A 117,301-nucleotide genomic window follows, 5' to 3' on the forward strand; every position below is an offset into this window, starting at 1 on the left:
AAGAAGACTGTATGATAAATCAGATGTGAGAGCACACAATTCAGAGACCCTTCTGTCAGAAGTGATAGCAATTAGGAAAACCACATTCCAGGAAAGATGTAATAAGGAGCACATTGGTAAAGGTTTAAATAGTGGTCCCATTAATGTAGACAAGACCAAGTTCAAGTCCCAAGGGGGAACGTGCTCCCTTAATTGACTATACAACCTTTCTAGGCCTTTAAGAAATCTGATTGTCACATCATTAGGAAAAAACAGAACAGTTATCCATGCAAGAATGGAAAGCTGATATTACTACCAGGTGAACCTTGATAGAGGAAATTGCTAAGCCTTGTTGTTTCAGGTGAAGCAGTTAGTCAACTATATGTTAGATGGATGAATGCATCAGTAAGACTCTAGTTTGACAAGTCAAGATAGAAAACCACTTTCATTTTGACAGGTAGGTGGCCCTGGTGGAGGGCTTTCTGCTACTTGGTAAGACCTAGCAAACTCGCTCCAAGCAAGCCTGTTCTCTGGGATTTAGCCATGGAGCTTCCAGGTCATTAGATGAAGAGATTGTGGGTTCAGATGGAGCAGCTGACCCTAGTCTGGGGAGATTAGATCCGGGCAACGGTGGCAAGATTGGCAATGCCACTGAGAGGTCCATTAGAGTGGAAAACCAGTGTTGACAAAACCACACTGGGGCTATTAATATAACCTGGGCATTGTCTCACTGGAATTTTAGTAGCATTCTGTGTAGGAGTGGGACTGGGAGCAGGGCCGACTCTGGCTTTTTGGCCACCCCAAGCAAAAAAAAAAAACCACAAAAAACCAAACACGGGGCGGCCAGAACGGCAAAGCAAAAACAAAAAACAACCTGCAGCGCGGCCGGAGCGCAGGTGCAGGGGGATCAGCTGGGGGGGGGTGGGAGTGGGAGGGGGAGGGAGCGGGTGGGAGAGAGAGAGAGACAAGGGGGCAGCCAGGGCTACAGCAGGGGCGCTGCCACGTGGCCCCTCCCGCTGCGCCGCCTCCTGCCACGAGGGCTCTGCTCCGGTCGGCGGGGAGGGAAGGAAGAGGACTGCCCTGCAGGGCACTCTGGTTCTCCACGCCGCCACCCCCTACAGGGCGGCCGGAGCAGAACAAAAAAAAAATTCCCTAGGATTGGGCGGAATGCCGCCTCGAACAATCTGCCGCCCCAAGCACCAGCTTGCTCAGCTGGTGCCTAGAGCTGGCCCTGACTGGGGGGAAAAGCATAGTAAAAGCTTCTCTCTCCAGGGTAGCAGGAAGGCATCTGTGATTGAACCTGGACTGTGGCCTTGCAGGGAGCAGAACTGCTGACATTTTCACTTAGACTTGTTTGCAAATAGGTCTATCTGGGGAGTCCCCTGCTTCTGAAAAATGCATCTGGCTACATCCAGGTGAAGACACCACTTGTGGTGACTCAAAAATGACCTGTTCAGGCAGTCTGCTAGATTGTTCTGCCTCCCTTGAAGATAAGAGGCCACGCGATTGATTGAATGGGCTACACAAAATTCCCGCAAGTGAACTACTTCCTGACAAAGGAGGGATAAGCAAACCCCTGCCTGCCTGTTGAGGTAAAAAACATAGCTGCGGTATTGTCTGTAACAATAAACAAGTTTCTCCTTCTGCTATGAGATAGGAAAATCTGAAAGACAAGGTGGGTGAGGTAATATCTTTTAAGGGATCAACTGCTGTTAGTCTCTCTCACCAACAGAATTTGGTCCAATAGAAGGTTTTACCTCACCCACCTTGTCTCTCCAATATTCTGGGACTGACACGGCTACAATTACACTGCACACAACAGTAGGAAAGCCTTACAGGCAAGACAAATTAACCTGAGTTCTCTGATGTTGATAGGAACAAAGAGCTCCCTCAAGGACCAAAGACCCTGAGTTCAGAGGGGCCCCAGGTGAGCTCCCCACTCTAGAGTAGATATGTCTGAGACCAGAGTCATTGATGGTTGAGGATGGAAACACCCACAAAAATGCGGAAAGGATCCAACCACCAATTCAGCAAAGTTAGAACCTGAGAAGGTACTGTGAGCACAGTGTCCAGATGAAGACAGCTTGGTGAGTACATTGAGGCCAGCCACATCTGGAGGAGGCTGAGGTGCAGCCTCATGTGTTGTATTACATATGTGCATGAAGCCATGTGCCCTAGGAGCCTTAGACCTGTGGTTCTCAAACTTTTGTACTGGTGACTCCTTTCACATAGCAAGCCTTTGAGTGCGCCTCGCCCCTTATATATTAAAAACACTTTTTAATATATTTAACACCATTATAAATGCTGGAAGCAAAGCAGGATTTGGGGTGGAGGCTGACAGCTTGCAAACCCCCATGTAATAGCCTCGCAACCCCCTAAGGGGTCCCAACCCCCAGTTTGAGAACCCCTGCCTTAGACCATTTCAGGCTGTTGTGATTGGATGAAAGTTGAGGTCTGTCACTAGAGATTGAACAGATTGTGGACTCTTGACTCTGGGAGAAATATTCTGGCCTGGGTAGAGTCCATCACCACCCCTATAAACAGTATCCTCTGTACTGAGCAGAGGGTGGACTGGTTTGCATTGATCAATAGGCCTACGGCCTTGAATGTTTGTTGAATGAGTCACACACTGGATATAACTTTAGCTTTGGACTGGTAGACCTGCACTCCGATCTTCTCAGGAACGCTGCTACCATGGCCATACATTTTGGGAACAGCGGAGGAGCTGCAGACAGGCTGAACTGAAGCACTGTGATCTAATAATGCAAGTGCTTCACTATGAACCTGAGGAACTTTCTGTGTCATTGGTATATTGACACATGAAGGCAGGCGTCTCAAATTGCAGATGATGTACCAGTCTCCAGGATCCAGACACGGAACAATGGAGGCCATGGTGACCATGCAAAACTGCAGCCAAGTCAGGCTCAGCCAGAGAAGCCTGCAATGAGGCCCTTGCCACCAATTTTTCCTCATCCACTAGGGAGAACTTCCACCTAACATCTTCTAACAGCATGTCTTTAAATTTTAGCATGTCTTTTAAATTTTAGCACATTAAAGTCAGACCTGCCCAAAGTGCACACTGGTTTGCAATCCTGAGTTGGAACCACCGCCCTCTCCCACCAGGTAAAATAAACTTTCAGACTAAATAGGTCTAACTTTTTTGAGTCTTGATATTGGGGTTATGCCCTGATGCCCCTGCCTTTCCCTCTCCTTGGCAGCAGATGCTACCAGGGACCCATGGTGTGGGGATAGGAGTAAAGGAACTCATAACCATGGGCAGATACCCAATACTTGCGTTCAACCCTTTTTGAAGTGGGGGAATGGATGCAGGGGTCTCCACAGCTCCTTAACTGGGTCAATAATGGCCTCATTGAAAGGCAGGGCCACTCTGGAAGGACCTGCAGTGGCTAAAATATTGACCAGGCAGTGAGAGGATTCTTTAAACTTCCTCCACCTGTATGCCCAGACTTAAGGCAATCCTCTAACAATTCTTGGTGTGCCTTATAGTCACCTGGGGGAGGCGACATGCCCCCTCCTGCGACTGCCTTACCAGGGGAGGGGAAGAGGAGGCCAACACTGGCTGCGGATGCTCTTCCTCCATTTCTTGATCCACAGGGTCCTGTTAAGCTGGCTCTTGATGTCCAGTATCTGGCTTGGTGCCAGAGTCAGGAACAAGTAAGGTAAGTGCCGCACACATTTTTGATGCCACTGAATAGATCTGGAAATGGGGGGAAACCTCACTGATTCCAAAAGGGCCACTGAACAGCTGTAGGCTCTCAGTGACCTTCTGGCCAACCACTCTATGGTATTTCTGTGACAGGATCCATGGAAGGGTGGAAACACCTAGAGGAGGTATAGTGAGAGTTGCTCCAAGGATGAGAAATGTAGGACCCAACCTCTGGTTTGGAAGAAGCTGACTTTCCTTCTGCTGACCACGGAGGTGCAGTTCTAGAAGGTGCTGGAGATCAGTGCCAAAGTGGAGAGGCCTGCAGTAGGGTGATTAGATGTTTTGATTTTATAGGGACGGTCCTGATTTTGGGGTCTTTTTCTTATATAAGCTCCTATTACCCTCCCCACCCCCGTCCCGATTTTTCTCACTTGCTGTCTGGTCATCCTAGCCTGCAGAGAAGTGAGCATCATGGGTTATCCCTTTGATGGTACTGAAGGACAAGCCTACATGAGGCTGGCAAGGTACCCAGCACTGTAGCAATCCTGCTGGTTCTCTTGTGTCTGCCGGCACTAATAGCGGCGGTACAAGAGTTGACACTGACAGAGTCAGAATGTCCCTGGCAACTGCAAATGCCTCCAGTGGGGTTGGTACTGAGATGGTGTCAGTACTGTGTAGTGCTGTGGATGTGGAAGGAGCCCCTTCAGGCTCTGGACTCGACAGAACCTGCCAAGGCACAGGATTCAATGGCGCCATCTTCTGTGGTACTGAATAGACTGCACTCTACTCTTAACTCCATGCCTAGCAGACTTTGGAGCCAGGGATCTCCCGCTTTGAGCGGACTGCTTCTTGTGCCTCTTGGTAGGCACTGGGGATGGCACTCAGTCACGGCAGGAGGCACACTCCTTACCAACGTCGAGGCACTCAGCGCCGAGTCTGACCAATCTGGCTCAGATGGAGGTCTCAAGGCTGCCTACACAAGTAGAAAATTTAGCCTGGCTTCTACTCACAATCTTTCTTTGTGTGAAACTTAAAAATCACTGCAAATTTGGCAACACTCCTCTGTATGAGCTTCCCCAAGCACTTCAAGCAACTTGACTGTGTTATTGCAGGAAACACAGGGACCTGAAGCCTGCTGACCAAAGCATCCCTCAGCACCAGGAATCAACCAAAACCCTCAAGTGGGGTAAAAACCTAACTAACTCAACAAACACTAAACTATTTACAATAAACAACAAGAGAATACAGTCCACTGAGAGCTCCAGCAACTCTCACAGGCAGTGAGGCCATGTCTACACTATGGGGGGGGGGGCGGGAAGATCAATCTAAGTTACACAACTTCAGCTACATGAATAATGTAGTTGAAGTCGACTCCCCTTGCACTTCTTGTTCAGATGGAGTACAGGAATTGACGGGAGAGCGATCTGTAGTCGATTTAGCAGGTCTTCACTAGACCTGCTAAATCGACCGCCGATGCATCGATCCCCTGTTAAATGTAGACAAGTCCTAAGACGGCACAGAAGGGGCTCAGGGTCGGATGGGCCTATATACTGATGCCAGTGGCGCATAGCAGCAGAGAGCTGCCCTGATGGGTAACACTGAGGGAAAAATTTCCGGTGACTGTACACAGGGCACATCCACATCCAAGAATCGAATGCACATGTGCAATCACTCAAACAGGAAAACGTGTATGCAACACTCAAATTGCACTGAATTGTTCCTTTGCTTAAAGGCCTTATCTACCTACAGCATGAGCAAGAACTGGAAGCAGCTCAGCAAGCTTCCATTGTAGTGAAGTAGCCTTCAACAAGTTGCTGCTACCTGGAAAATGCAACAAGTTAAGCAGCTGCAGATTGTGAAAACTCTTGGGAGCTATTTAATCCAAGATCTATTCATAGATTTAATTATGAAAATCAGAGGTTTCTGTCATGTGTATATACATGAGTAACAGATTGTAATGTAAAAGTATGAATCCTTCTGGGCTTTAGAAAAGAGCAGCGTGGCTGAATAAATTCACTACATCATAGTAAAGAAGTGAAAGTAACAAAATATTACATGGAATTATTTGTGTTGCAGCAGCACCTAAAGATTCCCCTCAGGATTAGGGCCCCATTGGGATAGGTGCTGTCCATATATATAGGAGCCACATCACACAGCTTCTGGCAGAGAGCCACCTTCAGACCTGGGCATCCAGGCAACAACTGCCGCTCTCCAGCCGCCCAGCTCTGAAGGAAGCGCAGAAATGAGTGGCAATACTGTGACATCCCACCCCCCCAAAATAATCTTGCAACCCCTGCAACTCCCTTTTTGGTCAGGACCCCCAACTTGAGAAATGTTGGTCTCCCCCACAAAATCTGTGTAATATAGGGTAAAAGCACACGAAAGGCCAGATTTCACGGTCCATGATGCATTTTTCATGGCCGTGAATTTGGTAGGGCCCTAGTAATCGCACAGCTTGTGTGTTTTCCTGGACTGTCAAGTGATAGAGTTTTAGTTAAGACTGTTTATAGAATCAAAGTTTTAAGCTTGTATGTTTTGAGTATTCTCATTGGAAAGAATATGCTTTGAGATGCTGCTCATTCTTGCCTTACCCCAGTGAAGCAGAAAGAGAGGACGTGCTGAATCTGACTTTCTGAAATAAAAAAGGAAGCTGAGAAAGGAGGAAACGTGCAGAGTTCCTAATTTTTTTTTTGAAACCTTAAAACACACTGCTGCTCTTAAATGGCTTTAGATTAAAGGGATCAGCTACATTCTGTGCAGTAAGCGCAATGGCTTTTAAGCAGTAACTGCAACTTTATTAAACTTGACAGAGGGAAGGCAAACTACCCACCCTGTCACCCATACTCTCACATACCAGGCATTTTAAGTGGTTGCAGTATAGGGATAATAGAACTCCCACAGAGAACTCATAACTCAGAATAAACTCTTCTCAGTCTACCTCTAGGATTTAGCCAGGGCCGGCTCTACCATTTTTGCCGCCCCAAGCAAAAAAAAACCTGCCCAGACTGTACCGCCCCAAGAATGGATGGAATGCTGCCCCAGCATGTGCTTCCTCCACTGGTGCCTGGAGCTGGCCCTGGATTTAGCTCACTCTTCTGAATCCTTTCACTGCTGCCCACCCTTCCCCTGCCTGTGAGGGGGACAGATGGTACTAAAAAGGCCAGGACTCTCCTATCCCATAAACACAAGGTCAATTAGCAAAATCCCAGGTCTTACGTCTGGGAGTGACCCTTTTAGCTCCTTAACCACACTGGAAACTGGCTGCAAGTTGTGACAAACTAACATCCCTATCCTGTACTATCACTAATTAGCTAAATCCTACTCCTGTTTAACCTAACCATGCCTCCAGGATGCTGTGTGGAAGGTGAAAAACTTCACCAAGCCTCTGTCAATTTGGCCCCATGAGGAAGAAAAATTCCTTTCCTGATGCCCATAACAGGTGATCAGTCAGACACACAGTATCTGCAAAAACACAGTTCTGAGACTAATTACAAGGAACAAGGGGTTGCTGAAACAGAGGCTCCAAAAGAAGGAACAGGCTCCCCCAAGGACTGGGGCTAAGATTTAAATTAATGAAAGGGGAAAGTGAGGGGCTAATCAGTTCTCCTCCTCCAGTTGGCCCACTGATGGATAGAGCCTCCAGAAGATGAGGAGGGACAACTCTGCATTCTCCCGACATGTGCTCCCACCCCCACTTTATCTCCTTCTGGGACTTGAGATGCTAGTCCCATCCGGTTTCCCATCCACTGAGCTAAGTATAGTGGTGGCATTTGAAGGAGATTCTTCAGCCAGGAACTTGCTTTTATGGAAATAGAGTTTGCTTTACACTGTCTGATTCCCAAATATGAAGTCCCCCCTCAATAGGAATAAATAATAATTTAAGCAATTAGTGTGATGAGTATGAACCTAATGCTAGAGATACATGGCTGGGTATCACCTATACTTGAGAAAACTCTAAACACTTCAAATAAGTTAGGCAGCTCTTAAGTGTGACCTCTATTCTGGACAGCAACACACTAAAAACAAGAAATAAGTAAGCATTTATACTAATCCACCTGAACACAAATTATTTCCTCCCTAAAAAAACAACAAGGAGTCTGGTGGCACCTTAAAGACTAACAGATTTATTTGGGCATAAGCTTTCGTGGGTAAAAACCTCACTTCTTCGGATGCATAGATGCTTTTACATCTTGCTTCCTATTCCCCAAAGGAAAGAGAGAGGAGCTCAGGTAGTTTCTAAGAAGTTAAATAATAATGGACATCATTCAATGGCATTAGTTTGAAACATTAAGTCCTACTGTATACCTTCCTTTCCATGCAGCATTACCAGCTGATGTAATGTTAGTGTTGTTTTCTCTCTCTACTCATGCTACCAACTCAACTCCTCCAGCTACATCATAAAGAGAAGTGGGTGAAGAATGTACACCCAGTATTAAGTCCATTTACTCTGAACTGCCTACTTGATCTGGTTTGCTTCTTTCCCGCACACGTACAAAAACTATTGGACTGGAGAGCTAGTGAAGGCCTGTGTATATTATGGCTATCAGTTCTGGCAAAATAAGGACCCGAAATTCAGCACGGTTGCAGCTCTACCAGTTGTGACTGTTCTGTAGACAGGACTGAGATTTTAGCACCACGTTGCCATCAGTGGAGCTGCACTGCTAGTGAAAAATAAAATCTAATTTTCCTAGTGTAGGCCAGGCTTACAAATCTTTGCCACTGTTGACATGCTTACAGACATTTGTTGTCCAGCGTATTTATTTGCAGTGTAAATAGGACATGGCCACAGTAAGTACCATATGTATAGCCCAGATATGCATGCATGCATGTATATACTCCAAGCTATCCCATCCTAGTTGTGTGATCAGTCCTATTGCAATTTTAGATTCTTTGTTTACATACAAACGTGAACAAGTGATTTGAGAAGTATAGTCTCACCACTCTAGATTTATTTCAACAAAACCTGTCAATGAGACAAAACTCTGCTATGAAAAGTGCAGAGTACTAAGGTATTAATAAATGTATACAACTTGAAAAACAAAATTCCAGTTTGTTTATTCCAATGGCCAAAAATATTAAACACAAAACAATGCAAATTCATGGTTTATACTTTAGGAAGATTAACTCTAGAGTACAATTTAAAACATTTTACTATATAAAAAGTGAAACACTGCATTACCAAAATATAAGACAGAAAAATAATCACACAAACTATGCAAAACATTAAAAATATGAGAGTGTGGCACTTTCATTTAAACTTAGGCTTTCAAGTTAAGACTGAGAACACCTGCGAACTGATGCAGTTATTCCATAGACCTGTGTTACTAAAAATATACATCTAGTCCATTGTTGCAGTCTTTTAGAAATGGAGTTACACAGATACAAAATCCAGTATGTTACACATCTACATACAGCATTTTAAACCTCAAAAATGAAACTTTGACTAAAAGAAATATTTGACATAATTACTAAACTTGTAAAATCCTTATGCTAATCAAAAGGAGCCTGGTTATCTCTAGAAAGGTGTTTTTTTTAAAAAAAGTATTACTTTTTCTAGCAATATAAACTCCAATAACCTTTCATAAATGTCAACAATTTCTAAAAAAAAAATCACTACAGAACATAGCTACACAAAGTGGTTAAAATGTATGCAATCTTTGCACAAAAGAGTCCTAGTTCTAAACAACAGGAAATAGTTGTTCACTGTTAATCTTTAGGTAATCAAATATTTTGATGGTAGATTTTGCTGTGTTAATGCAGCACTGAAAACATTTCCCTTTGATATAATGAAATGGAGTTCAAACCTAAGTGTAAGGCATTAGCTACTTTTTTTCTTTAGTACCACTTATTTGAGCTTTTTGTTTTTAAATTTTCTTCTGCAGATTATTATACACCTCTACCCCGATATAACACGAATTCGGCTATAACGCGGTAAAGCAGTGCTCCAGGGAGCACTCCGGCAGATCAAAGCAAGTTCAATATAACGTGGTTTCACCTATAATGCAGTAAGATTTTTTGGCTCCTGAGGACAGTGTTATGTCGGGGTAGAGGCGTATTAAATGGTGGTAACCCCTGAAATGTATTCATTCAAAATTAACTACCATTGTACAGTATAAGCTGTAATTTCTTAAGACTACAACAACATTTACTTTAAAAAAAGAAAAAAACTTTTATATTCTCAATGCAAATTTGATTAATATAAAATTTAAAAACTCTTGAGATTCACTATTTAATACTGTCTCCAAGTAGAAGTCTTGATGGGTATTTGGACAGTCTCAGACACGAAGCTAAACAAACTTATTCCTAAAACTTTCCTGCAATTGTTTAAATAGTTATATGTTTAAATACTTATAGTTATAAAAAGGTTGTTAGAGTAAAATTTTAGTATTGCCAAGACCTAGGTTGTGGCAGTTACACAAAATGAACTCAATGAATCAACCATATAGATAGGCTTATAAAGACTTATGTACATAAAGCTGCATGTGTAAGTAGAAGCAGTAGCCCTTTAGTATTAAGAAATCTTCCCTTTAAATCACATTTACTTGAAAACCATAAAACCTCATATAAATTCTATTGTATAAGAGGAATGTGGGTTTTATCATTTTGTTTTAACATTTATTTAAGCCCAGGAAGAAACAAAAACCAACAGCCAAAGGTAGAATGATTAAACGTGCAAGATAAAACCAGCTTACCCTTTTAAAAAATACCTTCTGATTTGTAGTTTGGAGAATAGTCAAGTGGCAGCTTTGTAAACATTAAAGTTACTCATTTGTATCCCTGGCATTTTAAATACACCTCTAAAAAAGACAGTTAATTCTATTACTCTGTAGCTTCAAACTTAAATGGCTGGATCTTCCAGTACAGAAACATCTTTTCTACCACTATTGAATCAAAAAGGGGGTTTAACTACTATGGAGACAATTAAAAATAAATAAATCACAATTTCTCTAGAAAAGAAAGGACTTAAAATACTAATTAGTTCTTAAAGCTAATCCATGCTTAATACTGTCATGGTAAAAGGTTTACTGGAATTACAGTTTAAATCGATAAGTTATAAGTCAACTTAAAGGTTTAGTTCAAGTAAAAGAATTTTAAAATTGTATTACCCTACAGCTAGGAAATCAGAGGAAGGCTGTATGTTCTGCTTAGTGAGAGCTAGGAAAGGATCTTGTGCGAAACTCTAGTGGACATCCCTTCTTGGCCTCCCAGGAGGAATTTCAAGTTATGTTAAATGCAGAATGTCTATTATGTAGACATTACCTAGTAATACCTTTTACCAGCTCCCCAATACTCTTCCACTGCCTGTGGTTTGGATGCTATAAATATGCAATGGCTGGAAATTAACAAAATTTAACACAGCATTGTCACCCCACTCTGAAAGGTGGTTAAGAGGCTGCAGAGAGTGTACGAGAGCTTGTTTAAATTTATTTGTGCTTTAGTTTTCAGTCAAATCAAGAATGGATCTCAAGGCAAAAACTAAACTAGGGAAAGTCTAAAAAAGCTTTAGTCCTTGCTCTGTGTCATGAGGTCCTTTGACATTTTTGGCCTATAAAAGGAACCTCACCACAGAGATCTGAATACTCATGAATGGATATACATTAGACCTCCATTTTACTTTCTCCACTTCCCCTGAGAAAAGACCACACAGTTATACTATGTAAAACACTCCCTCTCTTTTCAAGGAGTGGTTATTGCCAGCTTCTCTTCTCCCCATTTGTGTGTAGCTTGCAATCAATAAGCATTGTTAAAGCTATAATCTCAGCTAATAAGATTTTTTAAAACACTACTATAGTAACTATAAAGAATGTTGCTATTTTGTAGTTTCAAACTAGCAAAATAATGATGGCGTGAGTTACAAGTTACAACATAAATGAAAGTTACAACAACATTAAGTTACAACATAAATGAAATTAGTTATAAATCAGTTACAGTATAATTTCCCCTTTGTGCTTGCAAGATTCTTAATTTGTATGTGTCCTTTTGTAATAGTCTCCTAGTCTCATTCAAGAACAAGCCTTATCTTTAAACACATTATTCCATTAAAATGATGTGCTTGATTCAATATAACAGGTGTCAAAATCAGCGTAAACATACTGATACTATACTTATGAAGCAATTATGTGGCACCTTATAGACTAACAGATGTATTGGAGCATAAGCTTTCATGGCTTTTGAACTGAACATATCTGGTAACTCAGAATCAAACATGGAACCCAACTAGTGACATTTTTAGTCACTTTTCTGAGTATTATGGCATTTTCATCACAGAAAACTCCTGTCCCCAGCAGAAGTTTGATCTGCCATTGTATGACTTTTGGAGCCAAGTTTTCAACCAAGTGTTTAGAGAGACCTATCGTACACAAATCTCAGTTTGCATATACCCATATACTTACAGGAATATGCGACTCAAGTGGTGTGCAAACATATTGGAGTTTGTGAATTGAGTCAGGTGCATGCAAAGATTTCCCACTGTTATGAAAGTTTCCATTTAACATGGAACACTGAACTGGTACTTCTAGCTGTAGGCCTATAACAAAGTACATCTCTCACATCAACACATTTTCTCTGGCATGGTCTGCGATGCTGTGATTTTATTGTATGGATCTATTGCAATGTCACACAATTTCATTCCTGAGTCACAAACCCCTTCTAATAGAAAACTTAAGTAACTACTTTGCATCAGTGACTGAACAGCTATATCCTGAGAAAGAGGATCCCTTTGCTCTGCAGTCTATAATTTACAACACACATACACACTCTGCCAGCATGGCTAAACAGAGCCTGCCAATGTTTGTTAACAATAGGGGGATGTAAATAATAGGAAGTGTAAGTGTAAAATCAAACCACCTAAGGAAAAAAAACCCTCTAGGCTATTAACAGTTGAAACAATGCAAAATAGTTAAAAATTGTAATCTAAACACACTGTCAAATGCAAGCCAAGCTCTAACGGTATCAAGAATTTGGAGGGTTGGATTTTAAAAAGGGAAGATGGGGAGCACACTATCAACAGAATCTCCAGATTCCTTTTTCATACTAGGCAATTTGTCAGACATCAATCTGTTGACAGTGTTATGCTGATGCTAGGAGGTCGCTGCTGATTTGATTGTTTGTTTGAAATGGGAAGATCTATTCTTTCTGCTCCAGATATCAATTTTTCCTCTTGAAGACTACATGCTGAAAACCTATTTGCTTCAGTACCATTTCCACCACTACGGTTATTTGGAACTGTGATACCGCTGACCTGCTCAAATGATTTACTAAAAGCAGTAGTGGTAGTTCTAGCCAAACTATGACTGCCAGGCTTAGGCAGGGATTGACTAGTAGTTAATGTCAGTCTCTTTAAAGATAGAAGATCTAAATTCTCACTCATGGCTCTTTGAGTTTGTTTTCGAGAAAAGTCTTCTTTGCAGGATTCCCCAGAAGCTTCTCTTTCTTTCCCCCCAACTTTGCTTCCTCCAGACCTTCGTTGGCTCTTCCCTAAAAGGATCTTGTTGCTGGTGTTGTTGCTGTTTGATAAGGCAGATTGGCTTGTGCTAGAAGTAGCTCTAGAGTAAAACCCTTCATCAACCTCAGATACTTCTATCAGTTCTTCTGGAATTGCTACATCAGTATTATCTATGCAAAGGAACAAGAAAAAAGTGTTAATTAAAAGGTGTTATTCATATTGTGATTAATTCAGATGTATACAGTTAGTCTTCGGCATTTTCAAAGACGAAGCAATAAAGCAATAGAGTACGGAGCAAAGTAGAAAAATGTAAAACACTTACCTATTGCATTAAATTGTAGAAAATGATTCATTATGATTTAAATTGCATCAAGTTGCATTTACTAAACCACAAGGCATGCCCGCATAATCTCATTTTGTAGTGATTTTGAAAAAAAGCACTATTATTCATGCAAAAGATTAGGAACCGATCAGAAAGAGACCACACAGAAAACTAAAAAGGTATAAATCCTATTATGTGCAAGTGCTTCTACATACTATTTGCAAAGCAAATTAATCATTAAGGTAGATTATCAATGCCACAAAATACCCATTTATGGCTCCTGCAAGTTTAGAAAACCCAACAGTGTTTTAGTTTTATGACTGAAAGGTCACCTTCTGCATTATCTGTTTGCCAGTATAACTAGATTGGAAACTTAACACTGGAGTATGAATGTATCAACATCATGAAGGTGTTTCAAATGGTATAATGGGGGGGCGGGAAACGGTAAAGCATACTGAAATGCTTTTTTGCATAAGTTTGAAATAGTCCACTTTGTATCCTTGATAACTTTATTTGTAAATCCAACAAATATGCAAAATAAGCTCAAAGTGAAGAATAGGAAAGTATTTTCTGTCCGTGTTGAGTCTCACAGTGTGGTTTCCCCAAGTTATGTCATCATTGTATGTGGCACAGACACAATAAGAAATGGTGTGTGCAGTGCATGCATTTGTGTTTTTATTAAATAACAACATGCAAATAAAATAACTGCATACTGCAACTCTCCAAACATGCAGCAGTGACCCTTTCAATCAATGGTACCTTAGAGTGCAGCTACAAAGTGCTCTGCTAAAACTGCACTCTGCCAGATGAGTTTATTCCATCCTCCATCATTTTTCTTACAGATTTTTGCCTCCTGATTTCTGGCATGCCTTTGCTGTCATTTCTAGGATCTGTAGCTGTTTCCTGCACACCCTGTAAATGCTGAGAATCATTCTCTGCTAGTGCTCTGCTTTTTTCCCCATTCCCGGTTCTCTCTCCAGCCACATTTGTGACACTAATCTCAGGTATGACAAAGTTTCCCAATTCAGGAGCATCATTACCATTCTCTGGTTGTTCTAGAAATGAAGATGGATAAGAAAGAAAAAAAAGATGTCTGAAACAAAATCATGAACAACAACAAAAACACAGAAATTGGATGGCTGAAGTGTTATGAATTAAGCCAGATGTTTGCATATTAACTTTTTGTTAATTAGCAGTATTGGTGAGGATGGGATAGAATTACTCCATTTCTTAAAAAAATGGTCTTTCTCCCATGCTGTGCTACACTCCCCTCCAATCTCCTTTGTCTTTCAGTGTTAAAGTCCTGAAAGATGCTCATGAAACATGTGTTCTTGAAAATTCAAAATTACATGTTATTTTAGACATCAAAATTGAATTTAGCTTTTTCCCCCTCAATTCACTTCTATGGCCAGGTCTACACTACAGACCTGTATCAGCATTAAGTACATCGCTCAGAGGTGTGAAAAATCCCCACTCTTGAGTGACATGGTTATACCAACTTAACCCCCTGTGTAGACAGCACTATGTTGACAGGAAAGCTCTCCAGGAAGACAAGCCCTATGACAATATTGTATCAGCTGTACTAAGATGTAAAGAAAACCTTTGTTTTTAAAGTTATCTTTACAATTATCTCTATGTTAACTTGAAGTACTACCACATAGGAGCAGAGATTATGCCTTCAGTATGATATAGCACTCTCCCTTGAATGTGGTTGAACTGAAACTCCTACGTCTTGAGAGCCAGATCAGCTCAGGTACAATTAGATTGCCACTTTATCTCTGCATTCTTTTTAAAGTTATTTTCAACTGGAACAAGTCTGCATAGTTAGGAAAACTTTCAAGTACATCAACTTAAAATTCACTTAACCTTTATATAAAATCTGCAAAGTAACACCTGCAAAAAGCTATGTACGTGTAACATGGAATGTTTATTCTATAGAAATTCGTATATCACATCCATCTCCATAGCATCTGAGCACTTTCCAGTAGCGAAATAAACATGTTGACCTCAGCCCATTTTCTGCTCTTATTGAGTTTATAGTGAAGCTTGATTTATAGTATTCTTATCACTTCCATGTCAGACTGATCTCAAATATTAGACAATTACCTCACTACAGGATCAAACAGGAGAAGATAGGCTATAAGGGAGAAACAGTTCATTGCAATGCTGGAGAACGATGGAAACAAGTTGAGGCACAAGTGATGATCTTAGCTTCAAGGTACTATAACTTGACTGATGGATGAGGCGGGGAAGAGAGCAAACAATACTAAAGGCACAGCAACAGAGAGTGGGCCATCATTTAAAGGTAGTATGAGCATACTTTGATATTCCTGGATAGTTAAAGTAATGGTAGCAAAAATCAATGATTGCTGCAGTTCTTGATACTATACACATGAATAAAAATAGTACCATTGAACTGGAAAAGTGGTATTTTTCTATAGTAAAAAGGGACAGGAAGATCTTCAAAACCTAAAGTGCAATGGTGCATAAGTAGAGTTGGTCAAGAATTTTGACAAAACAATTTTTCATCAGAAAATGCCAATTTGTTAAAACCAAAATTTTTCACCAGAACTCATCACTTTCTGTGTCCATTCATCGGCAAAGGTTTCTTGAGTCCAGGATGGAATTTTTAGGGGGCTTGGGAGGAGGGAAGAGAAAGAAACTCTCCCTAGAATAGCCAATAGCCCAGTGGTTAGGGAACTCACCTAGGATGAGGACAGTCCCTGCCTGATTCAGAGCAGGGACTTGAACTTTCATCTCTCACATTCAAGATGACTGCCTTAAAACAGACCCACCCCTCCAGTTTTTTGTACAAAATTTTGAAAGGTATTGGTTTCACCTGAATGCAAACATTTTGCAACTGTGAACATTTTTGCAGAATTGAAAAACTGTTTCCCACTAACTCTATGCACAAGGTACTTTACAGACAAATTCCTTCCCTGAAAAGTTTACTATCTAAAGTTAGAGTCCGATAAAGGAAGACCCATCAAGAGAGGTTAAGGGTAAAGAGGGAGAGAAATGTGAATGGGGGCGGGGGGGGGGGGGGAAGGAGTGGGGGGAGGGGAGAAGAGAAGAGAAGAGAAGAGAAGAGAAGAGAAGAGAAGAGAAGAGAAGAGAAGAGAAGAGAAGAGAAGAGAAGAGAAGAGAAGAGAAAAACCTTTCAAACTTTACAATATATAATGTAACAAACTACACTTCCAGCAACCTATCGGCATTATAAAAACCTTTAAAGAATTAGACCACAGATTTCCAAACTTTAAGACAATAAAACATTCAGGAGTCAAATGGCTTTTCATCACCAGATCTACTATGAACTGAATTTTGTGAGAGGGGAAGCTACCAGGTCTAAGCAGTCATGGGGTATCCATCATGAAAGTTTCTACCATCACATTTGTACCATACAAAAGCAAGCACAGGAAGAGAGAAAAGCATCTCTCCATTTATATAAATAGTAGCAAGCTTGACAAGAATGAAAAAAAATCCAATGAAAGCATAGCAATAACCAGAAATGATAGCTCATCCTTACTCTGAAGTGCTTGATTTATTAGTGATATAGTTTTCAAAATCTTCAGGACTAAGTAAAGAATATCAATATTAAGAGTATTTGAGGTTTTAGAACTGCAGACAACAATTGTCTGTGCTGTAAGGTTTCTTTGAAACTTGTTGATATGAAGCCTACATATGAATATTGAAGGAACACTAATTTAGGGTAAATATATGAGTAAACACTGAAGTTGAAAGGACGTGAAACCTGGTAAATATTCAGCTACTACATAGGTCTATTTGACCACCAGAGTCATGCTATCTGCTGGAAGGAATGGTTTGAAAGTAAGTCAAGTACCTGACAATTTACTATAATGGTGAAATGTTTCCAAGAACAACTTAATGGCAAAAGGCCCCCCCATGCTTCGCATGAGCAAACATCCAAAGGCCCTTTCTAATGGTCATGGGGTTTGCCTGTATGTCAATGGCCAAAACAGTAACTTTTCCCATACTGCTTAACACGATTTTTCACCAGCTGGCAAGCTGCCACTTTAAGGGAAGTGGCTTTAACACAGTACTACTGTAGTTTGTGAAGTGTTTTGGAATTCTCGAAGATGAAAGGGATGTGTGTGTGATTTATATTTTTTTAGTTTCTATATAGATAGATATGCATGCCTATTATCAAGATTTCAGCAGTGAAGACAAGTCTGATTTCAACACTCGTGGAAGGGATTAAGTAGGAAAACTTACTGTTCAGTTTCTTAGGAGTATGAGTGGAGGCATAAAGGTTACCTCCGAAGGTATCTATTTCGGTTAACAGAAATGTTTTTGATTAGAGCTAGTAAGAAGAAGAATAGGGAAGAAAGGTCACAAATGAACACCACATGGTACTAACTAATAAGGTGAACCAACTGCATTTTAACATGGCTTCACACCTCTGTACTTATGTAAAGCAGCAGGGAAGTCAGTTTTTTGCAGTGGCAGTACCTATTTTGGCCACAAAGCTCTTCCACATCCCATCTTTTATATCTAAAAAACAACTTTAATGGTCTCTAATGGACCTAAGGTACCTTAAAATTCTGTTTAAAATTGGCTGCATGCGCATGCCTAAGTGTGTAGCCATTATGACAATGCACTGGAAACACCAATCTCAAAAGTGTTTCTCAGTTACATTTAAAAACATAGTTAGAATTCATTGATGGCTATAAATGAAAACACCACACATTTTTCAGATTTCAGCTGTGATTTAACAACTTGTTTCCTTTCTCCCACCTGTCTCGAAAAGCCAATTTTTACAGCTTTGGTTCAGATGACACTATTTAGGTCTACTCATTTGATGCCAAAGGAATTAATACATCTAATTGCCAAGAACATGGGATGGGGGGAGGAGGGGTAAACAACCTCCGAAGGGTCACTCTGTAGTTTTTGGCATGCTAGATAGCCATTAATATGCCTAAGAATTATAAAACAAAACTGAACAAAAATATATTTAAAGCTACTATAAATTGTTTATTCTGCATCTAAGACTTTACGATACACCAGACAAGCGCTGCCAGAGATTTTATCCCATTTGCTTTCAATTTTCCTTTCTTCCTTAAATAATATATCCCCGTTTAAACAACGTTTAAACCTTACATAAGACATGCAATTTTCCTACATTTTTTTCTATTTATGTAGGGAGACAGAACAGCCCCTATATACCTATAAGGACTGATAATCCAAGAAATTCTTTTGCCTTTAGGCTGATTATTTACAGGAAAGCCAAGTCAATAGCAACAACAATAAAAAGCCAGCCACGATCTGATGAACAGATGGTGGACTATGTCAGACAAAGATCAAGATATCTGTCTCCCAGAGGACAGACTGATTAAGAGACCTTTAAGCTAGATATTCAGGGAAGATGGTTGGGAGATGTAATCTCCATGCCTCATTCTAATATTGAGCAGAAGGAAAATCAAGTAAAAGAGAATGAACAGCAATGGAAAATGGAACAGAGGATAGAAGAATGGACAACAAGAGGAAAGAGAGTGCCAATACCACTGACAGTAACAGTCAGATAGGCAATAGTGGCAGTAAAATGACTACCTATTAAAGTGAGGAATCTGGGTGAAGGCAAAAAAGAACAACTAAGATGGCTGTACACCACTGCAAGGAGTCTAAATAACAAAATGGAGGAACTAGAACTACTGGTGCAGGAAGTGAGACCACATATTATAGGGATAATGGAAACATTGGAATAGTAGTAATGACTGGAATACAGGTATTAAAGGGCATGTGCTATTCAGGAAAGACAGCTAAGAACAATGATATTTTTCTTCAACAGAAGTTACATATAAATGTGACAACTATAATGAAAACTATTCACTAGGTTTTCAGTGTCAATACAGAGATTGGGGTAATATTTCCAAGACTGCTAAACAATATGCAGATCTTTCTCAAAAGATAGATTTTATTTATAGCATAACAGTAAGTTATATTTTACACTGAAATTGGTGTAGACAGGCTTACTTCAATGCAAGTTTTCCACATTAGGCAACAATGCATTTTATCAAGAGATTGATTACTCCTGAAAAGCAAATTTTAAAATTAGACTAAAAGCTTATAAATTGTAAGATTCCAGACCATTAAGATAGGATAAAAATCTAATATTAAATAAGTCCTTATCCTTTCTATCTATACTCCATACAACTGCCATTTACACATACTTACTATCCTCTAGTATTGGAAAAAACTGTTTTTTTTAATAATTCAAAAAACTCTACTGAAACATTAGTGATAAACAGTATATTATTTACACATGTAAACTTACTCAACATGGTGCTTGAATGCATTTTTCTATTAAATCTACAGACCCTGCTCTAGGATGTCTCACTCAACTCCTCCTCCCATGCTCTTGCTTTACAATCTTCTATTTTGCGTGTGTATGATGACAAGGAGGGGACGATGGGTGGGCATACTTCCTAATACTGTGATGTGTAAGTCAAATTTCAATACTCAGGTTGGTGGCTCAAATTTAAACATTCCATGTGAGATCAGTACATCAACCTCATAAAAGGCAGTAACTAGCTGTTGTCAGAATTAACCAAAGTACTTTACAGTCCTTTATATCATGAAACCAGAAATTTACACAGCAGTATCACCAGATCCATAGGGAGCACATCTAACCCTCAGCCTGTCCACAGATTTTAACTACTGAATAGGCTTTATGCTGTCAACAGCCTCTCCAATTGCAAATTCTTTCTACAATTATATAAGATCCTTTTTAAAATTTCATCCTGATCCAGCCGAGTTATGTAGCATAATTATTTTAAACTACACAGCTTTTCAGATGCCCTTGTGTATCGCGATATGGATTTCCCAGTTTTTGGGATTAAGTGGTTTAACACATTTTTCCCCACTACTTTTCTCTTGTCTTAGTTTTGAAGTTGAGTCTAATTCCAGTAAGTCATTACATTAAAAAAAAAATAAAAATAAAAAAAAACGACCTTCTGTTGTTTTTTTTGGTCGTCATAAGTCCACAATTCTCCAACTAAACTACTGTACTTGGATGCTCCCAGAAGTTTGTGAAGATTAGTCTGTACTAGAAGACATCATAATATTGTACTTCCATTCTAAGAGTTCAAATTATTCCAAAATGTCTCCAGAGAATAGATCTTAACTGCATTCTCTTTTCAGCTCATATGTTGGTAAGTTTTCCCTACAACTATTCCAAAAACTGAAAGTTTTCATAAGAGGGTGTTCTATCCCCAGGACCTAACTATTGGTATTAGGAAGTTTGAGATGTCAGAAGTCACCCCACTGTCACAGAATCAGGGCCTGTGCTTTTCAGTGTAAAGTGTTCATTGTGTAATGCATTTGACATCAGCAGCTACTAGCTGTAAACATCATGAAATCCCCATCCTCTTGGATTTCTGCATAGAGGAAATTTTACTGGAGAGTCAAAGCCATTTCCCTCAAACAAATATAAAAGTAATTCACTGAAGTTCTTAGAACTATTATATGATGCACCTACCAGCAAGAACAAGATTTGGGGTAAACAGCACATTTTGATTAACTTAGTCCACACACCCCCACCCATAGATAGTCTACAGCAAAGAAAGAATTTTCTTGAGATAGCAGCTTGTCAGTGTGTCATTTGTATTCCAAATACTTTTATACTCTGCAATCCATTTAAATCCCTATTTTCTGCACCAAGACATCTAGCTTGTCAGTGTTTCTACTAAACAACAATAAACTAATCTCAAAACTCCTTTAATTTTAAAAAAACTGATATCAAGTTTCAGCTAAGACTAAAAACGGTTACTCACCTTTGTAACTGTTGTTCTTCGAGATGTGTTGCTCATATCCATTCCAATTAGGTGTGCGCGCACAGTGTGCACGATCGGAGAATTTTCTACCCTAGCAACACCCAGTGGGTCGGCTGTGAAGCCCCCTGGAGAGGCGCCTTCATGGCTCTGGATATATACCCCAGCCGACCCAGCGTTCCCGCAGTTCCTTCTTGCCGGCTATTCCGACAGTGGGGAAGGGCGGCGGGTTTGGCATGGAACCGTTTTTTCTTCTTCGAGTGCTTGCTCATATCGATTTCAATTAGGTGACTACCAAGCCTTACCTAGGCGGTGGGGTTGGAGTGAGACATTGCCGTGTGCAAAACCGCTGACCCAAATGCAGCGTCGTCTCTGGACTGCTGTACAAGCGCATAGTGAGCGGTGAAGGTGTGGACCGATGACCAAACCGCCGCTCTACAAATATCCTGGATCGGGACATGAGCCAGGAAGGCAGTTGAGGAGGCTTGGGCCCTCGTGGAGTGGGCGGTGAGGCGTGGCGTCGGGGCACCGGCCAGGTCGTAGCAAGCACGAATGCAGGACGTGATCCAAGAGGAGAGACGTTGTGAGGAGACCGGTAAGCCTTTCATCCGGTCGGCCACTGCAATGAAGAGTTGCGTCGTCTTCCTAAATGGTTTCGTACGCTCAATACAGAAAGCAAGGGCCCTGTGTACGTCCAAGGAGTGCATATGCTGGTCTTGACGGGTGGCGTGCAGATTAGGATGGAAGACAGGGAGAAATATATCCTGGTTCACATGAAAAACTGATACCACCTTGGGAAGAAAGGCGGGGGGGGGGGCGAAGCTGCACCTTGTCTTTATTGAAGACTGTGTATGGAGGCTCAGACATGAGCGCCCTGATTTCAGAAACACGCCTTGCTGAAGTGATGGCTACAAGGAAGGCTGTCTTCCAAGATAGGTAAAGGAGTGAGCAGGTAGCCAATGGCTCGAACAGGGGCCCTGTGAGCTTGGAGAGAACCAGGTTAAGATCCCACGCCGGAACAGGTTGGCGTTGCTGTGGGTATAGACGGTCTAAGCCCTTGAGGAATCTGACGACCATCGGGTTAGAAAAGACCGAGGAAGCGTGTTCTCCTGGGTGGAACGCCGATATAGCTGCCAGGTGAACCCTGACCGAAGATATCGCCAAGCCCTGCTGTTTCAGGGATAGGAGATGTTCGAGAATAAGAGGAATAGACGCCTGCAAGGGGGCGTGGCCCGCTGCTCGCACCAACAGGAGAACTGTTTCCACTTGGCTAAGTAAGTGGTCCGTGTAGAGGGCTTTCTACTTCCCAGCAGGATCTGTTGTACGGGATGTGAGCATCGTAACTCTGTCCGATTCAGCCATGGAGCATCCACGCTGTGAGGTGGAGCGATTTCAGGTCGGGGTGACAGAGTCGGCCGTGGTCCTGAGAGATCAAGTCTGGGCACAAGGGAAGCGTGATCGGAGTTTGCACCGATAGCTCCAGAAGCGTGGTGTACCAGTGCTGTCTTGGCCAAGCTGGAGCAACAAGAATCATACGTGCCTTGTCTCTGCATAGCTTGAGCAGCACCCTGTGGACCAGTGGGAATGGAGGGAAAGCGTAGAACAGCTGGTCTCTCCATGATAGGAGGAAAGCATCCGACAGGGAGCCCAGAGATCGTCCTTGGAGCAGAACACGTGGCACTTCCTGTTGGCTCGTGAGGCAAACAGGTTGACCTGGGGAAATCCCCACCTCTGGAAGATGGAATGGATGATATCCGGGCGGATCGACCACTCGTGCGTCTGGAAGGATCTGCTGAGATGGTCCGCTAGAGTGTTCTGGACTCCTGGGAGGAACGATGCCATGAGATGTATCGAGTGGGCAATGCAGAACTCCCACAGGCGAATGGCCTCTTGGCACAGGAGAGACGACTGGGCTCCTCCTTGCTTGTTCATGTAGAACATGGCCGTGGTGTTGTCTGTGAGGACTGACACGCAACGGCCATGTAGGAGACCGAGAAATGTCTGACACGCTAGGCGCACCGCCATCAGCTCTCGAACATTGATGTGCAGAGCTAGTTGGGATGCGGTCCACAGGCCCTGGGTATGGTGCTCCCCGAGGTGAGAGCCCCACCCTAGAGATGAAGCGTCTGTGACGAGGTGCAGGGAGGGGTGTGGGGCATGAAATGGCACTCCAGCGCAAACCGCCTTGTGATCCAGCCACCAGGTGAGGGAGATCAAGACCGAGTTCGGAACCATGACCACCATGTTTAGGTTGTCCCGATAAGGAGGGTACAACGCCGATACCCAGGCCTGAAGTGGGCGAAGCCGAAGTCTGGCATGCCTGGTTATGTAAGTGCAAGAGGCCATGTGACCCAACAGGCCGATGCACATCCTTACTGTGGTAATCGGGAAGATCTGGAGTCCGTGGATGATGTTTGCGATGGTGTGAAACTGAGTGTCTGGCAAAAGAGCCCGGGTGAGTTTGGAGTCTAGAACTGCCCCGATAAACTCTATCCTCTAGGTTGGCTCCAGAGTGGACTTTTCTTTGTTGAGTAGAATGCCTAACTCGTGGAATATTTGTAGTATTATCTGGACGTGCGCCTGAACTTGCTCCCTGGTTCGGCCGCGCACGAGCCAGTCGTCTAGATACGGGAACACCTGTATCCTTTGTTGACGAAGGTATGCTGCCACGACAGCCAGACATTTGGTGAACACTCTCGGAGCCATGGACAAGCCGAAGGGAAGGACGGCAAATTGGTAGTGCACATTGTTTACTACAAATCGAAGGACGCGCTTGTGTGGGGGGTAGATTGCTATATGAAAATATGCATCCTTCATGTCAAGGGCGGCGTACCAGTCTCCAGGATCCAGGGAAGGGATGATGGTCCCCAAGGAGACCAAGTGGAACTTCAACTTTACTATAAATTTGTTGAGTCCGCGTAAATCTAAAATGGGTCGCAGACCCCCTTTCGCTTTGGGGATCAGGAAGTAGCAGGAGTAAAACCCCCTGCCCCTTAACTCTGGGGGAACCTCCACTATGGCCCTCATAGAGAGGAGCCGAAAAACCTCCTGTGTAAGGAGATGCTTGTGAGAAGGGTCCCTGAAGAGGGACGGGGAGAGGAGGTGAAGGGGGGGGGTGGGGAAAACGAAGAAAACTGGAGAGCGTATCCCCTCTCCACCGTGCGAAGGACCCAACAGTCCGAAGTTATAAGGGACCAAGCACGGTGGAAACAGGAGAGGCGATCCCGAAATAAAGGGAATGGATCCTGGGTAGTGGCTGGTGCGCCGTCCTCGGGCGCACCTTCAAAAGTTTTGCCTAGGTCCTGAAGGTGGCCTAGGAGGGCCCTGGTTCTGACCGGGTTGGGGGCCGGTTCACCTCCGTCTACCGCCTAGTCCCCGCCTTCTGGGGAAGTCCTGACGTGGATGATGAGGACGGTGGCTGGGGCCTAAAGGGCCTGCACTGGGGTCCTGGGACATACATCCCCAGGGAGCGCATGATGGTTCTCGAGTCCTTGAGGCTCTTCAGCCGAGAGTCCATCTTGTCCGAGAACAACCCTTGGCCCTCGAACGGCAGATCTTGCAGGGTCTACTGCAGTTCTGGCGGTAACCCCGAAACCTGGAGCCAGGAGACGCGTCGCATGGCTATCCCAGACGCTAGTGTCCTGGCGGTCGAGTCCGCAATGTCCAAGGAGGCCTGTAAGAAGGTCCTAGCCACCTTTTTCTTTCCTCCACAAGGGCCCTGAACTCCTCCCTCGAGTCCTGGGGGACCAACTCCTTAAATTTACCCATGGAATTCCATGAGTTATAATTGTACCGACTCAGGAGCGCCTGTTGATTTGCAGCCCTGAGCTGCAGACCCCCCGCTGAGTAAACCTTGCGCCCAAACAAATTGAAGTGTTTAGCGTCCTTCGATTTGGGCGCTGCCGCCTGCTGGCCATGGCGCTCTCTGGCGTTCACTGAGGAGACTACCAGTGAACACGGCGGAGAGTGTGTATAGAGGTACTCATGGTCTTTAGAGGGGACAAAATACTTCCTCTCTACACCTCTGGCAGTGGGAGGGATGGAGGCCGGGGTTTGCCATATGGCATTAGCGTTAGCCTGGATCGTACGGATAATGGGCAATGCCACCTGGGATGGGGCATTAGCTGAAAGGATGCTCACCACCGGGTCCTCCACCTCCACTATCTCCTCAGCCTGTAGGTCCATATTTCGTGCCACCCTACACAACAAGTCTTGGTGGGCACGGAGGTCTATTGGAGGTGGGCCTGAGGATGTTGTACCCACCACTGCCTCATCTAGGGAAGATGAGGAGGACGCCTCAGGGGGTAAAGGAACCATGTGCGGGTCCGTCTCCAAGGGACCCTGATGTGCAGGATCCCCTGCACCGGGGTCTGGTGCCTGCGTGGGTGTCGGCGCCGGAGCCTCGATGCCCCCTGGGGGAGGACGGGAGATGGTGGCCTCAGGAACCCTGGGCTCAGAGTCTGCTGAGCGAGAGGCCGCTGGTGGAGCCCCTTGAGCTTGGTGATACGCCCATGGGGTCCAGAAAGACCAATGTGCAGGGTCCTATCTAAGGTCCTCTGCCCCCTCCTGCCAACGACCCAAGTCGTCTGCAGCCTGACCCGGAGCAGGGTACGCTGAACGGGAAGCCCCTTCAGACGAGCGAGACGCCGATCTCGAGGGCCAGAGCGGTGCCGAGCGTGGTTGCAGGGACTCGTCCTGGTACGGTGCCGAGCGGTGCTGGTCCACTGGCGAACGGTACCGGGATCGAGAACAGTGACGATGGCCATGTCGGTACCGGGATCCGGATCTGGATCGGGAAGACGAAGACCGTCTGTAGACTCGGTGCCGGGAGCGGCCTCGTGAACGGGAGCGGTGCTCATACCAGTGCCGAGAACTGCGTCTGAACTGCGACCGGTACCGATGCTCAGGTCGATGCCGAGAAGTAGACCGTGCCGGGAGGAAGATCTGAGCCGCGAGTACGATTGGCGCCGAGATGAAGATCGGTGCCGGGACTGCGAGTGGCATCGGGACCTGCTCCGAGACCGGGAGCGGTGCCGTGAGTCCACACTCTGAGATGGCGGGCGTATCAAGGTAGGCTTGCCCCTGGATTGCACCGTACGAAGGGCATGCGGTGCCGCGGGTTGAGATGGCGCCGGCTCCGTGAGGGCGATAAGGTCTTTTGCCATGGCAAACTTCTCCGGTGTAGAAGGGAGACAGGGCTCCACCACTGGACGAGGCGGTGAGCCAGTCCGCACTGGACTCAACGGCCCTACACCCGGTGCCGGAGTCAACGGTGCTGATGACACTTGCACCCTCTGGCGCTCCGAAGCCGGACACGGCTCTACCACCGGTGCGGGGGGAGCCGGTGCCTGGTGGACAGCAACGTCCTGGGTCTTGCGGGGCCTTTTATGTCCCGGAGACAGGGACCGGCGCCGAGGTGCTTGCGGCGGACGTGGTGCCGAGGGAGGATGGTGCCGTGGGGCCTTATCCGCGTCTGCTCGCGGTGCAGTACCGGAGGGTGCCGCTGGGGCGCTGCGGACCGAGGTGCTCGGTGCCGGAACTTGGTGCACCAAAGGAGGATCTGGGCTAAGAGCCGCCTCCATGAGGAGCTGCTTAAGCCTAAAGTCCCGCTCCTTTTTGGTCCTTGGTCTGAAAGCCTTGCAGATCTTACACTTGTCCATCTGGTGAGACTCCCCTAAGCACTTCAGACAAGAGTCGTGGGGGTCTCCCGTTGGCATAGGCTTAGCACAGGTCGCGCACGGCTTAAAGCCAGGAGCCTTGGGCATGAGCCCGGCTACCCGCCGGGGGGAAAGGAGGGATAATAGCCCCCTTAACCCCCGCTATTTATAACTATTAACAACAAACTACTAATCTAAAGTATATAACCAACAACTATCTACAAGAACTAACGAGTAAAACTAGGGAGAGTGGAGAACAGCTATACCGCGCTCCACAGTTCCAACGACCGTCACGGGCGGTAAGAAGGAACTGAGGGAGCGCTGGGTCGGCTGGGGTATATATCCAGCGCCATGAAGGCGCCACTCCAGGGGGCTCCACAGTCGACCCACCGGGTGTTGCTAGGGTAGAAAATTCTCCGACGATTGTGCACGCGGCGCACGCACACCTAATTGGAATCGATATGAGCAAGCATTTGAAGAAGAACTTTGTATTCGTGTCATAAGCAGGGATTCTCTGCATATTCTAGTAAGATCCCCCAGACGTATATAAACAAGAGATGATGAGTTTAACAATATAGTCAGTAGAGTAGCCTTCACAAGCCCTCCCCCTTCTTGCCACCAACTCAGATGTTCACCCTTGTTCAGACCATCCTCTCTCCACAACATTCCCATTTTCTCTCCCCACCTTCAGTCTCTCTGCTGACTTATCACATCTGCAGGTAGTTCATAAAACAAACAGCAACCACCACCTGCTACTCCCATGGGTGGGGCAGGTGACTGCCTCTTCACATGTTGTTTCCATGGCTGAATATTCCAGGGGCAGTTGGCAGAATGAGAGGGAGCAGGTAGACAGATGGATAGGTGGTTTCAAAGCAGCTGCTATCCATCCCCCGCACCACAAGAGAGACACACTTCATGATAGTAAACAGTAAGAGGTAGCAAGGTAAGAGATATGGCACATCCAATCCCTGGCTGATGTTCTTGTTCTTACCTTCTACCCACAGGCCAGGAAAAAGTGAGGAAGCCCTTGGAGCCCCACTATTCCAAGTGTGATAGCAATATCTTTTTCAGGATTCTCTGGTCTATCAGTTCCTAATCACTGCAGGAGCTGTTGGTTCAAGATTTACGTCCAAAACCCAAACCTAATCCAGCTCCTCAGAAGAAATTCATCGGGAATTAATAAGTCAGTTCCCACTGCAACACTACAGTTACTTCACAGTATTTTGATCTGTATAATGAGTTTGTCTACATCAAATTTGGAGAACGGTTCAAGCAAGACTTTCCTCCACCCTCCTCCCAGAAAAGTACACCCCAACCCCTCAGAAAAAGCAGCAGCTGTTATGTTTGAGGATTTTTTCCCACTCTATATATTACATTTAATGGCTTGTTAAGAAACCCTGTTCCGCCTGGATTTATGATTCAGGAAGAAATTCATGCTGTCCAATAATCAGGGTTTTCGCTAGAATTTTTATAAACATTTTGGAAGTGAGGCTGACCAAAATTGGTATAATGCACCCAGCCTTTTCCATTTATAACCCCCCAAAAGCCTTGTCAGTCATTGAGCAGATATTTCAGATTCACTTTTGGCATACTGGAATGAGAGATATCTAATGACAGGATATTAGGGACACCCAATCATTTTTGGCTGAAAAGTTTTGGCTACACAAGTTTATTCCAGGAGTGCAATTTTTCCCCGTTAAACCATTTGGTGCCACCATCCAAAGTCTTAGTTTGTAGTTCCCTCCCTGAATCAAATGGAATCTTGGCAAGAACTTTTTTGGGGGGGGGGGGGTGGGGGGGGGGTAAAAAAGCCCTTATTTTTCTCCCAAAGGTTACCCATCATTTCTTGCTTGGGTCACACTAGTTGCTTAGAATTAGATTAATATTACGCTTCTCTCTATTAACTGTCACACCATCTCTCTTCATAAGTGAATAGCTTTTTCCATGTTTTACGGGAGTCTGTTTTTCTACTAACACTATCAAACCTCTTGCCTTACTGTTATCTGTTGCAGCAAATACTTGTCCCACCCAATGTCTCTTGAACTTCGCCATCTGCATGAAGCATGATCCCTGCAAGAAGGCAATATCAAAGCATGATTTTTGTAAAGACTGCAAGACCTTTATCTTTGCTGGATAGTCAGCACCTTTAAAATGCATGAAATAAGACTTGTTAGTATTGGCTCATTATAATCCATGTTTTTATTCTGTATTATCAAAAGTGATAAAGTAGAAGACAACAGGAGAGAGTTAAATTTGCCTTCAATTTCTCTCAGAATGAAACAGATCCACTGTCTTATTCTATGCTTCCCTGTATCAGTGAGTTTGAATTACCAACATCAAAGCCACACAGAGGAGCAAGATTAAAGACAATGTGACAACTGGCTAAACCATGTTCAGAGATAGTTTCTTGATTAAAATGCTGAGCCACGATTTGCTTGAGAGTTGCTGGCCCCTTACTGATTTCAAGGAGATTCTGACAGGTCTTATGCAGCAGCAGATCCTGCCTTACTTTCTTCCGCTCTAATTAGAAAGGGCCAGTAGCCATTTTGCACACTGTAGGCTGATATACTCCCTTGCACTCCTATGATTTCAGTTAGTAATAACTATAGCACTTGTCACCTCCACCACTGGCTCTGACCCATAAATAGCCATCTCTTAGGACCATTGCACTCAACCTGTTTTCATTGATACTTAAACACTTTTCATGAAGAGATTGATGTAAATATTACCACAGTGGGCATTATTGTGTGTCAAGGTAAATAAGCGAGAGTTTTGTAGATTTAATCTTGCTTTAAAACTAAACACCACTACAAATTTGGATATTCTATTTTTTTTTTTTAAATCAGCACTTCTCCAAGATCACTAGGTCATTTACCATTTTTTAAACAGCCTTGTAGTAATTTTGTTGCTAATTATACTGCCTATATAATAATGATGCCTATCATAGTAATGCCAACACTGAGCCCATCCCAAAACAGTCAAAACATCAATTAAAGATAAAGAATGACCATATTATATAAGAGCCAATATTAATGATCTTCACCGGCTCTCAACCCAAGGTGGTACACCTCTACCCCGATATAACGCTGTCCTCAGGAGCCAAAAAAATCTTATTGCATTACAGGTGAAACTGTGTTATATTGAACTTGCTTTGATCCACCGGAGCACTGCTTTACCGCGTTATATCCGAATTCATGTTATATGGGTCACGTTATATCGAGGTAGACGTGTAGTTACAAGGCCTTAGGCACAGCAAGTGATCAAGAGCACTGATCTGTGCTGGACTTGCTCTTCCTTCTCAGACTGGAGAAGAGGCATGCAGATAATGGACTATGCAAAAACAGAAGCCTTAACGTACTGTTTTCTGCCAGCCCAGACTGATTAAAGACCTCTAATGAAGGGTTTTTTTTAGCTTCTATTCTTTCATAATGATAATTATTAATACAATTGTAACATGACCATCTTTTCCCACTCTACACCCTGCCCAGCTTTCTTTGATCATTTTGCATGAAGGTTCTATGGGGAGAACATTACCTCCCAGCTTTCTTTGAGCATTTTGCATGAAGGTTCTATGGGGAGAACATTACCTCCTTTAAATTACTTTGGTTATTGCAACTAATAATTGCTTCATTTTGGACACAAATCTGGGACACCCTGTAACAGATATTTGATAATCTAATGCTTCCAGTTAAATAAATGGTATGTGTAACTTCTTTAGCTACAGATTCAAGAATTTTGTACAGTCCTACATTTTAAAATAAAACCAAAAATTTGAGTAACTGAATAGCCGATGAGTGAAACAGATCAAATGTTCACTCAGAGCTACGGCAAGGAAATCTTTATTCCCCGGTTAGGAAAAAGGAATCTGTTACTGGCAGTTAAGTCTCAGTATATAATAGCTCACTCAGGATAAGCTCACTCAATAGCACAGTGGCTCAAACATCCTACTGGGCAATACTCAATATCTAGTCAAATTCACAATACAGACCCAAGTGAGCTGCTAAGGCTGCTCTGTTCATACTCTTCAGAGAAAGATCCATGATATTGGTTTTTTAAAGAGACTAGTATATAGCAACTTTCACTCACTAACCAGAGACATTTTGGTTAAGATTAAAATTAAATAGAATATGTGTGCATTACTCTTAGAATTTCAACTTTTTAAAAAAAATAGCTCTAATAAAAAAAGCGTAACATTTAATGTGTACAGGGTGTTTCTTACCATGTCTCTTCCACCTATGCCCCCTGATGGACATACTAGTCACAGCATTTCTTGATATTCTAGATGAAGTGGGGGTAATTTCAACCTGAATGCATCTTGTACCTTCTTTACTAGATTTCATGGCACCTTGAGGCAGTGAGGCCTTTATTGCATTAGCAACCTGAGGGAACAAAAATCTGGGTGAAGTTTTATCAAGATTTGAACTCTAACAGAAGTACTATTTACAGTAATTAGCAGGGAATTGGAGCAATCACATTTTTAAATTGCTCTGCTTCGACTCCGGGCAAAAACCTACTGGTCCGCGCTCCAGCTCTGGGCGCCGCTCCAAAGCCCTGGTAATTAGAATATTTTTACAACTCTGGGGAAAAATATAATACCACATGCAATCTGAGATCAGCTATGATCATAAGATTCAAAGTAAGTATCAAAGATTAGACTAAAATCTGTTTGCAATTATGCCTTTATTTCCTGGTGGTTTGAAGTCTTAAATCAAGCAGCCAGCACAATGCTTTAAAGAACTACTTTGACAGTAGTCCCCATTTAAAACAATGACTACTTACCACATCCTTCCTGGTGCTTTTGAGCCTCCCCCAAGGCTTTAAATTCTACTTTTCCATTGTTTGAGTGCACAAAGTAAAATTACCGTTTTTTAGGGGGGGAGGGGAGGAGGAGTATTAAAAATGCATGCTTCCAAGCATCTTTAGCATAGGTAGGACACCGATGATTCCCTGTGGGCCTATGGTTCATTATAATGCTGCATCACCAGCATGATTTACAGTTTAGTAACTTTGTATCTAGATTTGTATAGAAAAATCCCAACATAATACCTACCAGCAGTGGTTCTGGATACAACTCCAGCTGAGCTCTATATAAAATGTCATCCATTGCTTTACGAGCTAGATCCCATTCTCCATTATAACTAGAAAAATTATAATTAAGCATGATTACCAAGTTTTATAAACTGTACCCTCATTTTTATCTCAAGTAATAGTGGTCTCTCTCTCCTTGGTCACATTACCTTCAAAACATTAACAACCTTATTTAGAAATCAGTTCAGGTGAGTCACTAATAAGAACAAAAAGTACAGGGAAACAATTCTCTTATAAAAAGATAGTTTTGACTTTTTAATTAAAGAAAAAGAAATGCAAGTTTAAAAGCAGTTTGTTTATAATCAATAACTTACACTCCTGAGTGGTTTAATTTTAGGTAAACATTCAACTAGTTGTTGCATTTTAGTTATGGAATTTCAATAGAAGTTGCATAGCTAGTGTGCTGTCTGCTGTTCCACATTTTGAATATTTACTAATGTTGTGAACAAGTCTATGGGATCAGTTATTTCAGTTAAAATACAACATCAAAATTCAGTTAGTTTACCTGTGAACATTAGTGGATGATAAGAGTGTTGAAGACAAGAGAAGCAATACTGTGGATGTGGCAAGAAAAAATTAAGATTGAAATAAATTTTCCAAAACTGGACCCACATTTGTCACTTCTAAGCATGAACATGTATGTGAGTAAGAATGCATATGGGATGAATAGATACACTAGTTGCAAATGGTTATTAAAAATATTCTGATATTAATTCAATTTGCCAAGTGGAATTTCCCCCCCCAAATTACATGCTTCATTGCAGCATACAGAATTATCCTATTAGAAGAATATACTCCTAAACATAATTCTGCCAGTCATGAATTAACAGGTATGAAAGGACATCTGCGATAGAGTATACAAGTTAAGCTGTCATATGTATTTCGTAAACTTACAAGGCATAGTAAATCCCAGTTAGCATTTGCACCATGAACTCAGAAGAAACTGGAATCCTGCTATTTACTCCTTTGTATTTTCTTACTTGTTGCCGAGGATATCCACAGACACAGATTCTAGAGAAACCATGCATTTGGCATTAGTACAGCTGTTAATTTAGATGACTCCATATCTAAAATATTACAAAACTAAGAAGAGTTTACTATATGCCATAGCCAGAAGTGGAAACCACAAAGCGAATCCATCCAGCAAGCAATTTTTCTGAACCAGATCACTCATATATCCATTTTGAAAAATAGATGCAAAATAAGTGTTCAAAATGCCCTCTACTGGTAGAGCGTGAGTCCTTCATACTTCATTACACACAAAAGAAATTTAAGTAACTCATGCTACAAGCATATGGCAAACAAAATACGGAAGTATCAGATTACTCATGATACTATAGTTCTCAAACACACACACTAGTGAATCTACCATATGTTGCTCCTCATAAAATGAAATTACCTTTGCCAGTATTGCAGCATATTACATGCTCTAAATTTACAAAGTTACTCTAAAAATGGTAAAAATCTTTTCTGCTTTGATGCAAGTTTTCAATTAGATTCCATCACAGATTGTAACTTGTGGCTTTTGTAGATCAAAAATGAAACTTGACACACACAGTAAATCACTGAATATACATTAACAGACTTTTAATTAAGTTTTGTTATGATGTCTTCCTCAAGGTAGAAACTGGAAGATATTAAAGATCAGAAACTAATTTTGAACTGTTATAATGAAATACTCTCTTAGCAGATACTTTATCCTTGTAATACTCCCCTGATTTCTGTTTGCAATTTACAGTAACTAGTACATGCATCTGACCTTTTCTGCCATAAACATAAGAAATGAAACTGAGACTGAGTCCAAAGATCTTCTATTGAACAGTGTCTTCAGGTGCCAATAGTTCTTCATAGATAGGAGGTCCTATGTTTTAATCCTGGTTCTGCCATTGACTTGCTGTGCATTCTTGGATATATCACTTCATCTCTCTGTGCCTCATTCTGCCACCCAGTCTTTGTCATGACTATTTGAAATTGTAAATTCTTTAGATGAAAAACGTCTCTCTCTCTGTATGTGATTGGGTTTCGAGGCACTTCTGTCATACAAGTATTGACTGACTGTTTCCCCTCAATCCTTTGAATCTTTTTGCTACACCTCCACATTTTCAATCTTATTCTTGTAATGCCATCCCATTGTTACAAATCTCTATTCTTCAGACATCAATATTTTTTTCCTATGTTATAATTTTTTCTATGTTTATATAAAAATAATTCTAGCACCAGGCTCCCTAACATGGTCTGTGTATATCCGCAAATATAAAGTAGATATCCACAGATTTGCAGGACTCTAGATATAAAATTTGGATCCACATCCATCCACGATCCACAAACATGGTCTGTGGATATCCGCAGATTTGCGGGGCTCTAATTATGTGGTAGGAGTGATTGCATGCTGCATGAATTTTTATAGGCCTCCTACATGTCTGAAAAGGATTTTTGATGGTTTTGTTGGGGGGGAATTAAGCTAATTTTACATTTAGTTATCCTTAAGTGTGTGGTCTCATGCCCCAAGTCTGTCTTGACAGTAGTGATTATGAGCATTCATTTTGATCTATAAGTGATCTGAGCAGCATCTGGATACACAGAGTTTATATTTGGATTTTATGTGTTTTAACAGATAGTCAATGAAGGGAAACACTCAGAATGTGAACCCACAAATTAAACTGCATTTCTGAGTTCAGCAAACATTCATGAGTTTTATTTCATGCTTCACAAAATAAGAGACAGTCTTCTGTCTCTTTGAAGGGTATCCAACTGGCTATGTTTTTCTGCATGTCTTCATCACTAGTAAACTTGACCCAACCAAGGTCTATAATCCAATTACAATTAATCTAGTACACTGTAATACACATACATTGGGTCAACCATACTGGTGATGATGTGTAAGTAGCAAAGGATACAACTTAGCCTTTAGATCCCAGGTGATTTAGCAAATAGAAAGAAAAAACAAACATTTTTTCCTTAAAGTGCTCAGCCATAATGAAAAGAAAAAAAAAAAAAAAAAAAAAAAAAAAACCACTGCCCGGTTTAGCTATGCAGGTAACTCTTACACATTCTACTTTTAGACAAATTCTGACTAGAAAATTTCCAAGAGGCGGTAATACAAATATTGTTTAAAAGTGTTTATGGGTTCCAGAAAAAAAATCCCACTTTTATAGTCTTTTCTATTTTCATCTTTGCAGGGCATAACCTGGTAACCTAAGTTTTCTTAGCCAATAAATTCTTGCCTCTGATACTGAACATCTAGACAGATGGCAATGAAGATAAATATGTGAAATTAGGAAAACTGAACTTTTCTTGTATATTTAAGGGTGTTTCCCTAGTCTCTATAGTTTATGAAATGGAAGACGTTGTAGGCTATAAGATAATCAGGGACTGGAGAAAAGGATTATGGAGTTGTTTTGTGGACTAAGTTATATGAGTATGCTAGCTAGATTTTCCACATTAGTGCTTTCAGTCGCTACAGCAGAGGCATTTGTCATTTCTTCTGGATCCATTTTCCACCTCCTCTTTTTTCCCAGAAACTGAGTTTCCTTGGTAACCATGCTTGCTCGATTCTGGATCAGGCACTTTCCTGCGTCACTCACTCTGGCTTTCCATGTTCTTTTAAGGTTGCAAAGTCAAGCACTCAAAAGTTAGGAAATGACAGAATTTAGGCTGCCCTGAAACTTTAATTTGGTCCCTTGTGTGTATAGATTAAAAACAGTCTAATTATATGACCCTGCTTCATTCCGTGCACAGGGAATGAAGCAGCTGTTCAACATTTTTATCATCATCCAGTCAATGGCCCGTCTCCTTACTGCATACCAGCCAAAGCCTGCAAAGAATGGTGAATACTTGGGAAGATGGGCTACGGAGATCATATGCTGGGCCTGGGATAGGGGTTTGTCAGGAAAGCCTGACCCAGCTTCTCTCCCCTCCTGCTCCTGGAGTTCCACATGCAATGTGTTTTGCAACTGCAGGAGAGACATGGGCCTGGCCTTAGATGAGAACCTGTTACAAAATTTTGGTATTATGCCAAAATAACTGAACCACCACAAGTGACAGAAGAGGGAAAATTATTTTCAAAAGTTTGTCTCCGCTAAACCCTAAGGAATTAAATGGAACAAAGCAGCAGCACTTCCCTGGTCTTGGTTTATCCCTGTCCAATTTCAAAGGTTTGCAGAAAACAGTGATATTCGAGCTTCTCAAACAAATGATGCAACCATTTACGATACAATATGTTAGGCACCTCCTGGAGGTGGTGCTCCCCCTATAATTAAGGGTCTGATTCAAGTAGCCTTGAGCTGTCAACCCTTGTTTGTTCAACTTATATAAAAATTAGTTCCCAGAGAACTAGATCCTGCTGATGGGTTAAAAAATAACTGCAACACAGAGCACTGCAAAAGCTGTGGAATTTGCTTTAATTAAGCTAGCACTGAAACTCAAAAGCCAGGAATTCCAGAATGTCTGGAACTCAAGATTGAGAGAGGTCTATTTTCACTCTCTTGCATAAAGAGAGAATAAGATCTCTAAACCCTTGAGTAGGTTAGAGAGTTAGGTTGTTTTCAGGAGAGTACCCACAATCTGACAGCTTCCTCTTTCTTGAAGTTAGATTGCCTCATGCCCAGAGAAAAGCCTGAAGCAAGAGGGACTCTGAGGAAATCCTCTCACTCACTGTTTGTTCAGTCCATGGTTTAATCATGGATAGCTTTATTAGATATGGTGGGGCCCAATGGCCTTAGATCAGTCTGGAGCTAGGAGGATTAACTTCCATGCAAATATGGCAATGGTCTGCTAAATTGCCTAGAAAAAACCCATATCAAGTCATCTGTTTGCCCCAGATTTCTTAAACCTTCCTGAACTACCTCCTTGCTTTTGCATTTGTTTTGGAGGTCCATACACAGTCAAAGTTTGTCTCATTTTCTATACATCTCCTTGTCTACCACAAGATTTCACATTTCCCCAGGCTCACCAGCAGGTTACTTTAATCAAACCACTGTACTTTTGATGCTTCCTGCTCTCCCGTCTGTCAGTAATTCACAGAAGTTGTTTATTGCTGCCCCTTTATCTAAGCCCACAATGGTTTCACTGTTGAAAAGGTTGGGACAGTGCAACAAATAAAGTTAGTTAAAAATGAAATCCTCCATCAGATACTTGACTGCCACAGCATACGACCCCCAGTGGTCTATTCCTGTTGAGATTCATGCATGGAATAGTTTTAAATGTTCTGCTTCTGACTGCATTCTGTGAATGGTCTGGATCTTCATGTCAACCTTCCTTTGAACAAAGATTTATTCCAGTCAAGTCTGCTTCTTCTCTTGAGCTCCAATTTTGGTATCTCTAGTATTTTTGGATGTTCCTACGTATTGGAACTTGAGACATATTGAATGTCTCACTCATGAGGAGACTTTTTAATCAGTGACAAACTTTTTAAAAGCCACATATATTTTCTTGAAATGAGAGAGCTGACAGCTTGGTTTTGAAGGACAGTTCTGTGGAATTTTGATTTAGTTGGTAGGGAGGAACAGTGGACACACTTACCTTCTCACTCCCCTTCACTGATACCATACTCATCATTATAACAGCTCCATGCTTAATTCACACGCTCTCCTTCTAGCAGAGGCTTATGAGGCTATAGAACATTAAGACATACTGGTAATATTTTACATGGCATCACAGAAGAGGCAGACGAACAAGACAGATTTGGCTAAGATCTTGCTCGAACTACTTGTTTCTGTTGCTGCAGAAACCAAACTAATCTCTGGCTCCCAAATGAAGCCTGCAGAAAAAGCCCCAAAGACTAACATTCATTTCAGAGGGGGAAACAAAGTATCAGTTTTTCTGTGCTAGGAGACTTTCAGTGTTGCCAAAGCTTCTGAGGCATGATAGCTTCATTTCTTTGTGATCTTCCCATAATCTTGCATCTGTGTCAAAAGAACACATGAGGACACTGGCAAGTACTAATTTTCCACCACGACCCACTAACTGCTCAACTCCATGTCTTCTGTATGTTGGTGCAGGGACTGGGCTAGGACATGTGTCCCTATGATCAGTTCTTACTTCTGAGGAGGATATAGTGGCCCAGTGACTACACATGATAGCGCCAGAGTGGTATTTTAGGTTCCCTGATGGTGCTTTTCTGCAGGGACATGCATAAAGGCTGGAGTGGTGCTGGTGCTTCTCGCTGTTGCAGAGGTCCCACTTGAAGGCAATGCCTTTACATCAGGCTGTATGCATTATGGGCACTATGTAGGAGCAAGAGAAATATGGCTGATTGATTGATTTACTCAGTCTCCTTATCTGAAGGTATAATCTTGCTGGTGGACTTTTTTCTCCCCCACAATCCCTCTTTTCCATCAAAATACATTGGTGCCTGTTCCTTCCTTTATAGTTCAGGTAGCAGGGACCTTTAATATTTGGCTGCATTAAACCCTGGTTGCAGGGGCAAATACTGGCCTGGAGCTCATGCAGGTGTCAGCCATGTGATATACCTGGAGAGGCTAGACAGTCGCACATGAGATCGTGAGTCCACAGGCTGGGATTTCAAGAGATGCCACCAACCCTCTGAGGCCCAAGACCCATTTCATCTTTGCTCAGGACTCTCTCTGCCATCAAGTGTACTGATATTCCACTTAAAGAGATAGAGTTGAGAGCCACCAAATCCCTTATATATGAAGATCATGTCATAAGATATACTCTATCTGATCTGGAAACTTATGCTTGTTTGTTTTCCTTCAGTGCTTTTCCTAGATCAAGGCCTAGGGACTTAAGACAGACTTAAAAAGCATTCAACTAAAACCCATATTGTCCAATAAATGGTTTTAGGGCACATGTGACTAGGATCCAGGGCTGTGAAATTAGATCATACACTCTTTAGGGCAGGAACCACATCCAATTTTATTTATACAGCAGACAAAATGGGGTCATAATCCCATAGGGGCCTCTGAGCACCACAGTAGCCTCAGTGTGCATTCTCTAGCATACCCATAACTAATTTTTTAGTGGATAGATGGTGACAGAACCATAGACAAGACTGAGATCCATGGAGAGGACAAAGATGGAAACAATCTCCTTTTCTGAAGCATGACCTATAGGATTGAGGTATATTAGCAGGTTATTGTGGGAAAGTCTGTATTACCATCATCCATCTTTCTTGATCTAAAAAAGGTATATTTTGGAGACAAATATAAACGTACAATAACTGCAATGGTTGTCACTTGCACTCTGCCTGACACTTTGCATGTTGATTTCAGTATGCATTCAACAAGAAAGAAACCTAAAAGAGATTTTATCTTTGGATCATCAGAGCAAAAGACGAAAAAAGAGTCATGCTGAGACTCATGTACTCCTACTAGAACCAGCATCTGAGACAGGGAGTAGAGATTATGAAATAAACTTCAGTGAACAATATGCTTATTTACCACTCAATAGCAGATGGCTGCTTGGTAAGTCTAGAGTAGCAGTCTGAGTCTAGGCATATAGAAAGCTAACCAACTATGATTAAAAGCAGAGGTATTTGGCTATAATGATTGGGATCATTAGCTTTATTGCAACACCAACTACCTATATTTTTTTAACTGGGCATAGCTTCCATAGTATGCATACATCTATTTTATGGAATGATTACTGGTAATACATGAGTAAGCATAAGACCCTTATTCTGGGAAAAATAAGCAGACATTTGCTCTGATTTTCAGCTACACTTATTTTTTTTAAAAAGGTGTATTAGATTGAAAATAGAAATCTGTGATGTATTGTAACTGCTAAAATCATGAAAAGGCTTCCCAATCTAGCCACCCATCTGATGCCAATATCACTCAGAACTCTAAATAGGTACCCTAGGCCAAGTTATTTTCTACCAAAAAAATCAGCTAAAATGGAAAGAGGGGAGCAGCATTCCTCTGCTACACAGCCCCAAAGTAGGATAAAGATAATGAAAACAGAGGCATTCATTTCTGCTGCCACTATTACTAAAGGTGTCTAAACAGAGAATTCTGTATATATAATAAAATCAAAGATTAGGTAAATTCACATAATTGATGTGCTGCCAATGTTATCTCTAATCTTGAGTTTGACCTTTGTAAACTGATATTGTTAAAGGTTTGTCATGATGAATAGCAACAGTGTTACATTTCCAAATCTCTATTTGATAAAAATAATTAACCTTTCTAGAAAGGCTGTTCAGTGTAACTCAGACTTTTACTTTTATTTGGGCAGATCCTTCAGCAGAACCATATGAAACAGAAATGCCTAAGATATCCTGCTGATTCACTTAAAATGAAGGGAAAGGGAAAATTCTTTAGAGGGAATCCCACTACCTCTTCCACAGATCCTCCTTAGACCTAGCTCATCACCAGATCCACATCCATAGGCTTAAACACACTGAAACATATCCTGGACCTCTTGTGGAAACCTCTTCCATTCCCCAAATTGCTTTCAGCCAGGAGATCTTTGGAAAGACTTATGGACTTGGAAGGTAGACTCTATGAGGGACTGAGGGAATTTAAGTCCTGCTATTACACAGTTCATGTTTATAGTTTTATAAGCATCAAAATGGACCATCATTCAGTACCCAAACTCATAGTGTTTATTCAGAAATGAACTTACATTTGCACCTTGCATCTGCAGCCACTCTATTTGGTTAACCTCAAGATAACTATCAAAACTTAATGAAGCAGGATAATCAATGCCTCACTTTCCTATGCAACTCTTAACTGCTACATATTTCTGAAACCTCCTCCTCAGGTCTCCAAGGTACCACTACCATCTAGCAAGATGTCAGGTACACTTCTCCGAGTATAAAAGGATTCTTTACGGTACTTACAAAAAAGAAAAAGCATCCTAATCTTATTCCCTCAGGATACAAACAAAACAACACACAGAAACCCAAACCTGACAGCAATAGCTGCCCTTTTGAAGTTTGTGTGACAGTGCTTGAGATCTTTGAGTTAGTGACTAGTGGAAAACTGTTGTGTGTTATTGTTTATGGAATTTCAGGATTCTGGTTCTTGTTTTTATCTGCACAAGAGAGTCACCCCATACTTAACACCACCTCACTTCAAAGTTAGCCACAAGACAAATTTGCAGGATTTGTGACAGGATGTTTGGATTTTATGAGAGTCATGTTATTCATTGCATCTTCTTCAGTGGGTTGTATATTTATTGTGGAAAAAATGCAGGGCATTTCTTACACTTGAGCAAATATGTCTCAAGAGTTTTCAGGTGAATGACTGATTTAAGGTAAATATTAGAACAACAAATTTATGAAGCAGGTTATCATTAAGCTTAAAAGTAAGATATACTATAAACATTCATAAAGCGAGAAACAATAAAAAATGTGTATTAGTTCTTTGAATTTGTCACGTGTATTGCCACTTTCAATATCATGACAATTCTAAGTTTTTTAGACTTCCCAAATCTTAGTAAAATATTAAGTCAGTCAAGTTCCCAGCTGTATAGCAACAAAACTGTAAAGCATCAAAACTCAGTTTAACAAACCTTGCAATGAGATACTAGTATTAAAGGAATATCAAAAAATAAATCACTTCTGACAATTTTTACCCAGTGTTTCAACAAAAAGTTACTACTATAACTAAGATTAGAAAAAAAAATCTAGATCGTTTCATTATTTCCCCTATTGAGGAGTCTCATACAGTAAGAAGGGAAAGAAAAGCCATTTTAAAGTATAAACAATGTGACTGTAAACCAAAACAATTTACAGGTTGTTTCAGGGACTACAGGTGTTCTACATAACTGTTGTATTTTCAGGTATACTACATGACAGTTTTAACTTCTTGTTTAAAACTGCCTGGACTTCACATTTCCTGTGTCCATTTAATATATTCAGTCTAAAGAAAGTTTACCTTGAGCAAATTTGACACAATGATTGAAGAGAAACTGCAGGCATGTAGCTTAAGGCAGCATTATAACACAGCAGGAGGAATGTGAGCACTTCAAACCTAAAGAAAAAAATATTCAAAATGATCAAAAATGTAAGTTTAAAGTATCAACATATTTTAGTACTTTTCCCTTTTTAAAAGTGAATATAGAGAGAAGTTAAAATATGCCATGCACAGGAACCATACAAGAGATTCTACTATAAGTAACACGAATTTATAGCATCGTAGAATCACAGAAACGTACGTTTAGAGGGACATCAGGAAATCATCTAGTATAGCCCCATGTGCTAAGGCAGAATCAAATAAACATAGCGCAACCAGTGACGGGGATTCCACAAGCTCCCTTGGAAGCCTATTCCAGAGCCTCACTATCCTTCTAGTTTGACAGTTTTTCCTAATATCTAATTTAAATCTTCCTTGCTGCAGTTTCCATTACTACTTATCCTATCTTCAGTGGACATGGAGAACAACTGATCACTGTCCTCTTTATACCAGCCCTAAATATATTTAAAGACTTACCAGGTCCCGCCCACGTCTTCTATTCTCAAGACTAAACATGACCAGTTTTTTTTTTTTTTTATATAAACCCTTCCTCATAGATCAGGTTTTCTAAACGTTTTAGAATTTTTGTTGCTCTTCTCTGGACTCTCTCCAGTTTTCCCATATTTTTCCCAAAGGGTGGCACCCAGAATTGGACACTATATTCCAGCTGAGGCCTCAACAGTGCCACGTAGAGTGGGACAATTACCTCCTGTTTCTTACATACAACACTCCTGTTAATACACCCCAGAATGATATTAGCCTTTTTCACAACTACAACATATGACTGATTCATTGAATTTGGGACCTACTCTAACCCCCAAATCCTTCTCAGCAGTACTATCAGCTACCAGTTATTCCCCATTTTGTAGATGTGCATTTGATTTTTCTTTAAGTGAAGTACTTTGCACTTCTATTAACTGAATTTCATCTTGTTGAATTCAGGCTACAGTAGAACCTCAGAGTTACAGACACCTTGGTAATGGAACTTATCCATAACTCTGAAATGTTTGTAACTCTGAACAAAGTGCAGTTCGGGCTCCAGATCCACAGCTGATACTCCAGGTCAGGCTTCGGCAGCAGCTGCGCTCCCTACTCAGTGCCGACAGGAGTTTGCAAACTTGTCCCCCTCCTCATGGTGTGTGTGTGTGTGTGTGTGTGTGTGTGTGTGTGTGTGCAATGCGTCCCCCTCCCAACCAGGAGAGGGAGGTAAAAACAGCACATCCCCCTCCCAGCCAGGGGAAGGGTATTGGGTGAAAATAGCGCAGACACCAGCGCTGCTCCTGCTTTGCTGGCTCCAGCTGCATTTGGCTGGCAGCCACTGTCTTGCAGTAAGTGGCTGTCCCATGCATGGGTGTGGGTGTGGGATGGGGACAGGCAGCCCAGATGTGCCTATCTTTAAGATGCAATACAGGTACAGTACAGTATTTGCTTCCCCCTCCACTCCCCCCAGCTGCTGCCTGATTGGTTACTTCCAGTTTCACATGGTGTCCAGTTGACCGTCAGTCTGTAACTCTGGTGTTCGTATCTTTGAGGTTCTACTGTAATTCTCCAACTTGTCAAGATAAAAAAAAAAAAAAAAAATTCTAATCCTGTTCTCCAAAGCATTTGCAACCCCTTCTAGCTTGGTGTCATCTATAAGTTTTAGAAATTTACTCACCCCTCCAATACTCAAGTTATTAACAAAAATATTGGGTAGTACCAGACCCAGGACTGACCCTGAAGGACCTCACTAGATGCGTCCTTCCAGTTTGACAGCAAACTACTGATAAGTACTCTGAGTACAATCTTTCAACCATTTATGCACCTACATATGGTAATTTAATCTAGACCACATTGCTCTAGTTTTCTTATGAGAATGTCATGTGGGACTGTCAAAAAACTTACTAAAAATCAAAATATATCACATTTACTGCTTCCCTCCATCCATTAGGCCAGGAACCCTGTTAAAGAAGGACATTAGATTGGTTTGGCATGACTTGTTCATGACAAATCCATGCTGATTCCTTATAACCCTATTATTCCTCAGGTGGTCACTAACTGATTTCTTCATAATTTGTTCCAGTATCTTTCCAGGTATCAAAGTCAGGGTGACTGGCCTATAATTCCCTAAATCCTTTTTGCTCCCCTTTTTAAAGATAGGTACTATGTTTGCCCTTCTCTAGACCTCTGGAACCTCACCTGTCCTCCATGAGTTCGCAAAGTAATTCTTAACAATTCCGAGATTGCTTCAGCTAGTTGCTTAAGTACCCTAGGATGAATTTCATGAAGCCATGCCAACTTGAATATGTCTAATTCACCTAAATAGTCTTTAACATGTTCTTTCCCTATTTTGTTTGTATTCCTTTCTCCTTGTTAATATTAACTTTTGACTATCTGATCACCAGTAACCTTTTTAGTGAAGACTGAAGCAAAATAAATACCACAGTCTTCTTGAGGTCATCAGTTATTAGCTCTCCTTCCCACTAAGTAGAGGACCTAAACTTTATTTCATCTTTCTCCTAATGCATTTAAAGAATTGCTTCTTATTGCCTTTTTATGTCCCTTTGTTAGGTGTAACTCATTTTGTGCCTTACTCTTTTTGATTTTGTCACATAGTGACTTAGTAACATATCATTAAAGCTGTAGACAGAAGCAGTTAAATGGTTTAAAACTGCAAGTCAACGTTCTCCTCTTGTAGTGAAATGCAATACAAGTAGTTATTTGCAAATCTAGATTAAGATGTAGTTTTAAAAATATACCTCATGAAAGTATTTTTAAACACGTATGTCTAGCAACTAATTCCTAAGATTCTAAATTACCAAGATAACTATGTACAACTGTAAACTTAGACAATATTAGATGAAAAAGAGGCAAGATAACAAAACCAAAAATAATGAAGCTACTTTAACCATTTTTATGGATTTTCATGCAAGATCTTACTACAGTTTTACCTGTTTTGTGCTGTTAACATCTCTCTTTGAGGATGAGGTCCACTGTACACGACTCTGGACAAACCATGCTGGGATAAAGCTCCCTCTGTAAGAGCCATGGAACCAATGCTGGAAGGCTAAAGTGAACAGGTATTTGAATAAAGGATTCCAAACATTTGTCCTGTTAAAGTCTCATTACAAAGTGGAGTAAAAAACAGAAAAAAGATGGAAAAGTTGTATCCATGCATACATTTTGAACCTACATAAATCTATCTGGCTGCTTTCTTATGTTATGTAATATAGCAACTGCCCTGAGATTAGGAAAAAAAGTTAGGAAACAAAGCTATGAAAAAGTTGGCACTTAAAATTGTTTTAAAAACAAATCAAGTTTAAATATCCTCACTAGAAGACAATAGCCACAAAAGGTATGGTTTGAAAAGTCAAGTGTGTCATTACATCATCATGTATAACAAACTGTTCACATTGCCTTCTTTAACTGGCCTCAGCATAAAAGGAAGCTACGCAGGTAACAACCATGCATTTAAGTAATTTCACTCACTTCATGATACACTGAAGGTTTGGACAAGGATGGAATTGTGAAACTCAGCACTTTACTATGCCCCTGTTTGTCAACTATTTCCTGTAAAACACAAAAGACATCAAGGGTTACAATATTAAAATTTTTATTGTGAAAATCAGAAGAGCTCGCAGTTAGCATGCAAGAAATTTTACATTCTAGGGGAAAACTCTGAATTAGTTAAATATCATTATTGGTTCTAGAATGCAAATAGTCAACTAAAAGCTTAACGTAGCCTTGATATTTTCCCCAAAATTAAGTGTTGGCTATTTTTGAATTCACTTAAAATAAAGACATTTGTTGGTATTTGTTAATTGATACATACTGGACATTTTTAATAGTGTACAAAAGAAATATACATTTCTATAGAGTCTGTTGCAAAATATTTGTCTCGAAATAGATATATAATTCTTTGATTTAACAGTATTATCCATTATTTTTTAAAGCTATACTATACCTATTCTTTCCTACTATTGAGGAGTAAAGGCTGAAGGTGTCTAAACCTGGTAAGAAAGCCATTATTCTGCTATGGAGGAGGAGGTTAACTGCATATTTAAAAAAAAAACAAAAAAAACACACTTTTAATTAAGTTTTAAATCCAACTCCAGCCTAACATGATCTAACACTATCTGATAAATTATATCTCAGAACATTTGCACAAGAAACCCAAAGTTTATTAGTACATATCTACACATGGGTGAGAGGGAAGGACCCTAGAGAAACTATATTCATGGATGCAAGGGTTCAAAGGGAAATTACTTTCCTGCAAGATGAGACCTTCAGAGTAATAGGCATTTTATCCCTGCATCTTAGTGCATGATTAACAGAATGAGCAAAAAAGATGTGCTAACAATGCCACAGAGGAGCACTGGTCCACAGCGCTTCAAAGCAAAGGCTTCAGAAATGGGAAACTGACTCAAACCTGATTGGAAGAGTGAGGGCAGAATCAACAAATGATACCCAACAGCGCTGTTGAAATCCACAGGAAAGAGAGAGCAATAAAGAATATAGCACAGCCAATATGATCATGAAGGATCCGGGACATTCAGGATACAACATGTATACTCAGCAAGCAGTAATCTGGGACTGCCATTCAGAGGTAGGCCTGACTTACATTCTACCCCAACTACCGCTCTCCTCAAGGGTCAAACACATCTAGGAGCTAGGGGATTTCAGTCTCATGTTAAGGTGCTAACATCCAGGAGTTAAAATTCTGCATAGATGGTATACTTAGAAAAAATATTTTCAGTTATGAACAATTTACCCCATCTTTTAGCTTTATATCTACGGATTCAGGACACACAAGGCTGTTTAAAGCATGGAACATTGTTGTTGTTTAAAGCATAGAACATTTTCTAGATAATTGAACCCTTCAACATCAGAATTTATATCTCCAAAGATAGGAGCAGAGAGAAAGTTTAAAGAGTTATTGGAAAGTTATTGGATTTTAAGATGGTTAGATTGGAGCAGATGAAACCTCACAGGTACACCATTCTTTGGTCAGAATATAGCTACACACCCCATCATTCTCCATGTAACCATGGAACCTTCAACTGTTGGCATTCCCTCGTTCCATAGCCAGGAGGCAAGAGTAATTGACTAGGAGAGAGGCAGATGATTACGGCTCCCATAGTCAAACTGGCCCAGAGATGGAGTGGGGTGGGGACGGGAGCCAGTCTCTGTGGCCAGAATAAGTAAAGCACCTCCTACCAGACCAGAATTGTCTTTTCCAAGTACCCTACTTAGGCCTGTCTGGGAAAGAGAGGGAAAAAAACATACAAAGAACAGACTATTTGGGGGAATGCCTAGTACGTTGCTGTGCTCTCTCTGCCTGTAGAGCATTACAAGACCAAACGGATTATGCTAAAACCAGAATACCGATTGTGGTGCAATGTCTGGCTAGGATATACGAGAGCCTTTGGGTGCCAAGACTGTTTTAGTGAGCGGTTTCCATGAGTGCTGGTAGACATGGTTATCAATTGTCCACTTCTAGATTGACACTTCCTGTCTGAGAAAAAAAAATTACCAGAGCCACTGAGATACTCCACTGAAGCATTCATTCCCTTCTTGTTGCCCCAGAGATCTAGAACAGATATACAAAGTCAGAAAGGAGTAACCATGAATAGATACAGTTTGACTATGGGAGCAGCAAAGAATTCTTATCAGCCTTCCACACTAGCAGCTGCTAAATCAGACACTATTCAGGACCTTGAATCACTTGTATAAGCCCAGTGTGCCTCTATTCAACTCTAGTATCTAGTTCTTCTCAATGTGAGATGCTATCAGTTTATTTTTCAGCTAAAGCCACTTACATTTAAGACAATATTTCAGGATACCAAGTACCATACACGCGCAGGTCTGGCCACACAATTTCCCTATCTGAATTCCCATTCACACCAGAAAAAGGCCCAGAAGCATGGCAGGAAAACTGAACAATGAACTAAAACTCTGATCTATGCACTTCTTAACAAAATGTGGCAAGTGCACTAGCTCCTTTAGGAAGGAAATTACTTTCTCTCAACTTCTAAGGTATGCAAGCAGTTGTCCAGGACTTAAAATCACTGCTCAGTGTAACAGATGATGCACTTGCCTCTACACAACCAAAACCCTTATCTGTAGCAGTCCCACAGGGATCCATCATCTCCCCACATCCCATTCCATCTAGACGAAGCCTTGAGGAGGGATTGTGAAACAGCCTGGTCTAAAATGTCTGCAAAATGCAGATCTTACCCACTTGTAATTCAGAAGCAAATAGCACCATTCTCCAGCTATCAAAAGGCTTGGCTGAGATCAGCCCCCGAATGAGGAGCAGCTAGATTAAGCTAATCTTGGAAAGACTGGGGTGATTTGGGATAGAGAAACATTTTGAAGAATTTGTTCTCTCTCTCTCTCATATAACAGAATGTTAGATGAAAGCGTTGACAATGAAAGGTAATGCATGCTGGAAGGAATGACTTGAATTACTCATACATGTTGTTGGGTTCTAAATTAGCTGCAACTACTCAAGAATGAGATGTGGACATTTAAATGGAAACATCAGTTGAAGCCATTTGTCTGCAGAGTGTTAAACAGTCAACACCCGTTTTTAGCTTATCCCAACAATCATAGTTTAAAGTGTGAAGAGGAGACTGCTGGCAATTCCAAGACAAATCTTTCCAAGAAAAAGAGAGGGAGACAGAAAACTGAAGACAATGATGTGATGACAAAAGGAGAGTTGATATGGAGCAGATTAAAGAAGGCATCTTCAGTGTGGATTTCAGGCTGGCAGCCTTTGCCCTAGGGAGGGTGCAGCTCCTATAATTATAGGACTGGACTTGCTGAGAATATATAAAGTTGCATTTGCAGCTGCATATAAGCAATATATGATTCCTAGAATAGAAACACACAGGCTCTTCATTTTTGTCTTGAAAGAAACCTTAGATTGTTTACTCTCCACTCCAATACGAGAGCTCATCTGCTATCAAAAAAAGCCCACTAACATTTTAGGTATTTGAATAATTATATGCATATACAAACCAAGTTGTAAACTCCTAGGAGAAGAGCCTCTATGCAGCCACTGCTCTGCAGATCTCTGCTGGCTGAGACTGCCAGGTAACACCACATCAATTCTGGCAGAAACTGCAGGGTGAATCGTAGTAGTCGTTCTTCTCCACTGCGATAGAACTCAAAAAGCTGGTGGCAAACTGGCTCTAGTAGCTGGAACAATATAAAATGTGACCATCAATAGAATAAAACCTGATCACAAGAGATTGTCTCCTTCTGCTCAATAAGTATGGGGGCCAAAATATTAATTTTCAAAGCAGAAGTAACTGAACTTTTAACAAATTATACATTAATTTCATGTGTTATGAAGTGATTGGTAGAGGCTGGCTGAATCTTCCCTATACCTGCCTTCACCCTCCAGTCTGACCCACTGGATAGGACAGAAGATTCCACTTTTACCTGCAGGAGAATTCCAGTGGCTCCTTTGTTCCTCTCCAATCCCATAAAGGGGTTGGATGAAGGAGGATCTTGGTGAATATTTCCTATTCATAAGTGAGTAGTAGTAGTAGCACAACGGGTGAAAACTTTCAAAACAATAGAAACCTAAGTATGAATACAGTACAGAATTCTCACTGAGTCAACATATACAGCTTTACTGCACAATCTAAGGAAAAGACTACAAAGAACTTCCTCCCCTACCCCCAAAATGATTAAAGTTAGCACCATATGAAACAGGCAGGAACTAAATTTTAAGAGGGCTGAGTCCTACACACAAAAGGTAAAAGATTCTGAATCTCTTATCTCAAGTAATGAGAGAAGAGGCTCTTATCCTGGTTATAAAATAAAGATGCATGTCCATCCTAAGGAATCTGATTAGAAAATAGGTCCTTGATGCACCAAAATTAGCAGGGTTTGCACTACTGAGACTCTCCATGCAATTTATAACTCATTTTAACCAATTCTAGTTAGTACTTATAACTAAACCATGACAATTGCCATGATCACATTTTAGCAAGTTACTCATTCCTTAATTCTTGTAGGACAGAACAACCCCTGAGCAAATACTGCTGAGTTACTGAGCACCAACATACTTGGAGGATTAGTGTTTTCCCGGTCTCATGGGACCTTGCCTTTGGTGTATCTTACTGCAACAGAATGCACAATACACAATTCTATACACATTGCACAATAGTATATAAAAACTACACTACACATGCACAACCCAACAGTATAGGATTTAGATAGCCATGTGTTAGGGAAGTGTAGAGCTCAAGTTGTTGCACATTCTAGTCCTCCTTGCCCAGTGGTGTAAATTCTGTCTGTAAGTTACTTGACAACTTTTTACTGCATATGATACTATTCCACTTTCTATCTTCAGAATGTGGTCTCACGTGGAAAGGTTATCTGCCATAGAAAGGAGATTTTTGCACAGTTACTTCCATGGGCTAAGACCAGAACAAAAGTAGCGAGTGTTAATTAGTTGCATGTTTCCTATACCACTATTCCATTCAGTGTTGAAACTGTTTGCCATATCAAGCATCACTTCTGCAATCTTCAATATTTAAATCAAAGATATATTTCCATATCCAGAAGCTGGCGATTATTGCTGGTTTCATTTTTCAGTGAATACATAACAAAGTATGCAAGCTTCATGGCAGTATCAATTCCTTTAGTGGCACTGAATTTCCAATCCTCTATTTTTAAAAAGAGATTCACTGCAGAGCACAAAATAACTACTGAAGATGAAAGAATTAATTTACTCAAATCATACAATGCAAAAAAAAAAAATTGCAACATACCGCAGTTGTGTTTTACATGATGAGATTTCCAAAAGTTTAAGGGAGTTAGGCCTCCAATTCCCAGTGAAAGTCAATAGAAGCTAAGTACCTAATTCCCATGGGTGATTTTGAAAATCTCACCACCCATAATAATTTGACTGATTAATTGCAATGCACAAAAATTGAAGTTTATTGGGATTTCTATTGGAACCAAGCAATCCCACTGCTGATAATAACCAGGTAACTAGGCCATATAATATTCTGAAATTATTATTAATATGCTGGACTATTGGGAAAATGTTGAAAATGGAGACTATGATGCTGGTAGACCAGGTGACAGCTCTTGCCAAGGCTATAAATCCCCCAGGTTCAACCTAGGTTAGCCCAAAAATGACAGTCAGTGCTGACAGATTACTACATCTGTCACCTTTTGGAACCACAGATTGTAACTTGTAACTCAATATATATATTGCCTGCTTTAACCTGTAAATAATTCTCTCATTCCTAGTTAATAAATCATTCGTTTATTATAGGGTTGGCTGCAAGCATTGTCTTTGGTGTGAGATCGGAGGTACAAACTGACCTGGGGTAAGTGACTGGTCTCTTGGGACTGGAAGCAACCTGAATATTTTGTGATTTTGGGAATAACGCAACTCTTTATCACCGAGTCCAGCTTGCCTGGGTTGCAATATAGACTGAACTGACTGTGAATCCGTGGTAAAATGGTCAGAGTGCTTCAGGAGTTCACATTTGTTACGTTCTATAATTAGATTTCACCAACTCAGTACCACCAGTTTGGGGTGTCTTCCCTGCTTTTTGACAATCTCCCTGAGGTTGGCACTCAACGTTGTGAGCCACTCCAGACAGCATGACAGAGACCTTCTATTAATATTGTTGCACACATCTCAAAACTGAAAATGTTCATCTGATTGACTCTCAGAAAAGGATTCCAAGGCGTCTAACTTCTGATTCTATACCATATTTGGCCACTACTGCAGCTTTGCTGGCATTCATTCTCACACAAAAATACAAAAGTTATAACCCTAGAAAATAATGGGACCAAAATAATGCTGGGTATGAGAGAGGGTGGTATTAAATTTCCATTGAGAAAGTAAATTCAGCAGTAAAGTCATCATTGCATTACGCACAAAGTAAGCCTTATAAATTCATGCAGCTGACCAATGATGAGACAAAGTATTATTGAACATTTTTTACCTCCCTCAAATACTGTGATAGAGATTCAGGGTTACTGTAACTGTAATTATGAGGTGTAAACTGTGTACAGTCCATTGAAAATTATTTCTGACTCTACCACTTAATTTCCATGTGATCTTCCCAATTTATAATGACAGTGTGCTTGCAGAAGAGACTGTTGAGGAACCAGGCAGTATTTCTCTCCCCATTTAGCTATAACCAAGGAAGAGGACAATACAAATCACCTCTGGTACAGGAGGTGGAAGCTAGGAGCTCATATAAACAATGACAGGCGTACTAGAACTGCTGAACAACTACTTAACAATCAAGAGACAATAGAGTATCTAAGAAAACACTGAGGGTTTTTCATTTCACTGCCACAGGCAGTAAGAAGGAACTCTGACAGTTGAGGACGCTCCACTCTTTATACCCTCGGGAGGGATAGCATGATGGTATGCAGGGATGTTTGACTGGCTCAAAGCACCACAGAGTGCTAAAATTTTAACATTACATGAACCACAAAGATGTTTGTGTCTCATAGCACAGACCCAAGAAATTGGCATATTGGTATGCAAGTTGCATGGAAGCACATATACACCTAAACACACGGAAGCACAGTCTCTCTTGCCTCGAGGAACTGCTTTGCATTAGAGCAGCCCTAAAAATACCAATTACAAGCTGGACTAAGATGCAAGTTCAACAACCAGAACGAAAGGGTCCAAGGCGAGTTGATCCCTCATTCTTCCAAATTATATCCAGGGACATGGCTAAAGAGCTCTCCAACTCCTGGGGATGTGTTTGTGACTTTGTCTTTGCTTGTGCCACTATCAACTACAAGCATGTTACTTTTTAGGACTCAGGGCTCCTAATTCCCTCAGGCCATTAGTTTCTTTCAAGAAGTCCAATGAGGAGCTTCTATCTGAATTACAAGCTGCTTGAGATCTTCACTCCTATTGGAGAGTCCTTTTCTTTTGCCCCACACCTACTGAGTACCACATATTAATCCACTTTTATAGTAACACAATAAACTATAATTTTAGAGATTGCCATGCACTTGAGTGTATGGCAGTTAGATAAACGTCAAGCTCAATATTCAAAAACTTTGGTAATTGAAACTTAAGGTTATATTTTAAAAAGTAAATCAACCAGAAGGAAGCTGCACAATCCTCAATGTATATAAGCGTTCTGTTTCTTTTCCAAACACTTCCAATACTCATTTTTATTTTTTGTTTAAGTCAATCACTGATGTACTCACCTAAATTAAAAATTATGGAAACACCACATGGAAACACCACAGCCAGTCACAGGCTTTACTATTCAATTGGCCTTGAATCATGTCAGACAGATTATACAATTTGCCAATTCACTTTTTAATCCTATGCCTGAGTCCTGAAGACAGAAATGTGAACTATAAGATTATATATGGTTTGAGAGTAGTGAGACTGAAAAACTAATTGCATGGCATTATGTCACTGCCAAAGAATGGATCATATCCATATCTTAACATTTTGTTCTGAGAGAACAGAGTCCTACTCAGAATCTAATCGTAACTATTTGCATCATAAATAGTATTTGAACTACAAATGTGGCTTTTTTGGGGGGAGAAGGAGGGAGGGGGGGGATTTCATCCATGCATTCATGGTCTGCTGCCACACCAAACTAAAATCTTAGAGATATGTGCACCTACCTCACTCTGTGGCTCCCGGATAACTTTGTATAAAGATGAAACCAGAGAACTCTTGTCTTTCAAATTTGTAGCATAGTTAGAGATAGAAGCTTCTGGAAGGGTCTGAAATCAAACAAAAACATTTTTTCCTTTTAGGTCATTACTGCAATATTTTATTGCCTGTGCATTGAAAGAAAGCCATTTTATTATGTCAGCTGGCTTTTCTGTTTTTACAACATCCTTTCAACTGCAATAGTATCCATTCACTGGTGTTTACTCTAGGAGACAATATGTTCCATGTACAGAAACAACATTTCTATATCATCTTTACAGTATAATAAAATCCCAGTATTTAAGATAAACTGCTGGAAGGCAAGTTATTAAATCTTACATGTTACCACTCCACAGTTTTGTACAGAATTTAATTAAATTGGGTGGAAAATACAGCTAAAGGGCCACAATTTCACCACACGTCTATTCTTTTTACACATTGTTCAGGATGGGTAATCGGTTTAAAAGAGCAACAGGAACTGCAACTTTGGAATTAGGATAAGCATACAATCAGGTGTGTTTTTGTTTTGTTGTCTATAAGCAGCTATGGGTCCTCCGTTCTGGAGGATCAGAATATCTACAGCCATATGGAAACTACAGGGTGCACCACTCTTCAAAAAAAAAAAAAAAAAAAAAAAAGGGGGGGGGGGTACCAAATATGGGTCATTTGAGCATGTATTTCACCCTCTTTCCAGCATCAACCAGAGTTCTGACTGGCAATCAGGGCCGGCTTCAGGCACCAACGCAGCAAGCAGGTGCTTAGGGCAGCCAACGGAAAGGGGCGGCACGTCCGGCTCTTCTGCGGCAATTCGGCACGGGTTCCTCAGTCCCTCTTCTTGGAGGGAAAGACCTGCCACCGAATTGCCACCAAAGAATGAAGCAGCAGCGGTAGAGGTGCCACCGATCATGGCTTTTTTTTTTTTCGCCGCTTGAGGCAGCAAAAACGCTGGAGCCGGCCCTGCTGGCAATGCTTACAAAGGTCACTATTAGGTTTTCAATAGTTTATTAACTTTCAGATAGAGCTGTTACACTTAAACTCATCATTCCTAGCTCTCATATATTGCTTTTCATCCACAAAGCTCAAAGTTTTTCACAAAGGATGCAATCATAATCCTCATTTTACAGATGCGGAAACAGGCACAGAAATTATGTGATGTGTCCAAGGTTACCCAGCAGGCAACAGAAAGAACCAGGAATAGAACCCAAATCTACCAAGTCCTACTCTATTTCTCTGCTCACTAGGCAACAATGCCTCTCAACTCCAAAATAAGGAGTGTTATAGAAAAAGACATTACAAATGAGACCAAAACTACTAATCACTATATCTGAAACCATTTCTGGAAAATTACAGAAAAGCAAGATTTTCAAAAATAGAAGTCTAAAGCTGCTCTTCTAAAAGACATATTTAGGCACCTAAATGAATGGCCTGATTTTCCAAAAGCAATGGAGCACCTAGAATCTTACATTTGATGCTCAGTACTTTTCAAAAATAAGGCCACTTATTTAGGTGCCTAAATTTGGATTTTAGGAGACTAGCTTTAGATTCTTGAAGACCTTGTAGTTAGACTATTACAAATTATACGATAAATGGACTGTTGAGAAGATTCAAGCAAGATATTTCATTTATGTACAGGGCACCAATTCTCCAGAAGTGGTGTGTCCAAGTCAAGTGAATCTACACCACCTATAGAAATAAGTCTGCAAACCTGGTTTCTTCCCTCCACTTCTCCTTTCAATGAAAAATTGCAACAACCATCTTGGTTTGAGGCATTTTTCTAGGAATTACTAGAAAGTAGCATTTAACAATCAAGAATGTTCTGTATTTACTACCTTGGATTTGTTGGATACAAAATCTTATTAAAATGAGGCCTGAATACTAATCTATGCTGCTCCATAGTGGAGTAAAACATGACATTTCAGAATAGTACATAGCACGGTTGAACTCCCCTCTGGTAATATGCATATATTCAGGACAACTGAGGGACTTGCATTTTCTCCATGATACATAGTCTCAAGGCAGATGGTGGGAATAGTTGTGAATTTTCTGGACTACATCTGGAAGAGAGTCTCCAGACCATGACTTCACCCAGACCAGAAGATCAGATTTGGTCTAGTCTGAAAAGATAGGTAGTTGTCAACTGTAGGTTTTGGTTTTGATTTTGATAGATTTGTATAACAAAGGCCACCATAAAAATGTCAACAACTACTTCCTGATCCCCCTTTCTCTGGGCTCTCCATGAGGCTAGGGTCCTGAGGGCAAGGCTCAGAGTAACTCTTAGCATAGTGATGCCATTCAGTTACCCCACAGAAACTGCAGCTTTTGTGGTCATTGTGACATTGGTCCTGGGTCATGGTGCACCGCCTCATCAGAATAATTAGACTCATTTACTACTTTTAATTTATCATGTGTTCACTGTGTCTATATACTGTCTGAAACTTAACAGCAACACTTTACAGCCTGGCATGCTATAAGGGGTTTGCCCTGAAGTTCTGACTACAGGAATTCTGATATCTTCCCTGATGTGCGCACACAGCTTACCCATTTGCTGGAGTACCGGCTGAACAATGGTCTGCATGTGGTGCTCTCAGATGGGAAGTGATAAAATGGCAGCTCTTTGGTTAGCCATTGAAGCTACTTTTATGAAGGCTGGAGGCAAAGCGGATGAGGAAATAGTTGGCTTTAAGGGAATCCCATGGCTGCCATTGTTCCCTTCAAAGGCATAGTCTTCATAGTAAGGTCAGGTGGAGAAAGTGAAAATGTGTGTCGGAAAGAAACTTTCAGGAAAACAGCACAAGAGGAAATTGCTGCTCCCCTCAAATACAGCACTGGGTCTGACACAAGACACCACAATGTGCCAACAGGCAGAGCAGAAAACAGCAAAGGGATGGAGAGAAGTTAGCAGCTGCCTCTAAATCAGTGATTTGAACAAAAAAAACCTGAATGTCACCCCAGAATAAGACCACAAATATGAGAAGTAGGATAATACTTGTTAAGTAAGTAAGGTTATCTTGCTAACACACAGCATTAAAATCTACAGCTAAAACTTCGAGTCAATCTTTGGGAGTTACTTTACATTCCAAACAGTAAGCTGTTGGTACATTCAAGAAGAAAGGTAAATAAAAATAAAATGCCAGATATGGTAAGAACTTGATAATAAAAATACCATTTTGGTGTAACATGAAAGCCTAGAGCTCTTCAGCTAAGAGTTTTTAGTTGGTACACTAACATTTAAAGGATTTGTTTTTAATCAGATTTTATCTATTTTATTTTATTGTATTGTACTGCACTGAAAGTTTATTCCTTTTTCCAAGCATGAATTTCATTGGGCTGTCATGTACCAAACATAGCATACAGTCCTGAATATGGCAAGAAAGGAAATTCAAGTCATACTTAACAATGTATTTCATCTTTTCATCTCACAGACTGAAATTCAACTGTCTTAAATTTATCTATAGCACCCATCTCAGCAGCAAACAAGAGCTGATCAGGTACTACTACTACTGAATAATATAATGCTTAAAAACTAAGTTTATTTCTAATTATCACACAATATATTACCTTGAACTCTGATAACCACTCCTCCACAACTCCTGTGTCCACAGCCAACATCTTTCCACATCTGATCTGAAACCTTCAACCTTAAATACCTGAAGAAGAGACAAATGTTTGTTAAAAAGTGACAATTTATGCACAGCATACATCATTAAGAAGTTACTGCATTATAGAGCATTTTACTCAGCTATAATTATACAAGTGTTAATCTGTTATCTCGCTTTTTTAGCTCACTAACCTATCATATGTCAACATTGGCCCCAACATTTTTTTACTTTGCCTCACGGATGCCAGCTGCTGAAAACAAAATGGGAATATTCACCAGCAGCAGTTTACTAATTCCAAAAGATTATGCACTGAGAAAGGAAGTTTAATGAGTAATGACCATGGTCGATAAAAATCATTAAAAAATGGATTTCGGATTTAAATCAGATATTTATTGCTTGAATCAAAGAATCATAGAATATCAGGGTTGGAAGGGACCTCAGGAGGTCATCTAGTCCAATCCCCTGCTCAAAGCAGGACCAATTCCCAACTAAATCATCCCAGCCAGGGCTTTGTCAAGCCGGGCCTTAAAAACCTCCAAGGAAGGAGATTCCACCACCTCCCTAAGTAACGCATTCCAGTGCTGTAATCCATTCCAGTGAAGATGATATAGTCCATTCTTTGGACCAGTGTAAATAGATATGAAATGAGACTTTAAAACTTTAAAGTATAAAACTGTTTTCCTAACAACATTTAGGCTTACAGGGGGAAAAAAATGGAGATTGGTTTAAATTAGTATATTATTCTTGTTTTGGATTTGTTCAAAGTCAGGACCTAAACTAAGAACAATCTTTTCAAGGTTGTCTGGTTGACAGAGGTCCAAAGTAATTTACTCTTCAAGGAGATGATTACTGTGCAAAGAAAATTTATTCAGCGAGGCTCTTTCTACAGGATCTGGGGTGAGAAAACAAAAAAGGTTTTGCAAAGATCTGTAGAATCACATTCTATTTGCACAACTATGTGCAAATAAACGTATGTGAGAAGGCTGGTACCAGATCTCGTAAATTAATAACCCCAAGGACAGAAGACCATTATCTTTAGGTAACTAAGACGTATCCTAACGGAGGTCACCCATGAGAAAAATGAAGATTTGATAGACATTTGAAGCCAATTTTGGCAAAGGCCTGCATAACAATGTGAACAAGTTTCCTAAAACCTTAGAAACCATCATAATCAGAGTACATAAGACAGATAGGAATTAGCTGAATTTCTAAGAGCATTCATGTTGTTGGAGGTTCAGACTAGTTTCAGGGTGTAAACCCAAATCAGTGACTAAAAGTCATCAGGAATAAAAGGAGTGTTGAAAAACTGGGAACCTCCAGGCCTTGCAGTCTGCCATTTTTAATCCTAGAAAATAGTTGTTTGTGAAGCCAATATGGCACGACAGCATTACAGATGTTCTGTCTAGTTTTATTTTCTGAACTATTTTAGAAAATAGAGGAAACTAAATAATCACACATTAGTACAGTGATCTGTCTTCCACAGTCAGGAATGCTATTGTTGCAAGTGAGATATTTTACCTTCTCGTTCTAAATTACAAATTTAATGAAAAAGTCATCTGGTGGACAGATGATCATCCCATTTGTCTGCTGCCTGCACATGACAACTGAACCAGATGATATAAGCCTTGAACCGAGTACATTTTTTCCCCTGATAGACAGGTCCTACTTCTCCATGATGAAAAGATTCTGAAGGCCTCATTGCTCATATTCGTGTTCTTTGTTACTCCCTGGCAGTTTATGTACATTATTTGTTGTCCACATGTCACTATCATTGTTGAATACAAGATGCATTGAATTCAACCATATGGAGAATTTTGTGAAGCAGTGTTTCAATGCCGTTACTGACTGCTTTGGAGTCTTAAGAATCTCACATTATCACCAATTGTTCAGGATGAAGAGCTATGGAGCGCTACATTTCTCATTAAATCTATATATGCATAACACCATAGAGTAGTCTGGACAACAAATATTTTAAGGAGACCATCTGAGAGAGACAAAAAAGGATTAAAAACTAGAATTTTAGGAATTAGAACAATGGGAGAATTACCAGATTATGCATCTCAAAATGAGCTCCAAGACAGACAATACCAAGGATTTGTTCAGTAAATTAATAAAATGCTGATGTAGTCACTGGACTCTATAGAAAGAGAAATATTTTTAGAAGACGTATTCATCAGAAGGGCATCCAATTAAAGAAAATTAAATGTAAAAACCCAGATGGAGAAAGAGGGCAATCAAAGTTACATCACCTTGGACAACACTATAGGAAGTGATGTGCCAAACGACATATGAATAGACAATGTTTCCCATTAATTACAGGGCAATTTCCCTTACGAGAAGATTTCTGACTCCCATTAAGGGTGGCACGAGTTTGGGAGAGAATCCAATTTGCCCTGACTCAAAGGAAGAGGCTGTTAGGTAATGACAGCAATAATCTTCTAGGTCCACGTCAGATTACAACATTCTGAAAGGGCATTACTTCAGGATTCCTAAGGCTTTGAAGAAGCAGAGTGTTAATACCTATAGAAAGGGATAGAAAGGGAGTTTCCTCTTTGAGGAGACAGAGGGCTACTCTGGCTCACATGAAACACCTGAGAGGAGAAAAACTTTTTCCCTACAGATGCCAGCTATGTGGATAGTCTGCTGGCACAGGGAGGCTGACAGTCTGCTGTGCTACTAAAGATAGCTGACAGAATGTGGTAAAGTGGTAAGCTAAGGCAGGCCTCACTGATGGGTGCACAGATCCAGGACACAGGTTTCTCAGGTTGCCCTGAAGGAAAGATCAACAGGTTCTAGTTATTAACAGGCCAATTCATCTGAAGTTTCCAGAAGATACAGAGTGCGAATTTCGTCTTACAAAGCTCTCTGTTAGATGTATAAACTTCACTAGCTAACAATAACTCAAAGCTTGGACCTGAACTACAATGTTCCTTTAAAATGTTTATTGAAAGTCATTTATGGTTCTGGTAAATTTACATGTCTATTTCCTCTGTGGCTACAATCACATGGATACAACTGCAGAATATGAGCTATAATACACCTCTACCCCCGATATAACGCGACCCAATATAACACTAATTCGGATATAACGCGGTAAAGCAGTGCTCGGGGGGGGGGGGGGGGGGGAGGGCGGGGAGGCTGCGCACTCCGGAGGATCAAAGCAAGTTCGATATAACGTGGTTTCACATATAACGGAGTAAGGTTTTTTTGGCTCCTGAGGACAGCGTTATATCGGGGTAGAGGTGTAAATATTTGAAGTTCTAAATGCCTTATAAGTAAAAGAAATATTAAGTGGATAAGAAATTATGTACTATATTAAAAGAGTAATTTATCAAACTGAGCAAATTCTTAGCTAAGAAAGTAATTATTCAGAACTGTATGTATATTTTGAATAATTTGGCAGAGCACTAGAAAGCATTCCAGAAGAAAAGGATGATTTCAAGTTCAGCATGCTCCTTTGTTATCAATATTCAGGAGCTACAGGAGTCTGGAAGTCCTGTAACTTATTAACATAGCCTTCCAAGAGAAAGAAGTTTGAGAACTGTCTTGAGAATTCAATATAAGCTATGTGCTCTGCTCAGTTAATGCTTCAGAAGTCAAACCTCACTTTGATTAGAATCCTTTCAATGAGAGTGTGTGGGGGTGGGGGTTAGGGAAGAGAGGCATTTCTTTGTGCCAGACCTATTTTAGTTAAATAGATAAGGTGGGTGAAGTAATATCTTTTATTGGACCAGTTTGGTGACAGACACACTTCTGAGATTACACAGAACTCTTTTTCAGGTCTGGGAAACTTACCTCAGAATGTCACAGCTTAATACAAGGTGGAACAGATTGTTTGGCATAAGTAGTTAACATATATTTCAAGGGATCATTCAAGGTGAAGTGACCTTTTAATACCCCTCCAGTCATAGGGAGAAAGGAAGGGGGGGGGGGGGGAGTTGCTAGTGGGCTATAGATTGTTGTAATAAACCATAAATCCAGTGTCTCTACTCAGTCCATGATTTTTAGTGTCTAGCACAGTTATGAATTTAAATCCTCATCTTTTGAAAGTGTTGAGTAGCTTTCCTTTGAGGATGAGGACTGATAAGTCAGATATAGAGTGATCACTTTGTGAAAAGTGTTCACCCACAGGTAATGTGGTGTTTTTGTCTCATCATTTTTCTGTGTAAGTTAATTCACAAGTTGAGCGACTATCTGGTTTCACCCATGTAGTTGCTATTGGGGCATTTGGTGCACTGGATGAGGTAGACACCACATGCTGCGATAGGCATGTGTAGAATCCTTGGATCTTGAAAGGTGTGTTGAGGGGGATGTTGGTCATTGTAGTTAGAGGTGAATTGATGCACAGGCCCATGGGGTCTATGCCAACTTGGGGGCCCCCTGAGGAGAACCAGAACCTGAGTAGAAGTAGGAGAGGCCACCAGTGCTAGAACTGTGGACCTACCCACTGCTCCTCTTCTTCCTCTTAGGGCCTCGCCCCCTAGCCAGGACAGAAGCCGGAGCTGGGCAATGGTAAGAGCCACCCAGAAAGCCTGGGCAGGGTCCAAGAGGAGCCCCCAGCCCATTTCCCCACTCTGCAGTACAGGCCACTGCCGGTGGGACCCAGGGGCAAGGGCTCTGGTCCAGCCTCCTGCCCCCTCCCCGGGGCCTGCAGACACACTCTGCAGGGAGAAGAGGCCCTGCCCTGGCTGGGAGCCAGTGGGGAACCCCGGGAAGGTCACAGGCAGCGAGGAGCCAGGCAGAAGGGCTCCTTCGGCAAAGCTCCAGTTGCTACTGGCCCAGCCTCAGCACCCACCACACTCTGCCCGGGCTTGCTCAGTGTCTGTGCCCGGCTCCTGCTGCCAGGCTGCCCCCGCTGAGTCCTCCTACTCCCAGTGACAGGCTGCCCCCACTGCTGCCTAGGCTTTGTGCCCGAGGCAGCAATCCTGTGCGGCACTGCTCCTCCTGTCACCTCTGGCCAGAGGCTTGCAGTTTGGGGGAGGGGGAGGCAATGTCCCCAAACTATGCCCATGCTGCCACTGTTACGCACCTGCCCGAGGCTACCACACCCAAGTTAAAAAGTGGGCAGCCATGCCGCCCCCACCCTCAGCTCTGGTGTCCCTAGGCCCACAGTGTGTGGGGGACCCAAATGTTCTTTGGGCCCGCGGCCCCAATAAATATTAATCCACCTTTGATTGTAGTATGTGTTGGCAGGTTTTGCATCTATTGTTCTGGCAGGGTCTGTTTACTGTTTAAGTTTACTAGGAGAAAAGCAAGAACTACACCAACTCTTCAAAATTCTTTGAGATTTTATTATTAAATATTGTATGTAGTTGTAAATCTTAAAATTTTTCATCCTGATCCTTGGCTCCCATCAAGAAGCACATTTTCACAGCTGAGGAGGAGCTTTCAGACAGCCTTGCACTCCCCCAATCCTGGGGTTACTCTGTACCAGTCCCCAGACTGTTCTAACTTTTGGTGGCTGTCAACAACCTCATGAGCCAACCCAGTTATGCCACTTGCAAGGAGGAGTGTGATGTTGCACTCCATATGATTTTATGAAAATATGCTAATGAGTAGGAATATAAGGTAACTGGAATATGCTTCATGCAAAAGGTCTCTTGTAAGGTATCATTACAAATCATAATCTACTGAGTGTGGTCAATCTATTTGTATAAATGTATTATTCTTGCATCTGAAACTAGAAGTATGAAATATAATTGAGGTCCTATTGTAATTATGCAAAGTGTGGGCCATTAACGGCAGTTTGGAATCTTGTTGGCTCTCATTAACCAGGACAATTGACTGTAGATAGATCTGTTTACTTGCAAGCCTTCCTGTGACTCAGGCCAGGAAGAATGAAGACTTGCGGTCTCACAGGACATGTGACCATGTCACCTGGTACTAGAATCCATCTTAAATCTGGTGCTTTTCCATTTAGAAGGAGGGGTGGGAACCCAGAGAGACAAAAGATTCCCGCCCTGTGCCAAAGCTATAAAAGGGGGTGGAACAGAATGAAGGGGGCAGTCATGAGAAATTCCCTAGCTACCACCTGAGCTAACAAGAACTGTACCAGGGGAAAGGATTGGGCCCTGACTAGGAAGGAGTCCAGTCTGTGAAAGAAGCTTATTGGAACATCTCTGAGGGTGACATTTTATCTGCATTCAATTTCTTACTGTATTAGGCTTAGACTTGTGTTTTATTTTGCTTGGTAACTACTTTGTTTTGTCTGTTATTACTCGGAAGCACTTAAATCCTACTTTTTATATTTAATAAAATCACTTACTTACCCTGGTTCAATTAATAAGCAAAATTAATTCCTGGGGGAGCAAACAGCTGTGCATCTCTCTCTATCAGTGTTATAGAGGGCAGACAATTTATGAGTTTACACTGTATAAGCTTTATACAGAGTAAAACAGATTTGGGGTTTGGATCCCATTGGGAACTGGGTATCTGGGTGCTAGAGACAGGAGCACTTTCTATACCGTTTTCAGTTAAGTCTGCAGTTTTTGGGGGACGTGGTTCAGACCCTGGGTCTGTGTTGTAGCAGACTGGCATGTCTGGCTCAACAAGGCAGGGTTCTGAAGTCCCAAGGTGCCAGGGAAAACAGGCTCAGAGGTAGTCTCACCACATCAGGTGGCAGTCCCAAGGGGGTCTCTGTGACCCAACCTGTCACAATGGGGAAAGCAACTGATCCACATACTGGCTTCCCCACCATCTGAGGACTCCCCTAATGCTGATGTGATACTTGTTTGATTAGTAAGCCAGTCTTTCATTGTTAGAGCAGCACAAGACTTCCCTAATGCAGGGAGAATCTGGCCCTCAAGGCCCCAATGGGAGTAAAGGTATTACAATAATAGTTTTGAATGATAACTCAGTAGTTGCCCTCACAATCCATTTGTAAATATATTCTCACTTTACCTTTTATCACCCTGTCTTTACTGCTTTTTCTTGTTCCGTAAGTGGGACCATGATATTAGTGACTACAAGCTCAGTTAGAGCTGGCTACCTACAATTCCACTTGAGCTGTGGGATATGATCAGGCTAACAGCCTCTATCTCAGAGGCCTTACTCCATTCCAAATGTGCTGAGCCATTCCAGTTGCAACGAGTCTTGTAGTTTTTAAGATGTACAATGCAGTGAAAATGTTGAGTATTGTACATACCAGGCTATAAGAGGAAACAGCTATTTTAATGCTTCAAACGTTGTTTGTTTTTTGTGGTTCATTAGCTTCCGTATGCTTCACTCTATATATATGCCAACTTAAACAGTTTCTGTATGTTTGTTGTTCCTTCACACAAAAAACAAACAAAAAAACAAAAAAAAAGGGGGGGGGACTAATCTATTTACAAATATTGATCAAAGCTGTGTATGTTGCCTAGTCCTTCTAAGGAATGATGTAAGTAAATGCCAAAAGTAAACAAAACTCTAGATAAACACTTTATTTTTAACAACGTTAAGAGATCACTACTCACAGTGCTGAAGTTGCCAACTAAAGGGACACTTCACTGGTCTCTGCCTCTTTGATTTTCATTCCAAGGCATGTGGACTCAAAGTAACTTGTTCCATAAAGCTGCTCTCTAGTAAGCCAGTGCTCTTATGAGAGAGCTTATGAGAGCTGGGGTTAAAAACTGTGTCCATTTTACATGTACTAGCTCTCCTCTTGGCTGAAATCTGTCTAGAGTTGCCAACCACATCCCCATATGACTCATCTAAAAGTACTCTTAACCCTTTTTTCATATAAGGGAACTTATACCACTGGATCTGCAGAAGTTTAGCAATCTGGAGCCCATATGTATTCAAGCATATTTCTATTCTTTGAGATATTTTAAGCAATTTATATTTGTTATCATATTCTATCATTCTTCTTGGCACCAAAGGTATGGTATTTGGTAATGTGATCATGGAGTTCCACCCAAAGTCAAACCAAATTCAAATGAATTCTAAACTCGTATGAGTCTAAGGCCTGGTCTACACTAGGAGGTTATGTCGAATTTAGCAGCGTTAATTCGAATTAACCCTGCACCCGTCCACACAACGAAGCTATTTATTTCGACATAGAGGTCTCTTTAAATCGATTTCTGTACTCCTCCCAGATGAGAGGAGTAGCACTAAATTCGACATGGCCATGTCGAATTAGGGTTAGTGTGGACAGAATTCGACGCTAATAGCTTCAGGAGCTATCCCACAGTGCACCACTCTGAGCTCGGATGCTCTGACCAGCCACACAGGAAAAGCCCCGGGAAAATTTGAATTCCCTTTCCTGTCTGGCCAGTTTGAATCTCATTTCCTGTTTGGACATCGTGGCGAGCTCAGCAGCACTGGCAACGATGCAGAGCTCTCCAGCAGAGGTGACCATGCAATCGCAGAATAGAAAGAGGGCCCCAGCATGGACTGATCGGGAAGTCTTGGATCTGATCGCTGTGTGGGGCGATGAGTCCGTGCTTTCGGAGCTGCGATCGAAAAGACGGAATGCCAAGATCTCTGAGAAGATCTCAAAAGCCATGACGGAGAGAGGATACAGCCGGGATGCAACGCAATGCCGCGTGAAAATCAAGGAGCTGAGACAAGCGCACCAGAAGACCAAATAGTCAAACGGACGCTCTGGATCCCAGCCCCAGACATGCCATTTCTACGAGGCACTGCATTCCATTCTAGGTGCGGCCACCACCACTACCCCACCACTGTCCGTGGACTCTGACGATGGGGTATTGTCGACGGCCACTTCCTCGGAGCTGTTCGCAGACGGGAAAGATGAGGAAGGAGATGAGGAGGACGAGACGGTCGACAGCGCTTTCAACGCTGATTTCCCCGACAGCCAGGATCTCTTCATCACCCTCACAGAGATCCCCTACCAACCCTCCCAAGGCGGTAACCCGGACTGTGAATCAGGGGAAACATCAGTAGGTAAGTGTTGTAAACATTTATTTTGAATAGAAGAGGCATGGTATGTTAGCAATGGGTTTTTAATTATTAATTTGCCCTAGGTGCTTAACTTTTTAGTCCTTGCCAGTGCAGCTACTGGAAAAGTCTGTTAACATGTCTGGGGATAGAGTAGAAATCCTCCAGGGACATCTCCACGAAGCTCTCCTGGAGGTAATGTGAAAGCCTTTGCATCAGGTTCCTGGGGAGAGCGGCCTTATTGCTTCCTCCATGGTAGGAAACTTTTCCATGCCAGGCTAGCAGCAGGTACTCTGCAAAGTATGGCGGCATACGACCCTGGTGTTTGCTAACATTCATGCAGCATGCGGTCTTTCTCTGCCTCCGTAATCCTCATCAGAGTGATATAACTCATGGTGACCTGCTTTGAATTAGGGGAACTTTAGTATGGGGACTGATTGCCTGTTCCTTTAAATAACTGTAACCAGCGGTTTACAGCCACACGGTGGGGATGGGGAGACGAACTGTTCATGCTGAGCAGTTCGCCGGCAGCATGCAGAGATCTTTCCTGGGGACAGTCGTGACGGGGGTGGGACAGGGGCAGAGTTCATGCCAGCCGGATCGCCGGCAGCAGGAACTGGCCAACGCTAGGAGCATTGCTTGGAATGTGAAAGGAGGGCACTGCTGTAAATTAGGCTTTAAGCAGCCAAAAGTCTATGGCTTAACATGGTCGCCTGCTAGCAGAATTCCGGTGTCCGGCCCCGCTTGTGTGATCTGTACAGCAAGACCCCAGGCACTCACGGTGAAGACAGAAAATTCGACCTTGTACTGAGTGCATACGTGATAGGTACTGTGCATGGTCTTGTTCACAGAGAAAGACTATATTCATTGTTTGAAAAAATGTACCTTTTTGAAGAATTCACTCCCTTTTTCCCATCCCACAGCTGCGAGCGTCTCCAGAGCTACCCCGGCATTCCCCTCCCAGAGGGTGGCGCAGATCAGGCAGCGAAAGAAAAGAACACGGGACGAAATGTTCTCAGAATTTATGGTCTGTTCCCGAGCCGAGGCGGCACAGCAGACCCAGTGGAGGGAGAACATGTCGCAATACCAGCGATCACACAGCAAAAGGGAGGACAGATGGCGGCAGGAAGACCAGCAGGGCGACTCAAACGCTGCTTGGACTAATGAGGAGCAAACGGACATGCTTCGGCGCCTTGTAGATGTTCTGCAGGACTGGAGGCAGGAGGACAGAGCCCCCCTGCATTCTCTCTCTAACCGCCCTCCCCCGCCACAAAGTCCCATCCCCTCTGCCCCCCGCACAAAGTCCCAAGAAGGAGAGGCGGCAGGGGCCATCAAAAAAGTCACTCCACCCCTGCAGACTGCTCAAGTAGCAGAAGGCTCTCATTCCCAAAGATTTGATACGTCCTTTCCTCCCCTCCAAATGCACCTCACTCAAGCCCAGGTCCCAGTTTCATCCCCTAACTGTGTAGTTCTTAATAAAAAATACATTTCTGTTAATTACTGTTTCCCTCATGTTCTTTTAGAGGACAGTGTGTTTGAAGGGGGGGAAGGAGGTTGGTAATTGGAGAGCACAGTCACCTTTACCAGCGTACAGACACGGGGGCAGGTTCAGCAGAAGGTCACACACACATTGCAGTCACTAGGCACACTGGTCAGTCTGGGAGGTGGTTTTCATGTTCTGTGGGGGGGGGGGGGGGCTATGTGAGTTTGTGGCAGGGGAGGGCGGTTACAGATCTTATGCAGTGGTCCTTAGCCTGGATGACAGAGCCATGCAGCAGGGGATCTGTAACCGCCCTCCCCCACCAGAAAGTCTCACAGCCCCCACCTACAGAGTCCCGAAAAGGAGGGGTGGCAGGCTCCTTTGAAACAACCAGTCCACCACTGCGGACCGCTCTAGGAGCAGGAGCCTGTCATTCCTCGAGTTTAGAAGCGTCCTTTCCATCACTACACCCGCTCCCTACCACAGTCTGCATCCCAGTTTCAACCCTTTACCGCGAAATCCTTAATAAAGAAAACAGTGTTAATGAACAAAGTTTCATTTATTTTAAAGGTGCGTTGGAAGGGGGGAGGGGAAGGGGGTTGGTAACTGGAGAGGATAGTCAACATTAACTGGGTAAAGAAACGGGGGCAAGTTCAGCTTCTGTTTAAACAAACGTAATAGTCACAGATTACCCTGCTCACTCTGGAACCTAGCTTTCAAAGCTTCCCGGATGCACAGCGCGTCCCGCTGGGCTCTTCTAATCGCCCGGGTGTCTGGCTGGGAGTAATCAGCAGCCAGGCGATTTGCCTCAACCTCCCACCCCACCATAAACGTCTCCCCCTTGCTCTCACAGAGATTGTGGAGCACACAGCAAGCTGCAATAACAATGGGGATATTGGTTTCGCTGAGATCAGAGCGAGTCAGTAAGCTTCTCCATCTCCCCTTGAGACGTCCAAAAGCACACTCCACCACCATTCTGCACTTGCTCAGTCGGTAGTTGAAGAGTTCTTTTTCACTGTCCAGGGCACCTGTATAGGGCTTCATGAGCCAGGGCATTAGCGGGTAGGCTGGATCCCCGAGGATGACTATAGGCATCTCCACATCCCCAACAGTTATTTTGTGGTCCAGGAAGTAAATACCTTCCTGCAGCCATCTAAACAGACCAGAGTTCCTGAAAACGCGAGCGTCATGAACCTTGCCCGGCCATCTGACGTTGATGTTGGTAAAACGTCCCCTATGGTCCACCAGTGCTTGCAGCACCATTGAAAAGTAGCCCTTTCGGTTAACGTACTGGCTGGCCTGGTGGTCCGGTCCCAGGATAGGGATGTGAGTTCCATCTATAGCCCCACCGCAGTTTGGGAATCCCATCGCGGCGAAGCCATCTATGATCACCTGCACGTTTCCCAGGGTCACTACCTTTGAGAGCAGTAGCTCAACGATTGCGTTGGCTACTTGCATCACAGCAACCCCCACGGTAGATTTGCCCACTCCAAATTGATTGGCGATTGACCAGTAGCTGTCTGGCGTTGCAAGCTTCCAGAGGGCTATGGCCACTCGCTTCTGGACAGTCGGGGCTGCTCGCATCCGGGTGTCCTTGCGCTTCAGGGCAGGGGACAGCAACTCACAAAGTTCCAGGAAAGTTCCCTTACTCATCCGAAAGTTTCGCAGCCACTGTGATTCATCCCAGACCTGCAGCACTATGCGGTCCCACCAGTCCGTGCTTGTTTCCCGGGCCCAGAATCGCCGTTCCACAGCATCAACATGATCCATTGCCACCATGATGTCCAAGGCGCGGGGTCCCGTGCTTTGTGACAGGTCTGTGCCCCTCTCAGACTTAATGTCCTCACCGCGCTGCCGTAGCCTCCTCACCCGATTTCTCCGCATCTGCCTCTGGAAAAGGTGCATGATAAGGCGCGAGGTGTTGACAACGGCCATAACTGCAGCAATGATCGCAGCGGGCTCCATGCTTGCGGTGCTGTGGTGTCCGCACTGTCAATCACCAGAAAAGTGTGCGAACTGATTGCCCGCTGGCGCTTTCACGGAGGGAGGGCGGGAGTGAGGGTTGAATGACGACAGTTACCCAAAACCACCCTCGACACATTTTTTTGCCCCAGCAGGCATTGGGGGCTCGACCCAGAATTCCAATGGGCAGCGGGGACTGCGGGAACTGTGGGATAGCTACCCACAGTGCACCGCTTCCAATGTCGACGCTTGCCCCGTTACTGTGGACTCACAAAGTCGAATTACTGTCCTTAGTGTGGATACACACCTTCGACTTTGTAATATCGGTTCCACAAATTCGCTTTAAGTAAAATCGAACTACTCTCGTAGTGTAGACATACCCTAAGTATGAATAAATAAGGTGAGGGAAAGGATACTGTTCTACACAAGAACTACTTTGAAACCCAGTCTGTAAAAAGCTTGAATTACCAACTGAAGGCCCTTTTAAGAACAAAAACTAATATTTTTGCTGTAGTACTGTGAACTTTAGCTCTTCATCGAGCCTCCCTCAGCTTCTCAATACCACTGAAAAGGTAGCATTACCAACTGCTGTTCAGACAGAAACTTGTTATTTAACCTATTTGTTGGTGAGTTCACCTGCAGTAAGGCTAATTTTAAAGACAGGTTCTCTGTTTGATTGAATTAGTTTGACCACGGTCAAAGAAATTTAATAATTGTCTTATCACCAGATTTGGCCTGCCACAAGCTTCAATGACCAATCCCAAAAAAAGAACATGTAAATAGATCAGTAAGTGGCAAAGTTAGCAGTGTCAAGAGTGTTTCTTAAGCAGAGACTGCACAATAGCTTCAAGATCAGCTGACACTCTCCTCTAAGGGGAGGCATTACAATTGAACAGACAGTACTTCTCCACTGGTCTTCACCAACCAAGGATGCATGTCAGAGATCTCAACACATTCCATCACCACCGTAAGGTACACTGGCTAAAACACTGAGAGGCAGTTTCTTTGGGTACGTCTACACAGCATTTCGGAATGTGCCTTCCGGCCCAGGTCAACCAATTCAGGCTAGCGAGGTTCACACTAGTGCTCTAATAGCAGCCATATAGACAGCACTTTGAAGATGTAGCTTGTATTGAAGCTCAGGCTCTGAAGCCTAGACGCCTACCCATCTTCTATTTTTAGCACACTAATGCAAGCCCTGCTAGCTCGAGCCTGTCGATCTGGGCTGGGAGGTTTATTCCAAAATGTTGAGTAGACATATACATATTTATTCCTCAGGAGACTTGATGCCATGTAAATTGTCAGCTCAGTAACAAAAAACTCTTGCAGTAAGAAAAACACTCAACTAACCAAACACAGACAGACAATGTGGTTAACTAGCCTGTCCAGTTCTGCTGGTAAGACTTTAAGGATACCACAGTGCAGCCAAAGGAACAGAATCTCCCACACAGCCAAAAGGAGAAGACTTCAAGTCTCAATCAGACTGCAGATTTCTACTGCTATTCTAACCATCTCACTTCTTACTTCATATGCAAAGCAGCACAGCTGACAAGGATAAAGCTAGCAGAAAAGGCATTTGGGGCCACTATCATTACTGAATGACAAAAGTTATATAGTCAAATGGCAGAGCAGTATCCTCCCTCAGAGCTTGCGACAACCAATCCTCTGCTACTTACTGAATTCCGCAGAATTTGTTGCCACTTCAATTTCCATCCCTAGACAATAGGTCACTTAAGTGTCCTGTCAGAAATATTTTCTAGACACACATACACACAAAGACTTCTCAGAAACACATATTAAACATTCTTTATGAAGTTTATTGCACACAATTATTGATCTCAAGGACAATGCATTTAAAAATCCTACCCTTCACTGCCAAATACAGTTTAAAAAAAATCTTTATTTTTACAAAAAGATTTCTCCACTAACTGGAAATACACATTAAAGGCATCAGATAGTGGAAAATTTTTGAACATCTGCAAATATGAACTATTGGTTCTGCCCATTCTACTACTTGAGCCTTCTAGGTGTAACCCCTATCCCCTTTACCATAAAGGGGGTGGTGAATCTTACCAGGGCCCAGCAAGGGCCAAAAGATTGAACTTTAGGAGCATTGCTGCCCCCCCTGCCAGGCAACCCTGCCTTGTGCAGAGAGGAGGCTAGAGGGAGAGAATTAAAGCAGCAGCCCCAGATGTTCCAAAAGAGGAGAGCTCTGATTAGTTCTTTACCTAGAGACCAGGTAGGTCTGGTGCCTGGGAGAAAGAAGGTAGTGCTTCCCTTTAGAGTGACAGTTGAGAAAGGACCTGAAGAAGAGCTCTGTGTAGCTCAAAAGTGTGTTTTTCACCAACAAAAGACAAAAAAAGATAGTACTTCATTCACCCGGTATCTATACTTGAGAAAGAGTCAGGGGGTGGTAGCTCCCTCCTGGGTAACAGCTGAAAGGGAAGAGAGGGGGGGAGAGGGGCAGCAAAGAGAGCCAAAGAGCATCAAGTTCTCAGGCACAGTGACTTTTCCCCCCCACCCAATTTTCCAAGCCTCAGTTTGGAAACTCTGTCATGGTAGGTTCCCATAGGGGCTAACTTATCACTGTAAAGGAAGTGACTGCCCAGTTGAATGATTCAGCTGGCTACCTCAGACTATAGCCTGACCATTGATAATTACCTCAGTCAGGAGGAAAAGCAGAAAGCTTATATCTAAGCTCCTTCCCCTAATTGAGACCCTGACTGCTCTGTAGTCTCAGACAAGACACATTGGACCAGAGTGCATGCAACACCTTTTGATTTATTATTTAAATGATTTAAGTGTTAACAAATTTACTAATCCTTGCCATGTACATAACAGAAACAATTAGAACAGTTAGCTTTTGTTTAAAGAGACATTATAAAGGAATAAAGTCATCCGATCTTTCTACTTAACAAGGTGAGCATGACACCACCACCAGTTATTTCTAGTGATTTTATTAAATTGAATGAAATATCTATCAAATGTTCATATTCAAACAACTGGACAGATGTGCTGGGTTTTGTGTTTTTTTTTTTAAACAGGTGAATGTATTTTGAGTACTAAATAAAAGGTAGACACTCGGATATTTGGTTATCTGTCCTCTATTTTGCTGGGTACATAACTGGTGTGAATTTTTCCATAACCACAACCTCCAATTCTTTTTTAACCAGTCTTCAACGGTTAGGCTATTTTTCCTTTTTCCAGTCATGGGCTACCAATAGCTGAGCAGCTACTGGCAGATGAGATTAATTCTTCATTTCCTTTTGTGTGACCTTTCCAGTAGGAGGCCCCAGTATCAAAGGATCATTTGGTAATAAATATCCAACAATTTGTGATATTTGGTTACAAATTGCATCCCAATGAGGATTTTATATATATATATATATATATATATATATATATTAACCTGACTGGTGTGAGAGATACCACTGAAACAGTATCTTAAAGAAATTTTCTTTTATTGTGCTACAGACTGAGGTTGCCAGTCCTCTTTTCCAGATCAAACCCCACACCTCTGGGATAATTTGTCTATCCACATCCTTTCCCCAGCATGTCTCATATGGACACTTTTTTTGGTTAGGAAAGCTGTCTGTAAAGATTGATATAATTTAGTTATAATTTTGTTTCCTAATTGACCAGATGCCACTGCTTTTATTTAAAAAAAGTTAACCTCTTTTGTACAGAAAGCTTTCTAGAAAGTTGAGAAACAGTGCCTGACTTGAAAGTATTGGTATCAAGGGAGACTGGGCCAGTTAAAGTTCGTTTTAATCTCTAAATAAGTTAGAAAAGTTTCTTTACTGAATAGCTCACCAACCGGGTGTATTCCATGGCTTCCCCAATCTTTGAAGCTCGCTGATTCGTGATTTGGGTAAAAAATCTGGATTATTTGCAATTGGTGTCATTGGTGAGGGAAAAGAAATGATCTTATCTCTAGATCTATCCCGAACTCAGAGCAGCCTTGCTAAAAGATGTGCGTAAATTTCTAGTGAGTGTGGTTTTTTAATTAATCCATGGTAGCCAAGCAATGTTTACATTCTTGAACAAGAAAATTGTGACAAAGACCCAGCGTTTGGCCTGGTTAGAGCATCCCGAATCCACTACTGCTTTGAGCTGGCTGGCTTGATAGTACCGCAGAATATTTGCAACGGCTAGTCCACCATGTTTAATGGCTCTATACAAAGTAGCTGATCTCACTTTTGGTCTTTTCTTATTCCATATAAATTCTAACAATATCCTCTCTATTTCTGCTATGGATTTATCTGGGATGATCACAGAAAGATTTTTAAATAAAAAAAAGATATCCTCGGCAGAATATTCATTTTGACTGTGGCTATGCTTCCCAATAAAGAAATTGCACACTTCCCCCAACACTCAAGGCTTTTTCCCCCCCCCCCCCCCCCGAAGTAGCGGTTTTGACATTTAAATCACAGAGCTCTTCTAGGTTATTTGAGATTATTTTACAGAATTTGTTGCCCATTTGTACCCAAATGTTTTCAGGGAGGAGCGGTTTTTGTGAGTCTGTCAAGTTTGTAGCTAACATTTTAGATCTGGCATAATTTATTTTAAATCCAGATGCTTTCCCCAAGTCCTGAATTACTTTATAAATTGATTTTAGGGAAATACTTGGTTTAGATAAAAATATATTACATCATATGCGGATGATGCTATTTTCTGATGTGTTCCTGCAAGTTTTATTCCTGTGATAGATCCATTGTTCCTTACCCATCCTCTGTGCAAAAGGCTCCACGGCCAGTGCAAAAAGTCAAGGGGACAATGGACATCCCTGCCTAATCCCTCTGTGTAATTCACAAAGCGGGGGGGATTTAATCCCATTAATTTGCACAGGTGCTTTTGGACTGGTATAAAGAGCAGTTATCCATTTAAGGAACTGGGAGACAAACTCCATATGGGACAAGACTTGAAACAGAAAGTTCCAGTCTATTCCATCAAAGGCTCTCTCTGAGCCTACTGATAAGAGAAATTGATCTTTTTTCCAGCTGGTATTATGGATGATTCCAAGTACTCTCAGAATATTGTCTGACATTTGTCTATTCTTAATTAATGCAGTTTGATCTGGATTAATACAAGATGAGAGCATAGACTGTACTTTTGCTAGCATTATACTAGTTAGTATGTTTGCTAAAATCTTTATGTCATAATTCAGAGATATAGGCCCATAGGAACAACATGAGGTAAAATCCTTTCCATCTTTAGAGAGAGAACCTCTGTAGCTTCTCTCATAGGTTGTACAAGTTCCTCCCATAACAGAGTGGTACTCGAGGTACCTCTCAAGGAACCCACTAATACCTCCTTAAATACCTTGTATAATACCTGGAAAGCCATCAGGTCCTGGAGTTTTACCACTTTTCATACTTGCTATTGCCTCTAGCATTTCTTCTGTTATTTCTTTATCAATTTTGCTTTTCTTTGGCAAGCCTGCTACTTTGGTATTTTTGAGGAACTTCAGAGCGTGGAGTATCTGAGGTACAGAGATTCTTATAATAAGCTGCAAAAGTAGCAAATATTTCATTAGGGTGTATAACTATCTTTTGCTGATTGTTCTTAACTGGAGGAATAATACGCTGCTCTTGAATGTCTAAGTTTTTGAGCCGATATACTATCACTGTTAGTTCCTTTATCATAAAACTTCTGCTTTTTCAGTGGCATCTGTCATCAACATATTCAACTTCCCCCTAATATTAGTTAATTGTTTATGTTTTTTTATGAACCTATGTTTTTATGAATGTCTTGTAATGTATCTCCTGTTATAGTTCTATTTTTTCTTGAATTTTCTTTTTAAATTGAGAGGCTCTGCTTATCAACTGTCACCCTAAATACTGCTTTACCTGCCTCCCAGAGAAAAACTCTTTATATTGTCCATATCATTTATTTAGAAGTATTGAACAATGTCCTCTTTAATTGCTGCAAACCAATCTTTATCTTGGAGAAGCAAGCAGTTCACTTTCCAATATAGTTATCTTTGGGACCCAACCCAGTCATCAAATATTACTGCCACTGGTTCATGATCTGACCATAATGTTGCAAATTTCTGCAGATCTTGTCTGCTTCATTAAGGATTTAGTCATTAACATGACATCTATTTTAATATATAAAACTGATGAAGGTGCGAATAAAACAAGCTTTCAACTGTGTACAATTCTCTCTCACAATCAGAAAGACCTGGCACAAAGACGTCAGTGCTGTACTTGATTCCCTATCCCCCAGATATTTTTTAAAGATCTGTCCCAGTATGGAATAGGTGTGCAACTGAAGTCTCCTCCAAGTATAATTTTCCCTTCCCCAAAATGTTGCAGTGTTTAAAGAAGACCTTAAAAAAATGTTTTGCTTTTGGTTGGGTGCATGTATTGATATTGTTATTAATAACCCAGTGATTGTGACCTTCAAGAGTATAAATCGTTCCACCTTATCCTTAAATTGATCTGTAATCTGAAAAGGTACATGTTTAGCAAATATTATAATCACTCCTCTCTTTTCTTTAGCTGAAGCAAAATATGTCTGTTGAAATCGGTTACCTTTCATACCCATAATTTGCCCCTACTGAAAAAGAGTTTATTGAAATAGAATAATGGGAGGGGGAGGAGGGGTGTTAAGTTCTGCTTTTTTCCTTTTAATGACATTATTTAGCCTTTTGGCATTCAAAAAACGCTACTTTAAAAGGAAGAGACATTGAGATTAACTAATTTATCTTATTGAAAAATCTGAAATTGTGATTTTTTTTTAAACTGTGTGATGACATGAATCTTTCTGTTGCCAGTGTCTCTCTTGTTTCTAATTAAGTTACATTCACTATTGTGTGCCTGAATATGGCTTAGTTTCTGTTTGGAAACTTCCATATCCATTTTTTGTATCAATTCCCCCTGCCTTCCCTGTTCCCTCTCCTCTTTTGCATTTCCCTTACTCTAAATCCACAAACAAAATATCAACATAACACATAAAACGGTCCTCAAACAACTGTGCTTTGCTGAACCCTGAACCCCTGTACTTTCCCCATCAGCAATTGGGCTGCTTCTCTTGCAATCCAAAGAAGGTACATTCTCCATCTATGGGACCTTGACCCTCGCCCGTAGGAATAGATTGCCATCTGACATTTGAGTTATGTGGAGGATTTACACAAAACCCCTAACGGCTCCTTCCCGTCCCCTCTCCATTTTTTCTCCCCCAATCTTCTCCAACCTTGAAATCCCTTCCCCACTCCCTTCTTATTGTCCTTTATTTCCTCTACATTTTAAAATACAAAAACACAGCTATTACTGACCACCCCAATTAAAGTGAACTTTGTACTATTTTCTTTATAACATTAACTGAGCTACTGTTCAGCTGTTCATTCCTGGTGATTCCCAAGAAGTCGCTTCAGATTAGGGTTTTCAATTACTACTCACTGAGTTCTCTTGTTCAACTTCATTTCTTCCATTGCCAGTATGGTCTCCAGTCTTTTGTCTTTTCTTTTCCAGTCTTTTTCCTGTGTTTCACCACTTTCCAAGAATTTTTAGTAGCTTATCTGAAGTTACTACCTCTGAAGAGTCTTCTTGTACATCTGAAATTTGGATTTCTATCCCAAGTGACTAGAGTGTATTTTTCCCTTGTTTACAGTCTTTTATTGCATTACACTGATTTTGAATGACAATTTAAATAGCAATCTGTAACAGATATCTGTCCTCCTGAGTTCTGCTCTATTTCCCCCAGCTCTCTCTCTCTCTTTTTTTTTTTAAGTTAGGACAGAGGTCATGAAAAAGGCTCTCAACTTTGCAGCTTGTGATGAGCGCTGAATGTGCTCTGCCTTTTTTCATAATTAAATTTTTCTACTGATAATCATGACGTTTCACAATTAGGCATCTGGGTTTATTAGTTATTATTATTACAAGGCCCAGGCCAGTGCTCCATGTCCTCTCTCCACTTTAATTGTGTGAGATATTACAGCTGAGCTCTCTGGAAGAGTTAAAGTTTTTACATACTAGATTTGGTTTCCTCCTTACACATTCTCAGGCAGTCCCTTAATTTTGATGATGTTCCTTGTTGATCTGTTTTCTAGATCATCCAATTTAAGCTGCATCTTTTTCTCTTTGCTTCATCACTCCCACGAAGCTCTGTTTCTCTCACCTGCTTCTTTTAAATCAGCAGGTTTAAAAAAACAAAAGGAAGTATTTCTTCGCACAACGCACAGTCAACCCGTGGAACTCTTTGCCAGAGTATTTTGTGAAGGCCAAGACTGTAACAGGGTTCAAAAAAGAATTACATACATTCATGGAGAATAAGTCCATCAATGGCTATTAGCCTCTGTTTGCCAGAAGCTGGGAATGGACAACAGGGGATGGATCACTTGATGATTCCCTGTTCTGTTCATTCCCCCTGGGGCACCTGGCATTGGCCACTATCAGAAGACAGGATACTGGGCTAGATGGACCTTTCGGCAGTTCCAGTATGGCTGTTCTTATGTTCTTAGTCTCTAGCACCGGGTATGTCCATGCTGCAAGTAAAAACCCACACCAGCTAGCTCAGGCTAAGGGGCTCAGGGTAAAGGCTGTTTAACCGTAATGCAGATGTTCATGCTCGAGCCCAGGCACTAGGACCCTGCAAGGTAGGAGAGTCTCAGACATCGGGCTGCAGCCCAAGCTCAAACATCTACCTCACAATTAAACAGCCCCTTAGGCACGGGCCAGCTGCAGGTGTCTAACTCCTGTGTAGGCATACAGACAGACACTTTCTCCCAAGTTAGCAACTTCTTTCTTCACTGCGAGAATCTCGATTGTCAGATCATCTCTAATGGCCTTAATAAACTCAGATCATCTGCAGAATGTTGTCTTTGGTAGACATTTGATCTTCTTCAGCTCTGGCATTTCTGCCTCATTTGGCTGCCATGTGTTCACTTGGAGTCAGAGGGTTCTCCATGCTGTCAGCCAGAAACATTCTTCTTAGTGAGATATCTTTTTAAACTTTCAGATTTTTTTTGGAGAAACCATCCTTTGCTACTCTGTTTTTTTGTTTGTTTGTTTTTTGTGGGGGGGGGGGGGGGTGAAGTTTAGTAGATTTTGTGGGCTGACAAAGGCAGATTGCTTTACTATTCGCTCAGACTTCACCCAGCCGTTATCCTGGCCCCCTGCTGGTCCCCGTGCCTGCAACCTCTACAAGCACACCACTAACAGGTACCTGGACTTGGGATTGACATGTCAGAGGGAAGACAACCACTAGAGCAGGGGTCGGCAACCTTTCAGAAGTGGTGTGCTGAGTCTTCATTTATTCACTCTGATTTAAGGTTTCGCGTGCCAGTAATACATTTTAACGTTTTTAGAAGGTCTCTTTCAATAAGTCTATAATATATAACTAAACTATTGTTGTATGTAAAGTAAATAAGGTTTTAAAAATGTTTAAAGAGCTTCATTTAAAATTAAAATGTAGAGCCCCCCTAGACCGGTGGCCAGGACCCAGGCAGTGAGAGTGCCACTGGAAATCAGCTTGCATGCCATAGGTTGCCTACCCCTGCACTAAAGTCAGGGAGACTGAGTGGTTGTGTTAAGTGACCAAAAAAAGAAGTTTATGGCATCCTCTATCGATGTGTGTGTGTGTATTACTTATATTATATATATATAAAAATAAAAATAATATAAGGGCTGCTGATTAATCGCAGTTAACTCAAAAAAAATTAATCGTGATTAATCACAGTTTTAATCGCACTGTTAAGCAATAGAAAACCAAGTGACATTTATTGAATATTTTGGGATGTTTTTCTAAATTTTCAAATATATTGATTTAAATTACAATGCAGAATAAAAAGTGTATAGCGTGCACTTCATATTTTTTATTATTTGCACTCTAAAATTATAAACAAAAGAAATACTATTTTTCAATTCACCTCATACAAGTACTGTAGTGCAATCTGTCATGAAAGTGCAATTTACAAATGTAGATTTTTTTTTGTTACATAACTTGCAAAACAAAACAACGTAAAACTTCAGAGCCTACAAATCCACTCAGTCCTACTTCTTATTCAGCCAATCACTAAGACAAACAAGTTTGTTTACATTTACAGGAGATAATGCTGCCCTTTTCTTATTTGCAACATCACCAGAAAGTGATAATAGGCATTGGCATAGCACTTTTGTTGCCAGCATTTCAAGGTATTTACGTGCCAGATATGCTAAACATTCGTATGCCCCTTCATGCTTCGGCCACCATTCCAGAGGACATGCTTCCATACTGATGACACTAATTTAAAAAAATAATGTGTTAATTAAATTTGTGAATGAACTCTTTGGGGGAGAATTGTATGCCCCTTGCTCTGTTTTACCCGCATTCTGCCATATATTTCATGTTATTTCAGTCTTGGATGATGACCCAGCACATGTTTGTTTTAAGAACACTTTCACAGGAGATTTGACAACACGCAAATAAGGTATCAATGTGAGATTCCTGAAGATAGCTACAGCACTTGACCCAAGGTTTAAGAATATGAAGTGCCTTCCAAAATGGGGGAGGGACAAGGTGTGGAACATGCTTTCAGAAGTCTTAAAAGAGCAACACTCCAATGTGGAAACTACAGAATCCGAACCACCAAAAAAGAAAATCAACCTTCTGCTGGTGGCATCTGACTCAGATGATGAAAACGAACATGCGTCGGTCCACACTGCTTTAGATTGTTATCGAGCAGAAGCACGTCCTCTGGAATGGTGGTTGAAGCATGAAGGGACATATGAATCTTTAGGGCATTTGGCACATAAATATCTTGTGACGCAAGCTACAACAGTGCCATGTGAATGCCTATTCTCACTTTCGGGTGACATTGTAAACAAGAAGCAGGCAGCATTATGTAAACAATGTATAATGTAATATGTAAACAAACTTGTTTGTCTGAGCGATTGGTTGAACAAAAAGCATGACTGAGTGGACTTGTAGGCTTTAAAGTTTTACATTGTTTTATTTTTGAGTATAGGGTTGTTGGTTTTTTACACAATTCTACATTTGTAAATTCAACATTCATGATAAAGAGACTGCACTACAGTACTTGCAATGGGGGAATTGAAAAATACTGTCTCTTGTTTTTTACAATGCAAATATTTGTAATAAAAAATAAATATAAACTGAGCACTGTACACTTTGTATTCTGTGTTGTAAGTGAAATCAGTATATTTGAAAATGTAGAAAACATCCAAAAATATTTAAATAAATGATACTCTATTGATTCATCGTGCGACGGCCCTAATATGTATGTACCTATGCCTGCATTTTAAATCTAGCCATATTTAGATATATTTATTTAGTATAACTGGTTCTTCACATTTTTTGTTTACATAAAAATAGAGATTATGACGTTTGACTTGTTTGGTAATTTAAGAATTATGTACTTATTTTATAAAGAGAGAACGGTTTCCACTGTTAGGGTGAATTACCCATTTTTTCCCAGGAGGCACTACCATTAGAGTAGCAGTTCAAGTAATCCAGATCACCAGTGGAAGGTGTCTTGAGTTCAGCAGAGAGATCCACGTTGGCAGAAAGACCCAGTATCTCAAGAGGCAAAGCACACTAAATACCTCCTGAGTTTGAGCCCTCAGAGGCAGCAGGAGGGTTACAAAAGCAATCAACTTTTGTTAACCTGAAACGAGCATGAGATTGCGCCAAGAATACAACTTAAGTCTTGTCTACACTTAAAATGCTACAGCGGTACAACTGCACCACTGCAGTACTTTGGTGTAGTAGACACTACCTATGCTGATGGAAGGGATTCTCCTGTCAGCATAGGTAATAATCCACCTCCCCGAGAGGGAGTAGCTAGGTCGATGGAAGAATTCTTCCGTTCCATCAGCCCACAGTGGTCTACAGGGGGGCTTAGTTCAGCCAAACTATGGTGCTCTGGAGTGTGGATTATTCTAGTGTAGACCAGGCTTTAGTCATCAGGATGTCACTATAATTAGCATGCTGCAAAAATAAATATCAAGCAGCAATTAACATTGGTAGTACTGCATAAATACAAGCAGTGGATCCAGTTTTAGAACTAGTGGGAAAATTTTTGGTTCTGGATTAATAAAATGGAGGGGAGGAGACTGAGAATGATCAAGGAAAAGAGAAGACACATTACATTACACATGAATCCAAATTACTCTAATTAGCTCTAGTCACATAGGTCATTACTGTTTTGCCTAGGCTCACTTTTCCCCCTAGAACTCAGACACATTAGTCCTTTTCCTAATCAATTTTGGTCAATGATTTTCATGTTGACCCTTATTTTGCCACAACCATATTTCATATTTCTAAAATGAACATTCTGCCAACTCCATATCACCAAATGTCTGTTGCTTATTCACAGAATTGTTCTCCTTGATTAATTTTATACATGAGCAATGCAGTCTTTCTATTCCAGCACTTTTCCCAAAGCACATATGTGAAAAGAGCAGGGATAATGGAGATGTTCCCAAATATGAGTATTCTACCGCTTTTTCCAATCTAGAATTGTGAGAAAGTTTTGAGGTGATTTACCACACAGCCTGTGTTTTGGTAGCCCAGTAAAATGATATACCAAAGTAAACTTCTTCTACATTAGACATAGATAAGCTTTGTCAACATAGGGGGACAGCTATATTAAAAACAAACAAACAACACACACACATTCGGTTGGCAAATCCTTAAATTTCTCAGTATTTCCTTTTGCTCTTTGCACTAAGTTGACAGAACTTACCATTAGCCCCTCAAACTGAAGGGGGAGAGGAGGAGATAAACACTGCCATGCTATCTACTGGTACTTAAATGACAACAGATTTCCCTCAAGAAGATGGTTAAACAACCCCCTTATTGCTTTTATGGTGCCTTTCTAACAGCTTCTTCACAAGTTTAGAGACTGAGGCTTACTCACCTGACTCTGTTCTCACCAATACAAAAAGCATTTCCAAACATTAAAAATCGTCTCCCTATATAGGCAAGAGTCTGCTACCAATACATTTGAAAACTGATCTCTTCCTTCTCATGAACTACAACTATTTTTAAAAAAAGAGCTATACTGCACAGAAATCATTTATAGCTTGTTACTGTCTTCCATTCAAATTTTAATAAAAACAGAATCTATACACTTGGGGGCATGATATTTAATATCATGTACAGGTAATTCAGTGATCTATTCCGGAAACCATCAGGAACAATGTGGACAAAGTCCTAGACAAGCAAATTACAATCCCACATTTCTCACTATCCACTTCATACTAATTTCAATGAGGCACAAAACACCAACTCTTGAGGAAATAAAACCCCTCTAGTGGCACAAGAGAGTGGTAAATTGCTATCTTGACTATAGGAACTTGAAGCCGGATTTAACATTCATGTATTTTACAAAAAGTTCCTGAGGTGCAATAGGAAACGCTGCTCATTTTAGGGAATACACAGGAGCTCTCCCTGAACCCTTTAAAAAGAAGTTATATAAATACATACCTTGCAACCTGAAGTTGCATTAATTACTACTCGCTCTAAAAGAGCTCATCTTTTTGATTTGGACAAGTCAGATACACTTTTACACAAGAGGATGAACGGAGGCTGTCACCTTCTAGCAGCCTGTAATGCAGCCATTACAAAGTCTATGACAGTTAAGTGAATCTTTCAGGAATATTCACATTATAAAAATTATGCTATTGGTAAAGTTTGCTAGAACAGGAAGCTTTTTTAGGTTCAAAAGCATGTGTAAAGTTAGCCATATTCCGTTTTCTAGACTGTCTTGTTTTTCCTTTAATAGCTGTATTGGTTCTCAACATTTCCTCCCCCCACTCCATACCATACTCTCAGCATAAGCATGAATTTGTAGGCAATTTGATTGTCAACTTTGAATTGCCTAATGTTTCTAACACGAACACAAAGCTCCTTACCACTGTTTCGTGCTTAAGAATTCAGAGCCCTACATTTGTGTAACAAACACTGGGACTTTTGACACTGTGGTGAACATTTTAATGCAAGGCTTGAGAACAGGACTGTTCATTAAGGCAACACAGCACTTATTTATTCAATTATTTGAAAAATAATGCAATGTATTAAAGCTCCAAATTCTCGGCTTACCATTAGTAAGCATAACATGTGTGATCACTACAACTGTGTGCAATATCCTTGACCAGGGATTAAAAGTCAAACTGGGCCAAGGAATGACACTTTGGCCCGGATCAGTACAACAACACTATTTGGTTAAGGAATTATTGTTGCAAGCCACTAAAGACACTAAAAATCCAGGATTTCTCCTTTTCCATCAATAAACAGCATGCCTTTATATCCCTGAAAATCATGAGATAGGTGATAGGTTCTACCACCCTTAGGCCAGGTCTACATTACCACTTCTGTCAGTATAACTTATGTCACTCAGGGGTGTGAAAAGAACACCCCCAAGTGACATAAGTTACACCTGCAGAAGCACCGGTGCTTCTCCCGCTGACATAGCTACCACAGCTGGTGGAGGTGGTTTTATTCTGTCAATGAGAGAGCTCTCTCTCGCTGGCACAGAGTGGCTACACGAGCGATCTTACAGTGGCGCAGCTGCATCGGGACAGCTTTGCCGCTGTAAGTTCACTAGTGTAGACAGGGCCTCACTCACACTGAATAGTACCTTACTCCTCAATCATATTGATTTCAGTGCAACTCCTTAAAAAGAGTTACGAGTGGCAAAATCTGGTACTTTATAGTGTTATCACCTAATAAACATATTGTCCATATGCCCCAGTTTGATTCAGAGGCTAGCTTGACAGCTGAAGATAGACAATAGAAATTACTGGTTTCTAAGAGCAGAAATGAATTCCAACCAAAGGGTATAAAAATAGCTAGTGTTAGTAGTTTGTGAGGTAGGAGCTAAATTCAGCCTGCATCTAAAGTAGAGGTAAAGGGAAACAGCAAGACAGTAAGAATTGATCCAGTTTCATTTAAATAAATTCAGACTTTGGGAGGGAAAGTAACATTTGTACATTACACCATACCACTAAAAAAAGGTTAGATCCATTTTACGTTCTGAGGTTCCTTCTTCATGTGAAATCAAAAGGTATCTGAAACCTGTGCTGCTTCTAAGTTCATACACCATTTTTGTTACCACATTCAGGAGGAACTACAATGGTTCAATTAAGTGAAGGGGAGACAAGCATAAATTTCTCTACTTAACTTCCTTGGACACAGCTTCACGAACACAGATGAACTGTGAATACTGTCCACACCTCTGTCAATACAAGATAAGTTCTAGACCATCTTTGATTTATAAATACTGTTAGTGCTGTATAAACATTTATGTATGAATACATTAGTAGGCTTGAGTTAAACAGATTTTAAACTAAAATAGCTAAGAAAATACTCTATTTACTTACAAGAGCTAAGTTGCAGGAAAAAGAGTCCCTGAATAGTTGATAAATGCTGCTCCCCGTATGCTTCAAAGTGATTCTGTTATCTGTTGCAAACAGAAGAAACAGCACCTAGAACTCAGACCTTGGCGCACAAAAAGCTTTTCAGTTTTTTTAAGTTGTCTTAACCTTTGAAGGACACTGGATGTAACAGTAGTGTTCCCATTTAAAAGAACATTGGCAATATTTTTTACACGATAGTTGTTTCTTTTTTGTATAGGCCACAAAGAAACACAAATCACCAAAAAAATTTCTGTACTTCAGACAATGCAAGCTATGTTCCAAAATATTAAAATAATTTGGTTAAAAAAAAAAGTTAATTGTATTTACAATGTCCACTGAAAGGACATTTTGGGAATAACAAATTCCTTCTCAGACTTGTACAGATAACATACCTTACAGACTGTATCTAAATGCCTACTCCAAGGAAGATAGCAGATGGCATATCTTATAATGAATTCCTTTGTTATTATCAGAGGAAACTACTCAGGCAAAAATGAGTTGCTACACCTAAATGGTAAAGGAGATTCTAAATTATCTCATCAGTAGTGTGTACTCCCAAATTACTGTAAGGACTGGTGAAGTGCCCAACTTTCAGTCTTGTGCTTAAGTAAGAGTGGAAGGGTGACCCACTATCTATTTCTCTACCTCACATCCTCTCCCCCTCGCCACACCACTCAAATCCCTAATCCCAGCTCAGAACGTTTGATGTTGCATCCTAATCATACGACCCATTTTCTCCCTTGATGTTTACTGTATTGTGGCTTTCTGTTAAATTAACACTAGGAAGGAAGCATTACTAAGAAGTAGTTACTAGAAAAATTCTGTTTGTATACAAAAAAAACCAACAAAACAAAAACTACTTTTACAAGAGACACTTCCACTGCCCAAGGTCTATATTAATAAAGCATAACTATTGTGCCTTCTGAGATTCACTGATGTTTGAAAATATCTGTAGCTCTTCAATAATTCAAATCTCCTTTCCGCTCCACATGTCCAGAAGAGATAATTTTCATATTAAAACAGAATTAAAATCTGAAATGCTCCAACAGTTTCCTTATATTGGAAGTATTTCAAATCCATGTTTTATTAGATCAGTTTAAAACTAAAAAGCTAAGCTAACTTTTAAAGTTTTGAATGCCAAATAATACCCTACCACTTCTCTCTTTAAACTGAAAACAGAAGAAGTCAAAATGAAGAAAGTGGGTTTTTTTGCATTACTCTGACATAGGAGTTAGAGTTTCATTTAACTCTCAATTGTTTGTGTTACTCAAAATGGTTTTAAGTTATTTTAAAAGTGCAAATTTTTTAAATAAATTAAATTACAGAATACTTGTTAGGTTTAAGGAATTTTATACTATTGCTGTAAGTGAAATTCTCCAGTAGGGAAATTATAGTTTCTACTTTCCGTATTTTGAAATAAAAATAATTAAGTGGTTTTGTGTTAAAATGGGGCTTGCCGTAAGGTTCCCTAAAGGCTTCCTGTTTTGTGTAATAATCTTAAGTGCCACTATTAATTTTTTACAAGGTGAAGCTGTTTTTTTATGGACTATCCATCATCAGGATGAAGTTAATGCCTTGGTGAAGCACAAACATTTATCCAGTGCAAACAACAGGAAGCCCTAAGAGACAGCATGGTTTTAGCACTGAAGTGAATTAATTAGTATTGTGCACTGCTTCAAACCATACTGTGCTGTTTTAATTAAAAGGTTAACTTCTAGCTTTAGAGGGAAAAAAAGCCACCTTACCTTTTATGCAGAATGAATGTATGTCCACAAAAAACAAAGGAAGCTAGTAAGAATATACAAAAATGCCTTCACTAGTGTAGCTGTTTTGCTGTTCAGCCAATATTACTTATGTTTTAATTTCTCTGCCATGCTTTCCATGAAGCATTTTTTCAGGGGGGTCAAATAGGTAGGAAAATGTCTTCCTCTCGCTAGGTCCTGTCCTCCACAACAGTGGCCATTTAGTTTCCTCTCTTTGTAGTACCCATTCGTGCCTTCACTCACCGTCTCAATCCATAAAATGTAATAGGATTAAAAGATTGTCTACTTTTCACATGCTACCTTGAAGGCTCCGCCTTGATAGACTGTTAATATGAGTAAGGTTGCGAGTCTGTCACAGAGGTCACGGATTCCGTGACTGTCCATGACCTCTGACTTCTGCACGGCCGATGCTAGCTCAGGGCTAGGAGTTAAGGTCTCGGATGGTGCTTACCTCAGGATGGAGGGGGCTCCTCGGCTCCCACTGCAGCTCCTAAGCAGAGGGGCCAGGGGTCTCCATGCGCTGCAGTTCCCGGCCAATGGGGACTTTAAGAATGCCTACTTATTTTTATGCCTTTGGTTCTGACTGCAATTCTAATTAGGGAAGATACTGCACACCAGACTTAAAAAATGCAAGGGGGGGGGGGGGAAAACCACTCAGTTCTAGTAGAGCAGCATCCAGGACATTAACATAACATGAAATGAAAGTTCACTGTAATTGGCAGAGTACACCCAGAATATTTCACTGTTTTTTAATGTTGCACAGTAAATGCTTAAGTTGTTTGTTGTTGTTGTTTTTTAAGTCACACACAACCAGGCCAATTAGACATGAGGCAATTCTCCAAAAAGGGTCAAATTTCTGGAGTTTAATGTGCACACCCTAACACACACCCACATCATATATATCATATCATTTGAGAGTTTAATTTTATGTACGTTTTGTACAGGTCTGATGTGGGGCTGTCAAGTGGGGCTATAACCCTGTAGGGCAAGTGAAACAATGGTACCCAAAATGAGAAAGTATCATTTTTTGCACAGTTCCAGAAATACTGCAACATGGCTCTGACTACAGTTTTTACTGTTTAAGTTAATTTCAACACCTTAATGTGTCATTTATTGGTGAAAGCTACCAAAATGACAATGTGTTAAAAGATTTTTATTGGTTTTGCGTGGGCAAGTATTTTTTCCCAGAAATTATTACGCTGTTTAGCACGTGGCAAAAATGGCAAATATCAACATTTTGCGATACACCAATATGAAGTGTTTTCACATCACATATTCTTAATTGTCAAAGTATCTCATGAGACTAATAACTTTCTATATTTTCAGTTGAAATTTGCTGACCAGATTAGTCTCATGATGAAGGTTGTGCAACAGTAGTAGACTGCATGCCCATAGTTTGTTCTGCATAATGGGTAGATTATGCAGAACAAACTAAGTATACTAAAAGTATATGAATTCTTAATGTAATGCTCTTCAATTTATAAGCTGTTGTACATACAAATGTAGCATCTAGTCTGCCTGGTAGAACATTTTAATTTGTAATTGCCTATGCCTGCAGTACTAGCCTTTGAAATATTTTAAAGTTAGGTTTTTAATTCAGTGAACTCTTATGCACAGGTCAGTATTAGTGTCAAAGATGACAATACACAGCTTCATATTATGAATGTTCAAAAGCTATGAAAGAAAGAAATGGCCCAAAAAGTAATGAAGATTAAATCCACAAACAAGTCCTTGCCTCTGCACAGAAGAGGGATGAAGTGCATGGTACTACTCTTACCAACCACGTCATCAACAATATGACAAATTCATCTTACCCTGAGTCACTTCCAGAGGTTCTTATCAACATATTTACTGGACTGCTTGTGACATCAGATGAACAAGAGTCTCAACTGAAAAGAGCAGATGGTGAAAAAACAAAATGAAGAGATTTGCAAGAGGTGCACTTGATTCTGATGGGGTAGACAGCTTCCTCAATCGTCAAAAAATCTGGCATTAAAACATCTGCTGAAGACTTCACAGAAGACAGCCACAGAAGCGATCAGTCCAGAAATTGTTTTCTGCAGAGCCCTGTCCTTAGCAAGATGCAGAAAAGATGCTTCAAAAGGCAACTATTCTTAGTTACCCAATAGGACTTGTGCCTATGTCCCTCTTCCATGCTGATGGATCAATGAGAAGAACAGACAAGGCTGAATTAGGGTATTAGCTGGAAGCTCAAGCTGAAATAATCCATGAGCTACCAGCATGCAACAAAGAAACCACAGTGTACATCAGAGATGCCATGGTAGTTATACAAATGATGACTGGAGACTTAATTCCTCAATTTGATTAGTTGGCTGCAGAGTACTTGAGGCAGGTCCTAAAAGGATTTGACAAAGCTAATTCCGTAATCAAAGTATTTGACAGGTATGACAACAGTAACTCTGAAAACTGCAAGACAGCGCCAGGCAGCTCCAAGGCTGAATGCAAGATATGCCAAGTGATTGGTGAACAACAGTGCTTGTGTCTCCATGGCAAATGTTGCTAAAGTTGGCATCTAACAAGCACTTACTTGTATAATTTCTCTGAATGCATGGTTCAAAATGCAGCGAGTGTAGGAGCACACCCGACACAAACACTCCTCCTTGTTGGAGACTTTTCTAGTGGCGAAATAGCAAAGTCCATTACCAGTAGAGGTTTTGAATAAGCTTAAGATTTGTACAATACTCAAGAAGTAGACACAAAGAAGCTTCTGCATGTTATCTGTGCCAATATGTTTTTGGGCCTCTTGCCGTCAAAAACCATAGTAGTTAGATCACCCAGTACAAATGTTTGGTCCTTGCTGTTTACTACTTTCCAAAAGTGGCACACACACATAACATGTGGATTGAAACAAGCACCATTCCCAGCGCAACTGATAAGTGTCATTTCAGACATGCAACGTGATTTCTGCAAAATGCTGTACACACATTAACAGAATGTGACTGTCATCCCTATCTGGTACTGGGAAAACAATGTTTAATGCTGTCAAACAAAGAACTTACCACTCAGAGATCTTGCCAAATTGGTAGAGAGTGATGGACAAACTGCAATTTCTGCAGCAAAGAAGTCGGTACTGTATGACCAGAGCAAGAAAGAAAAGGGGACTCAGACCCAAATTGCTTGCACACCAGTTTAGCCATCAAAAAGGATAAGTCAGTGGCCAAACTTCCACCACATGAGGACAGTTTTGAAGAGCATGTCAAAAGATCATCTTGGCAAACAAAGATTTGGATATCTTCGCACATAGGTAAACCAGGTATTGAAATCACCATTACAATACAGATGAAAAACATGAATGATGAACTATTTCCTGTATTCAAAGGACCGATGGCATCTGAGCTTCTATAAGACTTTGTGCCTGAACCATTAAGGGTTGCTGACAATCAAGTGTCTATAGTCAGAACAATCCTCCTTGTGCAGAATTGGGTACACGCCAACACAACGAAGACTGTGGTAACCCACACACTCTGGACAGAGATCATAATGATGAACAAGACTATGGTAATGATGTTGACTACAAGTGTCACCAGTGCAATTACATTTCAATGATACCTGTACAAATGTATTGTTAGATTTTGCTTTACCCTTTAGATTGTTATTGCATTGCTTTGAAATCATGAATAAATCTGGTTTGATGTCTTGAGAGAATACATCGTTTAATGACTAGCAGCAATGAATGCAAATATTTTAAAGTAGCCATTTTAAAATGTTGATGGGGTCACTGTTAATCCCCGTTTCTACAGTAATGGCATCACTTTACAGCTCCACATCATACTTGATCTTAAAGTAGACATAATAAGCTTTCAAATGATGTATGACGTGTGTGCGCATACAGAGAGGGTACATTAAGTTGACCAAATCGGTGGTGTCTGCCACTCGCCTAAATGCCAGTAGTCAGATTATCTTGGGCAGTGATCACATCAGAATTCATTAGATAAACTTTGTCTAGGTGTAACCTTGTGTAGGTGGAAAACTTCCAAGAAAAATCCAGATGCTGCAGGAAGTGCTGTTGCCGATTCTGTGGGTGAGTCTTCTTTCTAAGTGAGCACAAACAGTGCCCCAGCATGATAAAAGGTAACATTGATCGAAGTGAAGTCAGATGAAATGTAAAACTGATGCTGAACACTTCTAACCATATACCCAAATGGCACCCTTTACAAGAATAAAGGTGTGTCATAGGGCAGCCCCACCTGGGGCATCCCTCTTCAGAAGGCTGCAGCACAAGTATGCCTGCTTTGGCTTCCCCTTTCTATGGGCCATGCAGAGGAACATTGTTATCAGACTCTGAGTGAGAGACTAAGCCCACCTCTGCGCTTAATTTATTCACATGCACCATTGTAGTACTTCCCCAAAAATCTTGGAGCAAAAAACCATTTTCAACAAACCCTCAGCAGGATTTCCCATTCCCCTCTCCAAAGAGATCAGCAGCAAGTCACCAACTCAAAAGTCAATCGCAGCACTTTCTCAGTTCCTTTGGCCCCTGATTCAGAGGTCCTCTCTCCAGACCTCCCTGCCTGAGAGCAACCAAGCTTCCCACACCCCTTCACTCAGTTCTTTGCCCTGAGGGCTCTCTCTCTTGCCGTGTCCACTTTCTCCAGACCTCTTTGTCTGGGAGTCCTAATCCTACTCAGGTGATCCATCCTTACCCAAACTTTTTCATTCTGGTTACCTTCCCCTGTCCAAGCTGGATCGTCCCCTTTTTCCTAGGGGCCACTGCCCAAGCCTTCTGTTCATCAAGCGTCCCCAGCTTTGATCAGTTCCCATGAACAACTTTGTTCTAGTTCCCTCTACCGGATCTCCTGAATTTCAGTCCTAAGGAACACCTTTCTTGATGCTTCCTGTCTCTGAGTCTCAGGCAGCTCTCTCCTGCACCTCTGATGCCCGACAGCTTTGACCTTCTAATCCCCCTCTCTCAAGGCCCAGGTGCCTTCCTTTAAGCCTAACCAGGGGTCCTCTGACCAGCCACAAGTACACAGGTCTCTTCCCTCTTAAAGGGCTAATGTCATGTTGTGACAAGGTATCAGCCAGCAAACCTGTCATAGTTCAAGCTTGATACTAGTGAAAACTCCATCGATGGAGCAGAGCCTCAGCTGGTGTAAGCTGTCATAGCTCTATTGACATCAAAGATTTACCCTTGTGTGTTTAAAAATTGCAGAATATAATCATACCTTGGCTTGTCAACAAAGACATAAAATGGAATAATGTAAGAGATACCCATAAGATTGCTTACAGTAGCTTTACAAGTGACTATACAATGAAGACTAACTTCCATAAATAAGTCTTTTCATTTTATTGATACCATGAAATTGCCTCAGTTATTATTCCTAGTAAAAAAAACTAGATTAAGATGAAATTAAAATTGAGAGTACATAGCAATACTTTAGGGTAAAATGCATTACAGGGGATATTGCAATTATCTCAAAACCAAGCATTATAAAACCCAGAAAATTCATAGTTGAAGTTAAACAAAGGAATTTCAAAACATGTTAAGGTATGCATAATTAAGGCATGAGAGCAGTTTTAACTCTGCCCTATAATGACAATACGCAATAGCCACATGATTATTATGACATTTCAGTGCTTGTGGTCCCAGATTAGATAAAACTGATTCTAAGAACAGATTTCCCTCCCCATGCCAACTGCATCAGTTCCAGGCAGAAAACCCTAAACAGAAAGCTTCATATTTGGCCCTTTATGACATCTGCTTGAACAGAGGCAGCCGATCCAGTCCAAATTGATCACATTTAAGAAACTCACCAGCAAATGGGGGAAATTGACCTTATGTCCTCTCACTTGTTTATTATGTATAAAGAAAGCCTAAAGGGATGGGGTTGGGGGGAGGATGCTCCTCCACTTTCTAATTAAAAATAAAAGTAATTTAAATCTTGTTTACACTGTAAGGCTATGGTCAACTGGAACATTAGCCACTCTGAAACCTCGCCAAATAATATCATCACAAGAAACTGAAGCATTTGAGAAGCAAGGAATTGTTAGACAGTTACAAAATGCTATTTGGTGATAGTTTGTCAATGTCTCTTTAGTTCCAATACCTAATACCTGTTGAAAGGAGGTTTTTAAATGATTCAGCATTCCACTCTTTCAATTCAGGTGACGGCTCACAATAAACCTCCCTAAGAGCCTTTCGCAGAGGGGGCCTCGTTACAGCAAAACCAGGAAAGACCAGAGATTACATCCCTAATATTTCTAAAGTAAGATAGTCTACACACAAAAGTTGTGCCAATTTCACTAAATCAGGCCACCAAGAAAAAGACTCCAATCACCCATACAAGAGAACACTATGCACACACACTATACAAAAACAAAGTTGCATACAAAGAAAATTCCATACAAAGATCTTAGAAGAAAACAAAAAAGCAGGTAAAATACAGAGCTTAAATTTTAATGTCACTGAAGTCCTGACTACATCATTATACTGATAAACATTTAAGTTAGTTTGCCCACAAACAGCTAGTGCATACCTGTTACCCTTTACTGAAGTCTTTAAAATGGCTTTACACCTATCTCCACATCCTTGCCTAGGGAAAAAATGTATGTAAACTTTTAAAAGAATCTTTCTGATATTATATAAATTTAAGGCAGAAACAGTGGATTATGAGGTTTAAAAAACACAGATCACTACCCAATCACTGTCATTCTACAATGCTGGTCTAGAGTCACCAGTTACATCTTGATTATTTTGGCAGTCCCTGCTTAAAACAGTTCATAGTCTTTTACATATGATTGTACATCACTGACCACAAGGGAGCCCTGATTTTAATTATAGCCTGTGGACACCACCATAATACTAATAATAAACAAGTGCAATGGCATTAACAAGTCAAAAACCACAATTTAGCTGAGCAGTTGAGACAGTATCAGATTACAATATGTTAAGAAATAATTTTCCAATACACAGCACCAGGAGAATCAAGTCAAATTTGCTTTTCACCCACATCCTCATCATGTATTGGAAATAGTATTTTATATAATATCACTTAAATCATTGTAAATTACTTTATGCTCATTGGTTGAGCCAGTTTTCCAAATTTAAGGGGTAAAAACAGAAGCGATAATAATTTGGACCCTGCCGTCTAGATTCCAATAAAATGCTAGAACCAGCATGTACAGTATAAAGATTTATATGATGGTATCATGGTACTTCATATTGATACAATTTGATAATATCTTGTTTAAACTTTATGCGTATTACTTCTGGAAGATAGAGTGCTTGACAACTAATGCCAATCTCTGAATTATACTCCTTCCAGTGCACAGTGATTCACATGTTACCTGCATAAACTCCCACAGCACATAAACAAACAAACATATTTTGGGCCCAATCTTGTGGTCTTGAGACTGACAAAATTCCACATGGACTCCAATGCGTGTTATCTTGTATAAAGATCAATCCATTAATTATGGTCAGCTGATCAATTAATTTAAATTGTAAACTGTTCAGGGCAAGAGCAGTGTCCTCATGTTTTTGTAGCATGTCTAGTGTAATCCTGATAGGTGCCTGAGTTCTAGTGTACTTAATACATCCAGCAATTTTAACATTCAACTCTCAATTAAAAATTTTGATTTCATTTTAAAAGCTTAAGTATCAAGTATGCTCCCAATACCGTGACTTTTAAAATTATTGTTTTTCCGGTTATAATTCATGCAAATTCTTCAAAACTATGCATATGCTATTATGGGAGGCATAATTAGTAAATATATTCTATACATTTAGGCCTCATCTTAACTAGGAAAAAGGTGCATTTTTAACATGGTTAACCACCATGTCTACACTACAGCACCTACAGCTGCATAGCTACAGTGCTCTAATGTAGATGCTTCCTGTAATTTATGGCGTTTTTTCCCGTTGATGTAGGTAATCCATCTCTCGGAGAGTCAGTAGCTAGGTTGATGGAAGAATTCACATAAGTTTTAGGTATAGATCAGGCCTAGTACAAAAGTAAAATCATAGTGCGGACAATGTTGTTGTAGCCATGTCAGTCCCAGGATATTAGAGAGACATCTTTTATTGGATCAACTTCTGTTGGTAAGACTCATGGACTCAGACTTTAATGCCAGAAGAGACCATCATAATCATCCAATCTGAACCCCCGCACATTGCAGGCCACAGAACCTCACCCACCCACTCTTGTAATAGACCAATAACTTCTGGCTGAGTTAGTGAAATCCTCAAATCATGATTTAAAGACTTCAAGTTACACTAGTTTAAACCTGCAAGTGACCGTGGCTGCAGAGGAAGATGAAACACTCCAAGGGTCTCTGCCAATCTATAACAGGGTTCAAAAAAGAACTAGATAAATTCATGGAGGATAGGTCCATCAATGGCTATTTGCCAGGATGGGCAGGGATGGTGTCCTTCGCCTCCGTTTGCCTGAAGCTCGGAATGGGCAACAGGGGATGGATCACTTGATGATTACCTGCTCTGTTCATTCCCTCTGGGGCACCCGGCATTGGCCACTGTCAGAAGACATGATAATGGGCTAGATGGACCTTTGGTCTGATCCAGTATAGTCATTCTTATGTATGTAATCCGACTATGGGGAAATTCCTTCCCGAGCCCAAATATGGTGATCAGTTACACGGTGAGCACATGAGCAAGACCCAGCAGTCAGACATCTGGGAAAAGTTGTCTGTAGTAACTCAGATCCCTCTCTATTGTTCCATCACTGGCCATTGGAGATATTTGCTACTAGCAATTGCAGATCAGTTACATGCCACCGTAAACAGTCTGATTATAAGATCCTCTCCATAAACTTATCAAGGTCAGTCTTGAAACCAGTTAGGTTTTTCGCCCCCACTTCCTCTCTCTAATAGTGTGGACAACACAGTTGAAATTTTAACATGTGCTAGCAGGTCAAGGAAAACACTAAGCTCTCTCCTAACCCATTAGCCAACACTGTAAAAATATGCTTTTTTCCTAGCGTGGACACTCCTATACGGTTCAGACCAGTGCTGAATGTTCTTGGCAAGCCACTGAATCAAAGTGTGATTTTTAGTAGACAACTGTGATGCTTCCCAGGATACCCAGGGTTGTGAGGAACCTCACTACCACATGCCCTTAGCATAAGGAAGCTTTGTGCCTTCCGTGGGTCATATCCCCAAATCCAATGGCCACAGGCAACACAAACACTCCCCTCTAGGCCTCACCAGCCCCAGTTACTCTACAGGTTAGCAATAGGAACACTCCAACCCCCGAAGGAGGTTACACTGAACACTCACTGAAGCCTCTGTTACACTGAACACTCACAGTATTAACCAATTCTTTGCTTCTAAAGAAACAGTACACCCCAATTTACCAGATCCACTTCAGATTATCTCTCCACTTAACACACAACACTTTGACACTTTTATATTGAAATCAAGTATAAGTTTATTTAACAAAGCACAGAGATTCAAGTAACAGCAAGTAGTAGCAAGTAGAAAACAAATGTTTACATATAAAACAAAATCCTAACACGCATTCTAGAACCTAGACTTAACTAACTAGATACTTTAGTGTCTTGTAGAGTAGAGTAATGCTCACCCAAAGGTCTTGCAGCATTTTATAGACAGGCTAGGCTGTGATTCTCCTTTCATGAGGCAGGCATGCTGTCAGCTTGTCTCCCAATATATACAAATCCCATCCTTTGACTTCATTCATAAGTAGGCCACCGCTTCCCACCCCTCTATTGCAGTGGTTCCCAAAGTGGGGTTCGCCAACCCCTGGGGGTTCACAGAACGTTTCAGGCGGTTCGCAAGAAAAATTTCATTAATGGCGGCCAGAGGACTCTGCTGGGACCCAGTTGCAGGGCAGACAGCATGAGCCCCAGGGAGAGCGGGGCCGGGCAGTTTGAGCAGGCAGCCCAAGCCCTCCCGTCAGCCCGGGAGCCGGCAGCCCGAGCCTTGGGGAGAGCGGGCAGTTTGAGTCAGCAGCCCCAGCCCTTCCCTGTCAGCGGGGGAGCCGGCAACCCGAGCCCCAGGGAGAGCAGGGCCGGGCAGTTTGAGCCGGCAGCCCGACCCCCTCCCCTGTCAGCCAGGGAACTGGCAGCCCGAGCCTCGTGGAGAGCGGGCAGTTTGAGCCGGCAGCCCGAGCCCTCCCCGTCAGCGGTGGAGCCAGCAGCCCGAGCCTCGGGGAGAGCGGGGCCGGGCAGTTTGAGCCGGCAGCCCCAGCCCTCCCCTGTCAGCGGGGGAGGCAGCAGCCCTGAACCCCAGCACTCCATGCGGGGTGCAGGTGGCAGCTCAGATTCCTGTCCCACCTTCCTCGGTGGAAGAAAAGCTGTTTGCGAGCCAAACCAGCCAGAAGCACGTTGTAGCCAGTGTAGGAGCGTTAAGGTGTCTCAGTAATTGTCCTTCTCTCTGGAGTGCTGATTTGCTTCAGTGAGTGAATCTTCTCAGTTTTTAGTTTGTTGGTTGTTAGCAGTCTCTGTTATTTTTATTAGAACTTTTGTACACAAGTTCAATGGATAAGTGGCTGAAAAAGGAAAGTGTAAAGATGCTGGAATCAGCTAGCGTTTCCTCAAGTCCACACTGTGGAAAATCTAAGTCTAATGATCATGATGGTCCTGGAAAGACACTTACAAAGAAAAGAAAATATGACGATGATTATATAAAATATGGCTTTACATGCAATGGTGATCAAGAACATCCAAAACCACCGTGTGTGATTTGTGGTGATGTTCTAGCAAACAGCAGCCTCAAACCTTCTCTACTTCGGCGCCATTTAGAAACTAGGCATCCTTCACAACTCAACAAGCCTGTTGATTTTTTCAAGCGAAAATTAGCTGAGAAGAAAATTGACATTACCAGTTTTATATCCAAAGCAAGTACTGATCATGAAAATGCACTTAAAGCGTCATACCACGTGAGCTACCAAGTAGCAAAAGCATCAGAAGCCCATACCATAGCAGAGAGCTTGATTGGTCCACGTATAAAAGACGTAGTTCATTGCATGCTCGGAAAAAAGGCTGCAAAAAGGATTGACATGGTACCTTTGTCCAATAATACCTTGTCATTAAGAATTAATTACATGTCAAATAATGGAGAGACCACAATTGTACATAGAGTGAAAAATAGTCCATATTATGCTATACAGTTGGATGAATCAACTGATGTAGCTAATATAGCTATTTTGCTACTGTTTGTACGTTATGTGAATGAAGGTATGGTTGAAGAAGACTTGTTGTTTTGCCGACCGTTGGAAGAACGTACAACTGGAGAAGATATCTTCAATCTGACTAATGCATATTTTCAAGAAAAGGAAATAGATTGGTCTCATTGCCTAGGCATTTGCACTGATGGGGCCACATCAATGACGGGGAAGTATACTAGATTTGTAGTTCGAACAAAAAAGGTTGCATCAAAAGTCTCTTGGACTCATTGCAGCACCCATAGACAAGCCCTTGCAACAAAATGCATGCCAGAGGGACTGAAGGAAGTGCTGGACAATGCAGTGAAAATGGTGAATTTCATAAAATCATGGCCAACAAATTCCAGAATATTTCACGTACTTTGTGAAGAAATGGGTAGTATACACGACTGTGTGTTGACCCATACTGAAGTTAGATGGCTCTCAAGGGGTAAAATCCTTGTGCACTTGTTTGAGGTTAGAACGGAAATCCTAGGTTTTTTTTCAACAGCCACCCTTTCCACTTGCCAGCTGTATGGAAAATAATGTCTGGGTCCAGAGCCTAGCTTATTTAGCAGAAATTTTCTCAAGAATTAATTACTTAAATTTATCTCTTCAAGGCCTCAATATAACAGTTTTCAATGTGCAAGAGCGAGTTGAATCCCTGATAAAGAAGTTGCAGTTCTGGGGAAGTTGTTTGGAAAACAATCAAGCTGAGTGTTTCAGTAATCTTCATGACTTCCTGGCAGAACATAAACTTCAGTTGGATCAGTGCACTAAAACCAATATAATTGCACACCTAAAAGGACTTTGCACAACTTTCAGGGAATACTTTCCAGCTATGTCAGGCGATAATAATTGAATTCGCAACCCTTTTGATTATACCACTTTCTCAACACAGATATTAAACACAAAGGAAAAAGAGAAATTGATTGAGATCTCCTGTGATTACGAACTGAAAAGGAGTTTCAGAAATCTATCATTGATCAACTTTTGGCTGAGTTTAAGAAACGAGTACCCCTTTCTGGCAGAAAAAGCTGCTGCAGTTTTGTTACCATTTTCAACAACATACTTATGCGAGAAAGCATTTTCCTCATATGCACATCTAAAAACCAAATACAGAAACAGACTTGATGCCCAACCAGACCTGAGACTTTATCTTTCTCCAGTGGTTCCAGACTTCCAAGAGCTATGCAGAGCAAGGCAAGCGAATCCATCACACTGAGGAAATTTAAACTTAAATCCCTGGAAATATTCATTTTTAGGAGGGGGTTCACGAGATGTCACAATTTAGTGAAAGGGGTTCGCGGGCTGTTAAAGTTTGGGAACCACTACTCTATTGTTTTGTTTCTTCCTGTAGATTCTCTTGCAGATTTTGCAACCTTTCGACTGGCACCTGGCTCAATATCCAATAACGTTTCGTTGTGAGGCAAACAACATACAACACACAAATGACCAGAGAGAGGCATAAGCGTCTGTTACTACCGGCCTGAAAGGAACATGTCCAAGGCATGCAAATATCACAACAATGCTGTTCAATTCTGTACACAAAAAAATCAGTTCTGTTATTAATAATTTGTATTGCAGTAGCAATGAGAGGGGGCCCCCCAGTCATGGATTCTGGCCAGTCCCATTATGCTAAGCACAGTACAAACAAGGCATAGTCTAAATCCCTGATCTTACAACAACTTAAGCACATGGGTTGCTTAACTTTATACACTGTTAGTAAAGTTAAGCATGCGTTTAAAAGTCTTTACAAGGTTGGAGCTTAAGGGAGTAAATATCCAGCTATTCCTGCTTATTTGTCAATCTGCCTGTGGCACTCTCTTAATAGAAACAAAAGAAATGGAGGAAGGGAGCCAACAGGCAGACCAGAAATATATTATCACCACCAGTGAAAGCTCAATACAGGAAAAAAGATATTCCTTTAGCAGTTTGATCTATTTAAATGCACCTCAATACTGAAATCAAAAGAACTACTACATTTAGAAATACAGCCAACAAAACACTATAGATCAAAATTGCCATTAGCTTTGTTAAAAACGTATCTTATGACTGGTATTTTTGGTACCACAAACAAAATAAAATCTTCATTTTGGAAGAAAGCTTTATGCTGTGTTTTCTTACAATGAAGGAAAGTATGCCAAAGAAATTAAGACAAAGAAACTGTGTCCCTCAAATTACACTTAGAGTATTTTATTGTTAATAAAATTTCATCTTAGGAATTAAAATACCCTGGAAATTAAACCAAGCTTTATAGTGCTATTCCCCACCGCCATAGCAACAAAATCGAAGAAAGATTTCACTTGCAAAACAACAACAGAGAACTAAACCTGATATGTTAGAGGAAAGATATTCTATGAAGAGTGGACTAAAGCGGTGGTTCTCAACCTGCAGCCCAATCAGCCCACACAGCTGTGGCCCATGTGACACTCTCAGTTCCATACAGGTAGTATATATATATATTGTATGGATGCGACTAGAGTGACCAGACAGCAATTGTGAAAAATCAGGACAGTGGATGGGGGGGGGGGGGGTGGAGGGAAATAGGAGCCTGTATAAGCAGGGCCGGCTTTAGGAAGTGCGGGGCCCGATTCGAACAGTTTTGACGAGGCCCCAGCAGGGATGACTAAAAAAAAAAAACCACGTGGGGCTTGTACTCACCGGGCGGCGCTCCTAGTCTTCAGCAGTGGGTCCTTCACTCGCTCCGGGTCTTCAGTGGCACTGAAGGACCTGCCGCTGAAGTGCTGCCAAAGACCCGGAGCGAGTGAAGGACCGGCCGCCGAAGTGCCGCTGAAGATCCGGAGCGCTGCCGGGTGAGTAAAAATTAAAAAAGGAGCCTCTAGCCAGGTAAGGGATTCTCGGCCACTTGCCCCCACACTGGCGGCTCTGCCACTGGGCGCGGGGCCCTCTTAGGCGCGGGGCCCGATTCGGGGGAATTGGTGGAATTGGCCTAAAGCCAGCCCTGTGTATAAGAAAGACCCAAAAATCGGGTCTGTCCCTATAAAATCGGGACATCTGGTCACCCTAGATGTGACCCACGTAACACAAAGAGCTGCATATGTAGCCCACAATGGTAAATAGGTTGAGAACCACTGGACTAAAGCATATTCCAAATGTATTCATTTGTTAAAATCAGCTTGTACCCCAAAAATAGACCACTAATCTGTAAAAAGAAAAAACTTCGAAAGGGGTCTGTTTCCACCATCCTGTTTTATAATAGAAATGTTTGTCAGATCTCACTAAAATAACTAGCAATGTTACAACAGTCTGCTTCACAAATATTCTTTGATATACAATTTGTTTGTACCTTTTTTGAAGTCTGTAGCTATCAAGATTACTCAAAAGTAGCCATTAAACAGGCACCTGCATCTTTTACTCATCCATTTCCTTCTTCTCAAAAGGACAAACTCCCAAAATATTGATTTCATTATGAAAATCATTATGAAAATCGAAATTGCAAAAGTTAGTATCAAATCAGAGAAGTCACACAAACCCTTCAAATATGTGAAAATATAGCAGTCAGCCATCTGACACTTCTGAATGGAAAATCCTTCCAAAGGCTTTTCAAGGCTGAGATAAAATTAGATGAGAAGAGAGACAAGTGCAATGGTTTCCAGGGTTAGAGACTTTAAAAAAGTCTACAGACATTGACCTCTGCCTTTCAAAAAATGTGATGTACACAGCACAAAATTTAAGTTACCTGAATTTAATGTGCAAGCAACTGGTTAAGGAAATCTGCATAGAAGCAAACCCAGCCACCAACTACAGCTCTTTCTGCCGCTTTCACATACCTGTCTGAGTGGATTGAAATCAATGCAGAAGAGGAAATGTGCTGGAAAGATTAATGAAAGCAGATTAATTTTCACTAATGTAACCAGCACAGCACCAGATTGGTTTTTAAATCTTTCCATAAAAAGTTATATGCTTAAACAAAAACACAAACAGAAGTGACAGAGGAAGTAGAGACTAATAACTGAGCATAAGAAGCAGAAATTCTACAAGTAACAGCACATCACAAGTGATATTTGAAACACTCATCCTAGTGTAATAGAAGAGCTAAATAGCTGCAGCATCTTTGTCTTGTCTGTAGCAGACTGCAAGCACTTCAAGGCACAGGCTGTCTTTTCCAGTGTTCTGAAGCAAGATGGATATGTACAGTACAGCTATTTATTAATAAGCAGTCTCAGCAAGACCATCCCCTATCTCTCTGGTTTTCCCCATGACCCCACCTCTATGTGAAAGGAGACCAAGAGACTCGGGGACTCTCAACCTGTGAAGATGTGAACAAGAGATCAGAGTCACCAGTGCTGATAACCAAATTGCCACAAGGCAACACACACACACTCCACAAGCCCTCTCCTAAAGAGAAACACGCGCAGGCCACTGCGCCAGACTCCAGTTGTGAGACGATGGGCAAGTGGCTTAGGCTGCCTGTGCCTCCGCTTTCCCATCTGTCAAGCGCGAGCGGAGGGGGTCCCTGGCTGCCTGTCGGGGCGCTGTGCGGGCACATCGCGGGGGCAGCGCTCCCAGACCCGCCAGCCCCAGGCGCTGCCCAGGCGCGCGGCAAACGCCTTGGGGCAGAGACCCTCTGTCGTCTCGCTGCGAGGGCGCCGGGAACACGCGGCCCCAAGCCCGGCACGAGCGATCACCTCAGTCCTCGCCGCTTGATGACCCAGGCCAGCACCAGTCGGGCTCGGCAGGCTCCGCAGACTGACCCCTGCTGCCGGCTTAGAGCCGGGGCAGCGCCTCCGCCGCCTCGGGTCAGGGCGCCCCAGCAGCAGCAGCACCAGCCACCCGCACTCCGAAGCCCGTCGGGCAGGGACACCCCAGCCCCAGGCGCGGCGGCGGGAAAGAGGGGGAACTCCGCTGCAGGGAGCGCCTGACAGCGCTCGGACCCGGGACTGGAGGGAGCCGGGAGGCCGGTACCTCCCCAAGCTGCCGTTACCCGGCGGTTCTAACAGTCCCAACGGCCAAAGTCTCCCAGCCCCGCCAAGAAAAGTTCCCTCAGCCCGAACAGCCGCTAGTCAGACTCACCCCTCCCGCCCAGCGGCGCCGCCGCTCCGGAGTCCGCCGCTCCCTCACCCCGAGACACCACCTCCCCTCCGCTCCGCTCACTGACTTACTAGCCTCGGGGTCTGCCTGGCGGCGAGGGGGGGACGTGAGGGGCCGACCCCGCCCAGCCTGTCCCTGCCTGGCTGCGGCGTCAGCCAATGCTGAGGCGACGAGCAGTCACGCTAGCCTATGGGATGGCACAGAGGGTGGGATTTAGAACGGGCTCCCCCCCTCCTTTTCCACTGGTTGGATCTGTGTGTGGGCGGGGATACAGGCTATGGGCGTGGTTTCCAGACTTCTCTCGACATCTGATTGACAGCAGAGGATCCATTCAGCCCCCAGTGTTCTGGGGTCAGGGGCGGTGAGAGTGTCCTTCCCGTTCTCGTGCTGGTGCAGCTGCTCTGGTCTCTCAGGACACCGGGGCCGGGTGCCTTGACAGTGACACGGGAACGTGATCCTGTGAGATGCTGAGCTGCCTGGATGGCTGCTGCAGAGGAGGGGAGTGGAGGGACTCAGCATCTTGCAGCAGCGGTTCAGCACTTCCCATGATGGAGCCCAAAAGCATTAGAGGCCTCGACAACCTTAAGGCATGGATTACAGGGGAACTAATGGAAGCAAATCCATTCCCTTAGTCTCACTCTTAATCAGAGATGGGCCCAAACCACAAGATAGGTGCAAAACTGCCAGGCTCTATCTGTACAATACATACCAGCTCCTCTTTTAATAACCCTTCTTAAAGGTAGCTAATCTATGTAGTATAGAAACTGTAGTGGCCACACACCCATTCCTTTATGTTCTGTTTTGCCTCTTATTTTTCGGTGTGCATTTAAATCAGGGCAAGTACACTGGCTACCAAATAATGTGAACCATGTGTGACGTTGTGCAGTCTATATGGTTTTATAAAAACTTGATAATAAGTCAATATAATGTAACTGAGATAGTTTTAGAGAAAATACGGTAATAAGTGAATGTAAGTAACTGGGATATGCCTCACGCAAAAGGTCTCTTGTAAGGTATCATTACAAAGCTTATAATCTACTGGGTGTGATCATCTGGTTTGTATAAATGTACCACTCTTGTATCTAAAACTAGAAATATAAAATGTAACTCTGAGGGCCTATTGTAATTGTGTAAAGTGTGGACCATTAATGATGGTTTGGAATCTTGATGACTCCCATTGTCTGCAGATGGCTGTATTTACCTGTGAGTCTTCCTGTATATGTGTGTGCTGGCAAGTGAGTAATGAAGTCTTGCAGTGACATGTGATCATGTCACCTGAACTGGAATCCAGCTTTAACCTGGTGCTTTTCCAGTGAGGGGGGGTGGAAACCCAGAGAGACAAAGGATTCCCGCCTTATGCAAAAGATATATAAAGGGGGGGAAGAGAAGAGAGAGGAGAGAAGCCATCATGAGGAATCCCCTAGCTACCACCTGAGCTGCAACAAGAGCTGTACCAGGGGAAAGAATTGTGCCCAGGCCTGGAAGGTGTCCAGTCTGAGAAAAACTTACTGAAACATCTCTGAGGGTGAGATTATCTGTATTTAGTTTGATTAGGCATAGATTTGCGCATTTTATTTTATTTTGCTTGGTGACTTACTTTGTTCTGTCTGTTACTACTTTGAACCACTTAGATCCTACTGTCTGTATTTAATAAAATCACTTTTTATTTAGTAATTTACTCAGAGTATGTATTAATACCTGGGGGAGCAAACAACTGTGCATATCTCTCTATCAGTGTTATAGAGGGCGAACAATTTATGAGTTTGCCCTGCATAAGCTTTATACAGGGTAAAACGGATTTATTTGGGTTTAGACCCCATTGGGAGTTGGGCATCTGAGTGCTAAAGACAAGCGCACTACTGCGAGCTGTTTTCGGGTAAGCTTGCAGCTTTGGGACAAGTGATTCAGACCCTGGGTCTGTGTCTGGAGCCAGACAGGAGTGTCTGGCTCAGCAAGACAGGGTGCTGGAGTCCTGAGCTGGCAGGGAAAACAGGAGCAGAAGTAGTCTTGGCACATCGGGTGGCAGCTCCCAAGGGGGTTTCTGTGATCCAACCCGTCACACCATGTACACTTAAATTGTAACATAAATTATTAATAATAACCAATTAGCTCTACACTCCCTGAATTCATTCACCACAGGTTCAGGAAACATTTCTTACTCAGACAAAATATTATTGTAATGAAATTTCAGGAAGAGCTTGATCCACTTTAAGGACTAATGTTTTCATTTGAGGATACAACTTGGCAAAAACAAAATCTTAACTCAAGATAAAAAAAATTGTCTCAGATTTGGAGCTCAAAATTCCATGAATTAAAAAAACCCACTAAGGACCAATAGGCCTGAAATCTGTTAATTTCAACTTTCAGTCAGCTTTCAGGCACATTGGTGGGGTAGCATGAACAGCCACATATACTTGTTTTACTGTTCTCTATATCTCAACCAATTTTGATAATTGTTCAGAAATAAAAATAGGGTTGACAATGTAGGCAAATTATTACCTAAAGTGATCTGAAGTATGAGTTACACAGTCCTGACAAATAGATGCTTAAAATGGAAGTACTGACTGACCCTTACGTGGAGCATTCAGAAGCCTTAATGAGAACACCTCGCCTTTAATCTCCTCCATTTATAAAAAATACATGTTAAATGTTGATCAGCGTTTTCAACTTTTTTATGTACATATGTATTGTCTTCTTACCAACCCCTTGGAAATTAAACAACTGTGATGGAGGATTTCAACTTTGCATCAATCATAAATAAGGCTTTTTTCTATCACAGACATTCTGTAATTTCAAAACCTACACTGTAAAAAGAAAAGATACTTCACTTTTAAAAATATAAAATTAAGTGATGTGGTCAAATTTATGCTGTTACAGTGGTGAGGAACAATACAAAATTAATTTTTTTTGCATAGTCATTTCTTTTTATGAATAACAATTTGGATGATAATGAAGAATTAATTTAAAATAAAATTAAAGGCACTTTATCATTTGTAAAAGTGTTATGAAGATTATGTATTAATCATGAAAATATATCTACATAGGCGTTTCAAGGATTAATAAGGATTTAATGAGTCACTGTTGTTAGTGCAATTTTACACATGGTGAAACTAAGGCATAGAGATTTTTGACTTGCCAAAAGTTAAATGATAATCAGTGTCAGACCCAGCACTAGAATTCAGGATTGGGCCCTTTGACACTTACTTTATAACAGGGGTTCTGAAACTGGGGGTCGGGACCCCTCAGGGGGTCGCAAGCTTCTTACATGGGAGTTGCAAGCTGTCAGCCTCCACCCCAAGCCCCACTTTGCCTGCAGTATTTATAATGGTGTTAAAAATATTTTAAAAGCATTTTTAATTGATTGAGGGGTCGCACTCAAAGGCTTGCTATGTGAAAGGGGTCACTACTAAAAAAGTTTGAAAATCACTGTTCTATAATGCTGTTTTCTCAAACAATTATTCATTTCAAAGCCCTGCCCTTATATATCATATGGACAATATTAACAGGTGAAGTACACCCTATGGTCCTGCACTAGTAGATACCTATGCTCACACAAAACTCTGTTGACTTCAACATATGTCTGTGATGTGTGGATCTCGTTGCAGAATTGGGGCCTTAGCCAGGTCTCTGTATTTACCTATTCATATCTTACTTGCTGAACTGGATGTATACTTGGATGTCTTGACATAGATCGGGGTGGCCAACCTGTGGCTCCGGAGCCACATGCGGCTCTTCAGAAGTTAATATGCAGCTCCTTGTATAGGCACCGACTCCGGGGCTGGAGCTATAGGCGCCAATTTTCCAATGCACTGCTCAACCCCTGGCTCTGCCACAGGCCCTGTCCCCACTCTACCCCTTCCCGCCCCCTCCCCTGAGCCTGCAGTGCCCTCGCTCCTCCCCTCTTCCCCCTTGAGCCTCCTGCACACCACGAAACAGCTGATTGGAAGGTGCGGGAAGTGATGGGGAGGTGCTGATCAGTGCGTGGGAGGCGCTGGGAGGAGGGGAGCTGCTGGAGGGCTGCTGACGTATTACTGTGGCTCTTTGACAATGTACATTGGTAAATTCTGGCTCCTTCTCAGGCTCAGGTTGCCCAGACGACATAGATGCACATAGAAGTATATAATCCAAGGTGTATTATTTTGTTTACAGTAAAATCTCTGATTACTTTTAAAGACCTGTCCATTTATAATTATTTATGCCTTCATTGCTCAGTTATTCATCTCTGCCACACTCCTAGTCTGTTACCACTGAAAAGTCTGAATTTAATAAGGTGGTAGTTTTTGTGACATGGGATAAAAATGCAAAGTGATTTTCCTTACTCAGGCTGGCAGCCGGAAGAGGTGGGGCTTATCAACCCCAATACTCCATGGTAAAGAGGAATGGGGACTGTTAGAGAGAATAATTTTAGGAATAACCAACTGGTTGTTTATGTTTAGTTAAGCTAAAAATAAAGGCTAATCTTAGGAAGAGGATAAATTTGAGTAACTCCAACAGGGCATGAGTCTTCTGCTTTAGACATATGTAAGTGACAGGCGATTCAGATGCAATGTGTGTACTGGGCAAGGAGCAGGGTGGATACTTCACCTGCATACAGTGAGGTAAGAGAGAGACTTTTTATTTATTTTTAATTCTATAGCTTGAAAGTGACTTAGAAGCAGCAACCATCCTGATTGCATCTATTAATTGCAAAAATGGTATAGCATGATCATAATCCTAAATGCTGCTAATCAGTTAGTAGTTTTATTGTTAGTGAAGCATTATGATTGTAATAGTTAACACAAGTAATGGTGTTATGAATCCCGTACAGTGATAAGAAGGTGAATACCTCACACTGACAACACTGAGATTTTAGGGCATATTATCAAAATAAATTAGTTTGCCTTGTATTATCTTAACAGGTTTTAACACTGTTTAAACTATTTTGGTGCTTCAAGCATTTTTAAATGGCTTTCTAGGTATAGTGGCTTTGTAATGTTATTAATGGTCCACATACTTTCCCAGGAATGTGTGGATTCTTATTTCAGTAATCATATTTTTATTGCTGTGTGCACATGTGAACCGAATTTATTACCTTTTTTTCTTGTATTCGTTGCAGCTCTCTTATCGCTAGCAAAGGGCCATTTCAAATTACCTAGCAAGAGTTCCTTTCAGGCTGATAAGGACTACAAGGAATAAAAACTTCAGTTGCACTTCCACTGACAATTGCTGATACTTAATGCTGCCTTTAAAATAAGTGTTCCAGAAAGTTGTTTCATTATAGGTTTCAGAAAATATTTTTGTTCCCCAGGAAAATAATTTCTAGCCCTCAACTTCACTTGTTGGGTTAGCAGTTCATTCTGCACTAAAATAAATTTAGTTTTAATTTTAATTTCATATATTTAGATTGCAAACTACTGTGCATTTGTAAGCTTCTTTAAAAAGCAGAAATCCTTGATAACTAAATATTTAACTGTAATCTGGGGTCATATGATTAGGTACCCAGCGCTCAATTCAACTAGTAACACATTATTAAAATAACAAATCTGAGCCTTTTCTATGGAAAATCTGAAGTTATTTCTGGTTATATTATCTTATATCAAATCTATAGCATATGAGACATTCTAGAGGACACTGTTTAGAGAGGGGTACTGAAATTGGGACTCTTAAGACTTCTTGTTCATGGGTCACAGTTCAAATCTAGGTCAGGTCAGTAGCAGCTGGAAGTCATTACCATCTGATGGCCATTTGGTGGCCTGTGTGAATGGAGTAGTCAATTCTTCAGTTCCTAGCAGAAACTTATCCAAATCTCAGAACCAGATTCGAGGTGGACACCCATTGGAACCTTGGTTAGCAATCTCAAAGAGATCAAGGACTGAGGCCCCAATCATGCAGACACTTAAACCTTTAAGTAGTTCCATTAAATAGAACTATTCATGTGTGAAGTTACTTTCATACAAAGCAGTGGACTGAAGGACCACTGAAGTCAATAGAATGACTTCCATTGAATTCAATTAACTTTGGATAACTAAAAGTCTGCCAGGCTAGAGCCTGAATGAATTATACTCTGACCCTCAAATTGTCCTAGAATAGGGTGATGCATGGTAGTGGAAGATTGTGTGAAAGCTTGCAATTCCCCTACCTGTGCGTACTCCCTTCTAGCTATATAGAAGACTTCAGTCTTCAGGACTATCCGTTTGACATCTTTCACAAGGAATAAACTCAATAACAAAAAATGAGACCTTGTCAGAAAAAAAGTCACCAGAAAGCAGAGCTGTTTGGGAAACAGGATTTCCATTTCACAGAAAATTCTGACATTTCAAAATTTCCTTTTGTCCTGAATTGGAACCAAAAGTCAAAATTCCCCACCAAACGAATATTCCAAAATATTTCATTTTGGGAACACTGAAACCAAATTATCAAAACAAAACATTTAGATCAGCTCAAAACATTTTGTTTCAGCCTTATCATTTTGAATTTTAATATAATTAATATCAATATTTCAACAATGAATTAAATGATTTGATAATTTCCCATCACATTTTTTGATAAAATCAAATATGGTCCCAGAAAACATTTCAATGTCATCGAATCAGCATTTTCTGACAAAATACTGTTCTGGAAAATGTTTGACCAGCTTTGCCAGAAAGGTGGAGACTATATCTTTATAGTAGTTGCTTGGCTATCAAACTAAAAGATCAAAGATCATAGATACTAGTTTTATTTTTTTATAGTATCATAAAACATTTTAAATTACAAAAGCAAAATAATAAAAACAGTTACAAATGTTTTATTGATCAATTGACTGTACTTATGGTCCTCTTAAAGCAGGGGTTTTAAAACTGGGGGTTGAGACCCCTCAGGGGGTCACAAGGTTATTACATGAGGGGTCATGAGTGGTCAGCCTCCACCCCAAACCCCACTTTTCCTCCAGCATTTATAATGGTGTTAAATATATAAAAATGTGTTTTTAATTGATAAGGGGGGGTCGCACTCAGAGGCTTGCTATGTGAAAGGGGTCACCAGTACAAAACTTTGAGAACCACTGTCTTAAAGGAACATTGTCAGCTTTAAAATCATATATTGGTACAGCAATTTTAAAAATCATTTCCTTAACTTTATAACAAATAACATGTTATATTATCAAATCTGAAAGAATTTTTCAAACAATGTAATTTTATTTTTAACACATTTTTTTTGTCTCCTTTGTGCAGTTCACTTGCACTGGACTCGGACAATGGAAATACACAAATCTATTTTGCATTTGTCTCTACTCAGTTTCTTTTTCCAGGTCTCATGTGCTTGCATAATGCTGCAATTAGTTGCAAATTCCTTCAGAGGAATATGTACTTACTATATTTAAAAAACACTCAAATGGAATTTAAAACAAAATAATGGAAGCTTTTCTGCTGGGCTTAGGTTTTCAAATACTAATTTTCACAAAACCCAGATTTAGGGTTAAATTTGAGCTGATGGTGTATCTTTAAAGGCCAGTTCTCTAAACAAGATGCTCAATGCCAGAGTTTCACATAAATATGATTAACAGATAATGTTCATAACCTTGGAGAATAGGAAGCAATAACTCTGATTTTGATTAAATACAGCAGGAAAGCATCTGCAAAGCATCTGATAACATCAAAAGCTATTAATTCCACTGCCACAAATTTTACTCCTATTATACTGTATGACGAGATTTAAAAAAATGCAGCAACCAAATCAGAACCAATGCAAACCAAGAATAATATGTTCTTACCTTAAGAGGGCTAGAAAGTCCTTTGCTGACTTTCTCAGACTTTTTAGAGAACACATTGGGTTGTGGTTGGGAAGGGTAATAGAGCCAGCATGAGGTTAAAAATGAATTCTTACTTTTGCAGGGATAGGTCCCCAAAGTAAATTGTTTGTGAGTAGCATGTATATTGCATGCAATTGGATATATATAGGCCTGAATCTTGTCCTGCGATGAACAGATGCACTGGGGAGCAAGTGGTGGACAAGAATGCATAAAGATGTCCTTCCAATTTAGTGTGTCTACGCAGCAATGGGACAGAATTTATAGCACTCAAGAGTGTACCACAGAATAAGGCTGGATTAAGGCAATCTGAGGCTCTAGTACACCATGACACAGGGCCCCTTGTGATTCCCATCCCTGCACTATGGCTCTGCCCACCATTTGGGGCACCAAGAGCAGGGCTATCATGCATCACACATTGTTTGACACTCCGGCATTTGTCAGCCCTGTAATGCCTGCCTTAGTCAAAATTTCACGCATCCAGCTAAACAGTAGCAGGGGCTGCAGTTCCTCCTGATGGACTCTATTGTACATGGTTATGGAGTGTGGCAGCAGCAGAACAAGAGCAAGCAGGGAGAGATGGGGGCTGGATGCGGAGCAGAGAAGGCATGAGTGAAGAATGGAAAAAGCTGATTTGGGGAAGGGAAAAACAGGACAAGCTGTGCCAGGACCCAAAACCTCAAGGATCCTTGGCCTCCCATTGCATGAAGCTTGTCTTGCTGCTCAGAGTGTAGAAAAACAGAGGACTTCATTTAGTACGGATGTCAAACAAGATAACAACTTCACTAGTTCTATAGCCACACATTTTTAGGGTGAAGTTTATGGTTATGTGCCAATTAAATTCAAATATGCAAATTACCTCATTAAATGTCATCCATGGAGCTGCACAAAACTTGGCAGCTATGTGAGAGCACCTTGCCATCCCAGGGAAGTGGGGGCTGTAGTATGGGGCTCCCTTTTCCTCAGCCCCAGGAGCATTAGCTCAGGGGCGGCTCTGCAGTACATACACCAGCATCTGGGATTTATGGGATTTGATAGGTGGACCAGGTCTCATGCACTCTTCTCCTCTGGTGGAGAACAAAGGTTAACAGAGTATGCTAGTGAGTGTTGAAATTCACACCTCTCAGAGTTATTGTTTCAGGCTCTCTGCTGACTCAGACAGATATCTCTGCATCTGTTACTCTTGGGTCACATTTTCAAGCTTTTGTTTGTAATCACAAGGATTAGAAAAATCTTAGCATTTAAACAGAAAAAAACAGTTACTCACCTTTGTAACTGTTGTTCTTCGAGATGTGTTGCTCATATCCATTCCAATTAGGTGTGCGCGCGCTGCATGCACGATCGTCGGAGAATTTTCTACCCTAGCAACACCCAGTGGCTCGGCTGTGGAGCCCCCTGGAGTGGCGCCTTCATGGCACTGGATATATACCCCAGCCGACCCAGCGCCCCCTCAGTTCCTTCTTGCCGGCTACTCCGACAGTGGGGAAGGGGGGCAGGTTTGGAATGGATATGAGCAACACATCTCGAAGAACAACAGTTACAAAGGTGAGTAACCGTTTTTTCTTCTTCAAGTGCTTGCTCATATCGATTCCAATTAGGTGACTACCAAGCCTTACCTAGGCGGTGGGGTCGGAGTGAGACATTGCTGAGTGCAGAACCACTGATCCAAATGCAGCATCGTCTCTGGACTGCTGTACAAGCACATAGTGAGCGGTGAAGGTGTGGACCGATGACCAAACCACCGCTCTACAAATGTCCTGGATCGGGACGTGAGCCAGGAAGGCAGTTGAGGAGGCTTGGGCCCTCGTGGAGTGGGCGGTGAGGCGCAGCGTCGGGGCACCGGCCAGGTCGTAGCAAGCATGAATGCAGGATGTGATCCAAGAGGAGAGACGTTGCAAGGAGACCGGTAAGCCTTTCATCCGGTCGGCCACTGCAATGAAGAGTTGCGTCGTCTTCCTAAAGGGCTTCGTATGCTCAATATAGAAAGCAAGGGCCCTGCGTACGTCCAAGGAGTGCATACGCTGGTCTTGACGGGTGGCGTGCAGCTTAGAATGGAAGACCGGGAGAAATATATCCTGGGTCACATGAAAAGCTGATACCACCTTGGGAAGAAAGGCAGGGTGGGGGCGAAGCTGCACCTTGTCTTTATGGAAGACTATGTATGGAGGCTCAGACGTAAGAGCCCTGATTTCAGAAACACGCCTTGCTGAAGTGATGGCTACAAGGAAGGCTGTCTTCCAAGATAGGTAAAGGAGTGAGCAGGTAGCCAATGGCTCGAACAGGGGCCCTGTGAGCTTGGAGAGAACCAGGTTAAGATCCCACGCCGGAACCGGTTGACGTTGCTGTGGGTATAGTTGGTCTAAGCCCTTGAGGAATCTGACGACCATCGGGTTAGAGAAGACCGAGGAAGAGTGTTCTCCTGGGTGGAACGCCGATATAGCAGCCAGATGTACCCTGACCGAAGATATCGCCAAGCCCTGCTGTTTTAGGGATAGGAGATATTCAAGTATAAGTGGAATTGACGCCTGCAAGGGGGGCGTGGCCCGCTGCTCGCACCAACAGGAGAAACGCTTCTACTTGGCCAAGTAAGTGGTCCGTGTAGAGGGTTTCCTACTTCCCAGCAGAATCTGTTGCACGGGATGTGAGCATCGTAGCTCTGTCCGATTCAGCCATGGAGCATCCACGCTGTAAGGTGGAGTGATTGCAGGTCGAGGTGATAGAGTCGGCCGTGCTCCTGAGAGATCAAGTCTGGGCGCAATGGAAGCGTGATCGGACTCTGTACCGATAGCTCCAGAAGCGTGGTGTACCAGTGCCGTCTTGGCCAAGCTGGAGCGACTAGAATCATATGTGCCTTGTCTCTGCGTAGCTTGAGCAGTACCCTGTGGACCAGTGGAAATGGAGGGAAAGCGTAGAACAGCTGGTCTTTCCACGATAGCAGGAAAGCATCCGACAGGGAGCCCGGAGATTGTCCTTGGAGGGAGCAGAACGCGTGGCACTTCCTGTTGGTGCGTGAGGCGAACAGGTTGACCTGGGGAAATCCCCACCTCTGGAAGATGGAATAGATGATATCCGGGCGGATCGACCACTCGTGCGTCTGGAAGGATCTGCTGAGACGGTCCGCTAGAGTGTTCTGGACTCCAGGGAGGAACGATGCCATTAGATGTATCGAGTGGGCAATGCAGAACTCCCACAGGTGAATGGCCTCTTGGCATAGGAGAGACGACTGGGCTCCTCCTCGTTTGTTGATGTAGAACATGGCCGTGGTGTTGTCTGTGAGGACTGACGTGCAACGGCCATGTAGGAGACCGAGAAATGCCTGACAGGCTAGGCGCACCACCATCAGCTCTCGAACACTGATGTGCAGAGCTAGTTGGGATGCGGTCCACAGGCCCTGTGTATGGTGCTCCCCGAGGTGAGCACCCCAACCTAGAGATGAAACGTCCATGACCAGGTACAGGGAGGGATGTGGGGCGTGAAACGGCACTCCTGCGCAAACCGCCTTGTGGTCCAGCCACCAGGTGAGAGAGGTCAAGACCGAGTTCGGAACCATGACCACCATGTTCAGGTTGTCCCGATAAGGACGGTACACCGACGATACCCAGGCCTGAAGTGGGCGAAGCTGAAGTCTGGCATGCCTGGTTATGTAAGTGCAAGAGACCATGTGTCCCAACAGGCCGAGGCACGTCCTTATCGTGGTGATCGGGAAGACCTGGAGTCCGTGGATGATGTTTGCGATGGTGTGAAACCGAGTATCTGGCAGAAGAGCTTGGGCGAATCCGGAGTCTAAGACTGCCCCGATAAACTCTATTCTCTGGGTTGGCTCCAGAGTGGACTTTTCTTTGTTGAGTAAGATGCCTAACTCGTGAAATGTTTGTAGTGTTATCTGGACGTGAACTTGAACTTGCTCCCTGGTGTGGCTGCGCACCAGCTACTCGTCTAGATACGGGAACACCTGTATCCTTTGTCGACGACGGTATGCTGCCACGACAGCCAGACATTTGGTGAACACTCTCGGAGCAATGGACAAGCCGAAGGGAAGGATGGCAAATTGGTAGTGCACATTGTTTACTACAAATCGAAGGAAGCGCCTGTGTGTGGGGTAGATTGCTATATGAAAATATGCGTCCTTCATGTCGAAGGCGACGTACCAATCTCCAGGATCCAGGGAAGGGATGATGGTCCCCAAGGAGACCAAGTGGAACTTCAACTTTACTATGAATTTGTTGAGTCCGCGTAAATCTAAAATGGGTCGCAGACCCCCTTTTGCTTTGGGGATCAGGAAGTAGCAGGAGTAAAACCCCCTGCCCCTTAACTCTATGGCCCCCATAGAAAGGAGCCCAAAAACCTCCTGTGTAAGGAGATGCTCGTGAGAACGGTCCCTGAAGAGGGACAGGGAGGGAGGGTAGGAGGGAGAGAACGAAGAAAACTGGAGAGCGTATCCCCTCTCCACTGTGCGAAGGACCCAACAGTCCAAGGTTATAAGGGACCAAGCACGGTGGAAATGGGAGAGGCGATCCCGAAATAAAGGGAATGGATCCTGGGTAGTGGCTAGCATGCCGTCCTCGAGCGCACCTTCAAAAATTTTGCCTAGGCCCTGAAGGTGGTCTAGGAAGGCCTTGGTTCTGACCGGGTTGGGGGCCGGTCGACCTCCGTCTGCCACCTCGCCCCCGCCTTCTGGGGAAGTCCTGTCTTGGACGAGGAGGAGGAGGGTAGAACCTCTGTGGCTGGGGCCTAAAGGGCTTGCGCTGGGGTCCTGGGACATGCATCCCCAGGGAGCGCATGATGGTTCTGGAGTCCTTGAAGCTCTGCAATCGAAAGTCCGTCTTGTCCGAGAACAACCCCTGCCCCTCGAATGGCAGATCTTGCAGGGTCTGCTGCAGTTCTGGCGGTAACCCCGATACCTGAAGCCAGGAGACGCGTCTCATGGCTATCCCAGACACTGGTGTCCTGGCGGCAAAGTCCACTATGTCCAGGGAGGCCGGTAAGGAGGTCCTAGCCACCTTTTTACCTTCCTCCACTAGGGCCCCAAACTCCTCTCTCGAGTCCTGGGGGACCAACTCTTTAAATTTACCCATGGAATTCCAGGAGTTGTAATTGTACCAACTCAAGAGCGCCTGTTGGTTTGCGACTCTGAGCTGCAGACCCGCCGCTGAGTAAACATTAAGTCCAAACAAATCGAAGCGTTTGGCGTCCTTCGATTTGGGTGCTGCCGCCTGCTGACCATGGCTTTCTCTTGCATTCACTGAGGAAACTAACAGTGAACATGGCGGAGGGTGTGTATAGAGGTACTCATGGTCTTTAGAGGGGACAAAGTACTTCCTCTCTACACCTCTGGCAGTGGGAGGGATGGAGGCTGGGGTTTGCCATATGGCATTAGTGTTAGCCTGGATCGTGCGAATAATGGGCAACGCCACCCGGGATGAGGCATCAGCTCACCACCGGGTCCTCCACCTCCACTATCTCCTCTGCCTGTAGGTCCATGTTCCGTGCCACCCTACATAACAGGTCTTGGTGAGCACAGAGGTCTATTGGAGGTGGGCCTGAGGTTGTTGTGCCCGCCACCGCCTCATCTGGGGAAGATGAGGAGGATGCCTCAGGAGGTAAAGGATCCAGAGGTGGGTCCGGCTCCAAGGGTCCCTGATGTGCAGGATCCCCTGCACCGGGGTCTGGGACCTGCATGGGTGTTAGCACAGGAGTCTCCATGCCCCCTGGGGGAGGACGGAAGATGGTGGCCTCAGGTATCCTGGGCTCAGAGTGTGCCGAGCAAGAGACCGCTGGTGGAGCCCCTTGAGCTTGGTGATATGCCCATGGGGTTCAGAAAGACCAATGTGCAGGGTCCTGTCTAGGGTCCTCTGCCCCCTCCTGCCAATGGCCCAAGTCGTCCGGAGCCTGACCCTGAGCAGGGTCTGCTGATCAGGAGGCACCTTCCGACGAACGAGATGCCGATCTTAAGGGCCAGGGCGGTGCCAAGCGTGATTGCAGAGGCTCATCCTGGAACAGTGCCGAGCGGTGCCGGTCCACAGGCGAGCGGTCTCTGCGCGGTGCCGGGGAGCGAAACCGGCCATGCCAGTACCGGGATCCCGATCTGGATCACGAAGATGAAGACCGTCTGTAGACTCGGTGCCGGGAGCGGCCTCACAAACGGGAGCATCGCTCATACCGGTGCCGGGAACTGCGTCTGGACTCTGACCGGTACCGATGCTCGGGTCGGTGCCGAAAAGTGGACCGGTGCCGGGAGGAAGATCTGGGCCGTGAGTACGACCGGCGCCGAGATGAAGACCGGTGCTGGGACTGCAAGCGGCGTCGGGACCTGCTCCAAGACCGGGAGCGGTGCCGCGAGTCCACGCTCGGAGATGGAGGGCGTATCAGGGCAGGCTTGCCCCTGGATTGCACCGTGCGGAGGGGATGCAGTGTCGCGGTCTGAGATGGCGCCGGCTCCGTGAGGGCGATGAGGTCCTTCGCCGTCGCAAATGTCTCCGGCGTAGAGGGGAGACAGGGCTCAACCACAGGACGAGGCGTTGAGCCAGTCCACACCGGACTCAACAGCCCTGGTGCCGGAGTCAACGGTGTCGACGATGCCTGCACCCTCTGGTGCTCCAAAGCCGGACGCAGCTCTACCACCGGTGCGGGGGGAGCTGGTGCTTGTTGTATGGTAGCGTCCTGAGTCTTACGGGGTCTTTTATGACCTGGAGACAGGGAAAGGCGCTGAGGGGCTTGCGGCGGACGCGGTGCCGATGGAGGACGGTGCCGTGGGGCCTTATCCGCGTCTCC

General features: G+C 42.1%; 1 protein-coding gene across 11 annotated transcripts; it reads right to left on the bottom strand.

Moving 5' to 3' along the window:
• Positions 1 to 8,676: 8,676 nt before the first annotated feature.
• HYCC1 (hyccin PI4KA lipid kinase complex subunit 1) lies at positions 8,677 to 102,891 on the bottom strand. 11 transcript variants are annotated; one of them, XR_010598307.1, is made up of 13 exons: positions 102,748 to 102,884; positions 57,083 to 57,171; positions 53,494 to 53,595; positions 48,868 to 49,047; positions 45,334 to 45,414; positions 44,796 to 44,911; positions 41,788 to 41,883; positions 32,840 to 32,956; positions 31,908 to 31,995; positions 31,077 to 31,236; positions 28,855 to 28,927; positions 14,173 to 14,468; positions 8,677 to 13,261 (listed from the first exon to the last, which is right to left on the bottom strand). XR_010598307.1 is itself a non-coding variant. In XM_065583342.1 (12 exons), exons 2-11 carry the CDS (start codon positions 57,131 to 57,133, stop codon positions 14,200 to 14,202), a joined length of 1,260 nt encoding a protein of 419 aa, XP_065439414.1. In that variant the 5' UTR covers positions 57,134 to 57,171; positions 102,837 to 102,891; the 3' UTR covers positions 8,677 to 13,261; positions 14,173 to 14,199. The 11 variants fall into 11 exon arrangements, 10 of the variants coding, with proteins under 10 accessions (XP_065439414.1, XP_065439413.1, XP_065439415.1 ...); XM_065583342.1 differs by lacking the exon at positions 28,855 to 28,927 and having other exon boundaries at positions 102,837 to 102,891; XM_065583341.1 differs by lacking the exon at positions 28,855 to 28,927 and having other exon boundaries at positions 102,748 to 102,883.
• Between the last annotated feature and the right edge of the window lie 14,410 nt (positions 102,892 to 117,301).

This window comes from Chrysemys picta, chromosome 2 (assembly GCF_011386835.1).
Source record: "Chrysemys picta bellii isolate R12L10 chromosome 2, ASM1138683v2, whole genome shotgun sequence".
NCBI classification, from domain to species: Eukaryota; Metazoa; Chordata; order Testudines; family Emydidae; genus Chrysemys; species Chrysemys picta.

What these genes read in the sequence shown, in the direction of transcription:
- HYCC1 (XM_065583337.1), bottom strand. Translation starts at nt 57,133, where the DNA reads ATGTTGGCTGTGGACACAGGAGTTGTGGAGGAGTGGTTATCAGAGTTC. An exon ending in TTGTGTCAAATTTGCTCAAG is followed by an intron (nt 32,957 to 41,787) that starts GTAAACTTTCTT and finishes TGGTTTCTCTAG; the next exon opens with AATCTGTGTCTGTGGATATC. An exon ending in ACTGGGATTTACTATGCCTT is followed by an intron (nt 31,996 to 32,839) that starts GTAAGTTTACGA and finishes TAATTTTTCTAG; the next exon opens with TTATAATGGAGAATGGGATC.